Below are 144,179 nucleotides of genomic sequence, written 5' to 3'. Positions count from 1 at the left end.
CGGCGGCTGCCTGTGTCGGGGCCGGCGGCGGCGGCGCTGCGGCGGCGGCGGGGAGCTGTGAGCGGAGCGCAGCCGCAGCGGCGGGGGGCGCGCGCCGAGGCGAGAAGCGAGGCTGGCGGTGGCGGCGAGCGCGGCGGAGGCGAGGCAGGCAGGCAGGCAGAAGCCGCCGCCGCGGGGCGGGTGGCCGCGCACGGGAGTCCGGCTCGTGCGCCGCGCGCGGGGCTCGCTCGCTTCACCAGCCCAGCCCGAGCAAGGCAAGACACGGCAAAGCAAGGTAAGCCCAGCCTCCCTCCCCCCCCCCGCTCCCCGCCCGCCTTTCCCTCGTTCCCTCCCGCGGGGGCCGGCGCTGCCTTCTTGGGCGTGAGCGCTCCGGAGCCTCCTCCCGCGCCTGCCTGGACCAGCGGCTGCGCCCGGCGGCTCCGCGCGCGATGGCCCTGGCTTGTGGGGCGGCGTGCTGGCCGCGCCGGCCGCGCTGAAGCGAGGGATGGTGCGCGCCGGACTGTGCCGTGCTGGGCGAAGGCGAGGCGGCCCCCCTCGCGCTGCAGCAGCGGCCGCGGCAGCTTCCAGCAGGTAACGGGGAGGCAGGCTGGGCAGGTGGGCCAGCCTTGGCGGCGGCGGCAGCAGCGGCGGCCGCGGGGGGGGGGGGGCGACGCGGCCCTTCCTCCGTTTGGGTCGCCGGGGTCCATCTTCCCTCTGAAGAGGAAAGGTAGCTGCCGCTGGCGCCCCCGTCCATGGCGGGCTGCCCGCCAGACTCCCTTCGCCTCAGGCGCTGCCTGAGGGACCCCCCGCACCCCTCCCGCCTTTTCTGAGGCATCTCCCCCCCCCCCTCCTCGGCCCTACCTGGCATTTTGTTCTCATTAAGCAGGCTGGAGTTCAATGTCGCCAATAGCAACCGGCTCCGCTTCTCCTCCTCCTCCTCCTCTTCTCCCCTCCGCCATCGAGATGCGCTGGCCCAGATGTTTGCTTAGCACTGGCCAGCGGTGGCGGGGACGGGGAAGGAGGAGAAGAGGAACGAGGGTGCCTCCCGTGCTCCTCTGAGGACCCCAACGGATTGCGGGGGGGGGGAGGAGCTGAGCCTCTGGTGGCCACTATTAAGGCAAACAGGTCCAGCGCTGCTTGGGAGAAGCTGGGGGGGGGCATTGCTGCCATCCCTCCTACCTGTGTCTTCACTTTCTTGCAAGCAGCTGCAGAGGAGGGGGCTGCAGAGGCCTTTCCAGGGTGCTTGGGGGTATTGCATTTTAGTTAAGCTCATCCCCCCCCCCCCCCGCTCTCTCAGGTGTGCTTCCTGGCCCACGTTGCCCTTTCCCACCAATTCCCTCTGCATAGAGAATCTGGACCAGAGGCAGGGATGCTTGGGACCGGCGCCTGGTTCTGAAGCTGAGATGGATGCTGTGTTGTCCAGCCCTTCCCTCTCCCCTCCCTTGCTTCAGGTAAATTAACTGTCTTCCCATTTCAGTATCTTTGGGCATTGCTCTTGCTGAGGTGATGCAATCCGTCTCTTGTGGCTTTGGCGGCTGGTGTTTTGTTGTTTGTTACAAATGCTGTGCCTTTATTTAGCTTAGCATACTCAGAGGAACTCTATTGTGTTGGAGCCTGTTAAAAGAAAGATGGCTCTGAAGGTGGATCAGAAAATCTTGGTGTATTGTTATTGTCATTATTATTGTTTTTCAAAAAAGTATTTTCTTTTGGTTAAAAAAATTAGTAGTTTATGAAGACACATTGGATTTCGGGGAATAAGGGCAGAGGAGTGTTGTCTGAATTCATAACCCATTTTGCACTGCTTTGGAATAATTTTTGCCTAGGAAGCCTTTCTGAGATACATTGATCTGCAAGAAGTTGGCTTTTCCCATTTGTGTTCTGTTCTGAGGCTCCCGGTCTTGTTGAGAGATTGCAGAGTCAGGTTACGAGTTGTCGGAAACTCACCCTTGCTGGTGCTTCCAGGGCCTTCTGGGGAGATGAGGTTCGATCCATGCCCTTTGCTTCTTGATAAGCTTATGCCTTGTGACGCTTGAGCATTCCACAGGCTGTGATGTCATCAGGTCAGTCAAGTGTCCTGTGCTGCTACGGCAAATTAGGATGGACAGGCGATGAAGGTTTTTTTAGTGTGCATACCATTTGCCTTTGGGGAGTGTCACTGGAACAAGAGCTCAGAGTGCAGTAGCAGGGTAGGTGAAGGTAAGATGGCACCAAAATGCTACCCACCCTGGAGGAACCTGGCCTGCTTATTTGCAGGACTGATAGTTATGGCTCTGTTTTTCTTTTAGCCTCAGGTTTTTTTTAAGGGTGCAGCGGATGTAGTACAGTGCAAACACAATGTTATAGTAGAATTTGGTTTTTCTCTTCGGCAATTTGAGATCACCGTCATTCAAGGGAATAATTTGAGTTTACAAGAACAGAAGAAGAGGAGGAGCAGACACTGGCCTGAAGCTGAGAGTGTTTACAATTTTCTACTCTCTGTTCTTAGCTTAGTTCAGCAGTTTGTTCCGAGAGTAACCAGGATGCTTCTGAGAGAGATTTCAGTGCTCTGAAAATCCGACCTGGCATAGAATAAGAATTGGGGGGGGGGGGGGGGAGTTTTTATTTGCTTCAAAAATTCATCAGCTCTTGCTATGGCCTAGTCCACTAGATTATTGGCTCACCAACCCTCTGGAAACAAAATCTTTGTGGATATTCCTGTATTTCTTTTGAATTGTTATTTTTAGAGAACACTCACCCTTTTCTGGAGGGACTGAAAGGACTGTTGCATTTGGAATGAAAAATATTCTTGCAAGGCCTTATGTTCAACTTCTTTTATTTCACATGTTCCACCATTTTCTGGAAGTCGGGCTAGTTCTTTTGTGGTTTGTGTTGATGTCATTGGTTTCTACCGTAGTCATGGCTTTAATAGTCCCAAAGCATGGATGAATAGTGTCTTCTCTCAAAGCCTTTCCTTGAGCTCCTTCACACTCCTTCTGATGCAGTGTCCTTCTCCTTGCAGAGAGGGGCATGAAAGAAACCTTATCAAGAACCTTTAACCTGAGCCATCCAACATCTACATACATTTGTATGGGGGGAGTGTTGAGTGCTCTGCATTTAACCATGTATACATTTCATAGATGCCTAGCCTGTACCTATGGGTGCTATATATTGTATAGGCAGCACTGTTTGTACTGGAGCAGGCCTAGTTACAGCAGACAATCAGGCCTGTCCTCCAGCCTCCCTTTTCACTGATGCCATCCATTGCTGAGTAGCTGAGAAGAGAGAGGATATCCAGAGCACAGTATGTGTGTACTGTCATACTTAGAAGATTTGCCTAGAAAGTTGGCCACCACTGATAGAATGTACCACAGTTTATCCAGCAAGTTGGCCACCACTGATAGAATGTACCACAGTTTATCCAGCAATTTACAAACTGTAGGTTTTGTTCAGCAGTAGCATACTTGCAAGATTCAGACTTCGTTGCTAACTAGGACATTAGAAAGACTTTTCAAGACTTCCCATCTTTGTAAAGATATGTGTCTCAAGCTTTCAGTTGTCCTGTTTGAAACCCATTCTGGTCCTTGTATAAAATCATAGAGATGTAAAATTTCTGGAAATTTTTGAAGCCACGGGAAACCCCCCCCTTTTTTTCTGGAGAAAAAAAGTGGAAACTTTGGGGGGAAATTAAAATATATGCAATACTTACATTTCCTATCAAACCTAAAGTTCTTTTACTGATTTATCAACATAAAGTACATTATTTTATAAGTTAGTTTGCATATAAATTGTACTATTTTCCAGATCTATGGAATTTAGAAGTATAAATGTTTTTCTATAAGAAAAATGGCAAGCATACCCAATACTTAAGATAGTTGCAAACTGCAGCAATCCATGCCACCATAGCATATGTATTTTTGATATTTGTCATCTGAGAAAAAGGAAAAAATAAAACTTAAAGGTAGAAAACAAATTCTGTAGTAAACAAAAGGAAGGTGTTCTTTGAACAGAAACTCTCTCATCATTGCAATAGGTAGGACTGCCAGCATGTCTGGATATTAAGCTAAACTTTATAACATTGGAAACATTGAATTCACCAGTGGTATATTTTTCCCACTCTACAGTTTGGAGCATTGCCACTCATCTGCAGTTTTTTTTTAAAAAAAAAATCACGTTTTTCAGCTGTGTGTTTGCATACATGGTGTTTTTATCCATCAGTGTAGGTTCAGGGTCATGCATTGTGGCGATTTGTCTACCCAACAACCAAGTTCTTAAGAACATAAATAGAGCCTTGCTGGATTAGACCTCTGGTCCATGTAGTCCAACATCTTGTTTCACACAGTGGCTGACTAGTTATTCTGGAGGGCCAGCAACAGGCTATAGAGACCAAGGCCTTCCCTTGATATTGCCTCCCAGCGCTGGCATTCAGCACCGGTACATGGAGGCTCCCTTCAGTCACCATGGCTAGTGGCCATTGATGGACTATGAATCTATCTAACCCAGTTTATGCTTGTGGCCATCACTAACTCCACTGGCGGTAAATTCCACAAAAAGGTACTTTTGTCTGTCCTGAACTGATTGTATTGCAGAGCAGCAGTGTCCTGTTATTCTGCATTCTTCTCTGTGGTTTCCTGGTCGTTGTTGACAGACACAATGTTTTCTGTACGCCACAGTCTAACTGGTACGGTGGGGTACTACCTGGTCCATGCCTCTCCCATGTTCCACAAAGGATCATAGAAAATAGACAGGGGAGCACTCGAATCTGTGACAGTATGACACACAAAGCTTGTACCGTATGAAGAGATGTCATGTATGATCGCTGCATAGCTCACTGTGTGATTACCAAGCACCCCTCTATTTCTAAATGGTCACAATCTATAGTGTCTAAAATTAAATCCCTTGGTATTGACCTGGATTCTTGGGCCAACTCCAGAGAAATGGCCATTTTTCAGGCAGTCTGAAGGAGGATTTGGGACATTGAAGTCCTAGTAATCAATGCTGGCTGCTCTGGAGTTTGTTCCACTCTTTTTTTGGCCTTTCCTTTTTATATATCCAAAGAAGTTAGCCGTGTTAGTCTGTAGTAGCAAAATGGCAAAGAGTCCAGTAACACCTTTAAGTTTTTTAGTCTTAAAGGTGCTACTGGACTCTTTGCCATTTTCCTTTTTATATGACTCTATGGCCCAGTACTTTTCTAATCTGGTAATCCCCTCTCATCGTAGAGCCTTCATGTTAGCCAGGTTCAGTCTCTTTCTCTCAGCTGTCATAACTGGCAGATATAAGGGTATCCCCTATAAGGAAGGAGTTTGTTCTTGCTCTTATAATGAACCTGATTTTGTTCAACATATCCTTCTTCATTGTCCCCATTACTCCTCTTTTCGTCACCATCTGATTCGCCCTCTTCTGTCTTCTGCAAAATCCACGATTGATAATGAAATTATTTTTTTGTTATCTCATAAGTCCGCCGAAATCACTGCACCTGTCGCTGAGTTCCTTTCGCATGTATGTAAGTTAAGGGCAGGAGTTTACAACACTTAGACTTTACTGTGTACCTTTTTATTGTACTTTTTATTTTACCATGGTTTTTGACTGGCTGAGTTTCCATATTACCCTCTTGGTACCTACCTTTCGTTTTTTAAAAAAATCTTGTTTTATTGTATTTTATGCCAATAAAAGGATGATGATGATGATGATGATGATGATTACCAAGCATGAATCTCGGATATAAACTGCTGACTAGCAAGTTTCCCAGCAGTCTTTCTGCGAGCACAGCTTCTAATGAGCGTGTGTCTGATGGTCACACATGTCACACCCACACACAAGGAATACCAAAGGTTGATTTTTCTTTTCAGTGATCTTACATGAGGAAGAAGGCATGCAAGCACTAAGGCCCCTAGAAAGGACCTTGTTTGCCCAAGTTCCTGAGCTGGCTGATGAGTGGAATACTGTTGCTTAAGAACAGCAGAGAACCTGAGAGCCCATTGTGCAAAATTTTGTTTTTTGTAGCCAGCTAAATGCTTCCAGAATGACCACAAGCAGGGCACAGAGGCTATAGGCAATCCTCTCCTGTGGGCGGTCTCCTGCAACCGGTGTTCAAAGGAAAGTTGCCTCTGAATATGGAGCTTCTTTTCTTAACTATCATGGTCGATGAGCGCTTGTACGCTGTAAACTTATCTAATCCTTTATCAAAAAAACAAGATCTTGCTGAATCAGACTGAAAGCACATCTCATCCAAAATGCAGTAAATTATACGCCTGGGAAGTCTAGGAGCAGGTGAGCTACTTCATCCTTTTTTTCCCGCCATGCAAGTTTAAAAGTGTAGGCTAGTGATCCCCAATGTAACCCAAACAGGCAGTCTCCAAATTAGTTGGGGGAAATTAGCTTAAAGGAGAAAAATGAGAGGGGGTAACTGGGATTCTCTAGCAATGTTTATGGGGATTTTTCCCTAAAGAGAACTCTTGAAATAAACCAGCCAGATGTTCAGCTGGAAAAAGTTTTTATTAAAAGAGAAATAAAAGGGCAAACATTCAATCACACACGGAACTCATATGAGGCTAACTAATTGGAAATCAGGGAGGAGAGGGGAGAAAGCAGTTTTGAGGAGGACTAGTTACCAGTCTTGAAGACAGAGGTCCATGGAGGCAGCAGCAAAAAAACCAGCATTTCACAGAGAAAAGAAGAGATGGCCCAAACAGATTTGGGGTTGTATGTATGGGTCCGAGAACACACACGCTTATGATAGTGGTTAGCGATTCCAGATGTAGGGCAAAATGCTCCCTGGGGCAGGCTGGCATTTTTACCCCAAAACAATAACGATGGGTTTTCTGGAGGTGGATAATGGGTGTAAATGGTGCTTGATGACCCTGTGAGTACTGGATGGGAAAAGCTACCGGGTTTGGTGAATAGTGTTAGGTGGTGCTCAATTAGAGTAAATGGGTGAGGGGAGGGGAGGCTGGGTGTGGATGAGATTAGTCAGGAGTTTCTGGGGAGACCCATTGTCCTAAATTATGCATCTCTCCAGGACATAGAGGGGGCCATTCGTCAGTCAGCTTCTCTGACGCCCCTTCTAAAATATTTTTCCAGGCTCCTACCTGGCTGGCATCCATTTTGTTTCATTTTAGGCCAGGCAGTGTATCTGAGGAAGGATGTTTATAGTTTTATATCTATAAACTGCCCCTCAGTGGAAGGAGCGGTCTGACTGCTAACACCCCCACACAAACAACTTGGTTTCGCTAACTTAGATCTTAACTTTTCTTGTTTGTTTGGAAATTCCAGTGGCACTTGGTTTGATGAGCTGATTATCTGCTCTGTTGCATCCTTTGTGTATTGACAATACGTTAATATTTTATCTGTACTTTTGGTTGTATTAAGGGGTTGCTGTTAATCTTCTCGCCTTAGAGATCCACCTCAGAGGGTTTGTTTATTTCCTCTTCTCCTCCCGAACACTCTGTCAGTTTCACCTCTGAACCCTCTGAAGAGCGATCTTTGCTGGCTCTGTAGAGAGGGGGAATTGACAGAACCTTCTGATCTGTCATTTAAAACTTAACTTCCCAGCTAACATTGTGCCTACCTTCACATGAGCATCCTCATGTAATTCGTCTCTTTTAGCTTAGCTCACAGGGATCTCCATTTCTACTTGTATTTGACAATGGGAGCTTTGACTCTCAAAAGCTTACGCTCTGAAAATCTTGCTGGTCTTCAAGGCGCGTGTGGCCTTGCTCTTGGACTCCAGGTCTGTCGCTTTTGAATGTTTGTTTTACATCAAAAATAAAAACCGTGCTAATGTACACCTCTTCCTAATTTCATGGAGGATAGTGGCATATATTTTCACCCAGAAATGGGACTTTGGACTTTACTGAAGTGGCAGGGGGAATACATAATGTAGGGATCCCTTTTACTGGCATTGTTTTTGTTTTTGTTTTAATATTTTTATTCAATTTTAGAACTGTAACAATAATCAAACAACAAACCAATATAATACATTGCATTTACAAATATTAACACAGTGCTTCAACTTTAATACATTAACAATGAGTGGTGTGAAGAGGGAGGTTGCAGATCTCTTGCTTCTATGAATTCGTAAAATGGGATCCATTTTTCCCAGAAGTTTGATCCCGAAGATTGATATTCCGTCTGATGTAGATTGTCAGTTATTTTTTCCATTATCAAATGGTTCCAGATTTTTGTAAACCAAAGTTCTGTAGTAGGTGGAGATTGGTCTTTCCATTTGGTTGCTATTGCACCCCTAGCTGCCACCAGGAGAGAGTTGATAAGGTCTCTTCTAACATTTGGGATTGATGTCAGTCCCAAGAAGATTACTTTTGGTGACATAGGGACACTGTATCCTGTTATTTCCTTAATAATATTTAGTATTTCTGACCAAAATCGAGATATCAAGGGACATTCCCACCAACAGTGAGCAAAATTACCCTCATTATTGCATTTCTTCCAACAAGAGGGTGATGCTGAAGAATAAATTAAGGAGATTTTTTTGGGTGTTAGGTACCACCTATGTATAATTTTATAGCTTTGTATTTTAGTTAATATAGTTGAGGATTTATTTAATTTTGATGCCCATACTTTTTCCCAGTTGTCTAATGTCAGTACTTCATTAAGATCTTTATGCCATTACTGGCATTGTTAACTTTTATGCAATGTAGCTTGATAAAGACGACTAGCAGAGTGGCAGCGGGGGAGGGGGAAGGTATAGTATGTTGTTTTATCACTCAGTTTCCTCACTGAAAATTGCTCCCGTCCCCCCAAATTGCTTGTTTCCCCACAAAGGAAAATTTAAGTGTACGCAGAACTCTTCCTGAGGTGGGGTGGGTGGGAGTGAAAGCAAGTTGGGGCTGGTCACTTATAATAGGAAAGTTGATCAAAGAGGGGGATAACAATACTTCGGTTCTCATTAAAATTAAAGCCTCAACAGCTGCATTGTAATTCGTAAAAATTCAAGTAAAATATTATTCTGTGTAGTTCCCCCCTGAGAGACAGAAAAAATAAATTTTAAATAGTGAGGCAGGTCCATATGGTGTAGTTATGTTTATGAGGAAAATGTAAGGACCATTTGGGTGCTATTCCATGTGTATCCTATTTATATACTTATCTCCCCCCCCTTCTCCCCAATGGGTACCTAAAATTGTTTACATCATTCTCCCCTACTACATTTTAGTCTCTCAACATCCCTGTGAGGTAGGTTATGCTAAGAGAGAAAGACTGGCCCAAGGTCACCCAGCAAGCTTCCAATAGCAGAGTGGGTATTTGAACTTGGGTCTTCTGGATCATTGTGTGACACTCTAACCGTTACACGGCACTGTCTTTCCCCATGGCACGCATGAGGATGTGCATAGGGTTCTTGGGAGGTTTCCATTCCAAGCATTAATCAGGCCTGCTTAGCTTACATAGGGTTGCTGAATCATGCTCCTTTTGATCATACACTGAAGGCTCTGTGATGATTAATAAATGTACCCAAGGTTGCAGTTTTGTGCATACTTACACTCAAGTCAGCCCCATTCAGGTCTGTGAGGTTTACTTCCAAGTAAACATGCATCAAGTTTCCATTGACTATGAAGTAAAAGTGTAACTTTGGAAAATAAATGTTACCTTGGGGAAGACAACAGTTGGCTCTCCAGTACAATTACTTTTCTCTAATGTGGTTGGCTGAATTTTTTTCTTTAAGGCTAGTTTAAATGGTGGTTGTCTCTTTAAAACAAGGCTGTGTTATATTGTTCTGGAAGCTTGTTTTATTAAATACAGCCTATCTTCCTCCTGAGATTGACTGGCTATTTTTGTTTTTCCCCTTAAAAATTGATGTAAATCTCCAAAAGAGATTAATTTATTTGTATGTTGAAGCATTAGACATTAATACAGCTTTCTTGACTGTTTGAGCTATTATTCTTGAGTTTAAATTACATGGTGAGCACAATTAAACATTTGAATACAGATGAGAGGCTTAAACTGTATGATATTAGTGGATTCTGCCTGCAGTTGAAGTAGACTGAGCCAGGAAACCTGACAAACGTTAACAGCTGATGTCTTGGAAGCCAATTATGTAGCCTAATGAATTGACTTTCTTGCAAACCCTTAGCATCAACAGGACTAAAGGCTCTTCTCTAACTCCTTTTCTTACTAAATGGTGGATTGGGCTCTTAGGATCTGTTGTGTATTGGGTTAAGTTAGGCCAAGCAAGGCCTCTAAGGTAATTACTGTATTGAATGTTATGCACTGTTAGCTTCAGGTTATGTCAAGGTTCCTAATGCCTGTACTCTCATTGGTTACATTCCATAGGCAGCAGCCAATCGGTCCCGAGGAATAAAGACCAGTCACTGGCCTGCCTATCTTATACATTGTATATAGTTCATACAAATGATGGTATCGTAAAGTACATGTTCTTATTGGTTACTGGCTATTCTTGGGGCAGGGTTTCTGTGTATATATTGAGGGCTTCTGGTCAGCTTGTGGGTCATCTAGTGAGTACTGTCTGTTGTCGTCTATCTGTTCTGGCTTGCAATAAAGAACCTTGGTTTGGCTGCAATCATTCTGGGCTGCAATCATTCTGAGCTCCAGGCTCAGTACACAACAGGATCAATAACAGTAACAGATAAGGGTTCAGTTTCATCTGATTATTCACTTCTACCTCCGCCTTTCACCTCAGAGGGGACCCAAGGTGGCTTACATTTCTTCTGTTTTATCTTCTCAACAACAGCCTGGTGAGGTAGGGAAGGCTGGAAGTGAGTGACTGGCCTAAGGTTCCGCAGCAAGCTTTCATGGCAAAGATTTGAACCTGGCTCTGCCAGATCCTAGTTTGGCACGCTTAACCACTACATCACACTGCCATATAGGTGTTGATATATGCAAAGACTCTCCCCCTTCTCCAACTTGGGAGCTATTTTGGTGTAGTGGCTAAGAGCTATGGGACTCTAATCTGGAGAACTGGGTTTGATTCCTTATTCCTCTGTTTGAAGCCAGCTGGGTGACCTTGGATCAGTTACAGCTTTCTCTGCCCCACCCACCTCACAGGGTGATTGTCGTGAGGATAATAATAACACCCTTTGTAAACCCTCTGAGTTGGCATTAAGTTTTCCTGAAGGGCGGCATATAAATCGAATGTTTTTGTTATTTTGTTATTTTCTGTTTTTAAACATCCAGCCTGATGAAGAGTTCTGGAAAACTTGAAAGCTTGCATGCTGTTCTGTGTCCTTTTGGTTGGTCCTGATAAAAGGTATCATGCCACTTTTGTTTTAGGATTTTCTTTGGACCAGCATGGCTACTTGGAACCTGTCAGGCAATCTGCTCTCATCTGCTCGTTCCAGATATGGGTCTGGTGATACCTTACAAGGCTGCTGTGTGCATTTAATAATATGCATGAAACAGTTTGAACTCTTAGGAAAATAAATGCTTATACATCGTCCCTTACAGTGAGAGTTTAGTTTGTTATTTTTAGATGTTTCTGAGGAGTTAAATGAAGCACTGGAGTTCTGAAAGAGGCTCACAGCACCTTTAAAGACTGCAAACGTTTAGTGTGGCGTAAGCTTCTGTTAGCCTGAGTCCACTCTGTCAGATGCATGAAATATCCCTCAATTGATGGACATGGGTGCAAATAGAAGAGAGCAGTGGAGATGCATTGACAAAATGAGAAGGTGAAGCGGGAGAGGTGTGATACAATTGAATGCGTGAACAGTCTCGCTCTCTGTGTGTGTTTGTGTGTGTGGATCACTCCCAACTTGCAATGAATTGGCAAAATTGATTCATTATCAGGTATTGTACAGAAGTAAATACAATTATGGAAGCTCTACTTCTATCCTAAGCATTTATTAAAACATGATTTTCTAGCATTCTTAATATTAACAGAAATCATACCATCCATTATAACCTCATAGATCATTAAAGGGGATCAATTACATGAGTCCATGAAAATATCTTACCCCAAAGATAAGCAGGTCACAGGCAAGGGAGCCCTTTCCAAGAAGAAGCTCCTGATCAAATCAGCCTCATATTTACTGGGTTTCAGAACCATTTCCTAACAATAACTAACTCACTCTTGATAAAGGCTCACATTGGCTAACTAGAACTTCAGACACCAGACAAAGTTATCAATATTTGAAACATCTTAAAAGTATATAAAAGTTTATTCTTGCCACATTATATCTTAACAAAGTCTGTAAAAAATTAGTGCATCTTCATACATATCTTTTGGCCCTCCACCGATAAACCCATCCTTGAATTAGATCTTGAACTTCTTCAGTTTCTGTGAAGTGAGACATTCCTGTCATTCTCAGACACTGCCCCTGGGCCTCAGCACATAGTATCTATTGATATGGGTTAGATGGCTCTTCTTTTATACACAGTGCCACACAACTGTGTTACACCTTTGTTACATGCCGCTCTCCAGAGGTGTTCTAAGGGAGTTTTGACTCATGAAAATTCATACCCTGGAAATCTAGTTGGCCCTGAAGGTGCCAGTGCACCCAGATCTTGCTCTTCTACTACAGACCAACATGGATACCCTCCTGAAACTATGGAAGTCCCTTGAGTTCCTTCTTGTCTTGTCTAGCTGAGAGGGCAGGCCAGCCCTGATTCTGTGTGCAAAGACATCATCTATGATCTTCTTGGTCAAATCCAGCAAAAGTTCCCCTCTATTTCTAGCTATATCATTCATCTGCATCCCCCTATCAAAATGTTAGGAAAAGATTTACCGCACACATTAGGTGTAGTGGCTAAGATTGGCAGGACACTACTCTGGAGAACGTGTATGATTCCCCACTCATCTGCTTGAAGCCAGCTGGGTGACCTTGGGTCAGTCTCAGCTTCTCAAAGGTCTCTCAGCCCCACCTACCTCACAGGGTGATTGTTGTGGGGATAATAATAACATATTTTGTAAATCACTCTGAGTGGGCATTAAGTTGTCTTGAAGGGTGGTATATAAATCAACTGTTACTATTGTTAGTATTAATACCCTTAGAATTGAGCTGGTCTTGCTGCTGTTTGAGAAGAAATAAACCATTTCTAGCTTACACAGTTGCAAATATAAAATAAGCTGGCAAATAATTCGGCTGTTTTAATTGATGCTGAAAAAACGGCCTGTTTTTTCTACCTTCTCTTCTTCTAGACAAACTGTGTTTGTTTGCCTTTGAGTTTCATATATATACTCAGTATGCTACTGTGCCTTTTTGTAGACATTTAGTTGGTAGAATAGCACCACGATTTCATGGGCGACACATCATTTCTTAGTGCTTTGCAGTCTTACTTGTGATCTGTCTGTGGAACGGACATGGCCTCACTTAGATGATGTTTGTCAGGAGGCATATGGCAGAAATGCTTCCTTGTTCATTCTCCTCGGCCTCTCTGCAGCTGACACAGAGATCTGGTAGCCTGGACTACTTATTGCATTGTCTGAAACATCTGTCAGGAGTGCTGATTTTTCAGGGAAGAAGCAGGAGTGCAAAACAATGTAGCTCTCAGGGGTGTAAAACATTAAATGTTTAAATGATACAGGTTTGTTCGCCTTTTATATATTATTGTAAATGTTTAAATTTTTTCCAAGACTTGGACGTGGGTTTTCCAATGCTAGCCTTACTGATAATTGGCTGTATGCAAAACTGACACTGGAGCCTTTTTACATGTTATTTCTTTTTCTTACCAAAAATCAGTAGTGGAGTTGATAATATGCAAGAATATGTATGTAGGCTGGATAGTAAACTTGTTAATATTTAAACACTAATTTCTTTTTTGTTTAAATCAGGAGTGTCCAACTCATTTGTTACAAGGGCCATTATCTGACAAAAATGTCACTTTGCTGGGTCATGTGTACCATAAAATTTAATGTCAGGTAGCAGAGATATAGGAGAGCCAGTTTGGCGTAGTTGTTAAGAGTGGCAGGACTCTAATCTGGAGAGCTGGGTTTGATTCCCCACTCTGCTTGAAGACAGCTGGGTGACCTTGGGTCAGCTACAGCTCTCTCAGAGCTCTCAGCCCCACCCCACCTCACAGGGTGATTGTCGTGAGGATAATAACACACTTTGTCAGCCACTCTGAATATGGCATTATGTTGTCTTGAAGGGCAGTATATAAACCGAATGTTGTTGTTATCTCCGACTTAGGGTGCGAGGGGGGGGGGGCTGGGGCACTGCATTTCCCTCTTTGGAGTCTCTGTGCAGGTGTGGGGAGAGTTCCTGTGTGGGTCTGGGCCCCCCTTGTGAAGGAGCTTGGTGTGGGGGCTGAGCTCCCAGTGCAAGGTTGGGAGTGGTTGCTTTCTGTTTCTCCATTCCAGTACCTACCTTCCTGTGCTGTAGAAGTCTTTTCCTCCACTGTTTTCTTGGGGATTGTTTGCAGTGTGTTGGGGAGGAAGGCTTCATCTTTCTCTTACCTAGCCCTTCCCTCTTCGCTGGCCGTTACTTTCTCTTGGAAGCCCTTACTGCTATTACTTGAGTCGGGCGCCTGGGTGTTGGTGAAAGATGGGAATGCCTGCTCTGCATGCTCAGGGCTTCTCATCCATTTCCTGCTTGGCTGCACCTAATCTTCCTCTATAGTGGGATGTTGGGTATCCAAAGTGGATGCCCTGGCTAGGCAGTCAGAATTGTTGAGGAGCAGAGAGGTTGAAGATTGGATTGGACTGGGAGGAGTATTTTGAAAAACGTGTTCCCAATTTTTAGGGTGTTGTTAAATGTGGTTGAGTCTGAAAAGGTAGAGGCCTTTCTGGAGTACTGTTCCCTATATGAGCTCATCTTTTATGGTAGTCCTTGAGAACTCAGCGGCATCTTTTGTTGGGAGGTTCAGAGAGCAATCTCAAGTAGGCCTTCTCAGAAATAAGTCACATGTTATTTAGTGGGGCTTACCTCCCAGGCAAAGCACTGTAAGAATTATAGTGCAAATTTGTAAACTGTAAGGAGCAGAGCTTTCTCTTGCATCTGTGGAATGACCTCCTGTGAGAGGTTGATCAGCATTCCTCCAGGTTTTGAAGCAAAGACTTTTGGATAGGCAGAGGGCAGAACTTGCTCTGTTTTTGCTGTTGTTTATTTTATCAGTGTTTTTAATCCTACCACTTCCTTCAAGGGCCTGAGAGCAGTATGCATGTTCTCTCATAGAATCATAGAGTTGGAAGGGGCCATACAGACCATCTAGTCCAACCCCCTGCCCAGTGCAGGATCAGCCTAAAGCATCTCTGACAAGTATTCATCCAGCCTCTTCTTGAAAACTGCCAGTGAAGGGGAGCTCACCACCTCCCTAGGCAGCTGATTCCACTTTTGAACTACTCTGACCGTGAAAAAGTTTTTCCTAATATCCAGCCGGTACCTTTGTGCATGTAGTTTTAGCCCATTGCTTCGTGTCCTACCCTCTGCTGCCAACTGGAACAGCTCTTTGCCCTCCTCCAAATGACAGCCTTTCAAATATTTCAAGAGAACAATTATGTCCCCCCTCAACCTCCTCTTCTCCAAACTAAACATTCCCAAGGCCCTCAGCCTTTCCTCGTAGGGCTCAGTCTCCAGACCCCTGATCATTCTTGTCGCTCTCCTCTGCACCCTCTCGATTTTGTCCACATCCTTTTTGAAGTGAGGCCTCCAGAACTGCACACAATACTCCAGGTGTGGCCTGACCAAGGCAGTATAGAGAGGGGCTATGACCTCCTGCGATTTCGACGCTATGGCCCCTTTGATACAACCGAAGATTGAATTAGCCTTTTTTGCCACCGCATCACACTGACTGCTCATATTCAGTTTACAGTCCACTCTTACCCCAAGATCCCTTTCACATATACTACTGCCCAGAAGTGTATCCCCCATCCAGTATTTGTGCTTCTCATTTTTGTGGCCCAGACGTAATACTGTGCACTTGTCTTTGTTGAATTGCCTCCTATTCACAGCTGCCCACTTCTCCAGAGTATTCAGGTCTTGTTGAATTTTAATTCTATCTTCTTGGGTGTTTGCTACTGCTCCCAATTTGTTATCATCAGCAAATTTAATGAGCAGCCCTTCCACTCCTTCATCCAGATCATTGATAAAAATATTGAAAAGTACTGGGCCCAAAACTGAGCCCTGCGGCACCCCACTGGACACCTCCCTCCGATCTGAGGAAACGCCGTTGACCACCACTCTTTGAGTGCGGTCCTCCAACCAGTTCCCTATCCACCGAACTGTCCTATAGTTTACTCCACAGTCTTCCAGTTTGCCCATCAGAATGTCATGGGGAACCTTATCAAAAGCTTTACTGAAATCCAGATAAATCACGTCAACAGAGTTCCCCTGATCTAGTAAGCTGGTCACTTGATCAAAGAAGGAAACCAGGTTGGTCTGGCAAGATCTGTTAGGAACAAAACCATGCTGACTTCCCCTGATCACTGAGTGGTCCTTCAGATGCTTACAGATTGTTCCCTTTAAAATCTGCTCTAATATCTTCCCAGCAACAGAAGTCAGACTGACCGGCCTGTAGTTTCCCGGGTCATCCTTCCTCCCTTTCTTAAAGACTGGGATAACATTTGCTCTTCTCCAATCTTGTGGCACATCCCCAGTCCTCCAGGAGGCCTTGAAGATGATGGACAGGGGTTCTGCAAGTTCTCTGGAAAGTTCTTTCAGCACTCTTGGGTGCACCCCATCCGACCCAGGGGATTTGTATTCATCCAGTGCAGCCAGATGCCGCTCCACTACCTCTCTGTCAATGTCAATTAGCCACTCAGGTGTCCTGCCACATTTTTTACTATCTCTAGATGTGCCTGAGTTGTTCAGGGAGAAAACAGAGGCAAAAAAGTCATTAAGCCTGTCTGCTTTTTCTCTGTCCTGCATCAGAGTTTCTCCATCTACTCCCAACAGCGGTCCAATTGCCTCTTTTACCTTGCATTTGCTTCTCACATATCTGTAGAAGTTTTTCTTATTGTAGCGAGCCCTCCTGGCCAGACCCAGCTCGTACTGAGCTTTGGCCTCTCTGAGGGCTGATCTGCAGTACCTAGTAACCCTCATATACTCCTCTTTAGAGGTCTGTCCTTCTCTCCATTTCCTGAACATTTCTCTTTTCTCCCTTAGCTTATTCTGGAGCTCTCTGTGCATCCACATCGGTTTCTTGGAGCCCTTACCATGTTTCCATCTTGCTGGGATAGTGAGGGCCTGAGCTTGCAAAAGCTCGTGTTTGAGAATGGCCCACCCTTCACTCGCTCCTTTCCCTTCCAGCACACTCCCCCACGGAATGACTCTCATCAAGCCTCTGAGTTCATCGAAGTTGGCCCTCCTCCATTTTATCATCACAACAACCCTATGAAGTAGGGCTGCCAGCTTCAGGTTGGGACATTCCTGGAGATTGGGGAGGTAGAGCCTGGAGAGGGTGGGGTTTGGGGAGCGGAGGTAGCTCAACAGGGTATAGCACCGTAGACTCCATCCTCCAAAGCAGCTCTTTTCTCCAGGGGAATTGATATTTGGGCCCTGGAGATCTCAGGCCACTATGTGGAGGCTGGCGCCCTACTGTGAGGTAGGTTAGGCTGAAAGAGAGAGAGCGACTGGCCCAAGGTCACCAGGTGCACTTCGTGCCTGCACTGTGATTTAAACTCGGGTCTCTGTGGCTAAATTGTTTTAGTGGATTTTGTGAGCTTCCTTGGAAAAGGTAGAGAGTATCATTTAAAATAAATGTGCGGGTAAATGTGTGGAACATGAAATGTGGTAGCTCAATTCAGACTCTGCACCAAATCATAGTTAAGGAAGCTTAAGTTGTGCTTCATGATCAGCCACCAAATTGAATTGGAAACTGGGGTTTGAAGTGGGTATGCAAACCATGGTTTGTGCTCCTTGCTCATTTTGTGTGATGTCTTTAATTGGTCAACCATGGTTTTGACCATCACTGCCTCCCTGGGCTGCTGCATCTGGAGTGTATTTATGAAGCTGAAGAGATGGAATACGGAAGCAGACAAATGGTTCTAAACCCTGGTTTTCCTGCCATACATTTGGAAGCTCAAACCATGATTTGGGTTTGGTGCTATGGTTAGTACAAAACAAGGTGTCAGGCCTGGCTAGGGGATTCTCTCAGACGCTCCACTTCATCAAACACGGTTGTATGATGGTTGTTGGGGGTTTTCCGGGCTGTATTGCCGTGGTCTTGGCATTGTAGTTCCTGACGTTTCGCCAGCAGCTGTGGCTGGCATCTTCAGAGGTGTAGCACCAAAAGACAGAGATCTCTCAGTGAGATCTCTGGTGCTACACCTCTGAAGATGCCAGCCACAGCTGCTGGCGAAACGTCAGGAACTACAATGCCAAGACCACGGCAATACAGCCCGGAAAACCCCCAACAACCATCGTTCTCCGGCCGTGAAAGCCTTCGACAATACACGGTTGTATGAGTTAGAGGTCTTTATTAGATAATGCTCCCTAGTCGTTCATGAGTACAGAGTAATTGCCTGGCATGCCAAAGCCAATTCTTGTCAGATACGCCCTGCATATCTGACATGTAGTTGTATTTGCATTTGAATTGTTCTACTGTTGTAATGGGTTCCTGAGTAAGTGCAGAGTGAAGCTGATTTCTAATGTGCTATGACTAATTGCTTATCTTACTGGAGTGGAGCAGGTGCAATGCCTGCCCCCTTCACGCTGCTGGAATCAAGCATGGAGCAGGTTGCTATGCCTGCCCCCCTTCACCCGACTGTGATCAGGAGCAGAGCAGGCGGCAATGCCCACCCCCTCTTTCCCTGGCCGGAATCAGGTGTGGAGCAGGAGGCAATGCCTCCCCCCTTTCACCTGGCTGAGATCAGTCACAGAGGAGGAGTCAATGGCCCACCTCCCTGCCCTCCCCTTTCTAGACCCTGTTGTATTTTTCCCCACAATGGACTTTGTTACTAATAGTACATAAACATCCTCAAAAATAAATGTCTCTTCGAATACAAAATTACTATGAGTAATGACTTGCTCTCAAAAGGACTGAATAACTGAAAGGTGGACTATAAAGGACATAAATAAAAATAAATACACTGGACATGTCCAAAGCATTTGCTTAAGAGACGCATCTTGTAAGTTACAACTCCAACAACTGGCCACGGGACTTAATCCTTTACTTGAAAAGTGCTATTGGTCCAGTATTCCCTAAAAGTAATTTTTGCTGAATAAGTCACAGCTTAAGATCCCTAGAAGCAGCAGGTATAAGGCTTTGGTTTGGCGGAATTGGGCAGTCTGACTTACTTGTTAGCTTTTGGCTGTTTTAAAACAAGCTGGAGTTTTGAAAGACAGATGAAGACATTTCCAAATATTTTGCTTCCGGCAAAGAATAGGAGGGCTATGGAGGTGGTGCTTTAGAAGTCAAGTATCAGGAAATAACTCTAAAGCAGCAATTACTTTCTCCCTTTCTTCCCCCACTCCCAGATCCCGAAAATTCTACAAATGTAGAAGAAGATGAAAGTTCGGAACCCGTGATAATTCTAAGCTTCAGAATTGCTATAGTATGTCCCCAAAAGGAAAGGATGGGAGAATGTTGCAATGAAATTACGGTGCCATTCTTCTGGCCGTATTTCTGTTGCCATTTCAAAGAACTGCAGAGGCACTGTGCATTACTATGCTGCAGTGTTTCAGAAGCAGAACATTGGCTGGAGCCTTGAGAATGGGGTAGGCATCTTTGCCCAGTTTTGATGTTCTGCATGGGTGGGTATCCTGAATGCTAAAAATACATTCCATTGACAAGGGACCCTGTAAGGAGCTTTTTTCAATGGCTCCCTGTTTTTCCCTTTTCCAGCTCTCAAAAGCCATTCTGAAGCCTGCCTCCCCTTCCCCCCTCCCCTCTCTTTTTTCTGAATAGATCTCACTGCTGTGTAGAACTGAAGGAGGTTTCAAAGACCGTGTTAACTTCTTTTCTTTATCAGTGTTTCACCAGGATTCGTGTTACTGATGTTTTGTTAGTCCAAAAGGATTCCGAATTCTTCTTGGTTCCATCAGAGTATTCCATCTCCCCCCTCCCCCCAATGCAGTGTTAATTCTAAAGGCCTGTTCTTATACCTAGATACTTGCCACATAACTTGCACCCGTTTAATGTGAGATTGCCCCTTAGAGAATTAACTCTATTACTGCTGTGCTCTGACATGCTTGCTTATGTGGTATGTCCACAGGAAGGGTGGCTTGTGTGTATCTTTGCTTCTCAAAACCAACTTTTCCTGTAAAATTAAACAGGAATCTTGTGGCACATTAAAGACTAGAAGAGATTCACACCCAAGCTTTCTGCCTTTACTTCTTCCTTTTCCCTATACTTGAAAGATTCAGCCCAAAAGTCATGTTAAGCCTCTTTGCCTTGCTTCCCCCCTCCTACCAGTAAACTTGCCCGTTGTCGTGGCCTGGTCCAGTAGCATGGTCAGAGTCCATTCCAGAGTCCAAATAGCAAGGTCAGGCAGTCCAAAGATCGGTTATCAGCAAGGTTTGAGGGCTAAGCAAAGGCAGAGTCAAGGCACGGTCCAAAGGTCACAAGAGCAAGGCACAGTGCAATGGAGTGGTCACAGCAATAACAGGATTCTGACATGTTGCTTCCACGCCTCCTAGTCTTCTGTGGCTGGGTTTTATAGTGAGGCCGGACTTGCAGCCAGCTGCTTGGGAGTTATCCTGTGGTCACTCCTCATCACTCGCCACAAGCAGCTGGCGTCTGGCCAGGAGGTGTGCATTTTGCCACCTTTCCTGCAGCTCTACACGTTCCCTTTGTCTGCAGAGCTCTCTGGTGAAGCTGGGGGTTTGGACATCCTTGGCTGCACTTCACCAGTGGTGTCGGGGCTAGAGGGTGTCGGTGCTTCTGGCTGTGGATGTTGATCAGCCAGCAGCTGTTCTTCCTGATCCCTGGGCTCTGCTGAGTCAGGGCTGGCTACATGAGGCTCCTCTCCTCCTGAGGAGTCAGGGCTGGCTACGCAGGGCTTCTCTCCTCCTGAGAAGTCCTCACTATTTCTGAGCCGCATGACTATATCCCCTTCCTCAGGGCTCCCTCCTACTGGTGGGATGGGCTTCTGGGGATAGGTCTGTTGAAAATGGCGTACAAAGTCTAGGGCGTTCAGGTTGCCTGCTGGTTCCTAGGACCGGTCCTCTGGGCCATACCCCCGCCAGTCAACCAGGTATTGCAGCTGCCCCTGCTGGCAACGAGAGTCCAGGATTTGAGCAACTTTATACTCCTGCCCATCAATGGTTATAGGTGGAGGAGGAAGTGGCTGCGGATGGTGTGGGTCTGGGGACGGAGCTGGGTCTAGAAGGGACCGATGAAACACTGGGTGGATCGAGAGAGTTGCAGGTGATATGCTACTGGGTTAATCTGGTCTGTGATGTCGAAGGGGCGGATGAACCTGGTGTCCAATTTGTGAGAGGGCCTCTGGCTGTGGATATGGTGGGTAGATAACCAGACCCAATCGCCCACTTTCAGAGGCTTGCCAGGTTGCCGTTTCCAGGCTGCAGCCTCCTTGTAAGCTTCCTTGGTGAGCTGCATTTGTTCTCGTAACAGTTCATGCATGAACTGCAGCTTCTGAATGTGATCATCAGCTTCAGGGACGCCAGATGAGGGTGCAGTGTCAGGGAAGAACTGGGGATGATGGCTGTATTTTGCCATAAAGGGGGTCTTGCTGAGTGGAGGAATGTACCGCATTGTTATAGGCAAACTTGGCCAGGGGGAGTAGATCCAGCCAGTCATCCTATTGATGGTTCATGTAGCATCTTAGGTACTGCTCCAGGGTAGCATTTGTGGATTGTGTTTGTGCGTCGGATTGGGGATAGTAAGCTGAGTGAACTTGGGTGCCAAGAAGTGAGTGCAATGCTTGCCAGAATCAGAGGTGAATTGAACCCCTTGATTGGAGATTACATGATCCAGTCTCCCATGGAGTCGAAAGATGCGCTGCAGATAGAATTGCACAGTGTCTTGAGTGGTGGTGGGTCCAAAACAGGGAATGAAATGAGCCATTTTCGTGAATAGGTCCACCACCACCAGGATACAGGTATGGCCTTTGGAGCATGGCACGTCTGTAATAAAGTCCATGGAAATAGTCCTCCAAGGCCCTGTGGGTGTGGGTAGCAGTTCTAGGAGTCCAGAGGGTTTGCCAGGGAGATCCTTGGCCCGCCTACACACTTCACATGACTCCACGTACTGGGCCACATCTGATTGAACGCGGGGCCACCAGAAGTCGCGGGTCAATAGGTGGGTCGTCTTGTGGTGGCCCAAGTACCTAGCAGGCCTGGAATCATGAACCAGTTGGAGTACTTTTGTCCATAGGGATCCTGGAGGTACATAAACCTGGCCCCTGTGGGTCAGTAAACCATCTTTCTCCATGAACCTGTCCAACTGGGTTTTTGAGAGACTCCTGGAGGTTTCGGAGGTGCCTCTGGGCAACTGGATCCAGTAACTACTGGGCCTGTATCTCCTCGGAGAGTCCTTGGGGGGCATGAGTGGCTGCAAAGGTTTCTGGGGCCAGGATGGCAGTCAGGGGTTGTTCCAGGCTTGGGGGTGAGTTGTACTCCAGCTTCTGGGGGAGGGCATCTGCCCTTTTATTCTGGGAAATGGGTATATATGTGATCTTGAAGACAAAATGGGAGAAAAACAATGACCAACGAATCTGCCTCTGGTTGAGACGACAGGCGGTTTGGAGGTGTTCAAGTGTCGAGCCCACTAAAGATGGTGCTGCCAAACCTCAAAGGCTGCCTTTATTGCGAGCATCTCCCGTTCCCAGATGGTATAGTTTTTTCTGTGTGGGGTAAGCTGGTGGGAGTAGTAGGCACAGGGCCATGGGGTGCTTGAGGGGGCGTTGGTGCTTCTGGCTTGGCTGCTGGCTGTGGGTGCTGATCAGCCAGCAGCTGTTCTTCCTGATCCCTGGGCTCTGCTGAATCAGGGCTGGCTACACGAGGCTACTCTCCTCCTGAGGAGTCCTCACTATCACTTAGTATGATTTTCCTTCACATATCTGTCTGAAAAAGTGAACCATGACTCTCAAAAGATCAAATTGAAATAAATGATGTTAGTCTTTAAGATGTCACTTTTGTTTTACCTTAGAGACTAAAATAAATAAACAGTTAATGCTTTAATGTATGTTAGTCTTTAAGATGCCACTACTGTTTGTTTGTTTATAGTCCACCTTTCTTACTGAGACACAAGGTGTGTTACAACAGTGTGAGTGAAATACAATATAATCAACAGCTAGGACATTCGCCACGCAAAGTACAATAATGAACAGTCAAGACATTCACGGAAACACATATAATAAAGAATGATAGCAGAAAACTTTTAAACAAGTATAAAGCTGAGCACCGAAATTAAACCTGAAACAAAGCATTACTAATTCCCATAGCATGTTTAGCAACATGTAAAGTCCCTAATGGGTACATACCTAGACAGTACCCAGTAGAGTAGCGTTTAGTCCCTGTCCCTATCAAGTCATCTCTCTGAGCTGGTGCTTATGACACAGCCCTATAATCTTGGTAGAAATCCCTCCTGAACAATTCAGTTTTGCATAGTTTGTGGAAAGCCAGGAAAGTGGGAGCTTTCTTGACCACCTCTGGCAGGCCATTCCATAAGGTGGGGGGCTACCACAAAGAGAGTGCGTGTTCGAGCAGCTTTTGATTTATCCCAACTGGTGTGTCTTATCTGCAGAAGCTCCTGTCCAAATGAGTGAAGCTTCCATCACAGACATAGGGGGAAAGGTGGTGACACAGATATAAGGGACTGAGACCATGAAGGCCTTTGAATGTGTTGGACACAACAGGCGTCTTGAACGTCCCTCTAGCCAATCATAATAAGAGACAGACGCGGAGTCCTGCGGATGAAGCAATCTATAACCGTTTATTAAACGATGGAGGAACAATGGTTACACAGAGTAAAAGGTCCCCTCGTGCCCAACGCTCATCAAAGCTACAATAGCAGTACAAAGCAATTAATACCTTTGGGTTATAATATTTGTTATTCTATTGGCTCAGAAAATACAGTGGCCCCCATTGGCTCAAGTGGGTGACGACCTCTCATGATACAAGTGTCTAAGGGTATTCTTATTGGAAGAAACAACTTAGGTCAACAGCACAATTACAGTATTACCCGATTGCCATTGCTTATCTTATCTGTCCTTGGTCTATCTCTTGAAGGGCCGTCTTCCTTCCTTTCCCACACATCTCTTTCATAGGCTTTTCATTCATGCCCATTCCTTTGGTCCATGTAACAGTAAAGGTGTCCCGCTGTTGCTTTTGGCAACCTTGTGGGTTTCAAGCGGAGAATATTTCTCTGGGTTCCGTGAGAGAGAAGCGCTCTCCCTTCCCTAGGAATGTGCTTAAAGTTGCATTCAGTACCCATTTCTCTGCTTTGTGGTTTTCTCTCAGCCTTGAAAGGTTCTGCTAATCTAATTAGCTTTCAGCTATCTTTCATTGCAACATTTTGCATAGGCAGTTTCACAAAGGGGTTTCTGTATCAAGTAAAGAACAGGTGTCGAGGCATAAGCAGGTGCTTGTTAAGCGCAATCTACCTGGTAGTAAGCTTCACAGTATTTTGATTTTACTTCTCACAGTGATTTACATGTATAACATACATTCTGCTTTGGTCTTTTGTCTCAAGTCACATTTTCTTGCAAGTTGCATTACAAATACTACATTAGGTCCTGAGAATAGTAAAAGTGCACAACAGTAATAGAAGGCACATAAAGGTACATAAAATCTCTTCCATTAAATCCACTCCCCACAAATGTGATAGTCACAGCATTGAATTGAGCCCAGTAACTGATGGGAAGCCAATGGAGTGACTGCAGAATGAGAGTGGTATACATGGTCTAGCTCCTGAGAGTAAATGGCTTGCAGCGTTTTGCACCAACTGAGTTTGCTTTAGAGATGGGCACAAACAGCATTACGAATGAAAAAAAGCCACGAACAGCCCAATCGGCTGTTCACGAGCAAGCTGTTCGTGAGGCGCCATTTTAGATGAACAAGTGGTCATCGCAAGCCTTGTTCATGCTTTCGTCCGCTGTTTGTGAAGCAAGACAGTCAGGCGCCTTCAATCAATTCCCTTGGCAACGGAGGCAGGGACTGCCTGAACTCTGCACGCCTTCTGTCGCCCTGGAAACCCCAATCTAAGCCCAGTTTAGCTTGATGGGCACATCTTCCTTACAGGTGTGGAGCTTCAAATTGGTTACAATTGGTTACATGGGAGCAGAGACCAGAGGAGAGGGGGGTGTTCTGTAGCCATGGACACTCCAATCTCATCCCTGCAAACCCTGTTAGGCAGTTCTGACTGCCAGCCACAGACCTCCTGTTTTGCTCAATGGGATCTCTGGTTATAAAAGGGCACTGTGCTCCCAGTTCTGGCTTTCAGTGTTAGCAGGCAGTGGAGTGGGAGAGAGCTGTTGTGTTGCTAGCATTTTGAAAGGGAGACAAGGAGACTGCATTGGAGCTGGGATTTTGTGTGTGTGGTGGGATAGGGATCTATCCCTCTGGTTCCAGGGCTGCTGCCAGGCCCTGGGGCCAAGCTCAGTGGGCACCTCAGCTGATTATTATTATTACTGCCTGATCTGATTCTGGTCAGGTATCTTGGAGTGCTGGGCTAGGGCTCTACCCCCCTCCCTCTGGTTCCAGGGCTGCTGCCAGGCCCTGGGGCCAAGCTCAGTGGGCACCTCGGCTGAGGGCTCACAGTGTTCTCGCCTTCTCATTCCTCATTAATTCTTGTTTTCTGGCACAGTGAGGCTTTGGTAGGGGGCCAAGGGTGATTGTGAGGGGAAGTGCAAAGATTGTCCCAGTTGCCACGCGGGAAGCAGTACTTGGTAGGGCTCAGGGGCAGCAGAACCTCCTGCTCCCCAAGGTTCAGCTGTGGGGAATGTGGAGGAAGCCAAAGAGCTCTTGCCGCCAGGGGAAAGAGGATCTCCTTAAACTTTTGAGGAGGAGGAGGGGGGCCAGGGATAGGTGGAGGAATGGTTGGGGTTCGATGAAGCATCCATCTCTTCCCCATCCCAAACTCTTGGTGCTGTCCCTGCCTGCAGTCCACCCCTCACTCCGACTTCCGTTGCCAGCTCCGCAGCGTGGCCAGTAACCCTTTGACCTCCTTCCCGTCGAACAGTTAGTGGGCCACGGTTCAAACTCTCTGTATGGAGGCACTTCCACGTCCTTCCGAATGACCCCCATGTGGTGCAGTGCCATGTCTGTGATGGCCTGGTGTGCAGGGGCAAGGACCCGAAGCACCTGTCATCGACAGTCCTGACCAAGCACCTGAAGATGCGCCACCTGAGCCTGTAGTCTCCATCCTTGGCCAGTGAAACATTCGGCGGGGGAAGACAGAGGGCTACCAGCTCCTCTGAGCCGGGATCAGTGGGAGGGTCACCGGAATCCACCCCAAGCAAGAAGCCTTGCCCCGAGGGTGCTCCTGGTGGGAGCGGAACGGTCAGGCAGGCCGCCCTTGGGGAGGTTGTTCCATCGGGGTCAGGGATAGTGCCGTTAAAAAGGGTGAGGTCAGGGGCTCAGGAGGTGGGCATTCATGTTGTGGCAGAGACAATTGCCCTGCAAGGATTCCCCCTATCTGTTGTTGAGGGTGTGGGCTTCAGCACTTTGCCCCATGGTTCTCCATGCTGTCATGGTGCACTGTTAGGCGTCGAGTCCTGCCTCCCCTCTACCAGTCTGTGCAAGACGTGGTGCTCAGGGAGCTGTTGGCTGCCAAAGGCCGTACAGTACACTTCATGGCCGACCTCTGCAATGGCTGCCATCATGGCTACCTTGCCATCACCGCCCACTGGTGGCAACCAGAGGACCTCTGCCGCCCCAGGCCAAGAACTGGCACCCGGAAAAAGGAGCCATGCTTGACACCGGGCTACAGCGTAGTTCTTCTCCAGGCCTGGGGGATAGACAATGTCCATACTGGGAAGAACATCATCACCACCGTAAAGGCGGCACTGAGGGAGTGGACGGCCGGGGGGGGGGTTGTCCGTGGCTTCATGGTGACAGATGCGGGAAGCAACATGTTGGCAGCCCTGAAAGAGGCATCCCTCCTGGGCCTGGTGTGCATGGCGCACAAGCTGCACCTGGTGATGAGGGACGTGCTCAGGCTTGGGAGCAAGCCAAGGGACAGCTGGGACCAGGGAATGTTGTGGACATGCAGTATGCTAGACAGCTGCTGCCACATGGCTTCCCACTTCTCCCGCAGCATCAACTCCTCGTGCGAGCTGTTCCAGAGGCAGGGGGAGGGGGGACCCCAAGCACCAACTCTTTCAGAACCTGCCCACCCGCTGGAACTCCACCTGTGATATGATATGTCGTCTGGTGGAGCAGAAGGGCCCGTTGCAATACATCCTGTCATCTACGGACATTCTGAGGAGGGGACAGGAGCTGAGCCTCAGCTCCATGGAATGAAGAGTCCTTGGCCAGATGTCCCGGATGCTGAAACCCTTTAAGGAGGCAACCGAGCTCTTGTGCTTCTATGAGGCTACCCTGGGTCAGGTCATCCCCCTGATCCACAGGCTTGACCAGTTCCTGGCCAATCAGTTTGAGCACAAGAAAGAGCTGCTCCCCAGGGTCAGGGGCTTTGTGAGGAGGATGCAGGCATGCATGGCCAAGTGCTTGCATCCTCTGTGCCACGAGATGCCGTACCAAATGTCCTCCCTCTGTGACCCCCAGATCAAGGGCAGCATCGCCATGTGGGTGGGTCAGATGCAGCGCTGGAAAAAGGAGCTCCACGCAGCAGTGCTCCGTTTCCAGAAAGAGAAGGTAGGATGGAGGGAACTGGGCAGGGGTGAGGGCCAGGCAGCGGAGAAGGAGGAGTAGGTGGGGAGTAGGTGGGAAGAGAGTGACACCAGGAGAGACCCACCCAAACAGCCCCATTTGGTCTCTGGTCCTCATCAGTGAACTGTGTGGTTGGCCGCAGCATAGTGAGCACATCTCGAGCAGTGGAGAACTCGGCCGGGGCTATGGTGCGAGAGTACCTTGTGGAGCCCACCGAGCCCCCCTCCCCATTCCAACCCGTTGGAGTATTGGGTGAGTAAATCTGCCATATGGCTGTACCTGTCTATTGTGGCAACCAACCTCCTGTCCTGCCCTCCCACCAGTGTGCGGAGCAAGTGGGTGTTCTCCCACCTGGGAGACCTCCATCCCTGCTGCACTCATCTGCACCCAGACCTGGTGGACATGTTGAGCTTCATCAAGGTCAACCTCTACCTGCTGGGATATCCCTCCATGGACCTGGACCTACCTGGGCTCTGAGCCATCCCAGTCTACTGTGGTTCTAGGCCAAGCTCCTCTGCAGCGGTCTCAAGATCTCTGACCCGCTGCCCGGCTCCAGGGCCAAAGGTACTCACTGCTATTACCTGTCTGGTGGCTGCTCAGGTAAGGTTTCTGTGAGTGGTAGTGTCTTGCTCTAGCCCCCCTCAGTTCTCGGAGCTACTTCCAATGTCTGGTGCCAAGCTCAGTGGGTTTCTCGGCTCATGGCTCACAAATGTTGGGGGCTTCCCGGTCTTTCTGCGCAATGCGGCCTCTCCTTGACAAGTTCCTGGTCTCTCTTTCAACTTCTCCCTCTCCAGAACCGCTCAGACACCTCCCAACGACCTGTCCTGTCCATCCCATCCTTTCTGCGAATGCAGGAGTCCTCCTCTCCCTGACAAGTTCTCAGTCCCTCTTTCAACCACTCCCTCTCTGGAACCACTTTGACCCTACTCAACAACCTCTCCTGTCCATCTCATCCTTTCTGCGAAAGCAGGAAGGGTGGGTGATGTCAGCTGCTGCTGCTTTTGGATGCGAGGGACAGCTCAGCAGCTGTCTGGCTGGAGGGACCCTCAACGGCATCAACGTTTGCTGCAATGCCGTCTTGTCTAGGTTGCTGAATCGGCTGCCTCGTCTGTGATGGTAGGACAGTGGGTGATGCGGGGGGCAGCCCACAGCTCCCCACGTGGGCACCTACCTGTCTGCCCACAATCCCCTTTCCTAGGAGAACTGATACTCCCCCATGACCAGGGGGAAGGCATCCTCCACCGCCTTGATGGCCAGTACGTGAGCCTCCGCTTCAACATGTTGGGGCCAGGCCCCACCTCCCACCCTTGGTTCTTTCCTTCCAACTGTCTATTGATGGGACAACCAAGATATTTGGGCAATACACCTGTCTCCCCAATATCCCTGCACACAGTGTGTGTCTCTCCTGTCAATCCAATACAGGTATTCAGTGTATCCATGCATCCCTCTATCCTACGCACCTATCCCATACATCTATACACCTATTTATTGAGAAACCTATCTATCCCATGTACCTAACCGTCCAGTACTCCGTGTCCAGCCTGTGTGTTTGGGCGGCAGCCACCTCTGCACCAAGCGAGGTGTGGAAAACAGTATCAGCCCCAATGCCATGGTGTCCCTATCTGGTGACGTATTTTGGTTTCTCTGACCCTAATCCTAACCCCCGCCACCTAGAGGGGAGGCAGCCCACCACCGCCTCCCCGAGTCCGCCAGGCCCGGCAGCTGCTGACATCACCCACCTTCCGGCCGTGCACTGGAAAGTACTCTGAGGCCTGGCACACGGGCACATGGGGGGTGCCGCTGGCAGGTGACCAGACCCCCCCCACCCCCTAGAGGGGAGGTGGCCCGCCACCACCTCCCCAAGCCCGCCAGGCCTGGCGGCCGCCGACATCACCCACCTTCCAGTCGGCGCTGGAAAGTACTCCGAGGCCTGGCGGGTGGGCACATGGGGGGTGCCGCTGGTGGGCGGCCAGACCCCCCACCCCCTAGAGGGGCAGCGGTCTGTCATCGCCTCCCCAAGCCACCAGGCCCAGCGGTCGCTGTCATCACCCATCTCCTTGGCTCCCGGAAGATGGTTTCTGTGAGGCCTGGCGGGTGGGCACATGGGGGTGTTGCTAACGAGCGGCCAAACCCTCCCCCCGCCCCTGAGAATGGGAGGCAGTACTCCATGGGAGTCCTCCACTTGTAAACGGGACCAAAGTCAACTGGCTCCAATTGTATCGAATGGGAGTTTCCTGGGGGCGTCGGATTTGGGAATGTATAACTCCAAAATCCCTACTGCAATCATGAACAAATTTAGGTGATGGCTATAGGAGAGCCTGCTAAGCATTCCCTGTGAAAATGGGCTCTCCAAGTGCCAAGGGGGCCGTTCTGGCCCCCATGAACAACGAACATGTTTGTTAAAAGGGTCATGTTCATCAATGTTCATTGTTGTTCGTAAACAGCAACAAACAACGAACATCGCGTTCGTACCTTTTTTGCCATTCGTGCCCATGTCTAGTTTGCTTCAACAGGCACACATGGCTGCCCTTCTGGAATTATCTTGATTTTACTGTAAAGCTTTTAAGAGCTCTTTAATCCTCATTCCTTACTGAAAATAAATATAAGTACACTTAATGGGTCTGAATCCATATTCTCCCCATTTATCCTTTTACTTCTCCTTCTTCTCCCCTTACTGCCTCCCTCGTACAGAATTTTATATGATGAGTTCACAGGACAGGAATCATATTTTTCTTTGTACCTTCTATAAAGCTTCATACCACACTGTCTGATAGTGAAGTGGCTGAGCCTCATGTGGATCACAAAAACAAAATCTGCAAACAGAACTGAGGTCTGCAGATGCTTGAGGGACTGATCAAGTTTGCAGGAAAATTTAACTATAAATTAAAAAAGAGAAAAGGAGCCCTTCCTTCTATAGTAGCAAATGGCCTGATCAAGATTGAGTATGCTGCAGAAGATATGGAATGTTGAGTGCAGTTGAGAGTTGTTTGGAGAACTTGTCCTGTGGTTCCTTGTGGGCTCCCAGTTTGCAAATTAATTGTTATCATCATCCATGCTGTGGAAATCCTAAACATGCGTACTGAGATCCAAAACCCTTTGTGTTCAGTGGGACTAACTCCCTAGTAGGAAGATTTGCAGCCTGAGTCTGGTTAGTGAATCAAGGCTTATTATGCATGGAGAGATTTCAGATGATGTTTGTGAGCTTTACCTAAGAAGCAACATGTCTGTAGTGGGCTGAGTGCTTTTAGTGTGTGCTGATGCTGGCCAATTCCATATGTACAGAAATGTATCCAGTGATCTGGTCCAGGAGCTTTTTCCAACTTAATCTTTTTTATGGCCTAAGAAGCAACATGTGCATTTATAATTTGTCTTTGTTGTTCCGTGATCTTAGGTAACTTCTGTTTATTAATATATTCATCTATTTTTTCCACTGACACATCACAACTCTTATACAGATTTGTATAGTACTGATAAAATGCCCTTTTGTATATCAGCAGTGTCTGTTAATGCCTTATTCGCCTCTTGTATTTTCAATATCATTCTCTTTTCTCTCTTTCAATTTATAAGCCAACCATTTTCCTGGCTTATTTGCATATACAAATATTCTTTGTTTAGCATAATTCAATTTAATTTCCATTTCTCTTGGCATTAACATCGATAGTTGTTGTTGTAAGATCTTAATATGTTACAATATATTAGTATTTCCAGGAGCTCTCTTGAGTTCTTCTTTGCTCTTTATCTCTTTCAGAATGCGTTGCTTTTTCTCTTGGTTTTTTGCTCTCAGTTGAGCATTATATTGAATTAGGTAACCTCTAATATATGCTTTACTTGCATCCCAGACCATTCTCATATCTGTACCTTTGTTTAAGTTTAATTCAAAATATTCTTTTAGTTTATTTTTAAAGTCTTTGATAGTCCCTTCATTTTGTAATAGAGCTTCATTTAATCACCTAAAGGTACCCTCTTTCCCCCTATAAGTTATGAATACTGGGTTATCGTCTAAAAATGTCTTGGGTAGGACCTCTATTTTAACCACCTTGGTGGCAATGTCCCTTGATGTCAAAATCGTATCTATTCGCGAGAAAGATCTGTGTCTTTCTGAAAAAAAAAGTATACTCTCTTGTGTTACCATTTTTCTGTCTCCACAAATCAATCAGATACAAAACTGAATTTGAAATAGCCCTTTGTACAAATGATGAACATGTTATTTCTAAAATGTATAAACTTCTGTTGAGGTTTGAGACGAAAGAAGAGCAAGTAAAAGAATGTATGATTAAATGGGCAAAAAAATGTGGACATGATATATTAATGGAGCAATGGGAAAATATGTGGACAAGAGGGCTGAAATTTATATTAAGCTCCAGTATTAAAGAAAATTTTTACAAAATGATGTACCATTGGTATATGACTCCTGAAAAATTGGCTAGAATGTATAAGAGGGTGTCAAATGTATGTTGGAAATGTACTAAACAAGAAGGGACATTTTTTCATATGTGGAAGACATGTAAGAAAGCAAAGAGTTTTTGGTTGCTGATACAATTCAGAAGATTTTGAAGATTAAACTTCAGCTGAAACCAGAGACTGTTCTGTTGGGAATAATGGACAGCCAGTTGGAAAAAAAGTTTTAGAACACTGTTTTTATACTTTATTACAGCAGCAAGAGTACTTTATGCACAAAAGTGGAAAACTACAGTATTGCCTACAATGGAGGAATGGTTGACAAAAGTTTAGAGTTTGCATTAATGGCAAAACTTACTGCATTAATTATTGAAAGGACATTAGTTAACTTCTTGACTGAATGGAAACCGTTAATAGACTTTTTGCATGAAATGGATAACAAGGATTTGATGACATCTGGATTTATGGATTAAGAAACAGGAACAATAGAAAAAAGAGGGGGTTTGTGACTAATTTAGAATAAGTGGGACTCTAGAAATGATATATACTTGTTGCGGAGAAAATTGGAACTCAACTTGTAGTGTAATTTAGGGTTTTGTTTTCTTTTTTCGTTTCCTCTTAATTTTATAGATATAGGTTGGTGTGTTTTGTTTAGAATTGTGTGTTTTTTCTTGTTCTCTATGTTTGTTGTTTATTGTGTTGTGGTGTGTAGTTTATAGTTTAAATAAAGAAAATTTTAATCCCTAGAAATGTATCCAGTGCTGTGAAGAGTGCACTGCCGTAGTGCTTGGTATGAGCCATATTTTAGAGTAGGTTTCTAGATAATTTATTACAGTGTATGAGCTGAAATACTACAAGATCTGGAGGTTACTAAAATTACCAATTTATGAAGTAATAAGTATGTTTCTGAAATGGTTTAGATGCCAGAAACTAATCATGCTTCAAAGACCACTGTTGATTTAAAGCTTTGATTGGGATGTGGGGGCAATCATTATGGTTTGTAAGGATAATGTTGAAAAAAACTTACAAATAGAGATGCGTATTGCTCATTAGTGTTGTATAGGTTTGCCAGGTCCCCCTACCCTGCTGGTGGGGGGAGGGGGGGCTGGCACTCACTTTTTTTCTTTTTGCATGTGTGCTCCTGGTCTGCATGATGATGTCACTTCCAGGAAGTGATGTCATTGTGCAGGCCCAGAAGTGTGCATGTACTTCACAGTGAGCCGACGATTTGGGACCCAAATCAGCCCAGTGCAAAGCGTGGGATCACTCCTGGGGCAGGGAGTGATGTCATTGCACCACCCTGGGAACATGCCCTGGAGGCCTGTTCCCCTGCCTCCCCCCCACCCCACCAGATGAGTGGTGGCTGTGGGGGAATGGCAACCCTATTGTTGTAAAGAAGGCCTAAAAGAATTTGTCCTCTCTTGGTTGCTGGAAGTGCATATATGAAATTTGGCAGACCCTTTTTTCGTAGATAAACCAATATTTAGGAGCTTCTCAAGAAAGCCAGTTTGGTGTAGTGGTTAAGAGCAGCGGGACTCTAATCTGGAGAACCAGGTTTGTTTCCCCACTCCTCTGCTTGAAGCCAGCTGGGTAACCTTGGGTCAGTCACAGCTCTCTCAGAGCTCTCCCAGCCCCACTCACCTCACAGGGTGATTGTTGTGGAGATAATAATAACATACTTTGTAAACCACTTTGACTGAGTGTTAAGTTGTCCTGAAGGCAGTATATAAATCGAATGTTGTTGTTGTTGTTATTCATAAACTTGATAATTCAGTATTGTTAAGCAGACAGTGCTTAACAATTGACAGCGTGGTGGATTTGACTGCTATGTTCCAAGTTCAGACTACTGAGGTTTATTGGCAAACTCAACTTTCCTTCTACATAAACTGCTATCTCATAAAATGTCATCAGCCAGAGGCACCAGTTTTTTGCATTGTTTTTAGCTTTTAAATTTTCTATTTGTCTTTAGATATTTGTATATGGTTTTTAATGTACGAAGTATGATGTATTTTCCTGTTGTTAGCCTCTCTGAGCTAGTTCACGGGGAGGGCATGGTATAAATCTAATAAAATAAATACATAAATAACGCCTTCTGAACCCTTTGAGATACAAGGTCAGGAAGGTGCCTACATTTATAGAGTCACAGCTGGTAATTCTCTGTGAACCATTTCTAACCTCATGGAGTGCTGGGATTTGTTGCTGCTTGGCCTCTTATTTGGAAGTATATTTTCATTGACGTTTTGTTTCTGTTTTGTTAAGGGAAAGATTACAAGGGACTTTTCTCCCTATGTTGAATTTTGATTCTTAGTCCTTATGGATTTTGTAAGTCTGCAGCAGTATTTTGTCAGGTTTCTAGAAGTACTGATATGTGAGATTTATCTGGGACTGTTACCCTTAAGCTGTACATTGGCAGGTGTTTCGGTTAACAGCTGAGCTAAAGAGACACTCAAGACTCAGAGGTCATGAATTAAGAACGCTTTCGAAATTCTTCCATCTGAATTTCTCCCCCAGTTTGGAGGAAGGGCTCAGATTTTTTCCCTTTCCACATTGTGCTTCTCGATCTTGTTTACAGAGACCACAGATGGATTCGAGGTTGCTGTTCTTCCGCTTACATCTCCCAGGCTTGTTCAGAGTGCTGCACCCTTACTGGCTATTGAGATGTGTTGCGCATGTGAGCATGGGTTAAATCCTAACATAATTACATTGTGCTTCCTTTTCAATATTAATTAACTGCATGCATGCATGTTAATGACTTATAAGGAAAAACAACTTAAAGATGTTTCACAAAGCTAATATTGTTACAACCATCACTTCCTTTTAAAGCTGATCATTCAGGAAAAAAAAGCTTCGGCTATGGACATATTTGATTCTCATATATTAAAACCTGGTTAAATGAAAGAAAGCAGAGAGTATGTTTAAAAGGACAGTTTCACAGTGGAAACAAGGAGACAATGGAGTTCCACAGGGATTAGGACTGGAGCTATTTAATTAGATTATAAAAGATTTGGGATTGAGAATGAACAGCAAGGTGCATAAATTTACAGGTGATGCCTGAATTATTCAGGATGGTGAGAACCAAGGTGGATTGTGAAGATCTCTGAAAGGATCTTTCCAAACTAGGTGAGCAAGTGATAACATGGCAGATGAGGTTTGATGTGCAAAGTGATGGGCGTGGGGGGTGGGGGGTGGGTGGAGATCCTAATTTGAAATATACTCTGGTGAGGCCTGAACTGGCAGTGATTGGCCAGAAAAGAGATCTTGGAGTCCTGGTGGATTATTTGATGAAACTGCTCCCTCAGTGTACAGACAATAGCGAAAAAGACCAATTCTGTGCTAGGGTTTATTAGGAAAGGGGTGAAAAGACAGTGCCCTTGTATAGCTCTATGAGGCAGCTGAATGTAGAACAACATGTATTGTTCTGGCTACAGTATCTTTAAAAGGCTATTTTAGTGATTGAAAAAGTGCTGAAAAGGAGAGCTAAACATGATTGAGAGGTTGGAGTACTTTCCTTATGAGGAAAAGCTAAAGGGTTTTTCAATTTAGAAAAAATATACGATTAAGGTGAAGAAGTGACAGAGGTTTATAATACTGAACTCAGGACTGGAGAAGGTGGATAGAAAACATTTTCTCCCTCTCTCATAATACTAGAACTTACAGTCTCCTTGTGAAGTTGGTGGGTGGTAGATTCAGGATAGATAAAAGGAAGTGCTTTCCTCCAACAGTAATTAACATGTGGGATTCACTGCCAAAGTAATATAGTGATGGCCATTCGTTTACTGGGCTTAAAAGAATATTAGATAAATTCTTGGAGGATGGGCCCCTCAAAGGCCACTTTCACTGAATGGAAGAACCTGCATGTTCAGACTTTGAATGTCAGTCTGGTGGTGGTGGGGCATCAGGGGTCAAAGAAGGACAAGTCCTACTTGTAGGAGTTTTAAATATCTTTGCCCCTCTGCTAGAGAGAAGTACCAACACTCGCAGAAATAAGTCGCACATTCTGTCTAACTGTGTAGTCCCTGGTTTCATAAACACATGTTGCCACTGCAATGAAAATGTTAGCATCTATCATTCCATTAGATACAATACCTATTTGTGTATTCATTTAAACTGCAGCTAACCAGGTTGGATCCAACCAGCTCTTCCGCTGATGAAGAAGGAGGTGATCCCTCTGACCAGTGAAAATGCCTATGCTGGGAAACATGGGTCCTGCATGAATAAAAGCCATGTGGGGTTGGAACTGTAGTAAGGAGGAGAATTGGGGAACATAGTGAAAAAACTTGCTGGATTGAACCCATTGATTCAAAACTCAGCCTAGTTAAGTAGCCTGGATCAAGCCCCAGTAGTAGTATTGTTACAGACTGAGACATAGCCAACTTCAACTGGCCACTATTTTTCTTTAGTGGTGCTGCCAAATCATTTCATTTTTTCAAGGCTTTTAACTAAAGGGGTTGTCTTTTTGTTTTATCATCTGTGTCTGGCTTGAGTACTGTTCTGACAACATCATTTTAGCCTGCTAAGTGTTTGCTTTTATGCTGTTTCAAGGGCTTTCGCTTGGCTTGTATTTAATTTATTGTGTTGGTTGTAAGCTGCCTAGAGCAGGTCTCTGGGGAGTCCTACAGGGGGAGGCAGCATACAAATTTTCTAAATATTTTATTATGTATGTTTTTAATCTGTTAGCCATCTTGGTGTCCCTGTTGAAAACAGAAAGGCAGGGTATAAATTCTGTAAATGAATAAATAATATAAATAAACATACCCCAAAATGTATTCAGATGATAACATGATTTATCCAGTCCTTTCCGGCAGCCGTGGGGAAGGACATGTTTGACTTGCCATGTATTGACCGTTGCAAGGTAACCTAAACTGAACTGCTTTCTCTAATTGCTAGTTCAGTCTCAGATGGAAACTGTTCTTGCTAGCTCTGCATTTGGAGGCCTGGCAATAACTGTTCAAACTCCTGTGTTAATTTCTTTGCAGACAAGAAAGCTCTTGTTTTTCTTAATCCTAGCATCACAATTCGAGAATCATTCAGGAAGCTCATGGAGTATGGAGTTGTAATTGGTTCACAATCCACGTATGATCGATCTGAGATGAGTTGTTTAATGAACAGCCGTGCACACATGCACATATGCAGTTTAAATTTTGTGTGAACTGACTAAAATATTTAGATGTCACCATTCTCAAATTACCAGGAACTCATAAATCTGAACTGTGAGTCCTGTGTTTATCCTCAGGAGCGCCCTGCCCTATAGGGTAGACTGAGAAGATGTGACTGACCTATGGAACTTCATGGTCACTCAGGTCTTAGTCAGACCTTATAACCATGTTGGCTAGGCATAGGTGCTGTGACCCTCCTCCACCAATGCATACCTTAAATAATTGTGGGGTATATCTTGTTCCAGTTAATCTGTACTTGTACCAAATTTCAGGTTTCTGCATGGTGTGAAAGCAATTTCATTGCTGATGACTGAGAGAGTGAATCCTGCATAGACATGGGCACAAACCTAAAAAATCCCAAACCATGTGATTTGTGGTTTGTCGCATTTCCACAAACCAGGAACCACGAACTTTCACGAATGTTACCCAGTTCACGAATCAGTTTGTAATTCGTGGTTTGTGGAATTTCAAACACCTGGCACTGACTGCTGAAGCTGGTGCCAGGTGTTTGAAACAGACAGCCCCCTTCTCCTGCTGCTTGCGGTGGCAGAACGGGGCTGTCACTATCACACACCCCAAGCTGGCTTCAGCCCTATCGGCTGAAGACAGTGCAGAGTGTGTGAAGCTGACAGCCCCGTCGGCAGAAGAAGGGGGCTGTCAGCTTCACTTGCCTTGAATGGGTTTCAGCCCATGGGATGAACCCGGCATGGGGTCTGTGAAATTGACAGGCTGAACCTGGTGCGGGGTCTGTCAAACTGACAACCCCCATTCTTCTGCCTATGACAGCCCATGCCACTCGGGTGGCAGGAGAAAAGGGCTGTCAGTTTGACAGAACTCACACCAGGTTCAGCCCATGAGTGGCAGGAGAATGGGGCTGTCAGCTTCACTCACTCCGCACCGGCTTCAGCCCATTGGCTGAACCTGGCGTGGGGTCTGTGAAACTGACAGCCCCATTCTCCTGCTGCACAGGGCGAAACCCGGCATTTTGACAGATCCTGCACCGGGTACAGCCCATGGGCTGAGGCAGGAGAACGGGGCTGTCAGTCTCACACACGATTAGCGGCACCACCATGTCTGGCTTTACAAACTGCTGACGACTCTCATGAACTGGGTAAAAAAAAGTCGTGGAATTTGTGGAAAACACGGTCCCACGAACCTCATTTTCACGTTCCATGAATTGGCTTGGATTGTTTGTTTTTTTGCTTCATATTGTGATTCATGCCCACCTCTAATCCTAAGTATCTTTGTAAATTTTGATCACTGGCTGTTTTGACTATTGGATGCGGTGACAGAAGGGCTGCGGTGATAGAAGGGCTGCGGGGTCTTTGAAACTGACAGTCCTGTTCTCCTGTCACCCGAGTGGCAGGAGAATGGGGCTGTCAGTTTCACACACAATCAGCGGCGCCAGCCTGTCTGGCTTTACAAACTGCTGACGACTCTCATGAACCGGGTAAAAAAAAGTTGTGGAATTTGTGGAAAACACGGTCCCACGAACCGCATTTTCACGTTCCACGAAGTGGCCTGGTTTGTGCAGTTTTTTGCTTCATATTGTGATTCGTGCCCACCTCTAATCCTAAGTATATTTGTAAATTTTGATCACTGGCTATTGGATACAGTGACAGAAGGGCTGCAGACATGAAGTGGGCATGTTTGTGCATTTGCAATGTGCATTTGCAGGAAAGTTGCCATTGATGCTTATGCCCTGTTATACCACTCAATAATGATGATGGATTATTACTCATTTTGTAATTCCTGTACTGAATTAGGGAGAAGCTATCCCGATGTATTTGCTATTTGCATGGTACAAGGCCCTTGTGGGTCAGTGCTCAAGAAACAATTCAGTAATACATAGCCAGAATCCTTTAATAACAAGAAATCTCAAGTGGAACTGGCCTTAGACATTGAAGATCTCAGAATTAGTATGCTGCAGCAGTGTGTTTTTATTGTTTAACTAGCTTGTTGCCTGTGCTTTGCTACAGTATTTAACTACTTTAAATCCAGTTATAATACTTATGGGCATGTAACATTTTGTGGTTTGTGGGGGGTTTTTTTAGTTGGTTTTGTAGCATAGTACCAGAGCTTCACAAAGGTGTTTGAATAAAGCGAAGCATGTCTATACCGAAAACTAATGAAGTGAATTTCAAAATGTAACATTTATCAAAGAGATTTTAAAAGGAAAAGATTGTAGTGCAATAAATAAGGTGAAAAATACATACAACCTTTTTTTTTCTACTGAAGGACCTCTTTGTAGTCCTCGTGGGTGGTTTTCCCCTCAGGTGCTAGGATCACCAGGCTGCTGGGTGAGCTCACTCTGGAGCAGGCTTCATAGAACTGCCCATGTGAGAAGCAGTCCTCCCTCAAGTCAGTTCTTGCCACCTTCAGTGTCTGCCCCTGGGATTTGTTCATCGTCATAGCAAAGCAGGCCTTGAGGGGGAACTGCAGTCTCTTGAATTTGAAGGGGTTCTCTAATGGTATGAGTGGTATGCGTGGTATGAGCAGACTCCCCCCCTCGCCCCCCGAGCACTGCCAGTGAACAATGTGGCCTCGATGATGTTCCTGTGAAGGCTTTCGCTCATAGTCTGGTGCCATTGCAGAGTTTGGGTGGGCTGAGGTTCTGGAGCAGCATCACTGGAGCCTCTACTTTGAGGAGAAGCTTGTGGGCTGGAAAGCCAGGAGGGTTGAGCATCCTGAGGAACTCCACCGGATAGTGGACCGCATCATCCATTTGCACCAATGAGTCCACAGATCTGTACTCCATTTTGAGTGTGTTTCATTAATGATGGCAGCCTTGTCAATCCGGGGGGTCAGAATGGCATGCTTGCACAGCCAGTCCATGGACTTCTCCGTGATAGTGACGATATCAGGGTATATTGTGGCTGTTAGGTCTGCTAGGGTCATCACTACTGTGCCCAGGCCTGCAGGGAGCATCACCTTTCCTTTGGACACTGGATATGCTCCATCCCCTATTTCTAGTAGGAGTTCAGAGAATTCCCCAGCAGACACCTCATCTCTCAAGTGGACCCTCATGTTCTTTCTTAGTGAGAGTTTCCTGATGAGGGGCCACTGATACGACACCTTGACACACACGGTAACCTTGTCAGCTTGAGTTCTCCTTGGGACTACTGGCAGAGTCTGCCGGAAGTCTCCAGCCAGCAGCACTGTGACTCCCCCCATCGCTCTCTTGTTGCCCCTGACATCTTTGAGGATTATGCTCAGTGCCTCAAAACACCCCTTATGCACCATGGTGCTCTCATCCCAAACAATGAGTTTACAGTTCCACAGCACTTGGGCCATGTTGCTTTGTTTTGAGATGCTGAACAGGTGTGTTTCTGCATGGATGAGGTTAAGAGGCAGCTTGAAGCTAGCGAAGGATCATAGGCCATGCCCGAGTGAGCCTTGACTTTCCATGGAAGTGAGCGCCTCTCTACTCGTCTTCCAGGATTGCTTTGCTCATAGAGAGACTCTGCTGCTCTGTGCACTTTGGGGTGATCTTGCTGGTACTTGGCCACTGCTGCTTGGTACACCGCAGGAGCAGGACGTGCATGTTTCCTTGCCACATCTCTAAGTTGCTTACTCTTTTTAGCGTCGGTGTATCTTGCATGACATCTGCCAGAAGGCTTCTTGGCAGCAGTAAGAGGTGATGGCTGTAAAAGGTGAGAGGTGGAGTTGGACTGAGGGAGAGGTGGTGTGGTGGGCACTTCAGCAGGTTTGTGTGAGAGGTTCACATTGAAATGGCCTCTAGAAAGGTTGTGTACCATCTCACAATGAACATTTAAAAACTCAGCTGCCATACTGACTTTTATGTAAAATCCCTATTCAGGAGTCTTGTACTGTCTTTCTCCAACTGTCTGCAGTTTCCTTTGCCTGATTTTTACCTCAGAAGACAGAGTTCCACAGCTGACCCATCAGCCTGCCAGCCACACAGGAAAGCCAGGCCCCAAAGAGAGATTGGCAACCCTGTACTGGGAGGTGTATTTTTACCTCAGGACACATTCAGTGACTCCCAATAGCAACTATATACTCTTTAGAATGTTGGAGAGATGACCAATGAAGATGACCAATCAAGGCCGCATATGCAAATGACCTCAGGGAGGCTGAGTTGGCAGTTGGTGGGGGAGGGGCACCCTGCCAGCCACACAGGGAAGCTGTATCCCTATGGGAAAACACATTTTAGCCCTCCCCCCCCTTAGGGGGCAAATTTCTTAATATCCCTTCTTAGTGAGCCTCTACAAATTTGACGTTTCCAGGTCCAGGGGTTTAGGCTGGGCGTTGATCAGTCAGTCAGGACACTTGTCTTTATATATATAGACTAGCTTGATGCCCGTGCTTCTCTATGGTATTTAACTACTCTAAATCCACTTATAATATTCAAGTGTATGTAACATTGTTTGGTTTGTAGGGGTTTTTTTTAGTTGGTTTTTTAGTATAATAGCATAGTATCTGAGCTTCACAAAGGTTTTTTGAATAAAGTGAAGCGTCTTGATGCTAAAAACTAACAAAGTGAATTTTGAAATGTAACATTTATTGATGAGATTTTAAAAGGAAAAGATTGTAGTGCAATAAATAAAGTGAAAAATACATACAACCTTTTTTCCCCCTTATGAGGTCTTTGTAGACCTCATGGGTGGTTTTCCCCTCAGGTGCTAGGATCACCAGGCTGCTGGGTGAGCTCACTCTGGAGCAGGCCACGGAGAACTGCCCATGCGAGAAGCAGTCCTCCCTCAAGTCAATTCCTGCCACTTTCAGTATCTTCCCTGCGACTTGTTGATCATCATAGCAAAGCAGACCTTGAGGGGGAACTGCAGTCTCTTGAACTCGAAGTGGTTATCTGATGGTATGAATGGTATGCATGGTATGAACACCGACTCCCTGCCCCCAGCACTGCTGGTGAACAATGTAGCCTTATGATGTTCTTGTGGAGGGCTTTCACTCATAGTCTGGTGCCATTGCAGAGTTTGGGTGGGCTGAGGTTCTGGAGCAGCATCACTGGAGCTCCTACTTTGAGGAGAAGCTTGTGGGCTGGAAAGCCAGGAGGTTTGAGCATGTTAAGGAACTCGACGGGGTCGTGGACTGCATCATCCATTTGCACCACTGAGTCCACAGATCTGTACTCCATTTCTGCCCCTTCAAGGGAGTTAAGTTGTGTTTCATTAATGATGACTCTTTAGAATGTTGGGCTGATGGCCAATCAAGGCCACATATGCAAATTACCTCAGGGCGGAGTGGCTGAGTTGGCAGTTGGCGGGGGAGGGGAGAGGGATGAGCAGCCTGCCAGCCATGCAGGGAAGCTGTATCCCTATGGGAAAACACATTTGACCCCTTTTTAACCACTTAGGGGGTGAATTTCTTAAAATCCCTTCTTAGTGAGCCCCTTCATCACAAAAGGAACGTCCTGCCCAAATTTCATGTTTCTAGGTCCAGGGGTTTGGGCTGGGTGTTGATGAGTCAGTCAGGACACTTGTCTTTATATAAACAGAAAATGTTATTAAGCAAAACTGGTTTGTATTCCTTTTTTTTAATAAGGCAATTGATTGGATGTGGAATCATAGCTGGATAAAACAGCTCACTGGGTGGTGTTTTCAAAGGAAATTTGTTTAGGGACTCTGAACAGACATTTGTTCAGCAAAGACCTTTCCTGAATAATAGATCACACTGAGAGCAGAACCACAAGTGACAAAAGGCACAGATTGGACACTTGTCTGCTTCCCTCAAGTTTTGATGGGAAATGTAGGCATCCTGGTCTCGCAGCTTTGCTCTCTGACTGCTGTCCAATGGACTTTTCAACTGTCACTTGTCCAACATTCCGCCAAGTTGCCTACATTTCCCATCAAAACTTGAGGGAAGCTGACAAGTGTCCAACCTGTGTCAGACGTCACTTGTAGTTTGACCTACAGACAAGGAATGGGGAGACTCGGGTTTGCATCTCCACCCTGCCTTGTAAACTTACTGGATGGCCTTGGGCCATGCACTGTCTCAGCCTAACCTACCTTGCAGGATTGCTGTGAAGATAAAACAGCACACTTGCCCTCAATTCCTTCGAGGGAGGGTGAGATAAAAATTAACTAAGTAAAAGAAGAAAAAGAGAATCTGGCACTGCAGCTCCTCCTTGCATAGAGGGGGACGATAAAGATGTAACCCAAATGTGTTGCTGCACTAGAGGGAATCAGGCACAGGGGAATTAGCTCATCGCATCCTTGCAGTGAAAAGGAAAAAGAATGTCTTAGGCCACAGGCTGTAAGCCTAAATTGGTGCATTTTGGGAAGATGCCGAGGTCAGGTGCAGTCTGAATTCCAGGCACATTAAAGTGCCCTGGTGGCAATTCTTTATTTTATAAATTTCTGAATTGAAAAACAACCACTGAAAACACCAAAGCTTTCCAAGGAACTAACAAAAAACATGTGTGTTAAAATGTAGACAAACGTTGAAACTATATTTGCATTTCAGAGGCTGAGAGTCACTATGATTCGAGTTTGGGCAAGGGCCATGGATGATCTGAGTTCAGATCCAGAAATAAAATAATGTTTTTGCTTACCTCCATGGTACTCTTTGCACGGCTCACAGAGAGCCACAGTCACCATCAGCCCCAAGAACCACGTGACTGTTGCATGTCTTGTGTGCCACTGCATCAAATAGAATATGCAGTGAGATATGTAATCAATACTTGCAATTTTATAAGATAGAAAAGTATCAAATATTTAACAATTACTTTTTTCATTATCTGAACATGTAGGGTTTTCTCTCCCCACCACTGCTGAACCTTAGCCAGCCTGACTTGCCAACCTTTGTGAACAGCTTGCAAGTCAGACTTATAATACAAAGCAGTGTACAAGCTTTCTAATTTATGACGCTTGGTGTTTTTTTTTAAATGCTGTCCTTTTTTAAAAGTCCCCTTTGAAGGTTTTCTGCATGAAAGAAGATGGGGCTACATTTTTACCTGCAGCAAGATTTGAGTCCAGTAGCACCTCAGAGACAAACAAGGGTATACTATAAGCTTTCAAGAGTCATACTCCCTTTATCAGATACATTAAAGTTTGACTCTTGCAAGCCTATAGACTGGAAAATCTTGTTGGTGTTTTAAGATGCTGCTGGACATGAATCATGATGTTCTACTGCAGACCCAATACTGCTACTTACCTGCAGCTTCCTAATTGCAATGGTCTTACCTTGCCCACTTTCCTGAAACTTAGGAAAGGTGCCACATTTGGGAATGGTGTTCAGAAGAGCCACAGGGAGCACGTCAAAGAGCTACTGAGTGTCACTGGCTTAGCTGCTCTTAGCTCTTTGGAGGAAGACCAGAATTCAAAAGCCAGTTTGGTGTAGAAGTTAAGAGCAGCAGGACTGTAATCTGGAGAACCAGGTTTGATTCCCCACTTATCCGCTTGAAGCTGGCTGGGTGACCTTGGGTCCATCACAGCTTCTCAGAACTCTTTCAGCCCCACCTACCTCACAGGGTGTTTGTTGTGGGGATAATAATAACATACTTTGTAAACCACTCTGAGAGGGTGTTAGACTGGAGTCACTCTTCTTGGGAGAGACTGTTTGATAGACTTTGATAGACTGTTAGTCTATCAAAGTCAGAACTGTCTACTGAGACTGGCAGCAGCTCTTCAGGGTCTCAGCCAGAGACCTTTCCCAGCACCTTGATATCTTGTTAACTGGAGGTTGAACCTGGGACCCTTCTGTCTACAGAGGCATGTCCCACAAATCCATGATTGGATGCAGCGAGGTGGACTTTGAAAGACCCCATGCAGTTCGTTCTTGTTTACTTGAAAGAAAGAACCACTGCATTCAAAGTGACTTTCTGACAAGTAAGTGTGTATTATTGCACAGGATTCTTGGAACCCTAGTGCAAAGTACCTTCTGTGAGGTCCCTTGATTGGAAAGAATGGGGCCTCTTCTCTTGGGCTGCCTGTGACATTCTTGGTTGCTCTAGCCAGAGTGAGAATAGTAACTTATTTCCTAGTGACCACAAACGCACATAATAAATCACACAAAGTATAGAAAGAAGAACAAGACAAAATTCATATAAAGTAATAACATAATAGGACCCTTGATGGCACATGCTGAGCTAGGTTATGTCATAGGAGCACAAAATTGTGCTGAGATGGCTTTCCAGGTCAGTGTGACACATTCTGACAATCCATCACACAGTACTAATGCTTTCACCTATGTCTAGTTTGATGATCTGAATTTAGAAAATTACAAAATTGCTGTGTTGATTCTCTGATTCTGGAAAATCTGAAAGCATAGATACATAAAATGCAAGCAGGGAGTAACTTTTCAAAATAGTCATGATAACCCACGACAAATAAAGTCATCAATGTGTCTTGTGATCTTTGTTGTGATCAGCTTGCCAGGCTGATATGCATATTCATACACAATGTTGCATTAACTTTCTGACAGTCAACTCCATAAGATACTACATGAGTCACTAATTACTGAGTTGAGCAGAAAACCAGTATGATGTAGTGGTTAGAGTGTCAGACTGGGGCCTGGGAGATATGTCTTGATTCTGCCAAGAAGCTCACTGGATAACCTTTGGCCAGGCGCACATGCTCAGCCTAGCCTTTTCTTGCAGGGGAAGAAGGGCAGGAGAACTCTATTTGCCCCTCTGAGTTCCATGGAGGAAGGGTGGAAGGGATAAAAATGTTAAGTGAATTACACTGGTGGGTCCTGGGCTTGTAAATGTGCTGGGGAGGTCATCAGGTTTGCCTCTACCTGATGCATGACTTTACTAACTAAAAACCTCCAGTTTTGCAGCAGTCCACTTGTAACTTGGAAGTAACGATGTCTTCACTCTACATTGCTCATCATGATCCTATGCAGTTTCATGATAGGGAAAAAATGTTGGAAAAATGGGACCTTCTTGGTTGTTCTAGCAATGACCATGGAAATGGTGCCAATATGGGTAGGCCATTGCAGCAGGACAATGCACACTGTTCTTTCTACATAACATATCAATGGACTTGGACATTGTTCTTTCAAAAAAGACTGGCGTAAAGCAGGTTTGGGAAAGAGCATGTGGGGAACATCTGAGAACAGAATGATTAGAGCGCATTGTATGGATGTGCCAAAAATACCAATCTAGTGCTGAAGCCAAGATGGAGGAAAGTCCTCTGTGTAGAAGCAGCCATATTAAGTCTTCTCCTGAGTTATGGAGGCTGCAGAAGCTAGAAAGGCCTAGCATCTGTTGTTCTTCCTGCAGGCTCTCGTCCCATTCATTTTCTAAAAGGTTCATGGTTGAGGCATTGAGAATGGTACAGTGATCTTGATAAAAAGACAAGAAACCAAGAGGCTTTCATTATGCAGTACAGCTCCTAGGTATTTTTCACGGGACTTTGAGGCCTCGATGAATAATATTTCTTCCTTTTGATTTCATCTGCTAGTATAACAAGTCTTTCTTTGACTGGAGGGAAGTGGGAGCCTGGGAAATTAATTCATTTTCTTTTAAGTTGTCATGGATCTACTGCTGTCTACGTTGGTTAGCTGTTTTCAGTATATCTGGAAGTTATAACCCTAATTAAGAGGAAACTGGCAATTCCTTTCCTGACTCTGAAATCTCCTCTTTTAAAAATTCATTGCTGCTTTTAAATTCAAATATTTGTCACAAAAAAGTGTGTATAAATGGTATGAAAATATTTTTAAAAGTAAAGAAGCAGAGTTATATTGATGTAGACTTGAATGTTTTCATCGGATACCATGACCTGCCAGTTTGCACCCAAGTCTTCATTCCAGGGCATCCTTGAATTACACGTGGCAGGGGCAAAGTCATCCTTTGTTTTTGAGGGCAATCATATTTCCTAGCATTCTGCACAGGTCACAGCTGCCAGGCACAGAAATAATTATCCAAGTTAAAAACAATTTTGAAATTTATTTGGTGAGTATTTATTTCCCTTTAATCTGTGAGAATGTTCAATGTGAAGTGGGTTTTCTTGGACAGTTGAATGAGAGCTTTCATTTATATTGTTTGGGTGGCCAGTGGCTATTTTCTTCTCTGTTACAGGAACATGTTAAAAATCAGGTTGAGTTTTCTGATGCATCCTGTTTTGTTAACTTTCTGCTGGTGAGGCTGACAGCTTTTTTACAGCTTCATTAATTCAACAAAGCTCAGACTTGCAAGCGATCTGTCCTGGATTCAGTTTTGCCAGAGCGTGACTGCTAGCAGTTGACCAGTGATCAGGAAAACTAAGTTTTGGGAAGAATGTAAATAAGCAAGCTTTCAGCCCCCCTAAAGAAGTACTCTCCCAAATGGATGTCTTCTGCCATTTCTCTTCTGCTGTCATATGGCTGAGTCATCTCCCTAAAAGAGAGGAAAGCACCTGTTAAACGACAGCAGAAAGGCTGTTAGTCTAAGGAAGGAAGTTTTCAAGCATCACAGGATTTCTTACTATGTTTTTACAAAACAAACTATTAACTGGATAGCAATCAGTAGCAAACAGTGACAGCTGTAAAGACGGCTTTACCATCCCTATGTCCAGCCTCACATCTTCATCTTCCAGTCTGCTAAACATCTTTTGGGCTGTTTGGCAGCCATTTTCAGTTTGTTTTGAAGCATGGTTTATCTTTCTGTCATGTTCTTCATCTTCCTCTTTCTTCAAGTACTTCAGGACAGTGTATGGAGGATTTTCTTCTCCCATCGTATCTTCCAGCTGCCGCTCCCCACTGGCTCTTCTCCTGTGATCTGCTGTCATTTTCTGCCTACTTATCATTCCATTCTCTGTGGCTTCTGGAGGCAGATCAGAAATGGTTGTTATGGATGGTCTGTTCAGACACTGCACCAAATATCAGTTTTCAATTTAACTATTTATCCTACTTCATAATTTTGCTTATCTGTTTGAAACTCTGACCTCTCTCACCATCCATTATGTACTATTGCTAATTTTGTTGATTTATGAGGGGATGCATGTCTGACCTTTCCTCCTCCCCTTTCCTCCTTACCTTGAGAATTTACACTTGAAAAATTCATAGTGGACTTCAGACTTTACTCCAAGCCTCACCCCCCACCCCCAATCTTCCCCACAAGAAGAATTCTCAGTACGATTTTCTTTCACATATCTGAAGAAGTGAGCTGTGATTCATGAAAGTGCATATTGAAATAAACGTTGTGTCTTTGAGGTGCCAGTGGACTCTTCTGTTTACTTTTCATCAGGCATCACTCTGAACTTTCTCTATGAATCCTTTCTGAATGGAATCATTGGTCCAAATCTGAACTCTTCATTTCAAACTCTCTTCAGTTATTGTCTGTATTCATTGAATCATAAGCATCCTTCTCTATCCTGTTGTCCAGACATCAAGACTCGACTTTATCTTTGATTTCTCCTCTTCCATCTAAAACAGAAGTGCTGTGTTTTGGTTGAAGGGAAGTCACCAAACTGGTGTAACAGAAGGCACAAAATTGAGCAGGAGGTCTTATTTTCTGCAGTGGACAGTCGAGAGTGAGACCTTCTGTCTACTAGATTGAAAACTAAAGTGTGTTCTTCAGTACAACACCGTAATTACACAAAGAGAAGAATCTTCTTTGAGGAGATTGTCATGTTGAAAAATTCATTGCAGGGAAGGGAGAAAGATGGTGGCGGAGTAAACAGTTGCAGAATATACAGGAGTCTTGTGGCACTAAAGGAAACATTTGTGATCTAGAAATGCAACACGCTAACCTAACTACCTCTGTGGAAATGACACTTTCTGAGTGTCTCCAAGGCCGAGTTGTGAGGTCATATAACCCCATTTCTCTCCGTGCTCTGAAGGAGGAGATGGAGTTTTCTTAAAATTTGCATTTGGCCATGGTCCTCTGGCAAGTGCAGTTATCTGTCAGCATTCTAAAACCAGACTGTTTCAGAGTCAGAAAGTTCTTTGAGGTTAGAAATAAGAATGGGGGCTAGAATCCGTGGGACTTCTTCCTCTCAGGCAACCAAGCAATCATGCAATGTGAAGCTCATTTTATTTGTACTTTGCTAAAGATCCATATACTGTCTGACCCACTCCCTCTTTGTATGCTGCGTGAGACGATCTGTGTGCAGGTTTTACCTGAGGGGAGTAGGGAATTAAGAGGGCATTTATGCTGGGATTCTTGGGACAGGTGGTTCTTCTGTCTGACACCTGCAGATCTCCAGATCTCCAAGTCACACACCACACACACCTTGGGGCTGTGAACAGCCAGCCTTTTAAATCTTTCACGGAGGGATGGAGAAAGAGTTCTAAAGGAAACTGTGTTTGGGACAAGTGGCATAAATTTAGTTTCTGCTTGGAAAATCAGTGCTTAGAGGGTCAGATGAGCCCTGGGAAACTCTCTTGGGTGATCCTGAGTGATCTTTCTCTCAGTGATGTCATGAGAATAGAATGGAGGAGAAGAGAAGGATAAGATAGAAATGTAGTAAGTAGAACCATTTGGGGCTGGAAACTTTGGGCACAATCCAGCCAGGTTAAGCACTTTTAGATTCCATTCAGCTCAGCAGGAGAGTTAAGACTGCATTTCAGTCTCTTCCATAGAAATCAATGAAAGTACTTAAGTTTTTGGCTGGATTGGGCTTGCTGTATTGAAATGGACTAACAGATAGCTAGGGGAGTCATTTTTTTTTTTAAAAAAACTTCCTTTAGTGTGGTGTGCCCAGCTGCTTCAATAATGCAGATTGGCACTGCTTCCCTTTCTCAGAAGATGTATGCCAGAATACAGCATCCTGTGTTCCAGCTTGGCAATCAGGTTTTATATTATTAAAAGAGAACATAAATTATCATTTTGTGATCCAGAGCAATAAAAAATGCAAGTTGTCACCATTTCTTCTTCTGCTTCTTCCAAGACTGATTCCTGAATAAAGTACGCACATTAAATTTGGTCTAAGGAAAGATGCATATATAATTTAATTTGCATACATTAAAAACTTAGTTTCATTAATGATTTAAGATTCTCTTACAGTTGGAAGCCTTCCATATTTTTTCCTCATTTAGCTACTCCAACACTGGCTTTGATGATACTGCTTTTATATTACAAAATGATATTGTTAACTAGGGTTGCCAACTCTGGGTTGGGAAATCCTGGAGATTTGGGGGGAGCCTGGGAAGGGGAGGTATGTCAGCGGGGTGTAATGCCATGTAGTCAATCCTCCAAAGCAGCCATTTTCTCCAGAGGATTTGATCCTTTTCAGAGTTCCTGTGATCATGAGCAATGACTAATAGAACAATAATATGCTAGACAGAATTTTAGCAACTAACAAGGTTATATTCAGATCACTAGCATCAGATAGGGAAGAATCTCTCCCTGAAAATTATTAAACACAGCACAAATTACAAGAGGTAAAATCCAATGATTCCCTAAAACAGTAAAAGGAAGACATTCCAGTATTTTATGGGACAAAGTATCAATTTTACCCTGAGCACAATAACAGGCAGTCTGAATACTTCAGACGTTTGTATTCAATCACGCTAGGGCAAATGCCCAAACATAATAAAATTTGTTAAATATCTCATGTAGGATGGTGCGGATGGAGGAGGTAAAATGCCAAAAAATGGAGTTGAGCAAATTCTGTGAGCCTGTGTCACTGTAATATTGTAATCAAGGTCGATAAGACAACTCTTAACAATAGATAGGGTCTCTGCCTTACCCAGTTCAAGGACATCTTTGGTTCTAAGCCCAAACTGTTGTAACCTAGCATTAAAAATCTTCATTCAAGCAACATAGTAAACAGTTTAAGAAAAAACAGCAAGCCTGTTTCTGTGATGAAGGATCTTTTTTCTTAACTTAAAGGCGCTGAGCCATGCTCTAGCTTCCGGTGACTGTTGGCCTAATTCAGCCCTAAGAGATACATTTGATGAGCACCTATCATCCTTCATATAAACTGGCAAAAAGAATGATCAAAAGATTCTGTAATCAACGAGATACGGAGGTCTCCAGTCTTACCTGGGGCCAGGTTGCTGCTGACGGGCAAGTGGGAGTGAGGCATGGCGGCTGCCATGTTGGAGGGCTCGCCCAGCATTCCTCAGGCGAGCAATCAGCAAATCAGATTCAAATCCCTGACTGGCCAGTCACGGGCGGTATGGGACTGTTCTGCAGGGGGCAGGGCCTAGCTGTGGACTGCAGACCTGCAGTTTTCAGTCAGATCCAGCAGCTGAGTATTTATTCCGCTGCTGGCCCTGCCGCCCCCCACTTAGGCTCTGGCTTGTGAACAGAGCAGTCGATGGAGCAGAAGAGCGAAGGTGAGCGTTGGAAGACTGAGCTGGGGCAGTGCACATGCTGGGCGCCGAGATATGAGCTGAGCCTCTTGCTTCGGCCCAGCTGTTGAGCGGCACCAACCCTCAAGCCTGGCAGGAGACCGGTGTGGCAACAAGCACCTGAAGAGGTCAGGAGCATGAGGTTGAGCTGAACCTTGTGCCACAGAGCAACGGCGCGGCGGCAGCAGAGCTGAAGAACCAGCACAGAGCTCTGAATAGCACTATCATAGAGTAGCTGTGGATTTGATCTCTTGTAGACTGGAGGTCACTTGTAATTCTGTGATCTCAAGGCTCCACATGAAGATTGGCAACCCTCTTACTAACACTGTTGGCTCCCTCCCCCCCTCCCCAAACCCCCTTCAGTTGTATGCAAGTGCTTCAGGGTGTTATTAGCCAAGGTGTCTTTTCCCAAAGTGAGGCTTTAAAGTCATGCTGTCAGGTGGGTGATATTGCAGGAGAATGCTGGAGTGGCATCTGGGTAAATGAGACACCTCCTATGACAAAAGATATGTAGGAGTCTTCTTGTTTTGCAGTGGTGCACCGTGAAAGACCATGCAAAATTTTAAAATACCTGGATATTAATTATTCTCATGAAAAAGTGGCTATTGGAGAGGTTTTAGAAGTTTTTCTCATAGATAGGCTGCTTTGAGGTTATTTCCAGGTAACTATCTCCCTGTCCAGGAATAAAATAAAACTCCAGTCCAGGAATATGAGGAGACCCTGACCTTTGGATTTAGCAGTTCTTATGCTTGGTTGTGGCTTGATGTGAAAAAAGGAAACATTCTTCAGTCAGAACATCCACATATCCTGAAGAAGCTTAGGCTAGACAGACCCCTTGCCCTGATTTACTAATTTTATATATGGTGGGAATTTAATCCTGTGAGATCCTCTCTGTGATCTTGTCTGGAAATAACAAGGGAAAGGTTTTACTTGCTACTACAGTGAGTAGTAGGCCAAGCATGGCCCCTGACTTCATTGAACTTTGAGGTACCCCAGGACTCTTCGCAGTTTTTGCTGTAGTTGACATCCTGTCTGGAATTTCTTACTCAAGACTATGGAATTCCTCATGCATGGATCAAGTTTGTTCACCTTTGATATTGAAAACATTCCGGCTCTACTGTACTATTCTTGACTGGGTTTTCTTATATCTTGAACAAAGGCCCAATAATACTTCCAATTGGGATCAATCAGAGTAAAACACAGGAGTGGTTGACCTTAGTGAAAGATAATACAAGAGGTATAAAAGTTTCATAAATTATGAAGCTGTTGGAATAAATTGTTTTTTGGAAAAATCTCTCTCTATATATATAAAGACAAGTGTCCTGACTGACTCATCAACGCCCAGCCCAAACCCCTGGACCTAGAAACATGAAATTTGGGGAGAACATTCCTTTTGTGATGTAGAGGCTCACTAAGAAGGGATTTTAAGAAATTCGCCCCCTAAGGGGGTAAAAAAGGCTAAAATGTGTTTCCTCATAGGGATACAGCTTCCTTGTGTGGCTGGCAGGGTGCTCCCCCCCCCACCAACTGCTAACTCAGCCTCCCTGAGGTCATTTGCATATGCCAAGTACCAGCAAGTCCCGAGTCCAAGGGAAAAGTGACCATCCCTGCTGGCCTGGCCACAGCAGTGATGATCCTAGCAGACCCAACAGCCATGATATACCCTGATATCGTCACTATCATGGAGAAGTCCATGGACGGGCTGTGCAGACGTGCCATTCTGACCCCCAAGAACAACAAGGCTGCCATCGTTAATGAAACACAACTTAACTCCCTCGAAGGGGCAGAAATGGAGTACTGATCCGTGGACTCAGTGGTGCCAATGGATGATGCAGTCCACTACCCTGTGGAGTTCCTCAGCATGCTCAGCCCTCCTGGCTTCCCAGCCCACAAGCTTCTTCTCAAAGCGGGGGCTCCAAAGTGGGGGGAAACCACCAATGAGATCTACAAAGAGATCCAGTAGGAAAAAAAAAGGTTGTCCACATTTTTTATTTTCTTTATTGCACTACAATCTTTTCCTTTTAAAAATCTCTTCAATAAATGTTATATTTCAAAATTCACTTAATCAGTTTTAGGCATCAACATGTTTTGCTTTATTCAAACACTTTTGTGAAGCTATTACATGCTAATACTATGCTATTATACTACAAAACTAACTCAACTCCCCCCCCCCCAACCAAAAAACGTTACATACCCATAAATATTATAACTGGATTTAAAGTAGTTAAATACCGTAGCAAAGCACAGGCAGCAAGCTAGTTAAATATAAAATAATAACAGTGATAACATTCAATTTATATACTGCTCTTCAGGACAACTTAACACCCACTCAGAGCAGTTTACAAATATATTATTATTATCCCCACAACAATCACCCTGTGAGGTGGGTAGGGCTGAGAGAGCTCCGGAGAGCTGTGACTGACCCAAGGTCACCCAGTTGGCTTCAAGCGGAGGAGCACGGAATCAAACCTGATTCTTCAGATGAGAGTCCCATTGCTCTTAACCGCTACACCAGACTGGCTCTCCACACTAAAATTATTTTACTACTCTGAAGAAGTGAGCTGTGACTTACAAAAGTTCATACCCTACCACAAATTTTGTTAGTCTTATAGATGCTACTGGACTCTTGCTCTTTTCTACTGCTACAGACAAATTAACACGGCTACCCATCTTGGTTTATTCGATACTGTAACTATATAAAACACATTTTTTAAACCTTAGCATAGACAATTGACTGTTTGGCATATTTATGAAATTTAAAAGAGTTTTCTACAAGCAAAACTGCAAATATACTCAATATTAGAGACAGAGACAGACAGAGCTGCAAACTGGTGCCTTAGCATCTTAGTTTTTGCCAACTGAGAAGGTGGAAAAAATAAAAGTTGAAAATAAACAACATAACTGTAGTAAACAAATGAAAGTGTATTATTTGGGCATATACAGCCTCATACAGTCAATCACAATAGGACTGGCAGCATATATGACTATTGAATAAATGTTTACACCAGTGGAATCATTGGATTCAGCACTGAACTTTTCCAGAATGCTTCTTATAGCATATTAGATTGTGGACAAAATGAGAAATGTTTACATTTTGGGGTCAGGAAGCAATTTTCTCCGGGCCAGTTTGGCCAAGGATCCTGGAGTTTTTTTGCCATATTCTAGGCATGGAGCAGGGGTCACTGGGTGTGTGAGGGGGAGGTAGTTGTGAATTTCCTGCATTGTGCAGGGGGTTGGACTAGATGTTCCTGGAGGTCCCTTCTAACTTTATGATTCTAATAAATATCTCTGAGCATATATAGGAATTGTCCTTATCTAATGCAGTAGATTCTTACAGAAACATCTTCCTGCTATACATTTTGTGTAACTCTTTGTCCTCAAAAAGCATTTCACTTGTTCTGAAAAGGCAAATATTTCTTAAGTATCAGTATTGCAAATCTGAATTTTCCAAAACATACAGTAGCCATCCAGGCTTTACTGCAATCCTTCTGAAACCTGTTCTGCTGCAAAGTTTTGGGAAAGATCAGAGAAAAGCCAGGGAACCCCGGTAGGGTTCCCAGGTCCCCTGGTGGGGGTGGGGGCTTCCCTGCTCCCACCCTCTACCCCTACCACCACTTACCTGGCCAATGGGGCAGCATGGTGATATCACTGCCTGGGATTGATGTTATCATACTGCCCCAAGAGCACTCCCAAGTTTTGTAGTGGATCAATTTGGGTTCTAAATGGGCCAAATTGGGCATGTTTGGGGCCCAAATGGGCCTGCTGTGAAGCACATGCACACTCCCATGGCTCTGTGATGACACCATTTCCTGGAAGTGATGTCATTGTGTAGGTGCAGGAGTGCAGAGCAAAGACAAGATGAGCACCGGCTCCCTTCGCCCACCGGGAGGGTAAGGGGATCTGGGGAAGTGCACAAATGCATCGTGATGCTTTGGAAAAGCGGGGGAAACACTATTTCCTAACACCATTGAACCAGGGTAGATAGCCTGTTTACTCTTATTTACTCTTAAGAGCCTTTACTCTTATTCCTAGAGGCACTGGTAATTTGCTCCTGGGAAAGGGCTGGATTTGTTGTGCCGCCTTTTGCCCCGTGAAGACCTCAGAAGCTGCACCTTTGCTGCTGGGGAAGAGTAGATAAGCTGTATCTTCTACCTGCTCTTCCTTCAACTGGGGTGCTTTTCAGTGCCTGCTATGCCTTGCTGCTTTGTTGTTGAACATTTTTACTTGGTTGGCTATTTGTTGTCTGGGTTACAGAGTATTAAATTATGGTTTCATAACAGTTGAACCAGCTTTTTACCTCCTGCTTAAAAAAAAGCAATTGGTGTGTGTGTGTGCGTGTGTGTGTGTGTGGCAACCACTTTGGGAGGATGCGCTTAACCCTTTCCCTGCATAACGTTTGTCTGCTTCAATAGTGCCTCTCCTAAGGGGTTTTTTTTTTAATCCACTGAGAAGAGAGATATAGTAATAACATTCGATTTATATACCATCCTACAAGACAACTTAATGCCCACTCAGAGTGGTTTACAAAGTATGCCATTATTATCCCCTCAACAAACACCCTGTGAGAGTTCTAGAGAGGGGCTGAGAGAGTTCTAGAGAGCTGTGACTAGCCCAAGGTCACCCAGCTGGCTTCAAGTGGAGGAGTGGGGAATCAAACCTGGTTCTCAAGATTAGAGTCCCGTGCTCTTACCTGCCTAAGGTGGTAGTTCTGAGCTGAGAAACAGCCAAAGGGGAATGGGTTAAGCAACTTCTTGCGTTCAAATGGAGATACACCTGAGGCTGCTCTGTCTGTAAGAATGATAATCATGAGGAGAGTTGCCTGAGCCTGCATGAGGAATGATCAAGTCCTCACCCAGGGGAGTTGCTGTCAAGGCCTGACTTTCATTGGCTGAATTGCTTAAGCTTTCTGTGCTGTCCAGAGTGGTCATCGCAATGCTCTCCCTCTCTGAATGTCTGGATAGTACCAAGGACCTCAAGAAAGATGAGAAGGTCCAGGAGTTTAAGAAGCTGGACAGAAATGGTTGTACAGGAGAAAGGTGATCTGATGGGGGAAAGAAATTGTGAATGGTGAGCAAAACAAACCAGATGGAACATTTGGGAAGATGTGAATGGTTCCTAGTTTCCAGCAGGATAAGAAGTTATCTCTCTGTTTCTCTCTAGGGAAAAAGCTATTTGGGAAGGGGACAATTTTCTGGGGTGAAACTGTGAAGTTGGGGTGTACTCTTCCCCCTCTCCACTGCCTTTCAACTTCCAACTTCCACACCCTCTCATTCTTTGCCAAAAATCCCCGCTCCACCTATTTTCCCCTTAAATAACAGTCAGCAGTGTTTCACACAAATTCAGGATGGGCCAAAGGGACTACTGTTTCACTTAACGAGTAATTAAATTGTGGAACTTGCTGCCAGTGGACGTAATGAGTGCCACAAGCGCAGATGGCTTTAAGAGGGAATTGGACAGATTCAAGGAAGGAAGGTCTATCCAGTGGCTGCTAGCCATGCTGACTAAAGGGAACCTCCGCATCCAGAGACAATACCTCCGAATATTATCTCAAGAAATTAACATCACTATAACCTGGTTTGTTGGCTCTCCAGGGCTGGTGATTGGCAGCTTTGTAAAATAGGATGCTGGACTAGTTCAACCAATGGTGTGATCCAACAGCGCAGCACTGATGTTCTCACCAGAAGATCCCTGGGATTGAACATGAGACTTTCTGCAGGCTAAGCATGTGCTGTACCACTGAACTGTGTTCCTGTTTTCCTCTTTAAGCTGCCACAATATGGTGATAGTGGAGTGAGGTACCCGGTGTCAGTCCTTGGCAAGTAAACCCCCAAGTTCTCCACAGTAATCACACAGGTGTTTTGGTTGAAGTAACTTTTATTAGAGATCTATCAGGTTCAAGGTGCTCAGACGGGGAAATTGGCAGAAGTGACGAGAGAAAGTATAGTTAGTTATAGGCTAATGTCCTGCCCCAGATTAGTACCCCATTGAAATTCTGGTGCGAACGCCAGAGACAAAAGTTTAGACTACGATAGGCAACAATAGCAAGTTGGGATGGAAATCATCCCTCTTCTCAGAGAAGATACCATTCAGCCTAGCTGCATCTGGCCTCAAGGCCGTTGGCTGCAGAAGTGAAAGTGTTTAACTTCAAAGGAGAGATAACACACTGAACTTCCAAATGACAGGCATTGAAAAGTACTCAGAACTCTTCATAGGGTCAGAGGATGAATAGGTTGCCCATAACATACTCATGGCAGGTACTGCAGGCAGGCATACATGACACCCTGTTTGCACATGTATGATGATCGCTTGATGCTTTGCAACAAGATAGCATGAGGGTATTAAGGAGTGGAAAACATTACTTTGGCTTCAGTGCTTTGAATGTATTGACTGAAGCAAGACCTAAGATTTCTGCATTGACTTGATTTGGTTTTTTGCTAAATTGATTAATGTTTCTGTTCAAATTGTGGAGCTGGTTGTGCAGAAGAGGTGATCTTTTAATTAGTGGATGTCACAATTAGCATTTCTGGAGAGTTGTAGTTCTGTATGCATTGTGAAAGACCAACGTTAACCCTATCAGCAAGTCAAATAGAAAAGACTTTGCTCACAGCCTGAGACAGATAAAGAGAGAACAAAATCCACAAGTACCAAGGTAACCGTCAAATCAACATAAGCAGAGCCCTGCTGGATCAGACCTGTGGTCCATCTAGTCCAGCATCTCCTCTCACACAGTGGCTGACCAGTTACTCTGGAGGACCAACAACAAGGCAAAGGGGCCGAGGCCTTCCCCTGATGCTGCCCCCTAGCACTAGGATTCAGAGGTTACTGCCTCTGAATGGGGAGGTTCCCTTTATCCACCTTGTCTAGGAGCCACTGCTAGACTTCTCCTCCTTGAATCTATCTAAAGCTGTCTGTGCTTGTGGCCGTTACTACATCCTCTGGCAGCAAATTCCACATTTTAATCACTTGTTAACATGAATAATTTTAGGATCATTTAAAAACTTTCTTTTGATATCCTGCTACGGATTAGAGGTTAAATCCAAAGAACTGCAAACTGGAGCAGATTTTTCTTGCTTCCCCGTTTACACTGCAGCCTCCTGTTCTCTATAGAAGGTAACTCCCTGGGAACAGTGTGACAGGTAATGAAGTAGGGTGCAGAGGGAAGTCAAGGGCATGCGGAAGTGCCTCGCTGCTCATGACCAAGGGAAGGCAGACCTAACACTGTGGTATAAGCAATATAAAACACACATCACTGAAACCTTATATTGCATCCCTGTAATTAGAGACTATTCTCTGTAGTGAAATTTTGTTCATACACAACACAGATACATCAAAGATATCCTAAAAGCAAACAAGCATTGATACTCTTTGACTCCTTCTCTCATAGCTCGTACCTCAGTTCCAGAGGATCATCCTTGCTTCGTGTATGCTGCATGTGTGTTAGTATTTATCATTTACCGCCTATGGCCGAGGAAGAGGAGCGGGAAGGGGTCGCGCGGCAAAATAACAGCACACACACACCTTGGCTGGGTAAAAAATGGCCACAACTTTATTAACATAACAATAGCAACAGGAGTATTGGCGCGGCATGTGGATCGGATCCACCGGACTGCATCGGCTGACCCGCCTGCCAGCCGATGACCCCCCGCCCCCCTCAGGCGCCCGCTGAGGGGGGGGACCAGAGGAGTGGCATTGTGAAGGGGGGAGGTCACCTGGTGTACACCCTTGGTGATCCCCCTGCCACCTGGGAGGGAGAATGCCCCGGCAGCCCCCGAGCTGGGCGTGCCTTCATACTCCCTCCCAAGATTCCTTATGGGAATCCCCTGCCTGGGGAGCCTGCGCCCGAGGGCCCGGCTCCCCAACAAATGGGATCCGATCCAATGCCCAACCGCCACCAGAGCCACAAGTGGCTCCCGCCAACACTCCTACCGCTGTAGCCACTCCAGCAGGCCATCCCGCAGGTCCTGCAACCAGATGTCATTGCCCCAGCTGGAAAGATGAACCCCGTCCGGACGAAACAAGGGGGCCACGCGATGTGAAATGTCCCAGTGAGTGATCAAGGAGCCTCCGACTGCCGCCACGTGTTGGCCCATGGCATGCGCCAGCTTCTGCCTGACGGTTTCCATCTTCCCGGGGGACCGGGCCCCCCGCCAGCAACACCTCTGGAGTAAGTCTGACCAAATGATGGCGGTCTGTGGGAAGAGACCCTGCAGGAGTCCCAAGTCGGCGCACATGGCTCGCCTGAGTTCAGGGCCTTCTCGCTTGCCCAGATCGTTCTCGCCCAGCTGTATGACCAACGCATCTGGTGGACCGGACTGGCGCGACTGCCGTTGCAGCATGGGGACCAGGGCCTCCCATAGCATTCCTCGCACACCTAGCCAGCGAAGGTTGAGGTGTTTCTCCAGACCCACGTGCCGACCCCAGCCAGATGCCTCCGCGTACTTGCCAGCCCAATGCACGATGCTGTGCCCGCAGATCCACACCGTTCTCCTCCGCCCTACCAAGGAAAAGCATAAGACCGCACATTAATGCCCGGCACCGCCAGACGGGCGAATGTAGGTCTGGAACGCCCTGGACCGCCACCGCCCGATGGCTTTTATGGCCGCGGTGGGCAGACCTCGCTCATGCGCCTCTGTGGCTGCGCCAATGCGGAAAGAATGAGTACCGAAATCCTGGGAGGGGAGCCCCAGGGCCCGTATGCAGGAGCGCAAGACTGCCGCGAACTGGTAGCGGGTGAGGGGGGAGTTATCCCTGTGCACGAGGAGTGGCCCGAGGAGGGCAGGCCGCAGACCCAGGTACTCTCCCACCGCCCGGACCGGGCACAGGGCCCGGTTGCTGTAGGGCCGGAGGGTGATGGTATGCCCCCTCCCCCGCTGGTCCGTCTTGGAATGGCGCACAGTGATGGAGACCCGGCGAGGGGTCCAGTCAATGTCGCTAACCCGCAGCGCCCTGGCACCGTCGCCTGACCGGGAGCCCGAGACCAGCTCGCCCACCCTGAACGCCCCGAAGAAGGCTAATAAAAAGGCTGCGCGGAACAGCTGGGCCTCGAAGGGGGACCAGCAGAGGTCTGGTACCACGCGGAGGATCCCCTTCAGCATGGCTAAGGTAATGGGCTGCCTGTGGTCTGGAGGAGGGGGGGCCAGACGCGCCCAACCCTCCACCGCTCTGCGCACCAAGAAGCCGCCGCAAGGGTCCGGGTGACCTGCAGCCTTGCAGAAGAAGGCGATAGCTGACAGGTCCCTCCGCATGGTCCTGGTAGATAGGCCCAGCTCGCGGAGGTGGGCCAAATACTGCAGCACCGTGTCTTGGGTTGCCGGCCCCGCCGCCCCACCCCCGCAGCCCTCGGCAAATGATTGAAATCTGGATGCCGCTGCGGTGTAGGCCCGGAGGGTGGAAGGTGCCACCGAGCACAGAACTCCCTGCATTATGGACTCCCTCCAAGTTGCCACAGTTCCTCCGGGAATGGGTCGGGCTCTCGATGAGCCTCCGGCGCCAGCGAGAAGAATCTCTCCATCTGGAAGCGAGATAATGCATCTGCCAGGTCGTTGCTTACCCCTGCTATATGTCGGGCAGAGAAGGTGATGTTAAAATCAAGACAGCATAAAACGAAACGGCGGACCAGACGCATAACCCGCTCAGAGCGAGAAGACTGGCGGGAAATAACCTTCACCGCTGCCATGTTGTCACACCAGAATGTGACCCGCTTGTCCCGCAGGAGCTCCCCCCACATGGACACGGCAACCAGGATGGGAAACAGTTCCAGGAAGGTCAGGTCCCGGAGGATACCGGCCCCCGCCCACGTGGCCGGCCAGCGCTGGGCGCACCAGCGGCCTCTGAAATAGACCCCGAACCCCTGGCTCCCGGCAGCGTCGGAATGGACCTGCAGATCTGTCCCTAGGTCCAGTGGGTCCTGCCAGAGAGAGACCCCATTGAATTTGCCCAGGAATTCGAGCCAGACCCGCAAATCGGCCCTGAGGCCTGCGGTGATCCGTATCCGGTGGTGAGGGGAGGTGACCCCCCGGCAGGCCTGCGCGAGGCGGGCACAGAAGGCCCGCCCCGGGGAAACCACCCTGCAGGCGAAATTAAGATGGCCGATTATGGACTGCAGCTCCCTAAGGGTGCACTTAGAGCGGGGAAGGATGCTGGTGATCAGGTCCCGCAGGCGAGCAAGCTTATCCCAGGGGAGGCGGGACAGCCCGGCCACCGAGTCCAGTTCGATCCCCAAATAGGTGAGTCGCGAGGTCGGGCCCTCGGTCTTTTCCCGGGCCAGGGGGACTCCCAGTTCAGCGGCCAAGGCCTGGAAGGTGCTGAGCCGGGTAGCGCAGCACGAGCTGTTGGGCGGAGCCATGATGAGGAAGTCATCCAAGTAATGAGTAATAAATGGAGACCCCATGCGGTCCTTGGCTACCCATTCCAAGAACGTGCTAAAGGTCTCAAAGGCCGCGCAGGCGACGGAGCACCCCATGGGCATGGCCTTGTCCACATACCAGCGATCCTGAAACTTAAAACCCAGCAAGCAATGATCCCCCGGGTGAACTGGCAGCAAACGGAAAGCCGACTGAACATCACACTTGGCCATGAGGGCCCCCCGCCCGCAAGCCCTGACCAGGCGCACTGCATGGTCGAAAGATGCATACCTGACCGCGCACAATTCAGAGGGGATGGCCTCGTTGACCGAGGACCCCTTGGGGTATGACAGATGGTGTATAAGCCGAAACTCCCCAGGGGCTTTCTTAGGAACGACCCCCAGGGGCGACACCCTCAGGTTAGGTAGGGGCGGACTGGAGAAGGGGCCTGCTACGCGTCCGGCTGCTACCTCCTTGGCGATCTTGGTCGCCACCACCTCAGGAAGCTCCCTGGCAGACTTGAGATTCCCCGATGAGGAAGCCACCCGCGGCCCCGTGTATGGGATGTGAAAGCCCGACGCGAATCCCTCCCGCAAGTACTTCGCTGCCTCCCTGTTGGGGTAACGCGCCAGTAGGGGGAGCAGAGCGCGAAGCCGAACAGGGGTATGGGCAAGCCCCAGGCCCCCAAGGGGGGGGCTAATTGCCGCTGGAGGGCTGTGCGGTGGAGGCGGCCGATCCCCCGTCCTTGCGGGAATTGTTGGAGGACCGGCCCCCACGAAAGGGGTGTGGGGGGTTACCCCCCCGTGGGCAGGACGGGCGCGGGTGAGGCCCACCACAGGAGTCACAATTGTGTTCGAACCGGCACTTCGTGCGCTGGCATTTCCCCTGGTTGTACTCCCAGCACACACCCCGGGATTTGTCCCTGCGAGGCTGCCACCGCCCCCCCCGACCAGGGTCACTCTTTCCCTTCATGTGCGGACCCACCAGCCATAGCCAGAGCTTCTGGCTAATGAGATCCCAGCGGGCCCTGGGATTGTGGGAGGCCCTCTTTCGGAAGGCCTCGTCATAATCCATGGCTGCGGGTTCCCCCGCCAAGGCCCGTGCCCGCAGGACATTCCCCAGGTGATTGGTCAGGTGCCAGCCCCGCTCGGGGTACGCGGCCTGGACGACCCCCATATAGACCGTAAATCCCTCGAGCCAGTTGGCGAATGTCCGCTCGGCGACCTCCTTCTTGCCCCCCCGTTTGTCCCGCTTGGCCGGAGGTGCGCATCTCCCGTCCTCCGCCTCTGGGCGGAGTAAGGAAAAGACGTCTACGTAGTAGCCGTCCAAAATGCGTTCCCTGACCTTGCGTGACAAATGAATCCCCGGGGGGTCCTCGTCATCTGTGAACGAGGCAACCTGTGGGGGGGCTTCCGTGGGGCCCCAAACCTCCTTAGGGTCACCCTCCCCGGACTGGGACCTGTCCCTCCTCCGCTGGGCCCAACCCGGGAGGCCAGGGGCCCTGGCAGCCACCTCCCAATACTCCCCCCCCGCCGCCCCTTCATCCGAGGAGGAGGACTCACCTGAAGTCCAGTCGCTGTCTGTTTCCTCCCTCTGATGGCGGCGCCTCCCCTTCCTGCGGGATGTCCTCTTACGCTTGGCTGACCTCCGGCGCTCCTCACTGCTGCTGCTGTCTGAGCTGGAGGAGGAACGGGCTTCCTGGCGTTGAGCGACTCCACGGCCTCTCTTCACCTTCTCTCGCGGTTTGCGTTGGGAGGCCTCACCAGGCTCAAGGGCCGGCTGACCTGCCCCGGGCCCGGAGCTTCCCAGGTGCTCCACCCGCTCGGTAAGGCGCTGCAAGGCCCGGGAAATATCCAGGAGGGCACTAGGGCTGGCCTCCCCCGCCGCCCCTTGAACTTTTGCCCTCCCTGTGGTCTGGGCTCTGGGCCCTCTGGCAGTGGCCCTTTTTTGGCTGCTTGCCTGCCTGCCCCCTGAAGCGGCCTCCCCTGCCCCCTGGCTGTATGGTGTTCCCCCCCTGTGGGCTGCTGCCCTCCTCCCAGACGAGGGTGGGGCAGCTGGTGCTGGCCTGTTGCGGGATGCTGGCCCCCCCGCCGACCTGGGCCTGCTGCCCGTCGTGCCCCTGCTCCCACGTGCGGCCGTTTTTTGGGTTCCCGCGGGTGCTTGTGCGGCCCCCGCGGGTGCGCTGCGTGCGCCGGCCCTGGTCCCTGCTGGGGCCCTCCTTTTGCTTGGTGCCATGCCTCCCCCCCACCAACCAGCACAACCCAGGAGGATTTGGGAAGCCGGGCAAGAGGAATGAGCGGAAGGTGCGAGTGCCGCCGCTTGGCGCCTGCCCCGCTGGCCGCCCCGCTCGTGCTCTCCTCCACCCGGACTCCTCCCCGGTGCCTCCTCCCTTGTCGGGCCACCAACCCGCAGGCCCGGGAGGGTATGGGAAGCTGGCCAAGGGGAAGTGCCGCCGCTTGCGTGCTCGGCGCCCCCCCACCCGGACGCGGCTCGACCGCCCGCGCCTCTTCCCCGGTGCCTTCTCTTCCGCCGGGCCGCGGGACCGGGTTCGGGAACCACGAGGGGCTCAGCTAGACCCCTCCGGGCAACCCGACCCGCCGCGCCTCGCCCGGGCTTCCGCCGCCTCTTCGGCTCCTCTTCCTCCCGTTCTCTTCAGCGTGCAGAGCCGACCGCTCTGCTCGCTCGCCGCCGCCGAAGTGGGCGGGGGCGGATCCGGCAGCCGGCTAAATACCCGGCCGCCGGACCTTGGAGGGAACCGCCGCCGGGCCGCGAGGCTGGCCCCGCCCACCGCCGGCTCGACTCCGGGCCGCCGCGATTGGCTGGCCCGGAATTTGAACCGATTGGTCGCTGGCCCGCCCGGAGCATGCCGGGCGAGCCAGCGAGCAAGCGGCCGCCGCGGTTCCCGCTCCTCCGCCCGCCGGCGGCAACAGGAGGCGCAGGTAAGTCTGGGCCCCCCATTTCTGTCCATGTCCTGTTAGCTTGGACAGTCTCTGAGTTCAATTCAGGCCACTCTTGGCCCAAGTTTGTTCTGCTCCACCAGTCAACCCTACATTTAGCTTCAGCCAGAAACAGTTCAGAAATCTTTTCCAGGTAATGCATGCAGGCCTGTTTGTCTTATCTTGAGTGTTGCATATTGTGCTCACATGGAACAGCAGTCTTAAAGTACAGAGGGATTAAGTGTCTGTTCTTCTGCCCCCTGAACAGTTTCCCTTCCCTGCTCGTCGTAACATTCTTGGTCTCCTCCTCTTCTTTACACAGTACAGACACCACACAAAGTCCTGGCTTAATTAAACTAAATATGATTAGTGACTAACTGTGGTTGGTAAGAATATGACAAACTAAGATCTGAAGCCATATATGGAAGTTCGTTTTATTGACTGCTGTTAGTCTTAACTATGCTTTCACATGATGCGCGAATGCAGACATCCTAGCATTTTTCAGTGGTACTATCTGCCACAAGGCAGGCCTGGGATACCAGCTGGGTGTTTGGTGTGGGGTAGAGGCAGACTCCACCTCGTCAGATGCAAGGAAGGATAATAAGTTTACAGGCACCTTTATAACTAAATTTATAAGTGGAGGGAGGGGGGTGTTATAACAGAGAGACCTATTGTTAATCAGCTAAGATATTGATTAATTATAGTGAATTAGGAATTCTGAGTCTTTGTACTCACTGTAGCATTAAACTTATTTTTCCCCAGCTCATTTCTCGTTGAAAACCAAGTTCCTACTTCATATAATCTCAAAAGTGTGTAAACAATAGCTGATAAAATTTTACAAGCCAGAAGTTGGTTTGTGCAAGATTTCTACTTGATGTGCCATGGGATGGATGTGTCAGTTTCCTGAAGAGCTATTCAGTCCTTCCTGTTGCTAACAGAAGCAGGATAATTGATATAAGACAGGAAAATATATACTGACTTTAAAAATGGTCGCACGTTAGTCATGTAATTACAATAAAAATTAATAGCACGCTTGTGCAAATGAGATTAGAATCAACCACCTTCACAGCTCTGGTGGGTTCCAGCAACTGAGCTAGTTTGCAACAACCAGAACTGTAACGAAGTAAGCCTAGAAGCTTCATCTAAATAAGGGTGGGAAATAACTGGATTGCAAGGGTGAATCTGTGGTCATTGTCGGTCAAGTTGAAGGAATGTCCTAGGGCTCTCCTGACACAGCCACTATTAAAAGAAATCTCTATCGTGATTTGTGAGCTTCAGTCTGACAGTACGACTCCGATAGCAGGTCTCCAGCTTCTGCAGTTCCCACTGATGTGTGGAAGAGAAGCAGTGGAAACAGCAGAACACATATTACTCCACTTCCCTCTCCACCAAGAAATCCGACTAAAGTATGTAGCCCCCTTACTTGAAAGCCCGCCAGGCCGCTCAGTCAATGCTCAGGTGGAAATGCTGCTTATGGGCGAGAAAGAACAGCTAACAACAGAAACTACAAAATGCTGTACTGCTATTTGTAAAGACAGGACTAGTAGCTAATTTACTTCAAGCCACTGTCGAGGGGGGATACAAATTACTAGGCATAGTTTTAATTTTTTTTTACTGAATATGTTGATATACCTGTTTTAATTCATTTATATTGAATAAAATTAGCGATACATGTCTATGCAAGAATAAGAACCTTTCAGCATAGTAGATTTACTTCTGAATACATGCATGGAATTGAGCAATAAGTGCTGCTTTTTGTTATTAGGAGTAACAAGCAAAACAAAAATCCCTGACTTTTTTTTTTTTTGCTTTCCTGTTACGTATAAGGAGCGTAGGAGTGGAGGGCTTGAAAGTCAAGTTTCTTTCAAACTGAATGAACATCCCAGATAATCATGTTGCATTTAGACCAACACAAGTCCTGACAATGTATTCAGTAAATAGTATTCAAAATAATCACATCTTGATTTGTCAAATGCAGAGCTAGTACCATCATCCCTTCTCACAAAATAAATGCTCCTACGGTAGATTTTTAATACTGTAATTTTCAAATGAGAGTGTTCATTTTCAAGAAGTCAAGAGTGGAATAATTTTTGAATCTTTTTATTATGACATTTCAAATATTTGTGCATAATTCTAGTGCGTTTTCCTACAAAATATAGCAAACAATCGCACTTCTGTAAAAGAAATGCGTAGTTATACAGGCAGGAAACAAAAACCTGTCTAGAGGCTATGAATTTAAAATTCATTGATGTAGAAAAAGTAATGCTGTTTAAGACCTACTTGCGTGTAGCAGGGGCTGGCACTCTTTCTCCTGCAGAAGATAGTGGGAGATGGGGGGCTTTTAATAACATTCGATTTATATACCGCCCTTCAGGACAACTTAACATCCACTCAGAGCAGTTTACAAAGTGTGTTGTTATTATCCTTACAACGATCACCCTGTGAGGTGGGTGGGGCTGAAAGAGCTCAGAGAGAGTGGTGGCTAGCCCAAGGTCACCCAGCTGGCATCAAACGAGGAGTGGGGAATCAAACCTGGTTCTCCAGATTAGAGTCCCGCCGCTCTTAACCACTACACCAAACTAGCTTTTCTTTTATCATTAAGTATTTTTGATCATCTTGGAAACTTTTTTCTAGCCTGGATCATTCCTTGCATTTCTTCTTCTTATTTATTATTTATGTCATTTATAGTCTGCCTTTCTCATTGAGACTCAAGGCGGATTACACAGTGTGAGATTGGTACAGTCAATTTCAAGGACAGTGTTAATAAATACAAGTTTACAAAAAATCATTTTTTTAAAGCATTTCCCGAAGTTCAGTACTACATTGTAGTACAGTGGTGGCTATCTTTAAAACGGGCATTTTTGTAACATTCCCCAAACTACATTTTTCTAGGGGTTCAATAAAACATGGCTTGTATGAACCGAATAAAACAGACCTGGTTACTTTTGCAGGTAGTATGACATCTGCCTGAAATTCTTGGTTTAATTGAAGAGAAAAGAGAAAAGAAGAATGGTGTACACTGTTTTGGGATATAAATTATAGAAATAAATAGAAATAAGCTCTTGATAGCCTTCATTCATCTGAACAGAGTCTCCTGCAGGTGCCACCCTGCACATGTGCGAAATCAACAGTAGCCCATACTCCGGGTGGGGCTTACTCTGTGGTGGCCCCTGCCCTGTGGAACAGCCTGCCTGAGGAGGTCAGGAGAGCCCCCATTCTCCTGGCTTTCTGCAAATGGTGCAAAACCAAATTATTTTAAAAGGCTTTTTACTCAGATAAGAGGACTGTATTGTAGGGAGGGGGTCTCAGATGCTTTGCTAATGAGTTAGGGACTAGACTTCACCAGTATGTTGCCTTATGTACTATCTGTTGCCTTAAGTATGTGCTCCTATGTGCTATCTGTGCTTCAAGTATGTGTGTGATATGTGCCGTCAAATTGCCTCCGACCATGGTGACCCTATGAATGAAAGACCTCCAAAACATCCTATCATTAACAGACTGGCTCAGATTCTGCAAACTGGAGGACGTGGCTTCTTTTATTGAGTCAAGCCATCTCGTTTTAGATCTTCCTCTTTTTCTACTGTCTTCCACTTTTCCTAGCATCATTAACTTTTCCAGAGAATCTTGTCTTCTCATAATGTGACCAAAGTACGATAGCCTCGGTTTTGTCATTTTAGCTTCTAGGGAGAATTCAGGCTTGATTTGATCTAGTACCCATTTATTTGTTTTTTTGGCTGTCCATGGTATCCGTAAAACTCTCCTCCAGCACCACATTTCAAATGAATCCATTTTCTCCCTGTCAGCTTTCTTCACTGTCCAACTTTCACATCCTTACATAGTAATGGGGAATACCATAGTTTGGATTATCTTGCTCTCGATTCCCAGAGAGACATCTTTATCTTTAAGGACCTTCTCCAGCTCCCTCACAGCTGCTCTTCCGAGTCTCGAGCTTCTTCTGATTTCTTCATTGCAGTCTCTCTTTTGATCCATGATTGAGACAAGGAATAGAAAATCTTGAACCATTTCAATTTCCTTTTCAATTTCCTCATTGTCAATGTTAAAATTGTGTAATTCCTCACTATGTGCTCTATACCGGTAAAAGACACAATCGCACTTATTAAACAGATTTTTCCAGAGGATGTAACAGCCTTATTCCACCATTGTCTGACAATCAGTTACTTCCAATGGGACAACAAATTCTATGAACAGACGGATGGGGTGGCCATGGGAAGCCCTCTCAGCCCAGTTATAGAAAATTTCTACATGGGACATTTTGAAAAAACAGCTCTAGAATCAGCACCCCACAAACCTACAGTCTAGTTCCGGTTCGAAGATGATACCTTTATCATTTGGAGCCACGGTGAGGAAGAATTGATGGAGTTTTTAAACCACCTCAACAATATCAACCTGAACATACAATTCACCATGGAGAAAGAAATCGGGGGGAAACTTCCATTTCTAGATACCTTGGTCATCTGCAAAGCAAACTTTCAGTTATGTCACAAGGTCTACAGGAAACCAACTCACACAGATTGGTACGTACACAAAAACTCCAATCACCACCCTTGACAGAAAAGAGGCATAATAAAAACATTAGTAGACCGTGCAAGACAGATATGTGAACCGCACTTTCTCAACACGGAAACTGATCTTCTAAACGACGCACTTCAAGCAAATGGCTACTCCAGAAATGAAATCAGAAGAGCCATTAAACCAAGGATAAATCAAACAACCAAGGAAAAACAGTCTCCCACAGGAAAAGTGTTTTTGCCATATATCAAAGGAATCACTGATCAGATGGGAAAGCTTATGAAAAAGCATAACCTTCAAGCAGTATTCAGACCCACCCGAAAAATACAACAGATGCTACGATCAGCAAAAGACAGTAGAGACCCCCTCACCTCTGCAGTAGTATACCGTATACCCTGCAGCTGTGGACAAGTTTACATCGGGACCACACAGCGTAGCATCCAGACAAGAATAAAAGAACATGAAAGACACTGCAGACTTGGCCATCTGGAAAAATCAGCAGTGGCTGAACATAGCCTAACTCAAACAGGACACAGTATCCTATTCCAGGACACTAAAATACTGGACAACACTTCCAACTACTTCGTCAGATTGCACAGGGAAGCCATTGAAATTCATAAGCATACGCACAATTTCAACAGGAAAGAAGAGACCTTAAGAATGAATAGAGCATGGTTTCCAGTCCTGAAAAACACCAGGCTAACAAAATACTCTACATCCTACAATAGCCCTGCAGAGAAGATTAGCATATCAAGCACCAATCCATATGCAAAAGAACCTCCTCAGGATACAGTGAAGCCTCCCTCATTAGCATTCCACACCCTGGGAAACTCTTACACGATGACTCAGCCCATCCCTACCTTCCTGAGTAGATATAAATTACCTGCCAACTTCTTTTCCACACTGTGACACTGAGAGATCTCTCTTTTGGTGCTACACCTCTGAAGATGCCAGTCACAGCTGCTGCAGAAATGTCAAGAACTACAATGCCAAGACCACGGCTATACAGCCCGGAAAATCCACAACAACCATTGTTCTCCGGCTGTGAAAGCCTTCGACAATACATGATCTCTTTTGATCAGTTTAAACCAGGGGGAAGATCTGGACTGGGAAATTGTAAGACTGGTTTGATAGGCCTTTCATCCTGGGACTCTGGGCCTTTTGGAGGCGAGGGGGAGTTCGATACCCAGCATTACATTCTGTTTATCTCTGTCATAATGAATACAGTTGTACTTATACCAAGGTTTGTGAGCGTAAAGCGGAGTATTTTAAGAAAGGCGATACTAGACCTTGAACTCACCCTTAATTACAACAACTGGGGTGTAAGTGGGTGCTCAAGTATCCCTATTACGGAACTTTGCAAAATGTGATAATCATTCCAATTCTCTGAAAATGATTGGTTTTGTTGAGTTGAGCCTCTCTTAATTGTCAGAATGAATGCTATTTCGAGCAGATCTGCATCTGTTCAATGGCAGCCAGCTGAGTCACTGACAGTCCTGCATGCATGATTACTATGCCCCCGAATCATCCTGGAATGTCACTCCTAAAAGCAGCCAAACGACATTGTTTGGCATTGCGCCTGTGCAGTAGGTAGCATTCCTCCATCTTTGCCTCTATCGTTCCTTTCCAGTTTTTGTTTAGCGCCTGTGCAGCTAAGATAGCATTTTGTTCTGCTTCATTTTCACTGCACCAGGAAAGCACTGTTCATTTGGATGGAAACAGTTTTTTGAAACTAGAATTGAAAATTGACTACTTTCTTAAGGTGCAGCAGAGAGATACAAAAACTTCTCGGTCACTTGTTAACTGTGGAGAGCTCATGCCTGATAGCCAGACAATGTGGTGGCTCCAGCCATCCTCCCAAGTAGACATGGGCACGATCTGAATTACGATTTCAAAAAAACCCCAATTTTGGCGTTTGCGCCATCGTGACTCAGCTAATCGGTTCCGTCCACGGCAACTGATCCATCAGTCGGGGGTTTGCTTGTTCGGGACTTGATCGGATGTATCGGTTTCTGTTCGGAATTGCAGACACTCTTGCGCCAGTAATTTATTCCCGGGGCAACAGAGCCAGGGGAATGAGCTGTGTTTGCCCTCCTTCTGTCGCTTTCGAAACACGAATGGGAGCCCAGCTTTCCTTGATTAGCAGGCTTCCTTCCAACCATGGAGCAGTAACACAGGGGAGGGAGGGGGAAGGGGGTGTTCTGAAGCCATGGGCACAAAGGAAAGGCAAAAGGCAGCACGGGAGGCTGGGAGGCCGCCTGCGCCGTTCGCCTTTCCCCAGGACAAGGGGTGCGCGGGCAAGCCGGCCGCCCCTTGACTTGCAGGGCAGGTGAACGGCGTGGGCAGCCGCCGAGCCACTCATGCTGCCGCCAGCTCCACAGCGCACCGGGACAGCCAGCTTGCTGCGTGGGTGGGTGGGTGGGCAACCCAGGAGCGCGCACGCAAGAGCCTGACAACGGTTGCCCTGGGTGCTGGCAACCGTAGATCCAGCCCTGGGAATGTCCCCTCCCTGAGGGGAGGCGGCTCGTTGCCAGGTTAAAAACTCCCCCCCTCTGTGTGTGTGTGTGTGTGTGAATGTCCCCTCCCTCCTTGAAGGGAGGCGGCTCATTGCTGCGTCTCCCTGCCCACCGGGCCTGGCGACCGCTGCCACCAACCACCATTCCTATATCGCAGGAAACAGCGGGGTGCCCTCCCGCTTTGGCCTTCCTGATTCCGGATCGGAAATGGGACTTGATCGGTTAGAATCAGTGGCCTGGGTTCGGCAGCGGCCCGGATCCACAAACGGCTTAATCAGTATTTTTTTTTGATCGTGCCCATCTCTACTTCCAAGTACCCTTCCTCTAGCCTAATGAGTCTTCCTCCAAAGCAAGAGCCACATAAGTCAGAGGAAGACCCCTTAGATTGGATGAAGACTTCAAATGTGAGCCAGAAGGAAAAGTGGGGGTATAAATATTTTAATAAATAAATAAACTTTGCTCAGTGGTGTGGTGAGGTAAGGGTAGCATCCTCCCTACTCTATTCTGTCCCCTTCCACTTTGGGTAGAAAATGGTTTTCAGAAAATGTTTCTTTGATGTCTGTGTAGATAGGCGTGGAGAGATTGAGGCAAGGGAATAGCTATGATAAAGCGTGTGCAAGACTATGGTTGTGTAAATTGTTTACAATCCAATTCTGGGCCTTCTTTGAACGTTCAGAAGACCCATCTTCTTTCCCCCCAAGTTTTTGAGAATGCTGATCACAGTAAGTGAGCAAATGGTGATCTGAACAGAGCAGTCATTAAATTTTCTGTGTATTTTCCAAAGCTCTGTGTTTTTCCCATGAGTGGTAGCCACAGTTAAAAGAGCAATGTTGGAAATATTCACCTGTGTTTTTCTAGATGTTTGATATGTTAAATACATGAGTTATTCATTTAAATAAAATGAGTTTGGCTATTTTTGCATATAGTTTGCTATGGAAGTATATTTTTATAAGTGTGGGGGGATAAATGGGGGAGGAGTCATGGTGTTAAAATTAGCCTGTAATTTACACAATTTATGCAATTTATAGAATGTTATGTTGGAGAGTTGTCTCTCTGCTTCCTGTATGTAGTTATATTTGTCCGTGATTACGACTGTGCCACCTTTGATAGTCTCCTTGATTACGATGCCAGAATTATTTTTGAGGCTGTTTATGGCATCTTTTCCTGCATGGCTGAGATTCTGCTTTAAGTGATGTTGTTTGTCATGCATCTGATGAAGAGAGCTGTGGCTCTTGAAGGCTTATGCTACAATAAAGTTGGTTAGTCTTAAAGGTGCTACTGGACTCTACTATTTTGCTACTGCAGACTAACACATCTAACTCCTCTGGATCTATGCAATTTATGTAATTTATGCATGAACAGGGAAGAGAGGTAAATCAATTCAATTCAATTCAATTCAAATACCTTTAATGGCATGCAAGAGAGGTGAATAAACGAATGCTCCCCCCGTCACATCTGACATGCCTTCAAATGAAATTTGGCTTTACATCATGTTATGACAAGGGGAGCTTTGATGCTACTGAACTCTTGCTCTTCTACCTACCTGAAAGTATCATCATGGTATTGCTTATAGTACGTAATACACAGCAGCCAACATTGCTCAAAAGAGTGTTTCTTTTTTTCTTCTTTGAATTCAAATGTCTATTAAGGTTACCACGTATGCAATTTTCCAAGTTTTACACAATGACAACGTAACCCCTATGAGGTAATTGGTTTAGCCCAGAAGGATGGAGTCGGTAGCTAGGGCCAGGCACCTGAAGAAGAGGCTGGTTGCTGGGGCGCTGAATAATAATTAATATGCTCTTATCACCTTGAATAAGGTAATCAGAAATAGTGTATGTAAACAATATGACTAAAAGTGGTGTTTGTGTATTGGGTTTGGTTAGTGTTGTATTATATTCATTGTTAAACGGTTTAAAACTTTTTTTCTTAATTTACAATTGTGTGAAAGTTTGCTTCCTAAGTCCCATAGAACCCATTCCAAGAGAAGTTACGAGAGCAGAAGGGAAGCACCATTTGGAAGCTGTAAAACAATTCCAGGAGTTTCTTATTCTTGAATATCCATAATCTTGAACAATGTTTATTGATATATTGTCGAAGGCTTTCACGGCCGGAGAACGATGGTTGTTGTGGGTTTTCCGGGCTGTATAGCCGTGGTCTTGGCATTGTAGTTCCTGTCGTTTCGTCAGCAGCTGTGACTGGTATCTTCAGAGGTGTATACAAACATCCAGAACAACCAATGTTTATTGAACTAAAATTAATTAACTGTTAATGACCAATTTTTTTGCAGCAACCGTGTACTATTCTTTATTGCTCTGAAATTAATAGATTTACTTTTGCAGGCCAGTGTCAGACTGTGGCTAAATAATGTCCTTCCTACAGGTTCCCCTTTACAAGCAAACAAGAGTCCATTGTTTGAATAAGGAAACTTTACTGCAGAAATGGTTCATTATAGTCCACTGTCCTGAATAGGAGACTCAGGATGGTACAAGATCATTGTTACCAATGAAGGGCAAAGCATGAGGTACAAAGTAACAGTTCCCAGCTGAACCAGCCTCCCCCCACAGTTCTCAAAACAACATCTTTCAGTCTTGGGAAGCTGGGCTCTCTCAAGGCCAATCCTGGGTGGAACGGTGTTAGACAAAACAATCTCGTCCGGTGAGAAATCTGCTTGGGAACTGGTGCACCTGTGGGGAAAGCACTTAAACACTAGAAGCATTAGAAAATGGAGTCAGTACAGCTCATATATATACTGGACCTGACATTCTGCCCCCCTTAAAATAAATCCCCCCCTGGTTTATATGGGTAGCGAGTATGAAAAGCTTTGGTTAATCTAGGAGCATGAACATGCACAGAGTTCACCCACTCATCATAAACAGAGTCAAAGTCCTTCCACCTGATGAGGTAAAAAAGCTGATTACGTTTGAATTTAGAGTCCAGAATTTGTTGCACTTCATAGTGTACTTGGTCGTCTATCAACGTTGGGATGGGTGGAGCTTTGACGTGCCACTTGTCATCGGTTGGAGCTCTTTTTAAAAGACTGACATGGAATGTATCATGAACATGGCGCAAATTCTTGGGTAAATTTACTGCAACAGTCACTTTATTGATTACTTTGCGCACAGTAAAAGGTCCAAGGAACTTTAACGCTAGTTTGCGGCTGGTCTGGGCTAGTTTTAGATTTTTGGTGGAAATATAAACATGATCCCCAGGTTGTAAATCCCAATCGGCCGCACGATGGCGATCTGCGTACTTTTTGTAATCCTGTTTGGCTTTCTCGAGATGTTTTTTAATAAGAGTCCATTGGTGAGCGGCCTCCCCCCACCATGAAGACACATCCGGTGAACTAGAGGAATAGAGAGGGGGAGCGTCCAACGGAAAAGGGTTGAAGTGGGCTCCATATACAACCTTGAAAGGAGCTTCCCGGTGGAAGCATGCACACTGTTGTTGTATGAAAATTCAGCTAGAGGGAGAAGGTCCACTCAATTGTCCTGTTGGAAGTTAATGTAGCAACGAAGGAACTGCTCTAAGATCTGATTAGTTTTTTCGGACTGCCCGTCAGTTTGCGGGTGGTGGCTTGAACTGATTCCTTGTTCAATATTCAACATCTGTAAAAGCTCCCGCCAGAAGTTGGCAACGAATTGTCCGCCGCGATCCGAAATCACCTTGGACGGAAAAGAATGTAATTTTACAATGTGTTTTAAGAATAGATCTGCCAATTTTCGAGCGGAGGGTACAGCAGTACATGGAATGAAATGCGCTTGTTTGGAAAACAGATCTACTACCACCAAAATGCAATTATGTCCTTTCGAAATAGGTAAATCAGTGATAAAGTCCATGGATATTGTTTCCCAAGGTCTGTTAGGTGTTTCCAATGGTTGTAAAAGACCCGGAGGTTTCCCTTTCCGAGTTTTGGCGCTGAGGCAAATGGGGCAGGAGCCTACATATTGGGAAATGTCCTTGCGCATACCCGGCCACCAAAACTGCCGTTGTATTAAATGTAACGTTTTCAAGTACCCATAATGTCCGGCGGTGGGGGCATCATGACACCGCTGCAAGACCTCCCGTCGGAGGCTGTCTGGGACATAGAATTTGTTCCCGGCTAGCCAATCCCCCTGTGGGGATTGATTCAGTTTGGTTTTAGGTGCTTTAACCCCCTCCTTTTCCACCTCAGATTTAAGTTTCGATTTCCACTCGTGGCTGTGCGGGAGGGGCTGGCTTGCTCGGCTGCGTGTAGTTACCACGCCTCCCAATTGCGTAGGTGAGAAGACAGTGTCTATAGTCTCCTCCCGTTTGCTTTTGTGTCGGGGCATGCGCGATAGGGCGTCTGCAAGAAAGTTAGTTTTGCCCGGGAGGTAATTCAAAGTGAAGTTGAATTTGGAAAAGAATTCTGCCCATCGTAATTGTTTGGCATTCAGATTCGGTTTCGTTTTCTCAGCCATGCCGGACGCTCCTCTCGGCTGGTCTGGGAGGAAACGACCGGGCACCCTGACCGGGCGGCTGACCCGCAAGGATTAGCCCCCAGGACTCCCAGGGAGGGAGCCAGGGTCCGGGACGCGGCGGGAAGAACTCCCCGAAATCAATGCGGGGGGGGAATTGCCCGTTTGTCCCTATGGAGGCCGGCAGATGTGCGCGGCGCCTCGAGTGCCGCCGGGCAACGAGAAACGGCAAGTAAAAGAAACAGGCGGAAGCCTGTAAACAAGCGAATCCCTTCTGTTCTACAAGCGTTTGTGAAGGAGAGGTTGATCTGAAGAAGACTCGCTCTTCCCCTTCGTTGAGTTCCAGAATTTTGTTGGCGCCCCCCCCCCAAATGGCAGCAAAGAGGCAAAGTCCCGCTCTCGGTAAGTCAATCTCGGCTACCTTGCAGAAGGGGGAGTCGCTCGAAGAGTTGGTACGCAGGGCGGTGGTGGAAGCTATAAAACCCTTTGTTGACAAGCTGAACGAAACTGATCAAAGGGTGGGCTTAATTGAAAGCGAGGTGAAAACCATTAAGGCAGCAGCGGGGGGGGGCAGAAAAGTCTGCTCTGGAAAGTGCGTCACTTGTGAAGGCTACAAAAAAGGACCTGAAGTTGGTGGAGAACCAGCTGATCGGGCTACAGGTGGAACGAACGCAGACAATTTTGCGTCTCCAAAACGTGAAAGAGGAGGAAAATGAGGATCTGTGGGATTTGGTCTCGGAATTACTGGCGACACCCGCGAGGACGACTAAAGAAGAGGTTAAAAGCGCCATTTTGGAGGTCCGTCGGGCTTCTTCAAAATATGCAACAAAGCGACAGTTGCCTCGTGAGATCATTATTGACTTTTCATCTAAAAAGATTCGGGACACCATCCTATATAACTCATACAATGCGGATTTGGACTTTATGGGTTTGAAAGTCAAGATTTTGAAGGATGTTCCATTTCTAGTCCGGAAACGGCGTTTTAAATATAAAAAGTTTGTAGCACTTCTGAGGGACCATGGAATAAAGTACAAATGGTTATTCCCGGAAGGAATATGGTTCAGATATAAAGATCAGGCCTATAAGATATTATCAGAAGATCAACTAAAGGATTTTGAGAATAAAAACCCAGAACTCTGCTGCACCAAGAACGAAGAAAAGGAGGAGCCGGAGGGGGGGGGGAGGAGGAGAGCATCGCAACAGCAGTTGCACAGAGAGAATTGCGTCCGGGACCTAGAAGGGGGAGGAAAGTTTAACCAAAATTTGAAATGTTTATTCTCTGTATGATTAACCACTCCATCATTATTTTATGGAGCTATTTTTGTATTGACAGTATGAAGGGAAACATTGAAGTGTAGTGTTTAGTGTTTGTAGTTTATTCCCCCCCTTTTCTTTTTCCACCCCCCCTTTGTCCCTTCCCTCTCCCCTTTCCTTGTGATAGTTTTGTGTAGTGTTTTGTAGCTATGAAAAATAAAAAATTTATTAAAAAAAAAAAAGTAATTGTTTGGCATTCAGTCTGCGAGGGCTTCGAAGGGCCTCCAGATTTTTATGGTCCGTCCAAACCTCGAAGGGGTGCCGCGCCCCCTCCAGCCAATGCCGCCAGTTAGTGAGGGCTGCTTTTACTGCAAAGGCTTCCTTCTCCCACACATTCCAATTCCTTTCAGCATTGGAAAACTTCCTTGAAAGGAATGCACAAGGCCGCAGTTTCCCATCCTCCCCCTTCTGCAATAATACACCTCCAATCGCTGTATCGCTGGCGTCGACCTGCACTATGAAAGGATAGTTCTCGTTGGGGTGGCAGAGGACGGGTTCTGTTACAAATTGCCCCTTCAGGCATTCAAAAGCTGTTTGGCAATCGGGTGTCCATTGTATTTTGGAGGAGGGTTTCTTAGCCTGGTCCCCTTTATCTTTGGTCTTTAACAGTTCTGTTAAGGGGAGCGTGATTTGCGCGAAGTTTGCAATAAAGTCTCTATAAAAGTTGGCAAAACCTAAGAAGGACTGCAGTTCTTTACGGGTGGTGGGAGTTTGCCATTCTTGGATCGCTTGTATTTTGGCTGGATCCATTTTTAAACCCTCTTGGGATATACAGTAACCAAGGTAAGTGAGTTCAGTTTTATGGAATTCACATTTGGACAACTTGATGGGTAATTTATTATTCATTAAAGTGGCCAGAACTTTCTGAACCAGTTGAATGTGGTCCTCCTCGGTGTCTGAATAAATTAATACATCATCAAGATACACCACTACACCTTTATAAAGGAATTCATGTAGAACTTCATTTATCATGGACATGAATACAGACGGGGCTCCCGTCAATCCAAAAGGCATAACTAAGTATTCATACTGTCCGAGGGGTGTATTAAACGTGGTTTTCCACTCATCTCCTGCCTTAATACGAACGTGGAAGTAAACATCTTTTAAATCTAATTTCATAAAGATCTTACCTTGTGCCACGACGTTGAGAAGGTCCCGGATGAGCGGGATGGGATAGGCGTTGTTGGTTGACACAGCATTAAGTCCCCTAAAGTCCGTGCATAGCCGGAGACCCCCATCTTTTTTCTTCACGAAGAGGACCGGAGCTGCATGGGGACTATTGGCTGGGCGGATGAACCCCCTTTGGAGATTGGTGTCGATGAATTTCCGGAGCTCTTCCCTTTCATGGAGACTCATAGGATAAAGTCGGCCTTTGGGTAGTGAGGCTCCGGGTAAGATCTCTACTGCGCAGTCGGTTCGTCTGTGTGGGGGTAGAGTATCAGCTTCTTCTTCGGAAAAAGCATTCAAAAAGGGCCAATAATGTTCGGGTATTTGATTTATTTCTTCTTGGGTGAGAAGAGCTTTTTCGGTGTGGGTTGGATCACTACCCCAATTTTGGTTCCATCGATGGGTTTTACAGTTGGCGTGGTTGAAGGTGATACATCCTTCTGCCCAATTTATGTAGGGGTTGTGATCACATAGCCACTTACTGCCTAGAATCAACGGGTATTTGGCCGTGGTGCTGATGACGAAAGACCTTTTCTCCCAGTGTTGGCCCATGCCCGTCGCTACTGGAACTGTTTCTGTGGTGACAGGGTTCATGTTGGTGCCATCCATTTGTTCAAAAATGACTGGGTTTTGCAATTCCCGGACTGGCAGGACCAGTCCATTGACTAGGGCTGGGGCGATGATGTCTCTTGAACAGCCTGAGTCAATGAGTGCTTGTACACGGATGTGCATCTTCCTCTCCGGGTTAAGCAAAGTCACTGGCATGAATAATATGGACCCATGCGGCCGGTCCCGGGTTGGGACGGGCTTGGGGTGGATCTGTCGTTTGGGCCCTTTTACGACAGATCCATTTCGTTTCCCGACTGGGGGCTTTCTGGATTCCCCTCTACATTCGGGGTAGAGGGGTCGTATTCCATGAGTTCTTCCGCCTCTAACCCCCTGTCTGAGGCAGGTCGCTGGGAAGTGCCACGACTCCTGCCCGATCTGGGAGCTGGTGTTGGGCGTTGGAATGTAGGGAATGGAGTAGGGGTTGGACGCCGTAGTTGGAGCGGAGGTCTTTGCACAGGCCGATAGGGGCATTGTGCCGCAAAGTGGCCGGCTTGTCCACATTGCAAACACAAACCTTGCTGCCATCTAGCATCTCTCGCTCCGCGGGTAGCGTATCCAGTACCCCTTCCTCCCTTCTGTAAAGTTAAGGATCGTCTTTGTCCCGTTTGTTGTTGTTGTTCAACCAAACGGACTTCTAATATGCGATTTTCAACTTCGCATGTAAGCTGGATCCAGCCCAACAGAGTGGGAGGGTTGTCCTGCATAAGGGCTCTATCCAGAAGTCTCGGGTTCAGCCCTTGTTTGAACAGAATTATTTTGGTGGATTCCTCACACCTAGGGCATTTAGCGGCTAGCTGTCGGAATTTCGTAACATAGTCTCTTGCCGACATGCTGCCTTGTCTAATGGCTTGCAGTTCTGTTCGGGCCCTAGTTTCTTCCAAGGGGTCTTCATATTGTGCCCGGATAGCATACACCAACCCCTGTAAAGTATTGAGTTCTGGGGCCCCAATATTGTATAGTCCTACATACCAGTCTGCCGCTTTGCCTTGTAAACGAGAACCGAGATGTTCGATTTGGCTGGCCTCGCTTCCAAAAAGATGTCCCCACCGGTTGAAGAACTGTACTACTTGTACTAGGAAAAATCCCAGTTTGGATGGATCTTCGTCAAAAGTAGCTTCCAGTTTCACCCAGCCCATTGGAAGGTCTTGTCTCGGGGCTGGTGCAGGATAATAGTCCATCGGAATCGTCAATGGCACCTGCGGCGCGGGAGGAGGTTGTTGGGGCCATGGTTGTGGCGGCAGCAATGGTTGCCCGGGGCCTCCCGGTTGCGGTGGTAGGTACGGGACGGGGAGTCCCGGAGGGGGCCTTACCGGTTGGACTGGTGGCGGCATCACCGGCTGAGCTGGCGGTGGTGGCGGTAGCACCGGCTGGGCTGGCGGCGGTCGCACCGGCTGGGCTGGTGGCGGTAGCACCGGCTGGGTTGGCGGCGGTCGCACCGGCTGGGCTGGCGGCGGTAGCACCGGCTGGGCTGGCGGTGGTGGCCTTGGTTGGGTTGGTGGCGGTAGCACCGGCTGGGCTGGAGGTGGCAACAGCGGCTGGGCTGGCGGTGGCAACACCGGTGGCGCTGGCTGTAACGGTTGAGCTGGAGGTGGCCTAATAGGTTGGGCCATGATTGGTCGCTGCGGGGCGGGTCGGCGGGGTTGAAGTGGTATAGGCCGCACTGGTTGATTAGGAGACGGTAATACCGGTTGATTTGGAGGCAATCTTACCAGCTGCTGTAGAGGTGTCAGTTGCGGTCGAAGCGGGAGGGGCCGCAGCGGCGAAGGCCTGATGGGTGCTGGGCCGCGCGGGCTTGCCCCTCCCGGCGTCGTTGAGCTGGGAATTGGAGGTTGTTCCCGTGGCATGACCTGCACTGGTAGACCTTCCCCTGGAATTTTCTGAATGGGAATAATTACTGGCGTTAGATGTGGCGATCCCTCCCTTGGGGGAGCTGGAGGCTCTTCTAACTGATCCGGCCGAACCGTTATTGGGGAAGCTGGAGGGGGTATCACCGGCGACTCTGTCGGGCGGGTTGGCTCCTCTCCACTCTCTCCAGGGACCTCAACTGGAGTATCCCCGGAAAGCGGAACTTCGTCCGGTCTAGGGGGTTCCGTTGGAGTTTCTCCCGGCTCTCCCGGCTCTCCAGGGCAGGGTTCCCCCTCTTCTTCCGATTCGGGAGGGTCGTTAGGGCACTGGCCAGTGGTGCAGGATCCCTCTTCCCCTCCCTTCTCAGGGTTACTTGAGGGCGGCGGCTGCCACGGGACGGGTTCCCTCGGATGAGAAATAACACTTTGTAGTGTAGCTATTTGTATGGCCATCTCTTCGGGTGATGGTCTCTCTCCTGCCACCATCACCGAGAGCAGATGTATGGCATGAGCTAGGCTTTCCTCCATGTCGACCAATCTAGCTTCCAGCAGTTGAATTCGACTTGGACCCGGTTGGCCCATCGTGGAACCTCCTGCGGCCGCTGCTACCGGGGAAAACGGCCCCCAGGGTGGAGGGTCTCCCTGATCGTCCTGCGATCTCGCTGCTAGAATTCCTTTGGCTAGGCCCGTAACTGCCGAAATGCCGGAATCTACAGCAAGGGTGCGATTTTGCATCTGCACCCAACTTTGTTCAGGAACCTCTGGTTGCTCCGACCACGGAGTGAGTTCCGAATAATCCCAACTTAGGATGCCGCGGCGGGACGTGTCCCATTCCGTGTGCTCGGTCGTCCTATTCCAAAACAGCCACGGTTGGCTGCTGTCCAATTCAGGGACTGTCTCTAGGCTTCGGCGCCCGTCCATGGATAATTGCTGATGCACCCCACTGGCCCTGCGCTCCCTCGTTTCTCGGGGTCTGGGTCCCCACTCCGAAGGTGTGGGTAACGAGAATAAGGGGAGGGTGGTGGCCGTCGGCTTTTCACCCCCACTGCCGAGATCGATGAGAGGCGGGGTAGTAGTTGAAGCTCCGTTCCCTGCTGGCACAGGTTCCTGAGGTTCTTGGGGTTGCACTTGTTGATCGCCGGGGGACGCATACGGATCAAACAAAGGATCCCTGTCCGGGACTGCCTTGGATTCCGCTGGGCCCGACTCAGACATGATTGGTAACAAAATGTCAGACTGTGGCTAAATAATGTCCTTCCTACAGGTTCCCCTTTACAAGCAAACAAGAGTCCATTGTTTGAATAAGGAAACTTTACTGCAGAAATGGTTCATTATAGTCCACTGTCCTGAATAGGAGACTCAGGATGGTACAAGATCATTGTTACCAATGAAGGGCAAAGCATGAGGTACAAAGTAACAGTTCCCAGCTGAACCAGCCTCCCCCCACAGTTCTCAAAACAACATCTTTCAGTCTTGGGAAGCTGGGCTCTCTCAAGGCCAATCCTGGGTGGAACGGTGTTAGACAAAACAATCTCGTCCGGTGAGAAATCTGCTTGGGAACTGGTGCACCTGTGGGGAAAGCACTTAAACACTAGAAGCATTAGAAAATGGAGTCAGTACAGCTCATATATATACTGGACCTGACAGCCAGAAGGGGCTGCTTTTATGTTCACTGATATAGAGCACATGGATTCATATTCTTGTATATTCAGTTCTGGTCCCCTGCTTGTTTATGTGAATGTGAAGTCCTTTGAGCTTCAGGTTGAGTTAAAGGCATTTATGTGCATGCACGGATTATATTTTGAAAGTGTGACGCTAGAGCACTTGATCTCTTTGGTCATGTGGAGCTAGACTGCTTAGGAACTATTTTTATTTGATTAGTTCATTTTTTTCATGTGGATTCCATTTAACAAAGAGGCTGCTTTGTGTCAATTGGACATGAGCAACAGAAGTTCCTGAAGGATTTTGATCATGATATTATGAAACGGAGAAAAGATTGACTCTAATAGTCTGGATTTCAGACGAAGGGCTCTGGAAAGAATGCCGCTCCATGGCCATGTTGCTTTAAGGGGCTGATGGTCTGTTTGCTCAGATTCCTTGATCCAGAGCCCGGAGCTGATTCAGAAACGCTGTTGGTCTCGTGATCGTGGCAGCTTTTACTTGACAGTTGGGCATTTGAAGTTTTCATTATATGATAGTTCTGGATGTAATTTTTGTTTTTAAAAAATCTTGTGTGGAAAGCTGTTGTAATCTCAAGCAACAAGAAAATTGCCATTTGCTACTTTAATGGGGTTTGAGTCCAACAAAATTGGCCAACAGAAGCAAGTCTAGAAGATTGTTTCTTGACAAGCTTCTCTTTTAACTACAGAGAAACACCTCTGATAACAGTAAAAGGGAATTTAGTTTCTTAATTATTTGCTTTCTTAGTGAATAATGGATTATAATAAAATTACATAGCACCAAAATCTCAATGCAAATGCATGGTTGTGAAAGAAAGCAGAATTTGGAAAGTGGAATAAAATAATTTATATTATTTTATTTTTTATTCTCTATTGCAGTACCATGCTGGCACCAAAATAGCCTCAAAAACTGAGATGGTATGCCACTTAACTCGTAGTTCAACTTATTAAGAGTTGTCTTCATTGATCAATCAACTTGCTCAATCACCAACTGAACAGGACCCGAGATTTCTGTAGCACTTTGTGAGCAATCAAAGCACTTCAGAATTTATTGGTAATCCTTAGGGTAAGACTATGTGAACGTCTCCATATTACAGATTGGAGAGGGTGTTAGGGGCAGCGAAGGTGGCTTGCTGAGACCACCTACTGAGTTTGTGACTGAGGTGATAGTTGAACTGATGCAATGAGCTTGTATAATAGAAAGCGTCTCTAGCATCAAAAGCATCAATTTAAGTTGGAAAAGATACAGAATGTTTGCATTTCTTTATTTAGATGGTTTCTATCCTGTCTTTCTGTACAATACCACGGGATCTACAATCAGAAAATTCTAAAAAGTCAAAAGATCAATACAGTAAAACCACAATACATGAAAAAACAGCTGGAATAAAACTGAATTAAATCACCTTATGGTGGTGGAGAGTGCCCTCAAGTCATAGCTGACTTATGGTGACCCCTGGTGGGTTTTTCATGGCAAGAGACTAACAGAGGTGGTTTGCCATTGCCTACCTCTGCAAACCTGGTCTTTGTTGGAGGTCTCCCATCCAATTACTAATCAAGGCCAACCCTGCTTAGCTTCTGAGATGTAATGAATTCAGGCTTTGCCTGGTCTATGGCTCACCTGGGCTATTTAGGTCAGGGCAAAATGAAATCCTGTCCTCAAGTCATAGCTGATTTATGGCGACTCCTGGTGGGGTTTTCATAGCAAGAAACTAACAGAGGTGGTTTGCCATTGCCTGCTTCTGCAACCTTGATCTTCGTTGGATATCTCCTATCCACTTACTAACCAATGCCAACCCTGCTTAGCTTCTGAGATCAGACAAGATAAGGCTCACCTGGGCTATCCAGGTCAGGGCTAAAATTACCTTATAAAACACTTATAAAGCAGCAGTTGGTATTTAGATGTTGATTATACAATTAGCATTTTAAAAGTAAGTGCAAGTTAAAAGTCAGCACAATTACCAACTTACTATACCAAATGCGTTCTGAAACAGATACTTGTCATTGAAGTTTTAATGGAGAGGAGAAACAGGTAGACTTCTGCTGGCAGTAGTTTTCCTACTGAAAACACCTTACCTTGCCAGCTTGAACTTGGGCAAGGCCAGCTCACAAATCTGACTGTAAATCCTGGACAAAGTTTTATGGCCAGAGAGTCCCTACCCTCTTTCCTTCCAAACTGTTACGGCTTTAAAAGGCAGCATTTAGAACTGGACTCAGGAGCCAATGAAGCAAATAAGATAGCTGTGTATTTTCTCTATGACATGTCCCTGTTAGGACTCTGGACACCATTTTTTGCACAAAATTTAGTTTCCAGACAGTCTTCAAAGGCAGCACATGGAATAATATTAACTAATTTTAATATTATCTAGTATCAAATGTTATCTAGTCTCATCTGGATGTTACCCAGCTCTGCTTTCTCCAGGAATGGCTGCCGTTGGTGAACCAGCCCAGCCTGACAAAATATATCCCTGGTCACTTCTGTAACTTGATAATCAGGTAACAGTGAGGGATTCATGAACATCCTCAATGGTAAACTTTGTTCTTCAGGGAGAGTCACAACCTCATCCAGCAATGGTATCTTTCTGAGTCAGCTCTGTCTCTAATCAACAATGCTTTTTTCTTGTGCGGTGTGTAGGGTTGCCAAGTTCCCTTACCCTCCTGGAAGGAGGGGTGACCTGGCACTGTGTGCATGTGCACTCCCAATGGTACTCGATGACATCACTTCCAGGAAGTGACATCATCACACAGGGCTTCGGCGCGCTCCCACTCTTCACAGCAGGCGGATTTGGGCCAGCCCACAGCAAAGTGCAGGAGCGCTCCTGGTCTGCTCGATGATGTCACACTTGGGAGTGATGTCATCATGCCACCCCAGGAGCACACCTGGGATGCCTGTTCCCCCACCTTTTCCCCCTCACCAGCCAGCCAAGTGAGTGGTGGCAGAGAGTGGGACTGGGGACTCCCCTGCCTGCACTGGGAGACTTGGGATCCCTAGTGGCTTGATTCCAGGTTGTTTGCTCACATCCAGCCCTCTTTTCTCTCTCCAAACAGAGGTTCAGGGTTCTATGGCTACCACACCAGTAGTTGAAAAGGAGAGATTGATCTGGATTTCATCAGCCTGTTGGTGTCACTGCATTCCAAATCTCTGTATGACCTCTCCTAGCAGTTTCCTGTAAAATTAAGAACCATGGTAGAAACGATGAAACCTTGTGGCGTGCACAAGGTCTAGTGGCCGAAGGACAGAACAGAGAATTTTGTTAGTGGAGTGGCTTCACATGCTCAGTTTTCAGCCCAGATCTGGGCCTTTCCAGTCCCGCTTCTGTGCCAAGGCAGTCTGGAAGTCACAGCATCCGATACATACTTATATGGAAGTAAGTCAAAGTGTAATTCATTAGATTCTCCCCAACTTCTTCCTCAAAACTGGCTTCAGGACCAAGAACTAAATACTGCTGTAGTTTTTACTTGCTATGGGTCATGATGTGAGGATCAGCATTATTTATTATTTATTATTATTTAATTACATTTTTAGACCGCCCTCTCCGTCAGACGGGCTCAGGGCGGTTTGACAACAAATTAAAAACAGTAAAAACATTATAAAAACATTAAAACATCGTATAAAAAAAACATTAAAATTGGCGGGTGTAGAATATTAAATATTAAAATGCAGCATTGTCCTGCATGGGTGGTGGAGGGTCTTCAGTGGTATGGCCAGCGAGAGGACAGTCCAGCCCCCACCAAATGCCCGGTGGAACATCTCCGTCTTGCAGGCCCGGCGGAAAGATAACAAATCCTGCCGGGCCCTAGTTTCCTCAGACAGAGAGTTCCACCAGGTTGGAGCCAGAACTGAGAAGGCCCTGGCTCTGGTAGAGGCCAGGCGGACCTCCCTGGGGCCAGGGACCATCAGCAAGTTCTTAGTGGCTGATCGAAGCGACCTCCGGGGAACATATGGGGAGAGTCGGTCCTTGAGGATGTTGAGATGTGGAGTGTAATGTGAGCTGCCTTGGATGCTATTAGTGCAATATTTTAGTACAGTATTATATGATGGCTACCAATGTTTTATTACATGTTTTTATTATACGTATTTATATGTTGTGAATCCACTCTGAGCCTGCTTGCAGGGAGAGTGGACTATAAATAAAATAAAATAAATAAATAATGATGCCATGTAGCAAAGATTAAGGAGACACCAGATTCAGTAAGTGATGAAATAACATCTAGGAAATGGTTGGTATTCTTACCATTTTTAAAATAAAACATGAAAGTTTTCATTACGAAGGGGGATGTATTACTGGTTTCATAAGTGAAGTACTTATTACACCTACACATGCTGTCATGAAACTATAATGTCATCAGCAGGAAATCCCAGATGAATGTTGAGGGTAGGAAATTTTGCTGTATGTTTGTAGAGCGAGAGAAGAGGAAGCGCTTACCCTTCCGTGTGTGACAAAGGGCTGTGTGTGCCTTTGCTATCTAGACAGGGATTTTTATGTTAAATAATGTAGACCAGTTACTTTTGAAGCTCTTAAAAGAATGGAACTTGCTTGTAACTAAAAATATTTATGACTCTGAGAGTTCCCTGTTTTTATTTTGAACCCTTCCCTTGTTCCCTAACCAATTAGCTTTTCTCCATCAGATTTATCAACCTTAACTATCAGAAGAACTTCTTTTGGAATGGTGAACAGGCAAAACTAGAGAATGCAGGGAAGATTAATTATCAAGCTGATTTCCTGAATTCCCCAGTGGCAGTTGGCTTAATGAAAAACCTTTCATGGATCCATTGATTCTGTCTTTTCATTCTTCAGCTGGGTGGGGCAGCCTTTTTCTTGCAGCTCAGTTTTTTTTTAAAAAAGTCATTTACTACCATCCGGCATTTATTTTAGTTGAGCAACGTGCAAGGTGGTGTAGAGAACACTAGAGTGCTGCAGCTCCTGTCCAGAGGGGACACGCAATACATCAGTGTCTGATCACATGTTCGATCTGCATAGAGTTGCCAGGTCCAGATTGGGAAATTTTGGGAGATTCTGGAGGTGGAGCCTGGAGAGGGTGGGGTTTGGGGAGGGGAGGGGCCTCAGTGGGGTATAATGCCACAGAGTTCACCCTTCAGAGCAGCCATTTTCTCCAGGGGAACTGGTCTCTGGAGATCACTTGTAATTCAGGAATATCTCCAGCTATCACCTGGAGGCTGGCAACCTGCATCATCACTGGCTGGAGGAAGATGTTGCTTGTTTTGGTGGGCCAGTTGTCTGACGCAGTATACAACCACTTCATTTGTTCAGAGGCTGTGGTAAAATGAGGCAACAACTTGAAACAAATCATTACAATGGCATACTTCGGATTGGAGGTTTGGGTTTCTACACATATTTGTGATGAATGCAGAAGGAAGATTTACAAGAGAAGGAAGCACTGAAAAAATATAGAGGAGCTTGACAGGTTGGTTGAGAAGGTTTAGTTCCTATCAGGTAATAATTCTAGAGGGGAATTCCTGTCAGATGTTAACTATATATTAAGCACATGATGATTAGAATTTTTTAAAAAATGTATAGACATTCAGTTTGTACAGTCCCTGTGACTAATGCAATGCTGTACTATCCAGGGTACGGAGAGGGAGCGTGGTTCAGTGGCAGGGCATCTAACTTTCTTCAAGAATGTCCCAGGTTCCGTTCAAGGCATCTCTGGTTAAGAGGCTCAGCTAGCAGGTGATAAGAAAGACCTCTGCTGTGGAGAGCCATTGCCACTTAGAGAGTATGATACTGACATTGATAGACAAAGGATCTAACTTGGTGTAAGACAACTTCATGTGTTTGCGTTCAAGGTTCTTTTTAAGAGGGCTGTGTTAGATTTGTGCCCACTTATGGTGAACAGACTAATGATTTGCTCCATTGTAAAAATAAAGAAAAGAGAAAAATAAAAGGGGAAAAGAGTCCACCCGAGGCTCAACTACATCACTTCTAGGTACAACCCAGAAGTGACAATGGCTAGCTAATGATGGGAGGTGGGCAAAACTTGACTCATTTTGCAGATAGCACAAAATTGGGAGGGGTAGCAAATGCAGTAGAAGACCAAATCAAGATTCGGGATAATAATAATAACAACAATATTTGATTTATATACCGCCCTTCAGGACAACTTAATGCTCACTCAGAGGGGTTTAAAAAGTATGTTATTATCCTCACAACAATCACCCTGTGAGGTGCGTGGGGCTGAGAGAGCTCTGAGAGAGCTATGACTGACCTAAGGTCACCCAGCTGGCTTCAAGTGGAGGAGCAGGTGATCAAACCTGGTTTTTCAGGTTAGAGTCCCATGCTCTTAACCACTACACCAAACTGGCTCTTGGCAGGCTGGAAAACTAGGCTAAATCTAACAACATGAATTTCAACTCACGCACACACACACACACACACACACAAAATGCATGGGAAGCCAATGGACATGGACGATATGAGGCATGGGTAAAGTTCAGCAGAAGAATCAGTTGGACTGAACAATGTAGATGGATGATACAGTAAGAAAATGACCACCGAAGTCAGCAGCCAGTATGGAAAAGAAATCACAGAATCACAGGGTTGGAAGCAGCCGTACAGACCTTCTAGTCCAGCCCCCTGCCCAATGCAGGATGAGCCTAAAGCATCCCTGACCAATATTCATCCAGCCTCTTCTTGAAAACTGCCAGTGAAGGGTTGCTCACCACCTCCCTAGGCAGCTGATTCCACCTTTGAACTACTCTAACTGTGAAAAAGGTTTTCCTAATATCCAGCCGGTACTTTTCTGCATGTAATTTAAGACCATTGCTTCAAGTCCTATCCTCTGTTGCTGACTGGAACAGCTCCTTGCCCTCCTCCAAATGACAGCCTTTCAAATATTTCAAGAGAGCAATCATGTCCCCCCTCAATCTCCTCGAAACTAAACATTCCCAAGGCCCTCAGCCTTTCCTCGTAGGGCTCAGTCTCCAGACCCCTGATCATTCTCGTTGCTCTCTTCTGCACCCTCTCAATTTTGTCCACATCCTTTTTAAAGTGAGGCCTCCAGAACTGCACACAGTACTCCAGGTGTGGCCTGACCAAGGCAGTATAGAGAGGGACCATGACCTCCAGTGATTTCGATGCAATGGCCTTTTGATACAACCCAAGGCTGAGTTTGCCTTTTTTGCCACCTCTGACTTCATTGAAGTCGGCCCTATGAAAATCTAACCTACGAGTCTGGCTATGAACTTCCTTGGCCCCCCACAGCAACTGGAATTCAAGGAGGACATGGTCACTTCCCCCTAAGGTTCCCACCACCTTCACCCCATCTACCAATTCTTCCCTGTTGGTTTATATTCATTGTGGTATGTCCGAGCGCCTTGTAGCTTCCTTCACCATTTGAAAAAGGAAGTTCTTGGCCAGGCAGGTCAGGAAGTTGTGTGATTCTTGTTGTTTTGCTGAGCTTGTCTCCCAGCACACATGGGGGAAGTTGAAGTCACCCATAATTATAAGGTTCTGATGACTGGATACTCGATCAATCTGTTCAAGGAGGGCAGCATCCATTTCCTTTCCCTGGTCAGGCGGTCTGTACCAGACTCCAACAACAATATCTTTTGTCCTTCCTCCCCTTATTTCGACCCATATACTTTCCACTGGACTGTCAACCACATTCTCCAGAACTTGTTGACAATCAAGCCCCTCCTCACATACAATGCCAGTCTGCCCCCTCTTCTACCCTTCTGTTTTTTCTTGAACAACTCGTACCCATCCACTACCACATTCCAGTCATGGGAATCATCCCACCAAGCCTCAGTAATTCCTACTATATCGTAGCCCTCTGTTTGCAAGAGAAACTCAAGCTCGTCCTTCTTATTGCCCATACTTCGGGCATTGGTATGTAGGCACTTGTAGACTTGTAGCTTTGTTTGATCTGCCCTACCACTCTTTGTAAACCACTCAGGGTGTTGTCCTGAAAGGCAGTATATAAATCAAATGTTGTTATTGTTTTAAACTGGAAAGGCAGGACTAAACTGTACTCAAATCTTTCAGGAGAGAGTCAGTTTATCAAACATATCTCCCCCCACCCCATCACTACACAAATAATAGGTGCAGTTCTTTGGTTGAACTGTATGTGCTGTGGAAAAGTGAGCAGTTGGCCATTTGTGGTCCGTTCGGTTCCTGCGCCAGTATCTTCAGCATGAACTCCTCAGAGGCCTGTAGGGTGCTCTGTGTTGTGGCCATCACAGACTCCATTAAACTTCCCAAAACTAAAGTCTGTATTTTTTAAATGCCCAAGTTTTGAGTTCCAAAGCCTGGAGTGTTCACTTTATCATGGTTTTATCATATCAGAAATTGCAAGTGGACTGCATACTTTTACCCAGTAGGCCATTTCATACATGAAAAAATATTCAGGTAGCTGTATTAACTAATTAGCAGGAACATTGCCAAACAGCACCATGCTATCTCTGCATTTGGAGGAACAGTATAAAGAACTTTTAAGTGTCACAGAATTCTTTCTCAGGCTGGGTGTGAAAAATGGAGGGCATGAAGGAGAGAAAAATGTTGTGAGCAAGGAGCGTGATGTAGAGTATATCTTTTTCTTTCTGTCCTCTCCACCCCTTTATTTAACATCCAACCTGACAAAGAGTTCTGGGAAATTTGAAAGCTAGCCCACTATTGCCTTTTGATTGGAGGGATGTGGGTGGTGTGGTATAGTCCAATCTTGTCAGATCTGGGAAGCGAGTACTTGGCTGGGGGATCATTAAGAAAGATTCTGCAGAGGAAGGCAGTGGCAGACCCCCTCTACTTCTGACTTGCATTGACAGACCCTTGGTAGGCTTGCCCATAAGTTGGTTGCAACTTGGCAGCCAATGTTTACATAGACTTCCAGCTGCTGGCTGTGCATGGGAAGACATGCACAGAAGGCATGGGAGGGAAGGTGGCATGGTAAAGTCTGATCTTGTCAGATCTTGGAAGCTAAGCAGGGTTGATACTCGGATTGGAGATGGCTGAGGAAGTCTCTGCAGAGGAAGGTTCTGGCAAGCCACCTCACCTTTTCACTTGCCTTGAAAGCCCATTGCTGGGGTCTCCATAAGTCAGTTGTGACTTGACAGCAGATAGATACATAATCAAGGTGGTCAGATTGCTATTTGGGGTTTCTTTTTCCTTCCTGCTACCATGTAGGAGCACACCATCGCAATGCCCACGCATTTCTTTGGCACATGGACCCAATGTATGTGATAAGTTTCCATCTGAAGACTGATAACTCTGGACATCAATGGATGAAATCAGGAAGGATGAAATCCAAGGTAGAGGGCATGGCTTGCACACACAAGGCCCTGCTGTCCTTTTCACTTGAAAATTATTTCAAGTAGTGGGGCTGGAACGACCCTTTTCAGCATAAAAGAGCTTCCTATCCTCCTCTCTCTCTTTCTCTCTCTTTCTCTCTCCCCCTTCCCCTCCACATGTGCAGATAACTTCAACTTTATATAATTGGTTCCCCATTGCTCTGAGCATCAAGAGGCAGTTAACAGATGTGTCTTTATAGAGTGTGACGCAGTGGACGGAGTGTTTGGTTTGGGCTGGGTAGATTTGGTTTCAAATGCTTGCTGTCCGGCTAATCTAATCTCCAATCTTGTAGTTTCCAAGATAAAATGGGAGAACTTTGTATACACTGCCCTGGCCTCTTGGAGGGCATGTGGAATGGCAGTAGAATAGATGAGGTTTTCTTTGATCCTCTGAAGAAACATCTGGGCTCTACAGCTGACTCAGTGCAGTATGTACCAACCCCCAACAACAACAACAATATTCGATTTATATACCGCCCTTCAAGACAACAGTGCCCACTCAGAGCAGTTTACAAAGCACATTATTATCCCCACAACAATCACCATGTGAGGTGGGTGGGGTTGTGAGAGCTTGGAAAGAGCTGTGATTGACTTCAAGTGGAGGAGTAGGGAATCAAACTCGGCTCTCCAGATTAGAGTCCCACGCTCTTAACCACTACACCAAACTGGCTCTCCAGGAGAAATCAGGAGAAAAGTCCCTGTTCATACATTCTTTCCTTCGTTCATACATTAAACAAATATTTTTGAAGCTGTGCTCCAGAAGCAGTTTCCCATATCCTGATGGTGCCATTTGGGGCTAAACTGGAGCAGGTGGAAGCAGCTTTGCAAAGCTAGGCTTGCTGAGTTGCAGCCCTGCTTTGCAGTCAACCCAGAAGCATCATAAAACAAGATGGCTTTTGGAGCAGATCCAGCTTTGTCCTTGTTGCTTTCTCGGTGTTAATTTTGCGCTATTGAACACATCTTTAGTACAAGACTCTCTTGCCGAAATTGTGTCTTCCTAACTACCATTTAAAACTATCTTTCAAGAATTATCTAAGATAAATGGAAGCAAAACTGCTGCCACAGAAACCCAAGTAAAATGTTTGTATAAATGAGCTGAAACAGTAGCCCTGTTGGGTCTGACACGGGGGACTCCAGCTTTTTTCCTGCACCAGGTCACACATGTGAGATAGTAGGAACAGTAGCTAATGGTCTGCATCCTAAGGCGACATGCTGAAGAAAGAAACTGTGATGAGACGGAGATGGGAATGCAGGCCACGGGGGGTGTAGTGGTTAGGGCATTGTGTTGTACTAGAATGGGGGGGGGAGACAGGTTCACGTCCCTAGATTACCATAAAGCTCATTTGGTGACCTAGGGTCAGTCATGCACACTCATCCTCGCTGACTTCACAGGGTTGTTGTGAAGATAAAATAAGGAAGGGAGCACCACGTATGCCACCATCAGCTCTTTAGAGATGGATAAAACATGTGCTAGATACATAAATATGAACTTGTTGCAGTTTTCTCACTCTCACCAAAGACCTTCCTGCCTCTGCCCCTTCTTCTTTATTGTTGGGAAAGTAAAGACATGGGTGAGATCTCTCAAGGTGAGATCTCCTCCCATGTTGAAAAGTGATCTCCCAACTTTTCTTGTGGCTTCCTTTGCAATGGTTGTTGCGGTTTTAAAATAAATTGCCCAACAGCTAGATCAAGGAACACGTGCATGTTAACAATAGCATATACTCAGGCCTTGGAAGAGTTAAAATTTGAAAGGCCTGGTTGCTCAAGTTTTTAGCAAAGTTTCACCTTGATGTGCCATAGTGTCATGATAGTGTCATAGTGTCTTGATGACAGACATGATAGTGTCTTGATGTGTCATAGCTGCAAGCAGCTCATGAAGTCCCTCTTTGAGTCTCATCACTTCCCCATCTTCACTAGGTAGTACTGGAAGCTCACCCTTTCACATTCTGGAGAATGAGGGTGATGACGTCGTGCTGTTCGACAGAGTTGTAACTATTGCGGTGGCATAATATATGTAAATCACTTTGAACTTTTGAAACTGCTATATAAATGCCATATGATATTGTTCTGATCTGGTTGTTCAGCTTTAAAAGATGACCGTGCAAAGCAAATTAAATGTACGCTCTTCAGGGCATACAAGAAGACCTCTGGTTGCATCCAGGAACAGTGAGCTCAAGAAATTTGCAGAGGTGTGTCCTGTTTACCTTCCTCTTCCTGTTATACTCAAGCAGCTAATGTTGAAGGTGGGGGGGATCCTTTTGGGCAAGAGGCCGTGTGGCATGGGATGCAGTGTGAAGGGAGAAATGGGCAAATTCTCCCCCTTTCCGTAGTGGAGGAAAATCAGCTGAGCAAGTTCTTGAGTTCTGGAGACCTGGAAATTGGAGGATAGCCCACTTTTACAAGAGTTGGCCAGCTTGTCTGCAAAGTGCCAAGAAGCAAAGCACTCTACGAGCACCAGCAGCATAAATGAGATAGCGCTCCCCTGTCAGTCGCCTTGATTTCCTCCTCTCACTACAGAAAGGATCAGCAATGGCCATATATGCCAAGCTACAAAGTGGCTTTTACACTGTTGGGTTTCGGAACATTAAGAACATAAGAACATAAGCAAAGCCATGTTGGATCAGGCCAGTGGCCCATCCAGTCCAACATTCTGTCACACACAGTGGCTAGAAATCCAGTGCCATCTAAAGGACTGTCAGTGAGGCCAGGACACCAGAAGCCCTCCCACTGCCTTCCTTCCAGCACCAAGACAACAGAGCACCACCTCCCCACAAAGAGAATACCATCTATCTCCTGTGGCTAATAGCCACTGATGGACCTCTGCTCCATATATTTGTCCAGTCCCCTCTTGAAGCTGGCAATGCTTGTAGCTGCCACCACCTCCTGTGGCAACGAATTCCATGTGTTTATCACCCTTTGTGTAAAGTAGTATTTTCTTCTATCTGTTCTAACCCGACTGCCCAATAATTTCATAGAGTGCCCACGAGTTCTTGTATTGTGAGAAAGGGAGAAAAACCCATCTTTCTCTACCTTCTCTAACCCGTGCATTATCTTGTAAACCTCTATCATGTCTCCCCTCAGTCGTCTTTTCTCCAGGCTAAAGAGCCCCAAGCGCCTCAATCTTTCCTCATAGGGAAAGTGTTCCAACCCTTTAATCATTTTAGTTGCCCTTCTCTGTACTTTTTCCAGTGCTATGATATCTTTTTTAAGGTGTGGCGACCAGAACTGTACACAGTACTCCAAATGAGGCCTCACCATCGATTTATACAGAGGCATTATGATACCGGCTGATTTGTTTTCAATCCCTTTCCTAATAACCCCTAGCATAGCATTAGCTTTTTTTATGGTAGTCGCACACTGTGCTGACGTTTTTAGTGAGTTATCTATTGTCAGGTCCAGTATATATCTTAACTATACTGACTCCATTTTCTAATGCTTTTAGTCTCTAAGTGTTTTCTCCTCAGGTGCACCAGTTCCCAGGCAGCATTCCCACCAGAGGAGACTGTTTTGTCTAACACCGTTCCACCAGGCATTGGCCTTGAAGGAGAGCAGCTTCCCAGGACTGAAAGATGTTGTTTTGAGAACTGTGGGGGGAGGCTGTTCCAGATGGGTATTGTTACTCTGTATCCTATGCTTGCTCTTCATTGGTAACAATGATCATGTACCATCCTGAGTCTCCTATTCAGGACAGTGGACTATAATGGACCTTTTCTGCAATAAAACTTCCTTTGCTAGACATTGGACTTATTCTTGCTTCTAAAGGGAATCTTGCAGAGAGTACCTTATCTAGCCACAGTCTGACATTTTGTTACCAATCATGTCTGAGTCGGGCCCAGCGGAATCCAAGGTTGTCCCGGACAGGGATCCTTTGTTTGATCCGTATGCGTCTCCCGACAATCGACCGGTGCAAACCCAAGACTCCCAGGAGCTGGGAGCAACCGGGAACGGGACCGGAGCATCCACTTCCACCCTGCCTCTCATCGACTTCAGTACTCGGAACGAGACTGAAAGCAACCTCGGGGCAAGGCCGAAAGCAACCGCTCTCCCCTTGATTTCGGTACCCACCCCGTCGGAGTGGGGAGCCAGACCCCGAGAAACCAGAGAGCGCCGGGCAGGTGGACTCCATCCACGAGTCTCGATGGACGGGCGCCGAAGCCTGGAAACCGTTCCGGAACTAGATAGCAGCCAACCATGGCGATATTGGAACCGGACGTTTGAGCAGATGGAGGGGGACACGTCTCGCCGTGGAGCCCTGAGTTGGGATTATTCCGAACTTGCTCCGTGGAAAGAGCCAACGGAAGTCCCTGAACAAAATTGGGAGCAGATACAAGGTCGCACCTATGCGGTAGATACCAGCATCTCGGCCGTGACGGGTATGGCCAAGGGGATTCTAGCCGCGAGGTCGCGAGTAGTCCGAGGAGACCCTCCTCCGTGGGGCCCTTTCTCCCCGGTGAGTACAGTGAATGAAGGTTCCCTGGGCGAACAACCAGGGCCAAGTCGAATACAACAATTAGAAGCTAAGCTGATGGATATGGAAGAAAGTTTGGCTCACGCCATTCATTTAATTTCCTCAATGGGGGCAGGAGAAAGACTGTCTCCTGAAGAGATGGCAATCCAGATAGCTACCCTTCAAAGTGTCATCTCCTATCCGATGGAGGAAGTTCAGCAGCGGTCGTCACCTACCGGCGAGGGGGGCACCTATCCTGGCGAATCGGGAGAACAACCCAAGGAACTTCCCATTCAGCGGGAAATTCCACCGAGAAGGGATCACCCGAGTGTGCCATCTGATGAAGCTCCCATCGAACCTCCGATCACGGGAGCGGAGGCGCCGCCAGACGAGACCCCTGTCGAGAGGCCTACGGAAGGGGAGGAAAAGCCAAGTGATACACCGGTGATACCCCCACATACTTCCCCTATAACGGTCCGGCCGGACCAAGCGGGGGCACCCGCGGCTCCATCCGGGGAGGGAGCCCCTGGTCAACCGCGCGAAACCGTTCCCGTCGGACAACCTCCGGGAAATGGTCTACCAGCGCCTAAAGACCAGCCGACGCTTCCCAAAACAGCAACGCCGGGAGGGGCAAGCCCGCGCGGCCTTCCACCCATTCGGCCTTCGCCGCTGCGGCCCCTTCCGCTTCGACCACAACTAACCCCGCCGCTGCAGCCGATACGTTTGCCACTGGAACAGCCTTTAAGACCTCCTCCGAACCAACCGATGGGGCCTACACCACTACGACCCCACCAACCCACCCCTCAGCGGCCGATCACTACTCCGCCGCACCAACCTCAACTGCCAGCACCTCAACCGCTACGGCCAACACCTCCGGCATTGCCACCCGCCAGACCCAGACTGCCGCCACCCCGCCCCGCCGAGAGCACCACCGCCAGCCCAGCCGAGGCCGCCACCCCCGGCTCAACCGGTGATGCCGCCGCCAGCGCAACCAGCACCGCCAGCACAACCGGGTCCCCCCATACCTCAAGTACCATTGATGCTTCCGGCGGACTTCTACCCAGCACCGGCTCCGAGGCAAGACCTCCCAATGGGTTGGGTGAAACTGGACGCCACTTTTGATGGGGATCCCTCCAAACTGGGCTTTTTCCTAGTGCAAGTCTTACAATTCTTCAACCGGTGGGGACACCTCTTCGGCAGCGAGGCCAGCCAAATTGAACATCTCGGCTCCCGCTTACAAGGGAAAGCAGCAGACTGGTACGTAGGACTATATAATATTGGGGCCCCAGAACTTGATACTCTCCAGGGGTTGGTAGATGCTATTAGAGCACAATATGAAGACCCCTTAGAGGAAACCAGGGCCCGAACAGAATTGCAGGCCATTAAGCAGGGCAGCATGTCAGCGAGAGACTATATCACGAAATTCCGACAATTGGCTGCCAAGTGCCCCAGGTGTGAGGAGTCCACAAAAATTATTCTGTTCAAACAAGGACTTAATCCGAGACTTTTGGACAGAGCCCTCATGCAAGACAATCCCCCTACGCTGTTAGGTTGGGTTCAACTTGTTTGCGAAGTGGAGAATCGCATTTTAGAAGTCCGTTTGGTTGAGCAACAACAACAAACGGGACAAAGGAGACCATTGACCCTACAGAAGGGAGCTCGGGGAGCGGGCTACGCCACTCGTGGAGCGAGAGATGCTAGATGGCAACAAGGGCTGTGTTTGCAATGTGGACAGGCTGGTCACTTTGCAGCACAATGCCCCTACCGACCTGTGCAAAGACCTCCGCTTCAATTACGGCGTCCAACCCTTGCTCCGTTCCCTACGCTCCAACGCCCGACTCCAGCTCCACGAGCAAACAGAGGCCGCGGCGCTTCCCAAAGGCCAGCCTCAGAAAGAGGGCTGGAAGCGGAAGAAGTTATGGAATACGATCCCGCTTCCCCATCTACAGAAGTCAACCCAGAAAGTCCCCAGTCGGGAAACGAGATGGATCTGTCGTAAAAGGGCCCAAACGACAGATCCGCCCCAAGCCCGTCCCTGCACGGAACCGGCCACCTGGGTCCATTTTATTCATGCCAGTGACTCTAATCAACCCAGAGAGAAAAATGCACATTCGGGTGCAAGCTCTTATTGACTCGGGTTGCTCAAGAGACATCATAGCCCCAGCTCTAGTCAATGGACTGGTCTTACCAACTCGGGATTTACAGAATCCAGTAATTTTTGAACAAATGGATGGTACCAACATGAATCCGGTCACAACTGAAACCATCCCGGTGATCACAGGCATGGGACAACATTGGGAGAAGAGGTCCTTTGTCATCAGCTCTACTGCCAAGTACCCGTTAATTCTGGGCAGCAAATGGCTATGTGATCACAATCCCTACATAGACTGGGCTCAAGGATGTATTACCTTCAACCATGCCAACTGTAAAAGTCACCGTTGGAATCAAAACTGGGGCGAAGACCCAACTTACAAAGAAAAGGCCCTCCTCACCCAAGAAGAAGTCAACCAAATACCCGAACCGTACTGGCCTTTTCTAAATGCTTTCTCGGAGGAGGAAGCTGACACTCTACCCCCGCACCGACGAACGGACTGTGCGGTGGAAATTCTACCCGGAGCCTCATTGCCTAAAGGACGACTCTATCCCATGAGTCTCCATGAACGTGAAGAGCTCCGGAAATTCATCGACACCAACCTCCAAAGAGGGTTCATCCGCCCAGCCTCTAGCTCCCACGCCGCTCCAGTTCTCTTCGTGAAAAAGAAGGATGGGGGACTCAGGCTGTGCACGGATTTCCGAGGACTAAATGCAGTGTCCACCAACAACGCCTATCCTATACCGCTCATCCGAGACCTTCTCAACGTCGTGGCCCAAGGTAAGATCTTTACAAAATTAGATCTAAAAGATGCTTACTTCCACGTTCGTATCAAGGCAGGGGATGAGTGGAAAACCGCATTTAATACGCCCCTCGGACAATATGAATACCTAGTTATGCCTTTTGGATTGACGGGAGCCCCGTCTGTATTCATGTCCATGATAAACGAAGTTTTACATGAATTTCTATACAAAGGGGTGGTGGTGTACCTTGATGATGTTTTAATTTATTCTGACACAGAGGAAGAACATGTTCAAATGGTACAAAAGGTCTTGGCCACCTTAATGAAGAATAAACTGCCCATTAAATTGTCCAAATGTGAATTCCACAAAACCGAACTCACTTACCTTGGGTACTGTATCTCACAAGAGGGGTTGAAAATGGATCCAGCCAAAGTACAGGCGATCCAGGATTGGCAAACACCCACCACCCGTAAAGAACTGCAATCCTTCCTGGGGTTTGCCAACTTCTATAGAGACTTCATAGCGAACTTTGCCCAAATCACACTCCCCTTAACAGAATTGCTGAAAACCAAAGATAAAGGGGACCAAGCCAAAAAACCCTCGGCTAAACTACAATGGACCCCCGATTGCCAAATGGCCTTCGAATGTCTAAAACAGCAATTTGTAACGGAACCCATCCTCTCCCACCCTAACGAACAGTCCCCCTTCATAGTACAGGTCGACGCCAGCGATACGGCGATAGGGGGGGTTTTGCTGCAGAAGGGGGAGGATGGGAAATTACGGCCTTGTGCATTCTTGTCCAGAAAGTTCTCAGAGGCAGAAAGGAATTGGAATGTGTGGGAGAAGGAGGCCTTTGCAGTGAAAGCAGCTCTCACAAACTGGAGGCATTGGCTGGAGGGGGCGAGATACCCTTTTGAGGTCTGGACAGATCATAAAAATTTGGAGGCCCTCCGAAGCCCACGCAGACTGAATGCCAAGCAATTGCGGTGGGCGGAATTCTTTTCCAAGTTCAACTTCACCCTCAATTATCTCCCGGGCAAAACTAACTTTTTGGCGGACGCCCTGTCGCGCATGCCCCAACATAAGAGCAAACGGGCGGAGACTGTCGACACGGTCTTCTCGCCTAAGCAACTTGGGGGCGTGGTGACTACTCGCAGCCGCGCTAAGCTGCCCCTCCCGGCCGACCAAGAATGGAAATCGAAACTTAAAGCTGAAGTGGAGAAGGAGGGGGATAAGGCGCCACGAAACAAACTAACCCAATCCCCACAGGGGGATTGGCTAGCTGGGAGCAAGTTGTATGTCCCAGACAGCTTTAAGCTGGAAGTCTTGCAGCGCTGTCATGATGCTCCCACTGCTGGACATTATGGGTACCTGAAAACTTTACACCTAGTTCAAAGACAATTCTGGTGGCCGGGCATGCGCAAAGACATTTCCCAATACGTTGGTTCCTGCCCTATTTGCCTCAGCGCAAAGACCAGGAAGGGGAAACCTCCGGGTCTCCTGCAACCATTAGAAACACCGAACAGGCCCTGGGAAATAATCTCCATGGACTTTATCACTGATCTACCTCCCTCGAAAGGACATAATTGTATTTTAGTTGTGGTAGATCTGTTCTCCAAACAAGCCCATTTTATACCCTGTACCGCTATACCCTCCGCTCGAAAACTAGCGGACCTGTTTCTAAAGCACATCGTAAAATTACATTCTTTTCCGTCCAAGGTGATTTCGGATCGCGGCGGACAGTTCGTTGCCAACTTCTGGCGGGAGCTTATGAAAATGTTGAATATTGAACAAGGTATCAGTTCAAGCCACCACCCACAAACCGACGGGCAATCCGAAAAAACAAACCAAATATTAGAACAGTTCCTTCGTTGCTACATCAATTTCCAACAAGATAATTGGGTGGACCTTCTCCCTCTAGCAGAATTCTCCTATAACAACAGTGTACATGCTTCAACGGGAGAAGCCCCCTTCAAGATTGTATATGGAACTCACTTCAATCCCTTCCCGTTGGACGCACCCCCTCTCCATTCCTCTAAATTGCCAGATGTGTCCTCATGGTGGGGGGAGGCAGTGCAGCAATGGACTATCATTAAAAGACACCTTGAAAAAGCCAAACTGGATTACAAAAAGTACGCAGACCGCCATCGTGTGGCCGAATGGGAATTACAACCAGGGGACCATGTGTACATTTCCACAAAGAACCTAAAGCTAGCTCAGACAAGCCGCAAACTCGCTCTGAAATTCTTAGGACCTTTTCCTGTGCGCAAGGTAATAAATAAAGTGACTGTTGCTGTAACATTGCCCAAGAACCTTCGCCATGTGCATGATACGTTCCATGTCAGTCTTTTGAAGAAAGCTCCCACCGACAACAAATGGCATATCAAAGCTCCACCCATTCCAACTTTAATAGACGACCAAATACACTATGAGGTGCAACAAATCTTAGACTCTAAAATCAAGAGAAATCAGCTTTTTTACCTCATTAGGTGGAAGGACTTTGATTCTGGTTACGATGAATGGGTGAACTCTGCACATGTTCATGCTCCTAGATTAACCAAAGCTTTTCATACTCGCTACCCATATAAACCAGGGGGGGATTTGTTTTAAGGGGGGCAGTATGTCAGGTCCAGTATATATCTTAACTATACTGACTCCATTTTCTAATGCTTTTAGTCTCTAAGTGTTTTCTCCTCAGGTGCACCAGTTCCCAGGCAGCATTCCCACCAGAGGAGACTGTTTTGTCTAACACCGTTCCACCAGGCATTGGCCTTGAAGGAGAGCAGCTTCCCAGGACTGAAAGATGTTGTTTTGAGAACTGTGGGGGGAGGCTGTTCCAGATGGGTATTGTTACTCTGTATCCTATGCTTGCTCTTCATTGGTAACAATGATCATGTACCATCCTGAGTCTCCTATTCAGGACAGTGGACTATAATGGACCTTTTCTGCAATAAAACTTCCTTTGCTAGACATTGGACTTATTCTTGCTTCTAAAGGGAATCTTGCAGAGAGTACCTTATCTAGCCACAGTCTGACAATCTATCATGACTCCAAGATCTCTCTCTTGGTCAGTCTCCGCCAGTTCAGACCCCATCAACTTGTATTTATATTTTGGATTTTTGGTTCCAATGTGCATTACTTTGCACTTGGCTACATTGAACCTCATTTGCCACATGGATGCCCACTCTTCTAGCCTCGACAGATCCCTTTGGAGTGCCTCACAATCCTCTCTGGCTTTCACCACCCTGAACAATTTCGTGTCATCTGCAAATTTAGCCACTTCACTGCTTAATCCCAATTCCAAATAATTAATAAACAAGTTAAAAAGCATTGGACCCAATACCGACCCCTGTGGCACCCCACTGCTCACCACCCTCCACTGTGAGAAGTGCCCGTTTATACTCACTCTCTGTTTCCTATTAATTAGCCAGTTTTCGATCCACAAGAGGACTTGGCCCTTTATCCCATAGCTACTGAGCTTACTTAGGAGCCTTTGATGAGGAACTTTGTCAAAAGCTTTCTGGAAGTCAAGATAAACAATATCTATCGGGTCTCCCTTGTCCACTTGTTTGTTCACTCCCTCAAAGAACTCTAACAGATTGGTGAGACAAGATCTTCCCTTACAGAACCCATGCTGAGTTTTCCTCATCAGCTTTTGGTCATCAATGTGCCCACTAATTTTATTTTTGATAATAGTTTCCACCAACTTACCCGGTATTGACGTCAGGCTGACTGGCCTGTAATTTCCCAGATCTCCCCTGGAACCTTTTTTAAAGATGGGGACAACATTAGCTACCTTCCAGTCCTCAGGAACAGATGCAGAGTTTAATGACAGATTACATATTTTTGTGAGGAGATCGACAAGTTCACACTTGAGTTCTTTCAGAACTCTTGGATGTATGCCATCTGGGCCCGGTGATTTATCAGTTTTTAAATTATCTAGCAGTCGCATAACCTTCTCTCTCGTCACCTCAATGTGACTCAGGTCTTTCAAAACCCCTCCCAAAGTCAGTGCTTCCGGAGTGGGCGTGCACTTCTTATCTTCCACAGTGAAGACAGAAGCAAAGAACGCATTCAGCTTCTCGGCCATTTCCCTATCACCCTTTAGTAATCCTTTTACGCCTTGGTCATCCAAGGGCCCCACTGCCTCCCTAGCTGGTTTCCTACTTCTAATATATTTAAAGAATTGTTTATTGTTTTTCTTTATGTTCTTTGCAATATGCTCCTCATATTCCCTTTTTGCCTGTCTGATCACAGACTTGCACTTTTTTTGCCACAGCTTATGCTCCTTTTTATCAACCTCACTCCGACTAGTTTTCCACTGCCTAAAAGAATCCTTTTTACCTTTTACAGCTTCTATTACATTGCTTGTTAACCATGCTGGCCTTTTCCTAAACCTATTTGTGCCTTTCCTAACCAGCGGTATATATTTAATTTGAGCTTCCAGGATTGTAGTTTTAAATAGTCTCCAAGATTCCCCAAGTGTTTTGACCTTTTTTACTTTCCCTTTCAGTTTCTTCTTCACATAACATTACGGTCTAGTTGAATGAACATATAACATGTATAAACATATGAAACTGCCTTCTACTGAATCAGATTCTTGGTCCATCAGGGTCAGTTTTTTCTACCCAGACTGGCAGCGGTTTTCCAGGGTTTCAGGTAGAGGTCTTTCATATCACCTCCTGCCTAGTGCTTTTAACTGGAGATGCCAGGAATTGAATCTGGGACCTTCTGCGTGCCAAGCTGATTCTCTGCCTCCGACCCACAACCCATATTTGGTCTGGTAGAGCCAGTCAGTTCATAATTATTTTGTCTATTGTTTAAAATTTTTGTATAGAGTAAGAAGAGTACACGTCCTATCACTAACTGCTTGGAAGCTGGGAGCAATGTGCTTTTAAGGGAGAAGAAAAGCTGTGCAATGGTGTTGCATTAGCTAAAATTGTGCCTGTGAAAGGTTTGTATTCATAGAATCATAGAATTGGAAGGGGCCATACAGACCATCTAGTCCAACCCCCTGCCCAGTGCAGGATCAGCCGAAAGCATCTCTGACAAGTATTCATCCAGCCTCTTCTTGAAAACTGCCAGTGAGGGGGAGCTCACCACCTCCCTAGGCAGCTGATTCCACTTTTGAACTACTCTGACCGTGAAAAAGTTTTTCCTAATATCCAGCCGGTACCTTTGCGCATGTAGTTTTAGCCCATTGCTTCGCGTCCTACCCTCTGCTGCCAACTGGAACAGCTCTTTGCCCTCCTCCAAATGACAGCCTTTCAAATATTTCAAGAGAGCAATCATGTCCCCCCTCAACCTCCTCTTCTCCAAATTAAACATTCCCAAGGCCGTCAGCCTTACCTCATAGGGCTCAGTCTCCAGACCCCTGATCATCCTCATCGCTCTCCTCTGCACCCTCTCGATTTTGGGCACATCCTTTTTGAAGTGAGGCCTCCAGAACTGCACACAATACTCCAGTTGTGGCCTGACCAAGGCAGTATAGAGAGGGGCTATGACCTCCTGCGATTTCGATGCTATGGCCCCTTTGATACAACCCAAGATTGAATTAGCCTTTTTTGCCACCGCATCACACTGACTGCTCATATTCAGTTTACAGTCCACTCTTACCCCAAGATCCCTTTCACATATACTACTGCCCAGAAGTGTATCCCCCATCCAGTATTTGTGCTTCTCATTTTTGTGGCCCAGATGTAATACTGTGCACTTGTCTTTGTTGAATTGCATCCTATTCACAGCTGCCCACTTCTCCAGGGTATTCAGGTCTTGTTGAATTTTAATTCTATCTTCTTGGGTGTTTGCTACCACTCCCAATTTGGTATCATCAGCAAATCTAATGAGCAGCCCTTCCACTCCTTCATCCAGATCATTGATAAAAATATTGAAAAGTACCGGGCCCAAAACCAAGCCCTGCCGCACCCCACTGGACACCTCCCTCCAATCTGATGAAACGCCGTTGACCACCACTCTTTGAGTGCGGTCCTCCAACCAGTTCCCTATCCACCGAACTGTCCTATAGTCCACTCCACAGTCTTCCAGTTTGCCCATCAGAATGTCATGGGGGACCTTATCAAAAGCTTTACTGAAATCCAGATAAATCACGTCAACAGAGTTCCCCCGATCCAGTAAGCTGGATTCCTCTCTCTTCCCACTTGCAGTGCATCATCTGTGATCTTTTGGCTCAGTAAGCGCAAATGCAATAGCTTCAAACCAAGTGGCAAGAGTGGAGGCTAGCTGCATCCAGTGTAATTGTAGTTGGCTGTTAATATTAAGGTTTGTCGAGATAATAGTAAGTATTGCTCCGTGAATAATTACTGACTCTGATGCAGACTCCAAATTATTCAGACTTGTAGCCCATTCACATTCACTGAAACCACTACTTAAAATGGTACATTGCTTTGTTTTCCAGCTAGCATTCTTATAAAAGCATAACAGAAACGGAAATGCAGCTCCTCCAACTTACCTACAGAGCCATAGTTTTTGAAGTGTGGAGGGGCTGGCGTTGGATGTCCTGGAGAAGCGGCAGAAGTGGAACTGTGTTGGGCAAATGTTCCTTGCTTTTGTGGTATAACATCTCGATGGCCATCTGACAGCAATGCTGCTTCTATGAACCTATGCAGATCATGAGAGATAGGGCAGGAAGGGTCACGTCACTGCTTAATTCTCGAGGTCCTTTCTTACATGTCCAGGGTAATGCTGATCACCACTTTGGGGTCAGGAAGCAATAGTCTCCAGGCCAGTTTGGCCAGGGATCCTGGAGGTGTTTTGCCATCTTCTGGGCATGGAGCAGGGGTCACTGGGGGTTTGTGGAGGGCAAGGTAATTGTGAATTTCCTGCATTGTGCAGAGAGTTGGACTAGATGACCTTGGAGGTCCCTTCCAACTCTATGACTCTATTATTCTATCTGTAGGAGATCCTTGGGGAAAACCAGAGGAGGAAACTGTTTATGCATTTGGCTTAGGAGGGGTGTGGAAGTTGTTTGGCTGAAGCAGGAGGAGACCTTTTGTTAAATTGCACATTTCATTTGTTGGCATGTTTGTTTGTCATGTGATAACCTCTAGAACAGTGAGATGCCTGGAGTTCAATGAACCCGGACCTCCCAGATCCCTGTCTGTCACAGCACCACAGATGGTTTGTTTCAGGTCCTACAAATGGGTAGCCATGACTCCCTTTTTGTCTAACCCCCCCTGCAGTATCTTCCTGCGGAGCTGTTAGTTGTGCACACATCGAGGGAAATAATTGCTAAGGATGAAAATAATACCTGTACAGTTCCAGGATCTAGAGAGGGAATGAAGCCACTAGCTTATACCCTTCACTTTCACTCTTAGACTATTACATTACAAGTTCTGCTTTTAAACTGCTGCTTCTCTGCCCAAGGGGAGATGTCCTTGGGATCCTGCTTGCTGCAGTCCTGCTTTTCTGCCTCCAAGCCATCACCTGAGCCCATCCCAGGCAACTTGAACACATGCCTGCTTTTGGGGTGGACCAAAGGGAGTTGTGCTGTGCAGAGCAACATAACCATGGCTATGTTCTCCTCTCCTACACCATACAAGTGGAGAGGAGCTGCTGTGGGGAAACAGCCAATCCTTACAGTTTCTCTGTTGTTATTCTAAACAGTGGCTGGGCAGCCAGTTCATCGCCCGGTGGTCGAGTGCCATCTTGGCGGCACTGATCTCCTTAGTAGAACTTTTCTGAACCTTCTTGCTGGCTCCTCTGTAGGGCTCAGTTTCAGCCCGGGATAAGCTGTCTGAATGCAGAAACCCAGGCAATAATAAAGAGTGTAAACACAATCCATGTACGAGCTGTTACTAGGGCTAACCCAATGACGCATAACTGCGAACTTGTGAGTTCTTCAGAACTTTTCATCAGACCAGATGTTACAAAATAAAAAAGCGGGGGTGGGGGTGGGTAGGTGGGAAGCAGATCTTAAGCGTGTTTTTGAGATCCCGATGTAAAGACTGTCTCATGCCAGCACGTGGTGGATTTTCTGGCAGGCAGCAAAGTTTCAGGTGTTGCCATGTGCCAGGGGCCATAAAAACAACAGACAATAAAACAATAAAGTTGGTTAGTCTTAAAGGTGCTACTGGACTCTTTTTGATTTTGCTACTACAGACTAACACAGCTAACTCCTCTGCAAATAAAACAGTTGAGCTCCATAGCAACAATCCCCCTCAAAGTATCTATTTCCCCCCTTATACAGTGAGACTATAGAGTGAGAGAGAGTAGCAGAAATCACTTGAAAGTAATTAGATAAAGAGTGCCTCTGAGTGAGGACAGAGTATTTTCCCTCAACATCCAACAGCCTCTCCAAGTCATGTAGCGTCAGGGCTTATTGGTTAGAAAGCACACTCAGCTTGAAAAGAATAACCTCAAAATGCAGTTCTCAGCCCCAAGGAGTTTACAGTGTAAAACTTCACTAGGACTGTTAAGAGAATCCAGCATTCCAGCAATCCATTTATGTCTCTCTCTTTAGGAATTTGAAGTTTGTTTCAAATAAATGCTTTTTGATCAAAAGAGAAGTTCGAAGAAAGGGGGGACAGTCAGGGAAGGTCTACAACATTTCCAAGTTCCACTCTGTAGATGCTCAGAGGCAGGCAATGCCTTCCCAAGCCTGTTACATGTCCTGTGGTATGTAACATAACAGCAAGGGCTGAAGTTACAAAAACGTGCATTGATTTCTCTTCAAAGAGAAATGAAGAGAAATTCCTTTTTAAAAGAGAGAACAAGAGGAATCAATTGCTGCGTCTGAAAAAGTGAATTTCAGAAATATTAAACTTGACCCAAGGAGGCTTAGATGAAAGGGAAGGAGAGTTGGTTGACAGGATAAATGTCGTTGGAACCTTAGGAAGATGTGATCACATCCTTCTAGAAGTCCTTTTGCTTTGCTGTACTAACATAGTTTGTAGCCAAATGCGCAGGTTAGATTTTAGTAGAGTGAACTTTAATAAACGTAGAAATACGATGAGAGTTATTCCATGAACAAGAATGCTGGAAGGGAAAAGAGTAAGTGAAGGGTGGGATCTCCTGAAAGAAGAGCTCTTGCAGGCTCAAGCTGCCACTATCTCAGCAAGACAGAAATGTAGCAGAGGATCTAAGAAGCCAATGTGGATGAACAGAGAACTCTGTGATGAGCTAAGGAGGAAAAAGGAGGTGTTCAAGAAATGGAGGGAAGGAAATGCATCCAAAGAAGAATATCTAGGGGTAGCTGGGCACTGTAGGGCAGCCGTCAGAGGGGCCAAAGCTCAGAATGAGCTGAGACTGGCCGGGGGGGGAGGGGCTTGCCACAACAAAATGATTTTCTGAGGAGCAAATGGAAGGTGAAGGAGGTGGTATCCCAATTGCTGGGTGGAAATGGAGAAACTGACAGAGGACAGAGAGAAGGCAGAAAGGCACAATGCCTACTTTGCCTCAGTTTTCTCCCTGAAGGAGAGGACAGATCTATCTAGAAATGGTAGCAGGCAAAACTTGGCTTCCGGGCTGCTGGTTGACATGGGCAGAGAAGTTTGTGGAGAAGCACCCTGCTGCACTGGATGTGTACAAATCCCCTGGGCCAGATGGGGTGAGCCCAAGAGTGCTTAAAGAACTTGCAGAAGAGCTTGCAGACCCTTTGTCTATCATCTTCCAGGCCTCTTGGAGGACAAGTGATGTGCCATAAGATTGGAGGAGGGCAAATGTCATCCCAATATTCAAAAAAGGGAAAAAGGACAATCCTAGGAACTACAGGCCAGTCAGCCTGACCACTGTCGCAGGGAAGATACTGGGGCAGATATTAAAGGTGTCAATCTGCAAGCATCTGATGGACCACATGGTGATACGGGGAAGTCAGCAGGGATTTGTCCTCAGCAGGTCCTGCCAAAGCACCCTCATCTCCTTCTATAGACTACTTAGTGACAGGCTCACTGGATCGTGGGAATGCTGCCAATGTAGTTTTATCTGTATTTCAAGTAAAGCCTTTGACAAGGTTCCAAAGAGTAGCTGTCAATGGCATCGCTTGTAGTTGGAGGGAGGTGTCCAGTAGAGTGCCACAGGGCCCAGTGCTTTTCAATATTTTTGTAAATGATCTGGACAAGAATGTGAAGGGATTACTCATTAAATTTGCAGATGACACCGAAGTGGGAGGAGTATCTGAAAATATAGAATTCAACAAGATTGGAACACACTGGAAAAGTCGGCAGATTTGAATAAGATGCAATTTAATATGGATAAGTGCCAGGTCCTCCAGCAGAGTAAGAGAAATGCAAAGCATGCATACTGGATGCGAGAGACATTTCTGGGTAACTGTGTGTGTGAAGATCAGGGATATGAGTGGATGGGAAGCTAAATATGAGCAGTCAGTGTGATGCAGCAGCAAAAAAGGCGAATGCAATCTTGGGCTGGATCAACAAAGGTATAACATCCAAATCACAGGATGTCCTTGTCCCACTATATACCACATTGTTTAGGCCCCATCTGGAATATTGTGTACAGTTTGGGAGGCCTCACTTCGAATTGGAACAGGTACAGAGGAGAGCAACCAAGATGATCAGGGGCCTGGAGACTAAGCTCTGTGAGGGAAGACTGAGGAACCCGGGAATGTTCAGTTTGGAGAAGAGGAGATTGTAGGGGAGGTATGATTGCTCTCTTTTAAGTATTTAAAAGCTGTCAGAGGAGGGAAGGGAGCTGTTCCTGTTGGCAACAAAGAGTATGATTTGAAACAATGGGTTTAAAGTACAGGGGGAGGTTACCAGCTGGACATGAGGAAAAACTTCTTCATGTTAAGAGTATTTCAGCAGTGGAGTTGGCTGCCTAGGGATGTGGTGGGTTCCCCCTCATTGGCAGCCCTCAAGGCAAGGCTGGAGGAATAGTTGAGGATGCTTTAGGCTGTTCCTGCATTGGGCAGGGGGTTGGACTAGATGGTCTGCAAGGCCTCTTGCAGATTCTAAGATTCAGACCCTTCTATCAGAAAAAGAGGTACAAGATTGGCACTTTTTTTTTGCTTGCATTACTGAACACATGAAGTTGCATTTGCTGAAACGGATCCTTGGTCCATCAAAGTCAGTATTGGCCACTTAGACTGCCAGCGGCTCTTTCACAGGGTCTTTCACATCACCTACTGTACACAGTCCTCTTAGCTGGAGATGCCGGGGACTGAACGTTCTGTATGTCAAGCAAGTGCTAAGCCACAGCTCGTCTCTAATGATTACTGTTAGCACAATCCTATCCTAAGAAAAGACTACCACAGGCTCCCCAAAGCAAAGGGAGCGAGGTTAAGGGGGTCTGCTCACAAGTAAATCCCGCTAAGTTCAATAGGACATACTCCCAGGTAACTGTGCATGAGTTCTATGATCAAAGTTTGTTTCTGTCTTCCTTGCCCCCCCCCCCCCAATCTTCACACCAAAAAGCAGCATGCCACACACCAATTGCAAATACTTGTTGGGGGTACTGAGCCTGTTCACGGGGAGGGTGAGCTAGAAATTGAATGAATGAATGAATGAATTGCATACATACATACATACATACATACATACATACATACATACATACATACATACATACATACATACATACATACTTTAGGCTGTTTGGGGATACTTTAGGCTGTTCCTGCATTGGGCAGGGGATTGGTTTGTAAGGCCCCTTCCAACTCTGTTTCTGTGATTCTGTGAGATGAAGGTAAATTTGAAGAATATGCTTTCAGTTTCTGAAGGTTGATATTTCTTTTCTGCCATATACAAGCCCATGTCTTGGGGATGATGCTGGTAAATCATTTTCATACTGCCGTGAGAAGCTTATGGTCTAAAATATGAGCGAAGGGGGGGGGGGGGAGGCCAAGATACACAGGGGTAGAATATGCTTCATTTCAGTTGCAGGTATTAGGCTTAGTTTCAGCAGGGGGTGTGGACTAACATATTTGGTCAAAAGCTACTGAGCCATGCCAAGATTCGTGGCTTTAGGTTTGGAATTTTCTTCTAGCAAGTTCCTTCTTTATGAATAGATTGGTGTATGTAATGGGACTGGATTTTGTAATGAATCCAAATGGATTTTTATTTATTATATTATATCCTTGCTGTCTTCCATGGAACTCGGAAGTGGCCTTGTATAGGCTATCTGTGCAGTCTCCTGTCCCAGTACTCACCAAACCAAGACCCCCTTAGCTTCAGCTTGGCTGGTGCATCCTGTGCCTTAGGAAGTGGTCATTTAAATGAAATGAGCACCTTACAATTGGAAAAAATGGCAAATCATTACAGGAGAAACTGTAGATTAGTGAGGAAAACAGGTGACATCTCTCTTCAGTGAGTCATGGGTTTTTGTTGTCGTTGAAGGTTTACTGTTTCAAGGATCTTCAAGTGTCAAGTAATTAGGTTGGACACACAATTTTGAACTTGTCTCCTAACTCGCCCTTCTGCATGACCCCGTAAAGGTCTTGCCTTGTGTCAGTGCTGCTGATGTTTCGCTCTGCAGGAATTCAATTCTTTGCACGTTTTCTGATTTTAGATGCTGGGCAGAGATGTTGCGTTCTATAATTCCTTGAAGCCTTGGTATACAAAACATGACAAAATAGCAGTGAATAAATGGGTAAATCCTTTGCTTTAATGGTAAGAAAGTGGAATGTTTCCATAGGATTCACATGATTTTCTGTTACGATGTTTCATTTGTTTTCCTCTTAAAATAATCCATTTTGTTAGATGTCATTTTATATAGCTAGAATAAGGGTGCTTCATGCTGAAAGAGCTAAACAATTACTCAGGTTTTTTTTAATTGGTTCTACAGTATGTTCTTTCTAAATTAGCTGCCTTTGGTAAGTATTACTACATAGGGGTGACCTTTCAGATTTTGAGAGTGGATTAAAATATTTGGGGGAAGGTCAAGATTTGCAGAAAGATCCAAATTCTTGTGCATGGTATATTCACAAATAAATTGGAAATACCATTTCTATTTTATGCTTCTTATAATAACTAATCAATGAACGATCTGGTAGAGCTTTTTTTATAATACTAGCTTCCAGTGTGAACCAGTGAAACGAATACCTATTAATGCTTCCAAGACAGAATCACATGTACCTTAAAGTACAGGGGGCAGATTCCCCCCTCCCCCATACAGACACTGACTAGCTTTACTTACATGAATCTTCTGTTGCTAGGAGCTGCACTGTACGGGGGTGGGGGGATTCAAATAAGGTAAAAATCAAGTGATATGATCTCGTGACTCTCAGAGTGCGTGGTGGGGAGCGGGGTTGGCATTCCTTGTAATCATAAGATTAGAGTTCTAGTTTAGGAGGGACCAAGTTGTCAGCCAGGTAGGAGGCAGAGACAGGTGGGATGGACCAATCCAGGATTCCAAAACCAGCAGCTGATAAGAGGGAGAACAGGAAATTCTACTGGGTAGGAAAAATTTACCAGGAGACAAATTGCTGAGGCATATTCATACTGGGCCGTTCTGAATTGGTTTGCTCAGTCAGCTGGTGGGGTTTGCCAGAGTGGATCCTCTCAGGCACAGATGGCCTTACCATGATTAAAGATGGAGAAATGTGGCTGTGTTTGTGAAATGTCTCCAGTTTGAATCCCTACCTCTCACCCAGCTTGCACTATAGCAATAGCATCCAGATTTGGGTCCAGAACTCTTTGTTCCGGCTTTGAAAGGCTGCCAAAGTTTGTCTTTCCAGTTCCCCAGAGTAGAGCTGTCACAGACTCCTGTCACTTGGGCTTTCCCTGGTTTCCTTGTCTCTTTCACTTGTGTATTGATGTCATCCATTTTATACTGGAGGATTTCAAAGGAATGTTTTGGAACCGGTGGCAGTGACATTGTTTTGAAAAAGACTTCTTTCCTCTACAAGGCCTGGTCCTCTGACAAGAGACACGGTCAGCTCTGTGAAGCTAGAATTTGGTTTCTGTGAAGGTGAATAAGCATGTTTGGAAGGCACAGCCTCAGAGAAGGTGGATGAGGTTTTTACTGTTTTTACTGTTTCTTTACTCCATGCCTGTAACCTAAGGACTCTAGGCTTTTCGTCCTGCCTGACATCTTGAGCTGAGAGTCTTAACTACACAAGACGCCTCAGCATGTGTTTGTCAAGTGTAGGGAGATGCAATGTTAGCCGGGAAGCGTAGTTTAAAAAGACAGAACTGATGGAGATCACTCCCCAGAGGGTTTATTAATTTCATCTTTGCTTCCCCCCAGGGCTCTGTCAATTTCACCTCTCCAGTCTAAAACTGTTTGGTATCACAACCAGAGGGCGGCGAGGAATGAAAATGGGCTGGAGCTGCCTTCCAAAGCTGGGCTTGGATCTGGAGAGGCCATAATGGGCTGAAGTTTCCCTTCTGGCTTTCACAGCCCCTTCATATAGCTCCAGTATGTAACAAAGCTTTTTGCCCTGCCACTGGCTCTGTCTTTTTAAACTACCCTTCCCAGCTAACATTGCATCTCCCGACACATGTTCTTCACGTGTCAGATGTCTCGTGTAGGGAGACTCTGAGTGAAGGAACCACAAAGTTTTTCTTCAAGGGGTATTTGAGGGCTCCAGGGTCCACATGTTTGCTTGCCTTGGTAAGAATTCCTCACCCTTCCAGTGCCTATGAAGTGCTCCAGCTCTCTACCTTTGTTTGGGTCATTGCGGAAGTTCAAAAAACTTGCAGTGATGTAACTCTAAAGTAGAATGGCTGAAATTGTTTTCAAATTCAGAACTGCAGGATCCGCCCCCCCCCCCCCCGTCCCACCCCTGAGCTGAATAGGGACATAGGATTCTTATCTCACTACATATGCTAAAGTACTACTTTTTCTCCCCTGATCTAATCAAACTAATTAAATTGCACATTGTACTTTCACATCTTATCTTACTTCTTTGCAACACTCCTCCCATCTTCTGACTGGGATAGGAAGACTCAGAGATCTCCATTCCTACTCATATCCGAAGAAAAGAGCTTGACTCCCGAAAACTTATATCCTGGAAAATTGTGTTGGTCTTTAAAGTGCTACTGGGCTTGAACCTTGCTGATCTACCTTGGCCATTTCCAGACGGCTTACTGGCCTCCGGAACGTCGTGCCACGTTGCGGGGAAAACGCGAAATATCGCGTTTTCTCACGTGAGTTTTGCGCGACATCATGTGATGTCGCGCAAAACTCGCGCGAGAAAACGCGATATTTTGCATTTTCCCCGCAATGTGGCGCGACGTTCCGGGGGCCGGTAAGCCGTCTGGAAACGGCCCTTGTTTTCCTCCTGGATGACAAGATGGATTTCACCTGTCAGAAGTGTAAGCTGGTCAGGCTTTTGGAGGAGAAGATTCAGAGCCTAGAGGAGAAGATCACCACCCTTCAGGAAATCAAGGAAGGGGAGGATTTTATTGAGAAGAGCCTGGGGGCTTTGCACAAGCATGAAGAAATAAGTTCAAGAGAAGAAGGAAGAGCCGATCTCCCATCTGAGCCTGCTTTCTGTTCTACAGTACAAACCGGAAGACGTGGATTAAGGCGACGCTCTGGTCCACTGGAGGTCAAGAATCGTTTTGAGGTGCTTGAGATGGTGACGGAGACGAGAGTGGAAGGAGAACCACAAAAACCTGGAGGAGGGAGTAAAGAGAATATGGGGCTACACGGAAGTGGAAGAAAATGGAAAGTGGTGGTCATCGGGGACTCTCTGCTCACGGGTATGGAACGTCATGTGCCCAGGCCAGATCCCCTACTCCGAGAAATGTGTTGCTTGCCAGGAGCCAGAATTCAGGATATTACAGACCGAATGCCGAAACTGATTAGACCGACTGATCAGCACCCGTTTGTGCTTGTTTACATGGGAAGTAATGACACGGCTGCGAATACCATTGCAAGAATTAAAGAGGACTATGAAGCTCCTGGAAGGCAGTTGAAGACAGTAGGGGCACAGGTGGTATTCTTTTCTATCCTTCCTGTCAAAGGAAGAGAAATGCAAAGGGAGCAGACCATACTCAAGGTGGATCGTTGGGTGGGGTGTTGGTGCCGGCAGGAGCGCTTTGGGTTCTGGGACTATGGGATAAGTTTCCTTAGAGAAGGCCTTCTAGCACATGATAGGCTTTACCTCTCAAGGTCAGTAAAGAAAATGTTTGGAAAGAACCTGGAGAGCTTCATCAGGAGAGCTTTAAACTGATGCCGCAAGGGAAAGGGGACGATCGACATGGGGATTTCAATGACGAAGAGAAAACAGTGGGGACCCACCTGGGTAGGACAGGTCAAACAAAGGTACAAAGCTACAAGTGCCTATATACCAATGTCCGAAGTATGGGCAATAAGAAAGAAGAGCTTGAGCTTCTCTTACAAACAGAGGGCTACGATATAGTAGGAATTGCGGAGACTTCGTGGGGTGATTCTCATGACTGGAATGTGGTAGTGGATGTGTATGAGTTGTTCAAGAAAATCTGGAAGGGTAGAAGAGGAGGTGGAGTGGCGTTGTATGTGAGGAGAGGGCTTGATAGTCAGCAAATTCTGGAGAATGTGGTGGACAGCCCAGTGGAAAGTATGTGGGTGGAAATAAGGGGAGGAAGGACAAAAGATATTGTTGCTGGAGTCTGCTACGGACTGCCTGACCAGGGAAAGGAAACGGATGCTGCCCTCCTTGAACAGATTGATCGAGTATCCAGACATCAGAACCTTATAATTATGGGTGACTTCAACTTCCCCCATGTGTGCTGGGAGACAAGCTCAGCAAAGCAACAAGAATCACACAACTTCCTGACCTGCCTGGCCAAGAACTTCCTTTTTCAAATGGTGGAGGAAGCTACAAAAGGCTCGGTCATACTAGACTTAATATTAACCAAGAGGGAAGAATTGGTAGATGGGGTGAAGGTGGTGGGAACTTTAGGGGGAAGTGACCATGTCCTTCTTGAATTCCAGTTGCTGTGGGGGGCCAAGGAAGTTCGTAGCCAGACTCATAGGTTAGATTTTCATAGGGCCAACTTCAATGAAGTCAGAGGCTTGATAAGAGTCATTCTGTGGGGGAGTATGCTGGAAGGGAAAGGAGCGAGTGAAGGATGGGCTCTTCTCAAACGTGAGTTTTTGCAAGCTCAAGCCCTCACTATTCCAGCAAGACAAAAACATGGTAAGGGCTTGAAAAAAACCAACAGAAAAGAATCCTGTAGCTCCCTTAAGACTAACCAACTTTACTGTATGCATCTGACAAAGAGAACTGTGATTCTCGAAAGCTTATGCTACAGTAAAGTTGGTTAGTCTTAAAGGTGCTACTGGACTCGTCTATTTTGCTACTACAGACTACCACGACTAACTCCTCTGAAAAAAAACAATGTGGATGAACAGAGAGCCCCAGAATAAGCTAAGGGAGAAAAAGGAAATGTTCAGGAAATGGAGAGAAGGTCAGACCTCTAAAGAGGAATATGTGAGGGTTACAAGGTACTGCAGATCAGCCCTCAGAGAAGCCAAAGCTCAGTATGAGCTGGGTCTGGCCAGGGGGGCTCGCTACAATAGGAAAAACATCTACACATAAGTGACAAGCAAATGCAAGGTAAAAGAGGCAATTGGACCTCTGTTGGGAGTATAAGGAGAAACTCTGATGGAAGACAGAGAAAAAGCAGACAGGCTTAATGACTTTTTAAACCTGTTTTCTCCCTGAAGAACTCAAGCCCCTCTAGAGATGGTAGTAGACACAAGACACCTGGGTGGCTAGTTGACATTGACAGAGAGGTTGTGGAGAGGCACCTGGCTGCACTGGACGAACACAAATCCCCTGGGCCGGATGGTGTGCACCCAAGAGTGCTCAAAGAACTTTCTAGAGAACTTGTAGAGCCTCTGTCCATCATCTTCAAGGACTCCTGGAGAACTGGGAATATGCCACAGGATTGGAGAAGAGTGAATGTTATCCCAATCTTTAAGAAGGGGAAGAAGTATGAGCCGGGAAACTACAGGCCAGTCAGTTTGACTTCTGATGCTGGGAAGGTATTAGAACAGATTTTAAAGGGATCTATCTGTAAGCATCTGAAGGACCGCTTAATGATCCGGCGAAGTCAACATGGTTTTGTCCCCAACAGATCTTGTCAGACCAACCTGGTTTCCTTCTTTGATCGAGTGACAAGCTCATGGGATTGTGGGAACTCTGTCGATGTGATTTACCTGGATTTCAATAAAGCTTTTGATAAGGTTCCCCATGACATTTTAATGGGTAAACTGGAAGACTGCAGACTGGATTATAGGACAGTTTGGTGGATAGGGAACTGGTTAGAGGACCGCACCCAAAGAGTGGTGGTCAATGGCGTTTCTTCAGATTGTAGGGTGGTGTTCAGTGGGGTGACATGGGACTCAGTTTTAGGCCTCGTACTTTTAAATATTTTTATTAAAGTTCTGGATGAAGGGGTATACAGGCTACTCATTAAATTTTCTGATGATACCAAATTGGGAGGAGTGGCAAACACCCAAGAAGATAGAGTTCAAATTGAACAAGACCTGAATACTCTGTAGAAGTGGGCGGTTGTGAACAGGATGCAATTCAACAAAGACAAGTGCACAGTATTACATCTGGGCCACAAAAATGTGAAATGCAAATACTGGATGGGGGATATACTTCTGGGTAGTAGTGTATGCGAAAGAGATCTTGGAGTAAGAGTGGACTGTAAAATAAATATGAGCAGTCAGTGTGATGCGGTGGCAAAAAAGGCAAACTCAGTCTTGAATGGAATCAAAAGGGCCATTGCATCAAAATCGCAGGGGGTCATAGCCCCTCTCTATACTGCCTTGGTCAGGCCACACCTGGAGTACTGTGTGCAGTTCTGGAGGCCTCACTTCAAAAAGGATGTGGACAAAATTGAGAGGGTGCAGAAGAGAGCAACGAGAATGATCAGGGGTCTGAAGACTGAGCCCTACGAGGAAAGGCTGAGGGCCTTGGGAATGTTTAGTTTGGAGAAGAGGAGATTGAGGGGGGACATGATTGCTCTCTTGAAATATTTGAAAGGCTGTCATTTGGCGGAGGGCAAGGTGTTGTTCCAGTTGGCAGCAGAGGGTAGGACTCGAAGCAACAGTCTTAAATTCTGTGCACAAAAGTACCAGCTGGATATTAGGAATAACTTTTTCACTGTCAGAGTAGTTCAAAGGTGGAATCAGCTGCCTAGGGAGGTGGTGAGCTCCCCTTCACTGGCAGTTTTCAAGAAGATGCTGGATAAATATTTGTCAGGGATGCTTTAGGCTCATCCTGCATTGGGCAGGGGGTTGGACTAGAAGGTCTGTAAGGCCCCTTCCAACTCCGGGATTCTATGATCTACGGTAGATGCAACTATATGGATAATTTCATGCTGCCATCTCTAAGAACGAAGGGGAGCTGGATCACATCCAGGTCAAGTGCCTTGAAAGTGTCATACTGTGTAAGATCAAGATGGGAAGCCATGTTAGTCTGTATGTAGTAGTAGAAAAGAGCAAGAGTTCAGTAGCACCTATAAGACTAACAACATTTGTGGTAGGGTAGGAGTTTTTGTGAGTCAGAGCTCACTTCAGGTATCTCATGATTGCTCATACCCTACCACAAATGTTGTTAGTCTTATAGATGCTACTGGACTCGCTCTTTTTAAATCGTACTTTGTTATTGAGTTTCTTGGACTGGGGGAAAGGGTCTTTGCCTGTACCCTGTTCTTTGGAGGGGTTACTAGTCCCTCCCGTGCTTGAGGTGACACCAGTGGCAAGATCCTGCCCACATCTTGACAAAAGTACTTTTTGATAGGCTTCCAACATTTGTGGATGACATATTCAAAGTTTTGTGACCTCCAGAGTTTTCACCCTTTCTAACTGCTTTGTCATCCCTGAGGCTCTGGAAGCCTTTGGTGCTCATGAGAAAAGGCGATACTTCAGCTGTTATAACCAAACATCTCTTCCTAGCTGAAAAGATTGGTGGCTTCTGCTCTGAGTGAGGTGCAAGCGTGAACGTGGGTGAGATTGAGGCCCACATCAGACTGTCAGTCTCTTAACCATAATTAAAACTGAGCATTTCCCCTTCCTTTCTGTCCTTGGCATGAATTCTCCTTCCCTTTCCTCCCTAGCTTCATTCATGTTTTATGTGCAAACTGGATGACAATTCCCCTTCCAAAACATCTGACGTATTTGTGGGTTCAGGGACAACACTAATTTTTGAAAGGGGAAGGGATGAGTGTTTTCATTGCTTAAACAAACTTATGCTCTTTTTGACACTAAACTGGTCAGGCTGCTCTGTGTCAGAGAGGCGAAGTTTCTCAAAAGTCAGAGAGGCACTATCCATTTTCCAAATTCAGACCAGGGGGAAGACCAAGAAATTTATCAAAGAAAAATCATCTCAAATTTTTAAAAACGTAGATAATAGATTTGCTTGTTTCTGTAAGGCTTGTTTCTGATCAAGTGATCAGGCATCCTAGATCACAATTGATACGATATTGTACAACATTTTGGTTTGTTCCAGTCCTTCTGTTTGTTTTTTAAAATGATTTTTGTATACTTAGCAGTTCATATTTTTATTGTATATGCATCTGAAAGGAGCTGGCAAAATTAAAACAAAAATTATGATTATGGAAGTTAAGAAATGGAAACCATTGGTCACTCACATTACAATTTATTGTCACTTCTGAAACAAACAAGGAAATCAATACTTGCCTGATTTTTTTCAATGAAACTGAATGCAGAATTGATCTGAAATTGTGTTCCATGTGCTAGAATATGTCAGTCTACACAGCTTTTCTGAAAATCTGCCTGGAGAGTTTTTGCAGTGTTTCTCAAGATTGCTTTGGTTGCTTTAATTTGACTAATAGATGATTATTTTATATTGCTGCTATTTTTCAAGGCCTCGAAGTCAATGAGCTGTTGGACAGCAGGAAGAGATTTCATGCTTGTAAAGAGGAGATGGCTCTTTTTTTTACAATGAAAAATGCTGCAGTTGCCGCTAAGGAGCTAAGCGCTCAATAAGCATAGGTGTATTCTGTGGGACAGCTGGATTCCTTGTTTCATTACTTGCTTATGCCTCCTGACTCTCTGACCGTCATGTTTTGTGGGAAGAAATGAGAAGGCGATAGGATGACAGTGTGCCATTCTAAAGATTTAAGCCTGATACAGAATGCTTCAAATGGCTGGTCCGGTGAGGTAACTTCCATGCCCACTATATTTGTTCAGTTTGATTTCGTCACCCTTCATTTACTGCTGTGGGTATATATGGAAGACATTTGAGTACAACAATTCTGCCCACCTGAAGATGTTCTGCAGAACTGGGAGCTGCTGGGGAGTCAAGTAGATCTGGCCGGGGGTAGCCAAGCTGGCCCATTCACAGTGTCTGCCTTTCGTATAGCAGGGGGTGGGGGAAGGAGCGGAATTCTTCTCTTCCCTTGTTGCACTTCCAGGGGTGCACATGTTAATTTCTGTACATTGGTATGCGTTTAAAAAATGAACATCACAAAGCATATATGTTTTATAAACCAAGAAGGTGGGTTGGGGTTGGGGTTGGGGTTGGGGTTATCTCTGAGGTGGCCTCTACCCTATGAAAGCCGTCACTGTCCTGGCTTTAATGTAAAACTGAATTATTCAAGAGAGCTTTTTTCCCAGATAGGAGGGCTGTATTGTAGGGAGGTGGTCTCAAAGAGATGCTTCTTTCACTAATGAGTTAGAGACCATAGACTTCACCACTGTGTTGCATTAGGCATTATATGTTGATTTAAGTATGTGCTCCTGTGTACTGCCTGTTGTTTTAAGTATGACCCTACTGGGTAGTTCTGTGATGTCTAATGTCAGCCCTAGAATTGCTTATGCTCCATTTTAGCATTTCTTCAACTCTTTATTGGATTTTTGCTAATGCTGTGTCTCTGTAAACTTGTGTTTATTTACCCTATGGCATTGTGTATGGAAATGTCCTTGATACTGACTGTACTAATCTCACACTGTGTAATCCGCCTTGAGTCTCAGTGAGAAAGGCGGACTATAAACGACATAAACAAACAAACAAACAAACAAACAAACAATCGCTGAAGAGCATAATGGCTTTGTGCTGTTATGGTGCCAAGCGTAATATCCAATTCCTAGCTCAGCAACTTGCTTTCAACATGGTTGGGTTGGGTGTTAAAGCCATATAGTGAAGCCAGATTTTCCCTTCTCGCTACTGGCCTTCTGTTTTCAGCATCCTCACAGAAGTAGAAACCCAATTCTGTTTATTCCTGCAGTGTTCCTTGATGCCTCTCAGTGATCTTTCCATTTAAGCGGCTTTGCTTTCCTTTAGAATGAGAGTGTTGTGAAATGTTGGTCAGTTATTGATCAGATCAGCTTTGCTAAAAAACAAAAAAAACCTCAACTAACTTGAAGGAGCTTCCTTAAGGCAAGAAATTTCTCTGTAACATAAACCTCTCTCTGTAGAAGGAGAAAAGGGTGCTAGGTTGGCATTTGATCAATTTTCCTGTAAAGTCTAAGGTACTTTATAAAGATTTGGGGTGGGGGGGAGAGAGGAATTGTTTTTGCTTTGTTTCTGGTATATAAAAAAGAGATGAAATTCAGGAAGCAACTGTGTGTTCATCACAGAATCACAGAGTTGGAAGGGGCCTTACAGACCTTCTAGTCCAACCCCCTGCCCAGTGCAGGATGAACCTAAAGTATCCCTGACAAATATTCATCCAGCCTCTTCTTGAAAACTGCCAGTGAAGGGGAGCTCACCACCTCCCTAGGCAGCTGATTCCACCTTTGAACTACTCTGACCGTGAAAAAGTTTTTCTGGTACCTTCTGCATGTAATTTAAGCCCATTGTTTCGGGTCCTACCCTCTGCTGCCAACTGGAACAGCTCCTTGCCCTCCTCCAAATGACAGTCTTTCAAATATTTCAAGAGAGCAATCATGTCCCCCCTCAATCTCCTCTTCTCTAAACTAAACATTCCCAAGGCTCTCAGCCTTTCCTCGTAGGGCTCAGTCTCCAAACCCCTGATCATTCTCGCCGCTCTCTTCTGCACCCTCTCAATTTTGTCCACATCCTTTTTGAAGTGAGGCCTCCAGAACTGTACACAATACTCCAGGTGCGGCCAGACCAAGGCAGTATAGAGAGGGGCTATGACCTCCTGCGATTTTGATGCAATGGCCCTTTTGATACAACCCAAGACTGAGTTTGCCTTTTTTGCCACTGCATCACACTGACTGCTCATATTCAGTTTACAGTCCACTCGTACTCCAAGACCTCTTTCGCATACACTACTACCCAGTAGTGTATCCCCCATCCAGTGTTTGTGCTTCCCATTTTTGTGGCCCAGATGTAATACTGTGCACTTGTCTTTGTTGAATTGCATCCTGTTCACAACTGCCCACTTCTCCAGAGTATTCACGTCTTGTTGAATTCTTGGGTGTTTGCCACTCCTCCCAATTTGGTATCTTCAGCAAATTTAATTAGCCAGTTTACCCCTTCATCCAGATCATTGATAAAAATATTGGAAAGTACTGGGCCCAAAACTGAGCCCTGTGGCACCCCACTGGACACCTCCCTCCAATCTGATGAAATGCCCTTGACCACCACTCTTTGGGTGCGGTCCTCTAACCAGTTCCCTACCCATCGAACTGTCCTATAGTCCACTCCACAGTCTTCCAGTCTTCATGCATCTCATGTGGGAAATCCCAGAACTCTGGCTGTTTTTTCAACCATGAAACAGAAAACCTTTCTAAAAAATATGGAAGGTGATGAACCCATGTGAGATAAAAGGTAGAATGTCTTTTGATTGCCTCCAGCATCACCCTTCCTTCCAAAAACTTCATCCAACTTTTTTTCTTTCTTTTTTTTAAGGCCAAAACCCAGAGATGACACTGGAATCCCAAGCTTGCTTCCTTGTTTTCTTTGTTAGCTAGTTAATTACGAAGCCCCCCCCCCCCCCGGGTATTACAAACCACCTAACCAGAAATAACACCCATCCGGAGATAAGGATTAAATCACCATATATATTTTTTATAAGTAAGATTTTCATAATTTTAGTATGTAAGGTGCAATAGTGCTAATAGTGTTTCTCTAATATACTATAAATAACAACATAAATCTAATAACCTAATACCGTACTACATGCAAATACATCTGTATAGTCATAAATATGTATACATGTATACATATGACATAGTCAGAAATATGTATACATCTGTATACAGTCATAAATATCAAAATAAATAAATAAATGGATTACAAAAATATTTTCATGCGGTCAGATAAGAGAGCTGTATTATAGGCGTCGGACCAGTACCTAATACCGACATGGTAGTAAACTAATGATTGCATGAGAATGTATTGATTCATATTGGAGCCTATGAAGAAGTTTTATACGAAACGGGATTAGAGATATGCTGGCAATGCCCGTTGGCTCTTGAATTAGTGCTTTCTAGCCGGCTGGGGGGGAGGGGTTGTGGGGGGGAGGGGTTGTCTTGTGATTTAGCCTATGGAAGTGGCAACAACCTTTGTTGAAATGTAATGTATTTGAAAACAGAAGCAGATACGAGTTTTAGCGAGTTAAGAAGTGTAAAAAAAACCTATTGCCAGCTGTATTTGATATACTCCATTACACCGTGGAGACTTGCCTGCGCATACTTACCTGCTAAAGGAGTTCCTCGTTATATACATTGAAGGACTTTCCATCTGTTGGATATTCTTAGGAATGAAAATATTATTGTAATCTATTAATTATATTTATTGTAATCTGTTTATTTATTTATTGTGATATTTATGACCTTATACAGATGTACTTGCGTGTAGTATGGTAGTAGGTTATTAGACTTACGTTGTTATTTATTGTATATTAGAGAAGCACTATTAGCACTATTGCACTTTACATACTAAAATGATAAAGAACTGTGTTTTCTTTTTTAAACAAAAAATAATAGCAGTTTCGGATCAGTGCAAAAGGAAGGCCCATCAGTGGCAGCAGGTGATGCCCCCATTCTGGCCTACTGGGACACCAGAGCAAATCAGCCAATAACATGAAGAAAAGGGTGAAGATCAGTGGGGAAAGCAGAGAGGTAAGAACATGAGGCATGATGTGCAGTGCCTATGGCAAGAAGAGGTGTGTGTGTGTGTGTGTGTGTGTGTGTGTGTGTGTGTCAGTGGTGTTCTAATGCATGTCACTGAGGTCACCTGCTTTGTTTGAAGTGGGAGCAGGGAGCAGTGCTTGTGGGCTGTGAAACAGGCTAGCTGAGAAATCTACAGCATGGAATTTGATCTAAATTGGCTCTTGTTGATAAAAATCACTTCTTGTATGCTTTGCTGGAGGCTCTGGCAAAACAAATGTAAGCTGACAGTAAAGCAAACAAAACACAAATTGGAGCAGCACATTGCTAAAAAATTTTTAAAAATAAACAATAAGAATTTTTTTAAATACATGAGAAGCCAGAAACCAGCCAGGCAGGAAGTTGAATGACAAAGGAATGGAAGGCTTGCCAAAGAATGATAAAGAGAAACTGCACAAATGATTTGTGTCTTGTTTTTACTGTGGCAGGTACAGGGTTGTTGCTCATGTCTGAAGTGCTGTTTTCAAGGAGGGTTTCTGGAGAACTAAGTAGAATTGAGGGGACAGGGCAAAGTTCTAGGCTGGAAAATTAAAAATTAACAAATCATTAGGTCTGGATCACTTATATCCAAGAGTCTTTAAGGAACTTGGTAATGAAATGCTGCTCTCTTAATAATAATAATTATAATGATGTGTAAATTGTCACTGAAATTGGCTTCCTATCAGATGATTAGGAAATAGCAAATACTTTACTTCTTACTGTTTTTACAACCTGAATCATTCCATAGGAGGAGAACCACAAAGTTATCATGTAACTTAACAACAGCTGCCAAAAATTTTGCCACACACAGAGTAGTTTATTTATCTCTCTCTCTCTGAGTATCCAGGATGATTTCGCTTCTGGATAAAGAGAGTTCTGATTAAATAGTGGGGAGATCAATTCAGCTCTTAATTCTAAATATTTGGGACAATTGAAAAAGATATGATCTACAGAGGCAATTTTGTTGCTGCTGCAGTTTGAGAGTCTATCCAAATACGGAATACCATTGAATCTTCCTAGCATCACCACAAAAGGTAGGGCATTCAGATGCGCTAGTATAAAAGCTGAAATAGCAAATATGATGGCAATTTTACCAAAAAGTATACAGTTCACCTAATTTTGGGGTAACTTGGTAGAAATTGTTACTAAAGACAGAGTTATTGAGAAAAACCAACTCTACTGAGAGAGAATTGTTTTTTTTTTCAAAAATTTTTATTGGATGGGTTAACAAACATAAACATGATAATCATTATCATTTTCCACCCTCCCTTAACTAGTGACTCCCAACAGTTTTCCATACGCAACTTAACCTAAAGAATATATACTATAAATTCTTAAAATCTATAATAATATGTATAATATATATCTATATAATACATACTAATCTAGTCTATTTAATTGTATTAACTATATCAATATAATACTTATCTAACTTAAGAGTATACAAAATATATAAGTATATAATGGGTACATATACTAACTAATATATATATATATAATATACTAATCCTTAAATACATATTATCTATATTATAAATCTATTGCTTCTAATACATCACAAAAATATTATATATACTCCCTATTACCTATTCAACCTTATTACTTCCCATATAAATACACTATCTTACTCTTTACTTTATAATACTATAATACTATATCCCCCCAGAACTGTTTTGCCTTATCACAAGACCACCACATATGATAAAATGAACCTTCATGTTGTTTACATTTCCAACATTTGTCAGACAACTGACTATTACCATTGGCCAGCTTCTTCGGTGTTAAATACCATCTATACATCATTTTATAAACATTTTCTCGCACCGTGGTACATGCTGAAATTTTAACTGTATTTTTCCACTACTGAGAGAGAATTGGAATGTCTTCTACAACACAACATCCTCTCACCTTTGGCTGAAGTTCTTTGGCTAACGTGCACGTGGAAAAAGTGAGCTTGTAGGCATCATATTTGTGGACTTCTAAAAATCTTTTGATAGCAGCCCATTTGCATATTACAGTAAATGCATGTACTTCTCCCTAAATGTGAGTACATCTGTTCATAAGAAACAGCTACTAAGTGTTCACTTCACTAAGGAAACCAGGGACAAGTACCTGGATAAATGTGGGGTGACATTCACATGTTCAGCTGTACATGTATCGACTGTAAGATGAGAATAACTCAGTGCATGTATAAAGAAAATCAAGTGTACACTGTACACAGATTGAACATGTGTTCACTGTAAATTGTGAACAGGGCTGAAGTTCTCTACCACAGGCTTCTGAGCGATCCTGAGATGTGCTGCCTTGAATCAGAAGGAAAGGTGGGGTATAAATATTTTAATAAATAAATAAATAGGTCCTGGATGAGTAATTGGTTAAGCAGCAGTTGGGAGTAAATGGAGAGGTCTCACAAGGCAGAGAAATAGACAATGGGATCTGTCATAAGATTGATGCTATTTGCATCTGCGGCTGTTGGTCTTCTTTAAGAATTCCACTTCTGTTTCTCATGTTTGAAGTTGATAGTTATAATTATATTATTTATTATTTTTCTGTGTATGATCTCTTCTGAGAGGCTGTTTTAACTAGTCAGTCTTGGACTATAGAGTTTGCTTTTGTATTGCATCTTGGGGTAATTGTTGCTTTCTACACAATGAGCATGTTTAATGATGTTCTTAAATGCGATGCAGCATTCTGCCTTGCCTTATTGATATTTCCATTTAATGTACTACTCTGCTGGCCCACTAACACATCTTTTCACCAGAGTCATAAAAATCACCACCACCAAAGAAGAATAGAGCTTCTCAAGAAATAAGTAATTTTGTATAATATTCCTGCTGGGAATATTTTGTGTTGGAAGAAATGCTGCCCTTCTTTAGAATTTGTAGAAACCCTGAAGAGTATTTCATCTGTAACGGATGAAATGGAGACTAGCTTATGCAGAAGACGATGCTTTGCCCTCTGGGAACAGCACTTTCCTGTTATTAATTTAAGATATTGCTGCTTTAAAGGAGTTATTGTCATGGGAAGATAAGATTAAATAATGATTTATCTCTTAAGACTCAAAAATTAAATATGTATATGTGTGTGTGCGGATGGGTGTGCGCGTGTGTGTGTGTGTGTGTGAGTGAGAGTGTTTTTTCCACCCCAAATTACAACCTGAGCAGTTTTTGACTTTTAGAATTCATACACTGCAGTTCCATTGATAAAATAAGGACGTTAACAATGATAATATTTCATAGAGCAGTTGCGGTATTTAATAGTCTGTGCTTTGTATTAGAGGAAGGAATGGTATTCCTAGATAGTTTCGCACAATGTGAGAAGCTGTAGAACTGCAGTCGGTTTGCCTTTTTTATTTTGTACACAATAACTGATTCATCTCAACATTGAATTCATATGATAGGGATCCCTATGAGGTAGTGAATGGGTTGCACTTTTGCTTAGAAAACTGAGGATTGATTCCATGGAAAACAAAAACCAAAATGTTGATAACAGCTGCCTTAAGCGAGCCCAGGCCTCCCTCATTTTTAGCTCTCCTCTGTGTTATAAACCTTATATAACCCTAATCAGTGCCTCAGTTTGTGCAAGGATCATGTAGAGGAGAGAATGGAAGGTAGGAGTTATCCAACTAAGTGCAGTCCTATCCAAAATTACTCCAGAATAAACTCGTAGTTTTCAGTGGGCTTTAAAGTACAGTGACTCTGCATAGGATTGCACTGCAGGTTTTGTTAGCATAGCTGCCAATGACTGTATATCTGTTTTTTCCCAATGATGACAACAGGAAGGTTAGCAGGACTGAGGATCATATTTGACCTTGGGGGCCTCCAGTTGCTGATTCCAATCAAATAACGATAAACAGAAAAACATGATGCTTTGTATAAAAACAAAGAATTTTGTGGAACATCAACCCATCCCAAACAGACTTATGGTGGCATAATCTTTTGTAATAATGGTAATAACATTCAATTTATATACCACTCTTCGGGACAACTTAACGCCCACTCAGAGCAGTTTACAAAGTATGTTATTATTATCCCCACAACAATTACTCTGTGAGGTGGGTGGGGCTGAGAGAGCCCCAAGAAGTTGTGACTGACCCAAGGTCACCCAGCTGGTTTCAAGCGGAGGAGTGGAGAATGCAACCGGTTCTCCAGATAAGTGTCCGCTCTTAACCACTACACAAAACTGTCTCCCTAGTGGCCCACTGCCCGCTTTGTCAAATAAATTTGGCAGTATTTAAAGGTGCCACAAGTCTCTGCTTTCTTTGCTGCTATGGACTAAGATACCCATGTGGAATTTATCCTTAACTCTTGTTGGTAGCCTAATATGCTAACAAAAGATTCTCCCACTCATAGGTTAACACCACTCGCTCACCCACTCACCACCACTCATAATCAATTCTCTTAAAGTGCAAGGTGCTAAAGTGATACAAGTGTAGTCCACAATAATATATAATAATATATATATGCTAATAAATATACAATCAATAAATATATCAATAAATATACAATAAATAGTACCGATAAACAGTATTTCTTACCTGTAACTGTTGTTCATCTAGGTCTTCCGTGCAGGCACACATGGGACTGTGCACGCGCAGGCATGCCGACTTCGGAGATTTTTAAAGTTCAAAACCACTAGGGGGTGCCCTTGCCTCCCAGTGCGCATGCGCGGCTGTCTTTCCCGGCGAAAACGGCTCCTAAGAGGTGGGGCGCCCCCAACGTACCCTCAGTTCCTCTTTTGCCACCGACTTGAGAGGTTCAAGCTCGTCCGTTTGTTCCAGCGAGAATTCTTCTTGACTATAAGAATATCGGGAAAAGCTCTATTTAAGAAATGTTTGTCATGCAACAGGAAAATGACCAAATCCAATGGTCATTCCAACTGTCTGTATTGTTTGGGGGAGACACATAATACGCAGACCTGTAGGCACTGCTGCTCCTTCACCCCGAAGGCCAGAGCAGAACGCGTGGGTAGACTGCAGGCATCTCTACCGCTGCATCGGAATCCTCTACCCTGCCGAAGTTGGGCCCTTCTGGTACTAAGAACCCGACCCGACCGTCGGACCCGGCAGCATCGGTTCGAAGTGCATCGGAACTGATAGCGTCTCCATCGGATCCGACCCCTTCGGAACCCAGGCCCAGAGCACCTTCGGAACCGCTCGTGGCCTCACACTCTCACCTTAGACGGGAAGGTTCCATGACCCCGAGGACTTTGGAACCGAGAACACCTCAGGGTGAAAAAGACTCGGACCGACGGAGTCAGCATAGTGAGCCTGTGGTTCCGGAATCTTCGGATCCGGCGAGGCCTTCGATACCATCTGGAACCGACCTGAATAAAAAGAAGAAAAAGCATCACTCTTCTAAATGTGACAAACAAGTCCTAGAAAGTGTGATATCTCCACGACAACCGGCAGAGGGTCAGACTGAGAAGGACCCTGGACCACCTAAGAAGAAGCGTCATGGTTCTGGCGATCGCCGTTCCTTAGGGAGCACTCCCCAGTCTAAGTACCCTACGGAGGAGGAGGTGCTCGTAGTCGAGAAACCCCCCATGCCATCGGGGAGATCCAAATCACCCTTTCAAGAACCTTGGTCCTCACGTTTCTCTCGGGGAGAAAGAGGCCATTCGAGGAAAGCAGAGCCCTTATTTTGAATCTCGTCATCACTTGAGATCCACTCCACCGCGTCGGTATTATAGGGAGGAATCTTATTATTCTGAACATGCGGCCAGAGATCACTCGAGATCACCCTCCCTACGGGCTTATTCTTACCCGGGTTCCAGAAGGACCCCTAGGCTATCCGACTCGGAGTATGATGATGGCACCCGTTTTGACCAACCCTATGATTCCCCACCATCTGAGTCTCCAGACGGTGCGATTGGTCTGTCGGAGGAAGCATCCCCGACTGATGATTTTCGTGCCTACAACGAACTCCTTCAGAGGATGGCAAAAGCACTTGAATTAGAGGTGGCTTCTATGGAACCACGGTCAAATGACAAGATCTTAAAGCATATCTATTCTGGTTTGATGCCAGCACTTGCTTTCCCTATGATCGAGGGCTTCGTAGAGCTCCTCACGGGACGGAACCTTAAACCAGCCTGCACTCCTGCAACGAACAAGAAAGTGGAAAACCTATACAGAATCAAAGATGATTTATGCCCGTTCCTGTCTCTTCCTCCTCCTCCATCATCTTTGCTGACAGAGGATATGCAGGCCAGACCGAAACAGGGATCGCTTTCGGTTTCATCGGACAAGGAAAGCAGGAAAATAGACTCCATGGGCAGAAAGGTTTATACGTCTTCAGCCTTTGCCATTAAAATTGCTAATTATGCAGCGATGATGGCTGCCTATCAGCTGCTATTATGGAACAAAGTGGAGACGTTTGTCCTGCGCTTACAGGAAGATCAGAGGATTTTCCTTCGGGTAATCCAAAAGGAGGCAGTGCACTTACCCCGCCATCAGATTAATGTGGCTAGGAACATGATTGACACTTCAGCCAGGTCCCTGCTGTCAGCACTTGTCATCTGTAGATTTGCTTGGCTTAGATCAACCGCTCTTCCGGTAGAGACCAGGAAGAAGGTGGAAGATCTCCCCTTCGAGGGACACACCCTCTTTTCAGACAAGACTGATGAGTATTTGTCCAAAAAACGCAAGGACAGACTCACAGCACGCTCGTATGGTGTACTGGCTCAGCATCAAACCTCTACCAGATCGCAATATAGGCCGTTTAACAGAGGCCGCCCACAGCGTTTCCACCCCTACCACGGGTATGGTTACCAGCCGCAAAGGCTGCCATCCTCTGAAGGAGTTCGTTATAGGCACGAAAATCATCAGTCGGGGATGCTTCCTCCGACGGACCAATCGCACCGTCTGGAGTTTTAGACCTGAAAGATGCTTACTTGTATGTAAGCATCTTGTATTTTCACAGACCATAAAAAATTTCTTCGTTTTACGTATGGTACTCGCATTTTTCAGTACCGGGTCCTCCCCTTTGGGTTATCCACTGCCCCTAGGGTTTTCACCAAGTGTGTGGCCATAGTCATTGCCTTCCTTAGGATGCAGGGTTATTGTATTTTCCCTTACCTTGATGATTGGCTCATAGTTGGACACTCAGCTGCTGATGTGGAGAGGCAGATCTCCACTACCCTGTCCACTTGCCTACGTCTGGGGTTGTTCGTCAATCAAAAGAAGTCGAAATTGTCTCCTTCTAGAGTTACTCAGTTCATAGGAGCTGTCATCGATGGCATAAGGGTTGGAAAGTTTAAAAGATGCCGTTTTCAACTCGCTAGGTTGGTTCAGGTATTACTGGGATACATGGTGTCTACTACCGCTGTAATTCCATTGGCGAGACTCAAGATGCGCCCTCTTCAAATCTGATTTATTTCTGTTTTCTGTCCTGAAAGGGATTTGCAGAACAAAAAATTTAGTATCCCACGGAAGGTCCTCCTATCATTGAACTGGTAGTTAGAAGACTCTAACCTTTTTGGAGGTGTTAAATTTGGATACAGACAACCTGAGGTGTCGATTACTACGGATGCCTCCACTTTAGGGTGGGGCGCCCACTGTGAAGGGTCTTATGCACACGGGATGTGGAATGTCTGGGAGTGTGTGGAACACATTAATTTATTGGAGCTAAGGGCGGTTTTTTATGCCTTAGTCTCCTTCTCAGACATTGTTCAGAATAAGACAGTCCAGGTCCTGACAGATAATACTACCACAATGTTTTATGTGAATAAACAAGGGGGTACGGCTTCTATTCGCTTATGTACAGAAGCTATGAGGATCTGGGACTGGGCAGTAGATCACTCTGTATGGCTTTTGGCAGTCCATATCCCTGGGGTAGATAACACTGTAGCTGACCACCTTAGTAGATTGCAGGGAGATAATCATGAGTGGTCCCTTCAAGATGTGTATTTACATCCTGTCTTTTCAGAGTGGGGGTTACCCGACTTAGATCTTTTTGCATCAGAGGAGAACCACAAGACTACCCGTTATTGTTCATGAGGAGGAGTCGGCTTCGGGTCTCTTGGGGACGCCTTCCAGCTAAAGTGGTCCGACCACTTATACTATCTGTTCCCTCCGTTCCCTCTGTTAGCCAGAGTCATCTGCAAGATCCTGATGGACAAAACAGCAGCCATTCTGGTAGCCCCATTCTGGCCGAGGCAGCCTTGGTTTCATACGCTCATGAGACTGCATACGAGGAGGTACCAGTTCCCGATTCAACTGAAGCTGTTGTTGTGGAGGGGTTTGTTTCACCACAGAGTGGACAAACTCAAACTAATGGCCTGGTTAATCCTTCCACACAGGGATTCTCTGAGGGAGTGATGCATGTACTTGAGAATGCCTGACGTTTGTCCACTCGGCAATACCTTGAAGTGGAACAGGTTTTCTTTGTGGTGTCAAGAGCGGGAGTCGGACCCGCTAGCCTCTCCACTCTCTGAAATTTTGGACTTCCTTTGGGGACTCAAGCAGAAAGGGCTGTCTAACTCGTCCCTCCTGTGGATAGGAAAACAGTTTTTTCCCACTACACATTGAAGTTGTTTTTGAAAGGGTTAAATAATTTATTCCCCCCAGTAAGAGTGGTGGTTCCCCGGTGGTCGCTACCCCTAGTTTTGACTAGGCTCATGTCTAAGCCTTTCGAGCCATTGGCCACATGTCCTCTACGCTTCCTGTCCTTCAAGGTAGCTTTTCTGGTGGCAGTTACCTCGGCTAGAAGGGTTGGGGAGCTGGCAGCGTTATCCTCTGAGCCCCCTTATTTGAAGATCCACTCGGAAAAAGTGGTCCTCAGAGCTAAGGTAGACTTCTTACCCAAGATGGTTTCAAAATTTCATATGTCTCAAGAAATCTCCTTACTGGTGTTTTTAAGGAACACAGTTCTGAGGCAGACAGGGCCCTTCACACTCTAGATCTACGTAGGGCTCTGCTTTTCTATTTAGACCATGTTAAAACCTTTAGAGTAGATACCAATTTGTTTTTATGTTTTTCAGGCCCTAAGAAGGGGCACAAGGCCAGTTCTCAGATGTTAGCTCGTTGGGTTGTTCAAACCATTTTGTTATGAACAAAGTTATGAACTTACCTTGTCCTTTGGAGGTACATGCTCATTCCACCAGGTCTCAAGCAACATCGGCAGCTCTTCTGAGAGGCGTCCCACTGCAGGACATCTGTAGAGCAGCGACATGGGCCTTCGCTGACACGTTTATCAGGCATTACCCCCTGGACGTCCTAGACAGGAAGGAAATGACAGTGGGCACTGCAGTCCTACAATCAATCTTCCTGTGACAGCTGTCTATCACCTCCTCCCAGGTATTTAAGCTTTATAATCTCCCATGTGGGGACTGCATAGGAAGACCATAGATGAAAAACAGTTTTTCTTACCTGTAACTGTTATTCATCTAGGTCTTCTGTGCAGGCACGCATACCCTCCCTCCTTCCCCGCTAATCCTCTTGGTACTTACCTTGTAGTGTGGCGGCGAAAGAGGACTGAGGGTACGTCGGGGGCGCCCCGCTGCTTAGGAGCCATTTTCAGCACTGGGAGGCAAGGGCGCCCCCTAGTGGTTTTGAACTTTAAACATCTCCGAAGTCGGCATGCCTGCGCGTGCGCAGTCCCGTGTGTGCCTGCACGGAAGACCTAGATGAACAACAGTTACAGGTAAGAAACACTGTTTATCTGTACTATTTATTGTATATTTATTGATATATTTATTGATTGTATATTTATTGGCATATATATATTATTATATATTATTGTGGACTACACTTGTATCACTTTAGCACCTTGCGCTTTAAGAGAATTGATTATAGCATTGTTATTATCATTGAATGAGTTGTGTTAACTTATGAGTGGGAGAATCTTTTGTTAGCTATTGGGCATTTTCTCCCATGTGAGCCTTTTTGTAGTACGGTAGCATGAGTAATACCCATGAAAACATGGAATTCCAATGGGCTCTTTGTGGACTCCAGTTGGAGTGCATAATGCATGATGGAGTACATGATGCACAATTCTGTGTGTGTATAAATCTTGCCCTCTCTTTTAAGAGGTTCAGCACAATTGCTGATGTATCTCTTCCATAAAGCCCTGTGTTTGCACAGCATTTCCCACAAATTCAATGCGGGCATAACTTTAAGAAAATAGGTATCTTATAGAGCTGATGAGGGAAATTCATAAATTTTGGATCTGAAATCAATGTGCTGGGTGGGAAGCAGCTGCTGCTGTTTAGAAGCTGTAAATAGGCATTGATGTGGGAGGCCAGAGCTGCTCTGAAGCCCTCTGCAGAACTGCTCTAGTTGTGCCTTGGGGCTGATGGGATGAAAGGTCATCTACAGGGCATGAGGGCAGACAGTTCCTTGTACGTTGGTGCATGGACAATATCATCGTGAATCCTAAATGGTGCACAGTGTCAGGAAAATAAGGGGTGCAAGAGGGAAATATGTGAGGACGTATGGGGGGAGGGAATTCCTCCCCCCCCCAAGGCTCCAGATGCATTTCTCTCCACCCTTTCAGCATATCTTCCCCTCTCCTCTCCATTCAGTCTTGGACTACTTACTCACCAATCCCTTATTCACTCCCATGTGTATTTTCCTGCAAATCAGCTTCTTTTTTTCCTCCAGTCTGAACCTGTCAGAAGAGTTATAGCAGTGGGTTGCTAAGCTTCATATTTTGATTGAAAATTTTATTCCAAACACATTTTGTACCAAACAAGCATGGAGTGGGACCAAGGAATACCTTGTACTACCTTGTACTGCAGAAAGGGAAGTTTGGTGCCCTCACCTGTGGGTGATGGGAAGGGACAATTGGGGCCATTTTGGGTTGGTGAGACAGCTCCACATAGTCCCGAAACCTCTGCCACAGGTATAGTATCATGGGGAATATGCAGAAGGCAAAGCCCACCTGGCTTGGTAGAGCTGGTAGCCTAGGATAGTTTATCTTGGTCTGAAGTTTGTTTATTGTTGCAATATTCCTCTTCCACATTAGCTGTGTCCTCCCATAAAATTACATCCCATAATAACAGATTTATATGGGGTATTTTTAAAAATATGATGAATGAAACATGTGTGATGCTATGGAGATGACGTAACTGAGGTTCTTTCCGTCAACAACATCAGAAGGAGTGAGCCAGCAGCTGCCTGGGCCGCTTGATTCAAAGAAACAAGGGTTCTTTCACAATGGCAGAAGCTGGGATCTTTGTCTCTTTCCAGTGTTGCTGTGGCACATGTGCATATGCACACACTCACATGGAAATCAGCCTTGTCCCCATTGGGGACACAGATGGGCATGGAATGCTCTCATGCCAGAATAGCAGTTTGGGTAGATCAAAAAAAGTAACAGCATATGTATAATTCATAGAATCATAGGGTTGGAAGGGACCTCTAGGGTCATCTAGTCCAACCCCCTGCACAATGCAGGAAATTCACAACTACCTTTCCCAGTGACCCCAGTAACCCCTGCTCCATGCCCAGAAGATGGCAAAACACCTCAAGGATCACTAGCCAAACTGGCCTGTGGAAAATTGCTACCTGACCTCAAGGTGGTGATGGGCATTACCCTGGGCATGTAAGAAGGGCCACAAAAGCCAAGCACTGATGCAACCCCTTCTGCCCTCCCTCTCATGAGCTGCCTAGGTTCACAGAATATGCATGCTGTCAGATGGCCATCTAGCCTCCGCTTAAAAACCTCCAAAGAAGGAGAGCCCACCACCTCCCGAGGAAGCCTGTTCCACTGAGGGACTGCTCTGTCAGGAAGTTCTTCGTAATGTTGTGAATTTCCTGCATTGTGCAGGGGGTTGGACTAGATAACCCTAGAGTTCCCTTCCAACCCTATGATTCCATGATTCTGTACTAAGACCTTTAGATCCTTTTCACACTGCCAAAACAAGTCTCCCCCATCCTATAATTATGAATTTGATTTTTCCTTTCTAAATGCAGAACTTTGTATTTATCTCTGTTGAAATTCATTTTATTTGTTTTAGTCCAGTTTTCCAGCCTTTACTATCGAGAACTTAACCACAGTTTTTTCTACTTTGGGAACTGCAGGAAAGAGACATGGAATTAGTTTTTTATAAAAAGTCTGTGTTTGAATAATTTTCTTAACCGTATTTGAGTCTTGCATTTGTGATATTTTTCAGAGCTGTTGCTGCTCACAGCCTTTTGAATCTCATTATTATGCGTACTTGTGGTTCTGTCACACAATCAACCCTATGTCCTCCATTGCACAGGGTCCCCTCATCCAAGCTCATCCAGCTCAATAACAATCATCAGATTAGCCACCTCTCAACTAAAGTAAAAAAAAAAATCACTTGTCATTTTTTGTCGTGAATGTGAGTCTCCTCTCATTTTGACACTATTGTCTAAAAGATAATGGGGGTGCTTACAGAATTCCAAATCCCCCCCCCCCCGATTTTGCAGTTCAGAGTCACTTAATTTTGCTAGTGGAACTCCACTAATATGCTAGCAATTCTTTTTTCTGTTCTCATTTCCAGACTTTGATTCCTGCCCATAATCCTTGTTTTCAGCACATCTTTACAGGTTACCAGTGAGTGTGAGCACACGTGCTCTGTAATTAAAACTTGATTCAAGAAAGAGCCTTTCGTGTGATGGCAGGATCACATTTGAATTCCCTCATTCACTGTGACTTAGTTAATGTGCGTATGTGCTGGTGTGCTTCGGTAACCTGTAATACAAAGACCATGTGAACTGAAAACTGGCAAGCTGCCCATATGCCATTTCTGAAATTAAGTTTAGAAATTCTCCCAAGTTGAACTGGAGGGAGGCAGAGAACACAGGACAGAGCAAAGCCACAGAACAAAAAGGGAATGGTAAAGTCCACTTGCACCTAATAACTATGACCTGTCTGCAGTTTTCATTCTTGCTAAACAGCTTTATAAATAGGCTCATATATAGGAAGTGACATCATCTCACAGGGCTGGGAGCACTGCTGAGCTTTACAGTGGGCTGATTTGGGCCCCAAGCGCAGGGGCTCTCCTGGGGTGGCACTACGCCACCCCAGCAGCACTCCTGGGAGGTCTATTACCCGCCCCCCCCCGGCAGCCAGGATACCTGGGATCCCTAGTTCCAAGTCTTGATGCCATAGTGTTTCCAGGTTACCTTGAGCCTAATATGGGGGACGGGGGGTTATAGGGGGCATGTGGGGGGTGTGGAACTTACCTTGGGGGCCAATTTCATCAAATCAGCTCCCTGCTGAGGCCTTCCTGAGGCGTGATAAGGAAGAGCCCCTGGGCCCATTCCCCATGCCTTCTCCTCCTGCCAGCCAGAATGGTGGGGGTGGGGGGTGGGTGGGAGCAGGAGACCCCATGCTCCCACCGAGGGACTGGTAACTCCATGATGCCACCACGGAAAAAGGTGTGCCCCTGTTGCTCACCTACCTGGATTTTCAAAGATCTCTGATGTAGATCTTTGCTGTCCACAAATTCACATGGGAGGAGGCCTTATGATGTTTCAATATTCTTAGCAGTTGTAACCACACCACGTTTTTATGATACAGCTATTCATTGTGGTGTATAGTCAGGGATCACTTTTTGACCAGTTCAGTTGCATCATTTTCTTAGATGTTAATAGATGATGTTGTTATATGATTAATGTTAAAATGGTGCTCTTTAGGACTAATAAGACTGCAACAGGTTTGAAAGATAACTGGTTCAAAACCTTGCTTTCTCTTCATGTGAGGAAGAGGACCACTTGTTGTGGGGAGGCACTCTGTTTTTGTGCGTGTTACTATTTTTATGATTCTGGCTGAAGACTCCAAACTATCATGGAGGGATATGCACAGAATTGGACTAATCCCGGCAAGCATGGATTATTGAGAGGCCTTTGCTGCCCATTTCACCGTCTTGTTATTCTAAATAAGAACATCATTTAAAAATGTAATTTAGCTGGATAAGGTAAAGCTACAGTTCATTATTCCTTCTCTACATTTCCCTGGCAAGGATGCATTTGAAATCAGGCTTGAATCAAAACCATTCCTCTCCATTTCAGATTCTGTCTCTGTTTTGAACATGCTCTATAGTTGTCTTGTCTTAGAGTCTGTGTTTCATCCTCCTTAAAGTCTCCAGGGAAAGGCGTAAAATCTCAGGCCGAAGGTCTAAGCGCTAAGCTTTGCTGCTGGCTTTGCTTCTGGCTCTAGCCCATGTGCTACAGACTCAGGTCAGGTGGCCAAGGGAAGAAGAGTAGATATGTGTCCCAGGACTTGACTGGAGACTTTATCGCTTTAGTAGCAACAGAGCTTGTTGTGTGGAAAAATACAAAGGGCTCTGGAAAACTGATTCCGTGGGCCCCCACTGTGGGGCCTTGGGAGGGCTGCACTGGGCCTCCCTGCCACCTCTGTGGCCTCTCAGAGCCAAGCTACAAATGATGCTTGACCTGAGGAGAACTCGTGTCAGTTTCCCAGAAGTTTTGACAGGAAATGTAGGTGTCTGGTTTGACTGACAAGCTCTCAGAACTGTGCGGGGGTGGGGGGAAGGTGACATTCAAATCTCCAGAGCTGGCCCTGGATCCACTGGGGCAGACCGGAGAGACTAACTTTCTGGTGAGAGGGCATGCAGGACTAAGCCCTTCCAGGTTTCGATCGGGCCGAGCTACTGGGGAGGGCTTTCAGTATTCCCTGGCCCCAGCTTCTTTTGCCTGCAGTGCACAGGTGGTGTCCAGCTGGTCCCACTCTGCTTCGCTCCATTGGGAGGAAGAGTTCCCCCGCCTCCGACGAGGTTTCAAACCCTCCCACCTTCAAGGCACTCCCTGCCCACCTCCCAGGGCAAGCTGGGGTAGCACAGGCTGGGAGGCTGGCTGGGAGACGGGACAGCTACCTGTGATCCAGCTGGGCTGTGCACCTGCTCTGTGGCCTTCTGGCTGGGCGCCAACACAACGAGGCAGCGGGCCGCAGCCCAGCTGGAATCTCATGCACCTGGCCCTGCTTCCTGTGCGGTTGCCACAACAGCCATTGATGAAATTGCAGCCTGTTGCCTTCTTTGCCCATGTGCCCATCAAGCCTCCTGGTATACGGAGGAGCTACGGCGGAAGAAGCAGGAGCTAAGACGGCTTGAGCGTGTGTGGAAGCGATCTCGTGACGAGGAGGCAAGAACATCTTATAGGGTGCTTATGAAATCCTATGAGGTGGCAGTGAAAGCTGTGAAGAAGGAATTTTACGCAGCTTCCATTGCATCAGCTAGCTCACGCACAGCACAATTGTTAAATGTGGTACGGTCATTGGTCTCCCTATTAGGGGGAGACCGTCAAAATTTGAATTCGGACATTAGCTGTGAGGCTTTTGCAAGCTTTTTTGCTGACAAAATCCTCTCTCTCCACCACGATTTACTGGCCACGATTGATACGGTATGTGAACTAGAGGCCCTATGGCCATCTTCTGGGCCAATATTCGATCATTTCAGCCCACTTTCTGGGGAGGAGTTTGACAGGATCCTGCGGGCAGTGAGGCCTACCGCATGCCTCCTGGACCCGTATCCGTGTGGCTGGTGAAAGCCGGTGTCAATATACTATGGGGTTCCCTGGAGGCTATTATCAACTTGTCCTTGGGCTCTGGGGTTTTTCCCAGGGTGCTAAAGGAGGCTGTGGTGAGGCCTCTTTTAAAGAAATCATCATTGGATCCTGCCAACCCGGTCAGTTACTGCTCAGTCTTGAACCTCCCGTTTCTGGGTAAGGTGATTGAGCAAGTGGCAGAGGAACCGCTGCAGAGATTCCTGAAGGATACCTCGTCCCTGGATCCTTTCCAGTCCGGCTTCTGCCTGGGACATGGGATGGAGACAATGCTGGTCGCCTTCACGCACAATCTCCTCAGACACCTGGACCGAGGCGGATCGGCGCTGCTGATATTATTAGATCTTTCAGCAGTATTCAGTATTGTTGACTGATCTTTTGACCTACTGCCTCGCCGATGTAGGGATACAAGGGACGGCACTACAGTGGCTTGTCTCTTTTCTCATGGTTGGGGACAGAGGGTGGCACTGGGGGAGGAGAAGTCATCCCACCATGCAATACTCTCCTCATTACTGCTTAACATCTATATGCGCCCCCAAGTCCAGTTGGTGCAGAGTTTTGGACTTTGGTGTCACCAGTGTGTTGATGACACCCAGTTATATCTGCTGATGAACAGCCGGCCTGGCTTGGCCCCGGATGTCCTGGAGCATGCTTTTGAAGCAGTGACTGGATGATTGAAGTAAAGTCGGCTGAAATAAAACCCCACGAAGACGGAGATCCTGCACTTGAGCCGTGGGTGCATTTATTGGGGGTGCTGGCTCCCAGCCCTTGCTGGGGCATTGCTCATGCCAGTTCCGAGGGTCTGGAGCCTGGGGGTGATCTAAGATGCCTCCCTGAAAATGGACGCTCAGGTCGCAACGGTTACCAAGTCCATCTTTGACAGACCAGGCAACTTGCCCCTTATCTCTCGAACCGCGACTTAACGACAGTGATCTAGGCAGTGGTCACCTCTAGGTTAGACTACTGTAACGTGCTCTACGTGGGGATTCCCTTGAGTCTGATCCGACGGTTGCAGCTTGTCCAAAATGCAGCGGCATGTGTCATCACTGAATTGCCTAGCACTGCACATATAACACTGGTATTGTGCCAGCTGCATTGGCTGCCAGTAGAGTATCAAATCAGATTCAGGGTTTTGGTACTTACCTGTAAAGCCCTATGTGGACTAGGACCAGCGTACCTGCGGTGCAGCCTCTCCCTGTATGTGCCCCAGAGGATGCTCATATCAGGTGACAAACAACTGTTAGTGATCCTTGGCCCCAGAGAGGCCCGCTTAACCTCGACCAGAGCCAGGGCCTTATTGGTCCTGGCTTCAACCTGGTGGAACGCTCTGTCCAATGAGACCAGGGCCCAGCAGGATCTGTTATTCTTCCGCTGGGCCTGTAAGACAGCTGTTCCACCAGGCGTATGGTTGAGGCTGAGCTGGGCCCCCACCGGCCAAATAGAGGTGAACACCCTCCCTACTAGAGGCATCCACCATCAAACTTTTTAACTAACCACACAAGTAATTTTAATATGGCGGAGTAGGTGGCAGACTGATTGATTTACTGACTACTCCTGCGCTGCTTTTTGGTACCTTTTAAAATATTTATATTGCACTATTTTATATGGCTGTTTTAAAATTGTAAAATGTAAGTTTTTTAGTGCATTGTTTTGCAGAGTGTAATCCGCCTTGAGCCTGCCAGTTTGGGGAGGGCGGAATAGAAATTGAAAGTAAATAAATAAATAAAATAAAAATTAAACGCTGCCTCCCTCCCACACAGTTCTGAGAACTTGTCAGTCAAACCAGAGGCCTACATTTCCCGTCAAAACTTTCAGGAAAAATGAGTTCTCCTCGGGTCAGGCGTCATTTGTAGCTTGGCTCTCAGAGTCCTGGTGCAGGTAGCCTTGGCCCTCCTAAGGCTCTGCAGCAGCTGCACCTCCATGCTGGGATTTCCCACCACTTCGGTGGCCTCCTCAGAGCCTCTGGAGGGCCGTGCTACCACACCGGGCCTTCCTGCTGCCACAGCAGCCTCCTCGGGGCCTCTGGAGTTCCATGCCAGGTCTTCCCGCCATGGTGGTGGCCTCCTGGGGCCTCCAGAGCAAGCCGTGTTGCTGATTATTCACTTTTTATCCCTGCAGTGGGGCCTGTGAGCACGCCTGTACAGAGATAAAAAGTGAGTTGTTGGCAATATGTCTTGCCTTTTATATAGCAGAATGTTGCCTCCTGCTGAAATAGCCTGATAAATACTTACCTCCCCCCCCCCCGCCCCAATTGTTGGACAGAAAGTTTTACCTCATCCCAAGGATAGCTTTTGCAAAGAAAACTGAAAGTATGAAAATTTGACTCAGTCCTCTTATGCCAGGTATTTTGCTGGTATGCTGCATTTTTACTCTTATAAAGAGAATTATAGCTATATGGAAATGGGACATCTGTTCCAAGAGACGTATTTTGATCATTGGAGAAATAAAAGGAAAGAACCAGGGGAAAAAACTTGACATTTGGTTTATACTAAAGCTGTGAGCTAGGAATCGGATGTGGAATCCACAAAAAGGCGCTTTGTGTTGCATCCTCCTGCCGATAAGAATCCCCAGTCCTGCAGCAGCCCAGCTGAATGGCAAATTACAAGACTAGAGTAATCAGTTGGTGCGGCAGAAAAGCAATCTCCAAATTAATTAACTGCGGGAGCTCGCTGTGTTAGCATGATGGCTTAATGGGAAGAATGTGATGCATTTTGAGCTTTCCTGGCTTCTGGAATGTTAATTGTGTTTTGTGGTTACTAAAATCAAATCCTTTCCAGGAATAATTAATTTTTTGGGAGAAGTGATGTTCCTAAGTTGTTGTTTTTTTAATAATTTGTCATGAATGATAGCCGTTATCTGGCTAAGCTTCAAGGATGCCCCCCTGGTGCCTTGAATCACTGAATTCCCAGTTGCAATGAGAGCAGTTTCTGATAATATTAAGTGAAGCCGAAAGGGCGTTGGGTCCCAGTGAGGTATATTAAGGAGTTTTTCCATTAGGCAAAGAAAACCTGGAAGCAGCTTAAGCTCAGGAAGTGAATTTAGTTATAAAGGTGAGCAGCGCAGATGTCTGCCCTAGGTTCCTCCATCAGCTCCTTGTGGCCTACTTTAAAAAGTGGAGCCTTAGGCCTCATTGTGATGAAAAGGATACAGTACACAGTTTCTTTTTATGGCACACTTGCATCTGCTGTGATCATAACTTCTTTTAGCAAACCAGCATGTTACCACCTGCTGTCAGAGCCCCAAAGAACAATGTCTGAACAAGGCTAGCATTATGAGCAAGGTTGGCTGAGTGGCCATTTTAAATGTGTATGGGTGAGAGTGAGAGATGTGCTGATAGCTAGGTGACATACAGAAGACATTAGAAGTCTTGTTTTAGATCAGTGGTTCTTAATTTTTAATTCACTGTCTCACACCATGTATGCAATGGTGTTGTGTTTGTGGAGAGGGAAAGGGTCAGTAGTGGAGGCAGCAATGGTTGCAAGTACTACATTTCCTAGAACACACACAAGCAACTAACTGAACACGTAAGACCTAGGCCTCTACAACACTAAACCATCTTCTAACTAGGGTCACAAGACCTGGGCCTCTCATTTCCAGAGGGATTCTGAGAGTTCTCCTTAAAACAGTAGTACCAATATACCCCAAATGTATAACTATATGTCCCTCCCAGCCGCTAGTTAAAGAATTCGGATATAAAACAGCAGTCCAGACAAGCAAACTTTATTTATATAGATAGGTTAGTGATATGTACACGGACCCCAATAGGGTTGTCAGCCAGTAGGTGGCACCTGGGAGTTAGGGTTGCCAGGTAACCCGTGGGAGGGCTGTGTGTGGATTTATGGGAGTGTGTGAAACTGGCTGCAGTGTCACATAATTTTCTGTTAAAAAAAGGAAGAGATGGGTAGCTGTAGAAATCTCTGGAAACTGCGGTTCATTTTCAGTCTTTCTGTGCAGTCCCACATGGGACTGAGTGCGCGCTATTTTTATTAAACCACTAGCGGCCCCCCTCGCCTCCCCAGTGCTTGCACGGCTGTTTTTCTGCCCCAAAACAGCCACCTAGGGAGGCAGGGCACCGCTCGTACCCTCAGTTCCTCTTTTGCCACTGGTTAGAGAGGTTCTTGGCTGAGACACTTCGTCAAAGCTCCATCACATTCCTTAGTGATTTCCTTAGCAATCTTCTTGGTCAGTGTGAGTACGATGGCTCATAAAGCCCTTTTCAAGCGCTGTACAAGCTGCAACACAAAAATGACCAAAACGGATGGCCATTTGTTGTGTTTAATCTGCTTAGGAAAAGGGCATAATACCCAATCGTGCAAGCATTCCCAAAGCTTTACTCCTCAAGCAAGGACTGAGAGGGCTGTCTGAAGGCATCGCTGTGGGAGAAAGCATTAGCTGCAGCAGGACTGTCCCCCAAAGTGCCTAAGTCAGCTCA

Source organism: Eublepharis macularius, chromosome 18, assembly GCF_028583425.1.
Source record: "Eublepharis macularius isolate TG4126 chromosome 18, MPM_Emac_v1.0, whole genome shotgun sequence".
NCBI lineage: Eukaryota > Metazoa > Chordata > Lepidosauria > Squamata > Eublepharidae > Eublepharis > Eublepharis macularius.
This window is presented reverse-complemented; position numbering follows the sequence as displayed.